The 144,179-nt window shown below is 38.8% G+C and overlaps 1 pseudogene; it reads left to right on the top strand.

Moving 5' to 3' along the window:
- Nucleotides 1-21,243: 21,243 nt before the first annotated feature.
- On the top strand, nt 21,244-74,241 carry LOC136306517 (citrate synthase, mitochondrial-like; annotated as a pseudogene).
- The last annotated feature ends 69,938 nt before the right edge of the window (nt 74,242-144,179 follow it).

Genomic DNA, 144,179 nt, shown 5'->3' on the forward strand with positions numbered 1-144,179 from the left:
TATGTGCCTTGACAGGGCAAGCCCAGGGTTTCAAACCGGCGACCTCAGCATTTCCAGGTCGACCCTTTATCCACTGTGCCACCACAGGTCAGGCTATTTCAAGTGATTTTTAATGAAGATTTTAACCACCTAGTTTTTAAATCTTGATCCTATTGTATCCAAAAACTTTTTTTTTTTTTTTTTGGTGAACCTTGTTTGTAATGAACAGGGAAACATATACCTAAAAATAATTCTGTTGTTACTACATGGTTTCAAATGCCATTGAGCCCCAGAGAATTTTCCTGTCACTCTCTGCTTAGCCTTCAGCATCATTAATAACACACTATTTCTGCCCTACACTGTCTTTTATCTCCTTATCTCAAACACACAGCAAACATTCATTTTCCACAACGGCTGGCTGAAACAAGCATTATTATCCACAGTATTATAAATGAGCGGGGTGAGCTGGAATGACTACCCAAGGGGATTTGCAGAGAAAGACACAGCGCAGAACAAGCCTGCTCTGCTACAAGCTAGCCTGCTACCAGTTACCACGCACCTATTAGATTTAATCATGTTTTATTTCCATGTGTTAGTTTAAAATTTGGGAAGGCATCTTCAAATTTCTTTTCCTAATGAAGCTTCTTACTCTCCAACTCACCTTTTCAGGTAAAGTTCTAGGTTCTTGGTATATTTCAGTAAAGAAAATTACAAAATATACATGCTGTATACTACCTATACTTCTTACACATCTAATCCCTTCTTGTGCCAGCATTCATAGTCCCATGTTTAATATTCAGCTGATAAAATCCTCACCTCTTAATTATCAAACAGAATAGTTTTCTCAGTTGTTACTATGAGCAGAATGAAAGGTGCCTGAAGTGGAGGCTGGAACTAGATCCTTTTGGTCTTAAAAGTTATATAAAGAATTTTGGACTTGACCTCATGAGCCAGTGGAAAACACGTTGAAGGTTATACACAGGAGATCTGTAATATTGAATATAACTTTTTATATGTTTTTATTATTTTTTTTAGTTTTTAGGTGAGAGGAGGGGAGACAGTGAGACAGACTTCTGCATGTGCTCCTACAGGGATCCACCCAGCAACCCCCATCAGGGGCTGATGCTCAAATTAACTGATCAATCCTCAGTGCCTGAGGCTGATGCTGGAACCAATCAAGCCACTCTCTGTGAGAAGAGAAGAGAGAGAAGGAGGAGAGGGAGGAAAAGATGGTCATGTCTCATGTGTGCCCTAACCAGAAATCAAACCAGGACATCTGCACACTGGGCCCATGCTCTATCCACTGAACCAACTGGCCAGGGTGTGGTTTTAACTTCTAAAAAAGATCACTCAGTTGTGTGGAGAACTGGCTGGCATGGATGTGAAGGAAACAGTTCAGTGGAAATTGTGAAGACTACAGGAATAAAGTTGGTGTTGAAGTGCATAAAATTTGCATAGGAGATGTAAAGAAATATTTAAGAAACAACCTTTACTTAACTTAGAGATTTACTGAAGGTAAGGCACCAGAGAGAGGAGATATAACAGAAATCAAGGCTTTTGAAAACAAATAATAACACCTATTAAGATTTGATACTGTGATTTTAAACAGGCAAACAAAATTTCCCTTAGACAACAGTACAGTACGCTAACTATACAGCAAGGGCCTTTGCTTTTCTGTCTCCTTCAATCAATTTCCCTTCAATTTTTCAGTTTGAGCCTTTGTTTCACTAAGCAGTTAGTTAGTGATTAATGAAAAGGAAGGAAGCAAACACCTGATGAAGTTGGATTAACTAGGAAGTGGCAGTTTTCACAGGCACTCCAGGGAATAGCCACATCGCTTTGCCAAAGGGATTTGCATCGGAGTGGGCAGGAGAGACCTGCTCTCTCATTAACCCAGAGACCACTGGCACTGCCCCGCCAGACTAATGGAGCAAGGGAAGATGGAGCCGGGGAAGTCCTTTTACTAACTGCACGTGCAGTTGAAACCAACTGACAAAGCAGAAATATGAGGCATGCACACTGGAAGCCAAAGCAGCCATCATAAAGGGAGGAGATTCCCCTGGGAAAACCCAGGGAAAGACCAGATAGGAGAAGGGCACGAAATTCCAAAGGCCCAGGAAAGGAATTGGATGGGGGAGGGCAGGCACTAGTTTAGCCCAGAAAAAGCCAGGGAAGAGATTGGATAGTTTGAAGGAAAGCCAGCCCCTTCCCAAACCCAAGGAAATGTGACTAAAGCTTAACAAAAGCCCATGTCCAGATGGTGGCCTTGTGGTCCAGGCTCCATAGAGGCTTGACTATGGATGTACAGATGGAAAAATGAGGCAGAGAGAAGTTAAGTAACTCTCCTGAGGTCAGACTGCTAAGAATTTCGATGCCGGCTGGTAGCAGAGACTGAGTTGAACTACTAGAGACTCTGATGTCTGGGGTGAAGCGCTGGGTCTTGACCCTTCTGGACCTGATGAGCACAAATATAGGCCTGTGGCCCCCGAAATTAAACTGCTGCCACAGCCAGACAGAGCTGAACCGCCTGGCTGCGTGAGTCATAGGGTGTGCTGCAACTGGGACCAGATCGACAACGTGAACGGCTTCTGCTGCTGAATCCACTGGTAAGCCCTGGTTGAATGCGGCAGCCTTGTCAAGGGAACGCTAACAAACCGTACCACTGTCATTCAATTCCTCCTTCATGAGTGCCTCTGAAATGCTTTTCCTGCAACATCGCAAGAACCTATTTCCTCCAGCAACACCTCTGTACATACAGTACGCAAAACATCATTTTGCCATATTTTTCTCTTCTCCAAAAGAAATAAAACTAAAACAAATCTGACAACTCAGAACCAGTGATAGAGAAAGAGAAGTATCAAAGAGGGATGGGAGGATAATTGGCACTTCTAATACATGTGCACAACATGGAGTTAACTTATGATATCCTAGTGTCACTTGTGATACTGCATGGGCTCAGGATATATTTGCTTGCAATTTTTAGTGATAATAATAATGTTATAATAGAATTCATTGACTATATTCTAAGTGTCAATTTATAAAATACTCTCTGTCATATTAAGTAGATCTACTTTTAGCTTTCCAATCATACTTTTAGTTAGGAACAAGAAGGGTGAGCCCATGATTTTCCAGAGAGTAGGCAAACTTCAAAAAAAAAAAAAAAAAAAAAAAAAAAAAAAGCTAATTCAAAGCCTTGGCCAGAAAGTTTGGTTGGTTAGAACATCATCCCGAAGAGCAGAGATTGTTGGTTCAATCCCCGGTCAGGGAATATACAGGAACCCATTAATGATCCTGTCTCTCTCTGTCTCTCTCTCTCTCTCTAAATTAAAAAATATTAACATTAAAAAACAAAAATAAATAAAAAGAATTAACTCATTGGGTATATATGAAAACCATATTATCCTAGTAAATTTATTGATTTAATTTTATTAACTTGCTTTCATTCATACTTTCAACATCTTTATGACAACTTGATACTGTTGTCAGCTTTTAGTATGTTCACATTGCTACAAAATTTTCCAGTGCTTGCTACAAAATTCCACCAGGTAATAGCTTCCTAAGGAACCATATTATAGACTTGAGGAATCTTATCATTTTTCTCAATTAAAATCTGACTTTTCAAAGTCTTACTTGTTTCCAAATTCTTCTCTTTTCACAATGTGTGGCAATTAGAAAAGGTAAATCTCAAGATTAGAAGAAAATTTCTTTTTTTTAAAAAAGTTGTTTGTTTTTATTTTTAGTGAGAGGAGGGGAGGCAGAGACAGACTCCTGCATATGCCGGGACAGGGATTCACCTGGCAAGCCCACTGGGAACAATGCTCTGCCTGTCTGGGGCTCTTGCTCCACTAAAACTGGAGTCATTTTTTACCACCTGAGGAGGAGGCCATGGAGCCATCCTCAGCACCCAGGGCCAGCTTGCATTAATTGAGCCATGGCTGCAGGAGGAGAGAGAGAGAGAGAGAGAGAGAGAGAGAGAGAGAGAGGAACGAGAGGGGGAAGAGTGGAGAAGCAGATGCACACTTCTCCTGTGTGTCCTAACTGGGCATCGAACCCAGGACATTCACACACCGGGCAATGCACTACCACTGAGCCAACCTGCCAGGGCAGAAGAAAATTTCAATGCAATTTGAAACTGCTTTCCTAGTGATTCTCTTGTAAGTGCATCTACTGCTAAAAGTATTGAAAATATGAGAGCAAGGAGATAGTAAAGATTTTATGGAAAGGAGAGTGTTTTTTCTTTAAAAGAGATAACTAAATGTGTGTCTGTATACTTTGTTATATTATTTTTTTTGTTGTATGGATATTATTGAAATTGGCATGGCTAAGCTATTGTTAAACTATTAAGAATTTAAAAAATTAAGCCAAAACCTTGATAGACAGAATGAGTTGAATTGGTGTCTCTAAGGGCTCATCAGTAAAATCTTGCTGATTACATGTGGGATATAAGTGTATCTTTGAAGCAGTAACTACACTCATTCTTGATTAACAAATGAAATCTTATGCAGTGGATATGTGCTTACAGAATGGATATAAAAGAGAAGGGAATTCCTGCTGAGATGCCTTAAAGTATGACCAACCTATTATAGCTGGTTTTCCTTTCTGAAAAACAGAAGGGAGGATGTTAAGAAGCTTGCAACCTCAAATAATAATTCATCTGTGTTGCCTCATCAGCTAGGTTGTAATTAACTTCTTGAACCCACTTTAATTCTGTCTTAATATTTTACAAAGTGCTGATATTTGGTAACCATGCTGTCTTAGATGTGCCAAAGTAAATAAGTATTTTTGTTCATTAGTGAAGAATGTTATAAGCAGAATGGTAGCCCTAAAGATAACCATGGCAGGAATGCTTCAATTAGAAAAATCCTCAAGTAAAGATAAGATGTAAGCATTCAGGCATAAGAGCTGTTTATATATCTCCCCTACTAATGAGGATTCTCTGTTCCCAGAAAAAAGATTGCAGTTTCTGAGGTTTATATACATGTAGGTAACAAGAACTTTGGTGTTCCACCTGGATTTGGTGCCTGTCGCAGTTACTCAGAAAGCTCTCTTTCCTGATTGGCTGAGATGGGCCCCTTGCGGAGCTGTAGTTACCTAGTTAATTATTTTCTGTGAGTTGTGATCTAAAAGCTGAGCTGGGTTTGCTTTCCATTTGCTCAGTTTCAGAGAAACCACACTACCTACTGATTTTACTGTCACCTCCCACATGGTTCTTTTTGAAAGAGCTGGAGTGAGCTCTAAGGTAAAAAAACAATGAATTTTATTTATTTTTTTTACTTTTTGTTGGTGTGAGAAACTGTGATCTTATAAACATAATTTATTGATACTGTTTATTTTGCAAAGAATCAAGTATAACTTCTGAAATGCTCGTCAGGAAGAAAAAAAATGATTGTAGAACTGTCAGTACCTGCTCTATTGAACTTGTCTCACTGCCTCAGAAGTACCACCGCGCCACCTCACTCCAGGGCTTGGCAAACACTGCTGTCTCCACTCCCTGCCCACCTTCCTTTCTTACATATCTTCAGCTCACCCTTCAAGTCCAGCTAAAAGAAATCTTACTCTGTCATTAAATAATGCTCACAGCACCTCTTTTTATCTGCACAAGTGGATGCATTTGTATTAGTTTCCTAGGGCTGCCAAAGCAAACTCCCACAAACTTAGTGACTTAAGATAACAGACATTTTTACTTTCAGAGTTCTGCAGGTCAGAAATCCTAAACAGAGGTATCCGCAGGGCTGTACTCCCTACAGAAGCTCCGGGGGGAAATCCGTTCCTTCCTCTTCCAGCCTGTGGCACCTGTCAGCACTGCTTGGCTTGTGCTCTATCTCTGGTCCATCTTCACATTGCCTTCTCTTCTGAGTGTCTCTCCCATCATCCCCTCTGCTTCTCAATGATTGCAAATAGAATTCATGTAGATAATCCAAGATATGCTCTTCTACAGATCTTTAATTTCATCACATTTTTCCCTGTAGAAGGTACTATATACTCTTTGGCCATGTAAGGAAATATTACAGGTTTTGAAAACTAGGACAAGGACATATCTTTTGGGGGGCCAACAACAAGCCCACTGCACTATTAATTCTTTAATTTTAAAGATAAAAGAACTGAATATTAAATAGATGAGTTAACATGACCGAGACCATGCATCCAGTAAAATGGCAAACCAGACTTGAACCAATATCTGAGTCCAAGTCCTTAACTATTAGATATAATTGTCCCTCACCTGAAGGCAGATATAAATGCCCTTTTTAGTGCTTCCTGTGCTTATTTATCTTGATTCTTACACACTGCAGTGCACATGCCTGATTATTTCTATGTCTTCTCTAGTACACTGTCAATACAGAAGCCACGCCTGTCCTCTGGCTCCCTGGTGCTCAGCACAGTGCCTGCCACAAAGCAGATGCGCAACAGACACTAGGTAGATCCCTTCATTGTAAACAAGGGATCTCTAAAGAAAGTTTTAAAAAGCACTACTTAGTCTTTCAAGTTACCTTCTTTCTGCCATTGAATTGCATATCATTTCACTATCTTATCCTTACATAAGCTTTTCTAAAAGCTACATTATTTGTGGTATTGAAATATAGTAGATTAAAATTAAGTTTATTTGTAGACAATAATCTTTTTGATCTTCTGATATTATTTTCTGAAAACAATATAGATTCCTGGTTATATAACTTTCTCTCAGTCTTATAATAAATATTTTTATGTATTTATTTATTTGTCTTTAGCACACATGAGAAAGGAAGAGAGACAGAGAGGAGAGAGAGAAGGGAACAGACAGACAGGAAGGGAGAAAGATGAGAGTCATCAACTCATAGTTGTGGCACCTTAGTTGTATAATGATTGCTTTCTCCTATGTGCCTTGACCAGGGGCTACAGCCAGTGACCTTGGGCTCAAATAAGCTACCTTGAGCTCAAGCTAGAGACTTTTGGGCTCAAGCCAGTGACCATGGGGTCATGGCTATGATCCCATGCTCAAGCAGGCTAAACCATGCTCAAGCTGTGAGCCCATGCTTTAGCTGGCAACCTTGGGGTTTTGAACCTGGTCCTCAGTGTCCTAGGCCAACTCTCTGTCCACTGCACCACTGCCGAGTCAGGCCTCTATACCATTTTGATTAGTGATTTTGAAGCCTCTGTAGAATGGACAAAGAAATACAACAATTCTGTTTGCCATTCAAAACTTAATTTTTTAAAATTGAATACATAAAATAGAGAGAAATATTTGCCATTTAAAGGAGCTGAAATATTTTGATACAACAAAAGTGTTAGACTAAGTAGGCTCTAGAGTACTCCTGTACCTAAAATTCTGTTTTCTAGACCACTGCCATTTCAGCAACATCAGAAACACTGAGAATGTATGTGTCTAGTTGTTTCCTTCTATCTACAGTTTCACCTTCGGTGATTTTCGTTACCTGCAGTAAACCAGAGTTGAAAAACATTCAGTGAAAAATTCCAGAAATAAGTAACTCATAATTTTAAATTCTTCACAGCTCTGAGAAGTGTGATGAAACCTTGTGCCATCCTGTTCCCTAGTCCCTCTCCCACCAGGACATGAATCATTCCTTTGTCCAGGGTGTCCATGCTGTATTGTATATGCTTTGGGCTCATTGGTCACTTAGTAGCTGCCTTAATGACTAGATTGATTCAGAAAAAGACTACATTCACATAACTTTTATTAGAACATATTATAATTATTCTATTTTTTAGTTATTGTTATTAATCTCTTACTTTGCTCAGTTGATTAACTTTATTATACACACACACAGGAGTGGGAAAAAGTAGGCTTACTTCTATAAGTATGTGAAACATGTTACTCTTGTACTATTTATTAATTATTATATTATTACTTATTATTATTAACCTACTTTTCACCCACCATATGTGTAGGAAAAACCATAGTATGTATCGTGTTTGGTACTCTCTGTGTTTTCAAGCATCCTCTGGAGGTCTTGAACGGATCCCTGCAGGTAAGAGGGCAAGGACTACATGAAGGAGAAACCTGAGGCCCCACCACAGACTGCCCGAACTAATGAGACCCCAGATGGTCTACACTGCACTTCCAAACTGCAGGACCCTTGCACTGGAAGCTGTAATACAGAAAACTAGACTGAACTGTTGAGAAATATCATTTGTTAGTACTTGTATAAAGAAAGGAGAAATGAAACTCTCTGTTGAATTTATGAAATCTTGGTTACTTCCAGATTTTGAAATTATTTTATGAAGTCTTACCTGTGGCGTGGACTGAACACATTCTACCCCAAAATAAAGAGAATGAACTGCCTGACCTATCAGTTTGAGTCCAGCCCTGCATTCCTAGGCTCACTTCTGTTAGCCTTATACTCGGTGTGCTTTTAAACGGCTGAATTCACAGAATGGATTTCAGTTTCTGCTTTCCCTGGAGGGAGTCGGAAAGGTGGAAAGTTCAGCTTTCATTTACACATACAATTTATGCTAAGTACTCCACAGGACTATTAGTTTTAAAGAGAAATATTGTCCAAGCAATGTAGATAAAATTGAATATTCTAGGTACATATGAATTTGGGCCATTGATGAAATGAGTACTTTCTTATCCTTTAGTCAGTTATAAGCCTAAAATATCTGTGTTAGCATGCTTTCTCAATTCTGAATTTATTCGGATAATTTTGTGCATAAATTTTCAGATTTTCTGCAGAGAAGTCTTTTCAGGCAGATCTGAAACACATGCTTAATATTAAATTTAAAAAAGTCTTGAATACTCCCTGTAAATACGAAGCATATTGTCTTATTTTCAACATTCACTGAAGAAGTACTCAATTTTAGGTATATTATTATCTCCTCAGTTAATTGTTTAAGATTAAATTTTTAAATATAGTATTTTATTATAAGTCATACATTATTTTAAGCATGTTGTGTTGATCTATGAACATTTATTTTCCAGCACAGTGCCTGAGATTTCATGCAGTGTCTTAAAAATAAAGACGATCCATGAGCCTTCCTCTTCTCCCCTGGGTAGGAATACATTGTATAACGGGGGTTGAAGACATGGGTGAAGAGGGTCAAAAGTTACAAACTGCCAGTTATAATAAATGAGTTCTGGGATATAATGTATAGCATCGTGACTGTATACTTAACAGTACTGTATTGCATATTTAAAAGTTGTTAAGGGAGTAGATGTTGAGAGTTCTCATCACAAGAAAAATATTTAACTTTATGAGGTGATGATTATGTTAACTAAACTTAATACAGTAATCATTTCCCAGTATGTAGATATATCAAATCAATATGTTGTATACCTAAACTTATACAGTGTTATATGTCATGCTATCTCAATAAAACTGGGGGGAAATCCATCTTATTATTGGTATGTTGACTATATTGGAAAAAGAGCCTCACCCTCTTTTTTTTTTTTTTTTTTTTTTTAGTGAGAGAAGGGGAGGCAGAGAGACAGATTCCTGCATGTGCTCCAACCGGGATCCACCTGGTAAGCCCACTATGGGGTGATGCTTTGCTCACCTTTTTTTTTTTTTTTTAGCTCTTGAGGCTGAGACCATGGAGACATCCTCAGTTCCTGAGGCCATCTCACTCAAACCAATCATGCCATGGCTGTGGAAAGAGAAGAGAGAGAGAGAGAGAGAGAGAGAGAGGTAGTGAGAAAAGGGGGAGGGGTAAAGAAGCAGATGGTTGCTTCTCCAGTGTGCCCTGACCAGGAATTGAACCCAAGACATCTACACAACAGGCTGAGGCTCTACCACTGAGCCAACAAGCTAGGGCTGAGCCTTACCCTTTTAATAAAACTGAGTGGTGACTAATTACTAAATAAAAGTAAATTCATTCAAGATTTTAATCATTGTTTATATGACTAACTTTTAGAAAAGTCCTCTAAGTACTCAAAGAGGACAGTTGCATGTGGATATCATCCTTATTAGGAATTATCTAGTGTGGGTAGTGTGCAGAGCACATTCCTAGCAGCTGTGGCTGATGCAATGCTGTGAGAATACTCCAGCACCTGAAACCCTCCTAGGCACACCCAGGAGGGAGCTCGCCAGCTATAAGGAAGTGACTCAGCACTAACCAGGCAGCTCTCTGACCTTTTTAGCCATTGTCTTTGAAGAACATGCTGTAACACCCTATAGGCTGAACCTGTGTATATAAGCTAGCTTACTTCCTGAATAAAGTGACTCTTTGTCACTGAACCTGTTCTCGGAGTTGGATCTTTGCATCTCCATCGTCCTCACCCTCAGTGGGCCTTGTCTATATAGTGGCGCCTTGAACAGGGACCCAACCGTCATCCAAGGGACAGGTGAGTGACCCTCTGCAATGGGAACCCTTCTCCCTTACTCCCGAGCCCTGCAAGCTCGAGCCCTGCATGCCCTATTGCAGGGTAGGCAAGTTAAAGTTAGTGAAAAGGATCTTTGTACCTACTGGGAAATCCTCTCAGGTTTCAACCCTTGGCTCCAGGATGTGCCTCTTTGGGACCCCAATACTTGGGCCCGAGCTCTCCGGCATGTCCGTTCAGCCAAAGTACATGAAGGACAAACCTTCCCTCTCGGCCTCATTCCTGCCCTGCTAGCGATACATGCCTGCCTGACCGGTGCTCTTGCTGAGGACCCTCCACCGGTCCCTAAGGTCCTACAGGCTACTCGTCTTTCAGAGGAACCCCTACCTCTGTATTCACCTCCCCCTGTAGAGAAAGAAAAGGGTTGGGCCACCTAGTTTGATGAACTTGCAGCAGAGCGTGCAGAAACGAAACTAGATACATTAGAAACCGCGCCATCAGCTCTGCCACCCGAAAAAGCAGAAGTCGCTACTTCTGCATTCCCTGCTGGGGCTCAATGCCGCACCCCAGCCTTCAGACACCATTTTCTATCCCAGCTTTAACTCCAACACGTGTTCTTGCTGTAGACCCATGGGCCAGCCTATACACCCCCATGTGTCTTTTTTCTTTTCTCCCCTCGTTTGTCTGTCTGTCTGTCTGTCTTGTTTATTTTTTCTTTCTCTCTACCCCACCCCTCTCTCTGAAATGACACTGGAAGGACCCAGCCATGGCACAGTGGTGGGGATCACACCCTCTTCTAATGCAAGGGAGAGGTTATGCTTGTGTTTTTTAGCCAGTTTGGATCTCAGGAAACCCCCAACTGGCTTGACAGGGTTTCTTGGGCACCCACCAAGTGGTTCAGTCTCACCCTTCCAAAGCCACAGCCCTGGCCTCCTCCACACTGACTATGCCTGAGGGGAGGAGGTCCTCAGTGCTCCAGAAGAAGACCTCGTGGCCAGCGAGCATGCCCCATCACCTGGGGGGATGTGGAGGCTTTGGCAGGGCAGGCCCAGAGAATGGCCCCTCATGGGCCCACAGGCCCTGGTGCTCTGTTCTTGCTTGTGTGTGCTATAGTGACCGCTGACTCCCAGATGCGGGTGGACCCCCACATCTGGGTGGCTGTTCCCCACCCTGGCATAATTATGTCTGTTGAAGTTAATAGCCCACAGTTTCCATCAGTATATTCCAGTAACTGCTTCCTTAGTCTCCCTTGTGACAACAGTGGCCGGGAATCCCAACAGTGGAACGGCACTATATGGGGTAACCTCAGTGATCCAATGCTACTTAAGTTTACTCTGAATAATAACACCATCTCCTTGGAGGAGTGGGTCCTCCTTTGAAATCATACTGCGGGGGGCTTTGCTGAAAACAGTACTACCAACCAAGGCTCAGTACTTGGCCTACAAGCCCTCCTCCCCCTAGCTACCAACAGCTGGGCCCGCCCCACTAACCTTGACTTCCCAGGTTGCCTCTTTGCCTGTTCCTGTATGACAAACATCTAAGAACACTCCCGAGAGAAGGAATTCCCTGGATAGACTGCTGCATTGCCCCTGGTCCAGATGCACAGACCATCAACCTCTGAGTTTGTCATCGGAGGCTGAGAGACGGAATGCAACCATATGCAGTACGCAGCCTGCGGCAAGCCATCCGTTTCGTGTTTGATGCTGGGACTTTTGTGGGAAGGGGGCATGCATGGACCTACGTCCATTTTTTACAATCAAAATGGTGTTTAATGGCACCTGGAAGGTCTCTGTAACACAATGGGAGGGAAATGACATCCTGACCCCTAGGAGGAATCCCCTGTTTAAGACCCCCGTTCTATTTCCTAACTAGTCAAACATTACAGAAGCTTGCCTCATTGTTTAATTATAGTTGTTTTAGTTCTACTAGGGTTTCGATGCATAATGCATAGCATTCAGAAGCTACAACAACAGCAAGCTGTCATTCATCAAGTCCAATTGGCCCTAATTAAAAGAGGAGGAAATGTAGGTAGAACGCAGAGCGCATTTCTAGCAGCTGTGGCTGATGCAATGCTGTGAGAACACTCCAGCACCTGAAACCCTCCTAGGCACACCCAGGAGGGAGCTCGCCTGCTATAAAGAAGTGACTCAGTGCCAACCAGGCAGATCCCTGACCTTTTCAGCCATTGGCTATGAAGGACACGTTGTAACACCCTATAGGCTGAACCCATGTATATAAGCTAGCTTACTTCCTGAATAAAGTGGATCTGTATCACTGAACCTGGTCCCTGGAGTCAGGTCTCTGCATCTCCGTTGTCTTCACCCCCAGTGGGCCTTGTCCACAATCTAGGAGCCAAATGGAAAGATGTGTTTTGACCTTGGAGGCCCAGTTAACCTTTTCTATTATCATCTGCTTATGGCAGCAGAAAGAATGCTACTTGTCACTACCCAATTTTCTCTACTTAAGTTTTCTTGATCAACAGTTTAATAGGTATTGAGGAAGAAATATGATGAGAATTATTACTTTTGAAAATTATAGTGAAATTTTAAGCCCAAATTATTTTTTATAGAAAGATTGCTAATGCTCAGAAAACTAATTGTAAGAAAAGAAAGAGATTTTAACTTTGGTCATTCTAAAGAAGAAACAGTTTTTGTTAAGTAAAAAAAAAAAAAAAAATTGACATTGTGAGTCTCTCAATGAATGCAGATACTTATGTATTCATTAAAAAATGAAAATAAAATAGATAATGAAATAGTCATTTGTCTTCATCTGAACATAAGGTGGACAAAAATAAAATCCTGTATACACACATACACTTTATATTGACAATTTGAAAATTCTGGTCATCTACTTAATTTTTCACCTGTTTGTATCTACCAGGTGATTCAGTTTAATGAGAAAGAGGGGAGTTTGAGCCATGGGTGGCCATTCAAACAGGGTGCCTAGTTTAGAGTTAGCTATAATAATAATTTGCTTTAAAATTTTTTGTATACCCACTATGTGTTGGCATGTACATAATGAGCTATCCAATTTCTTCTACTAGAAATGTCAATTAGTTAAAATTAATAATAGTGTTATAAGTTAAACTGTATCCTCCAAAAGAGATAGGTTGAAGTTCTAACCCCAGTATCTCAGAATATGACCTTTGGAAACAGAGTCATTACAGAGGTAAGCAAGTTAAAATGAGGGCATTAAACTGGCCTTTAATCCAATATGATTGCTTTCTTTAAAAAAGGGCAAAGTTTGGGCACAGAGGCAGACACTCATGGAGAGAAGTCCATATGAAGACACTCGGGAGAGTTCCATGTGAAGATGAAATCAGAGATTGATGTGATACATCTACAAGCCAAAGAAAGATTACCAGCAAACCCTCAGAAGCTGGTGCAAGGCATAGGTCCTCAAAGCCTTCAAGAGGAACTAACTCTTCTGACAGCTAATATTATCTACAGAATTGTGAGACAATAAGCTTCTCTTGTTTAAACCACCTAGTCTATGGTACATTGTAGTAGCAACCTTTGGAAACTAATACAAATGGACTATGCTTCACACCACTATTATCATAGCATTAAGTTAGATCTTTAGATAACCAGAAAAATATGGAAATATAAACCTATAATTGAATAAGTGGTACTTTTTGAGAAACCAAATATATATATGAAAAAGATATTTTTAACTGATTAGTTATCATTTTGACCAAGGATAGATGACTAAATTTGACAAAAAATTTTGCTGTAGAACTTCAAAACATCTCCTGAGAGTGACATGAACATAAATGCTCTATTCTAGTAAACTTATTAAAAGGTATTAAAACCTGAATTATTTTTAATGTTTCATAATGTTGATAATTTCTGAAGATTCAATATGTGCCATAGATTTTATTCAAGGTAGTGGTGGTCCTACAAGCTTTTTCCATGTGTCATGTAAATTTTAAAAATCTGTGAAAATAACACCTTAGAGAAATTCCTTCACTGTTGTATTTCCTGGGGTCTTGCTATGGATGAAACACAATTGGAAAGCTATATTACGCTTCAGTAAGAGACAGGCCCAGAATCTAAATGGTACATCACACAGGAGGATCATTTCTTCTTATGCAACATGTCCACCAGAGGCCAGTGGAGGTACTGTTACAGGTGTCTTCAGTTCTGGACCAAGACCCACAGAGAAGCTGTCATCTGTATTTACCTCAAGAGGGGTAGGGTAGACCAGGGAGTGTCCACAGTCAATTAAATGCTCTGGCCTGAAATGGACACATGTCACTATAGTTTATAAGCAAATGGCCAGAACGAACAATTTGTTCCCACTCAAACATGAGGCAGTAAGAAAATGCAAAGCACCTTATGCTTCAAAAGCAGAGATTAGAATACCTGGTAAGCAGCACTAATAACTATCAAAATGATATTATTCAATTTTCATGCATTTCTGAATTGTAGAAATGTAATATATAGCCAAGGTTATAAAATTTGTAGCAGGTGGTTCTGGGATTTGGACCCTGATTTGCTTCACTTAAAAGCTTCTAACAACTCGTGAAAAAAAAAAAATGAAATTCTACATTTATTAGTGATTGACCATTGATCATTCCTTGAAATATCATTTGATATAACTTTTACAGTGTGACTGTTTTTACATTTGCTTTTTTTATGTGTACAACATATTTCATTTTTCTTACTTGATATAAGAAAAATGCTTTTTTGCCCCAAAATCATATTCTGTGCCCTGCAGTATTCCATAATGATACTGCTTATTTCTATAAAACAAATGGTTCCCTGCAGTATTGCTTTCAGATGAAATCTTATCATATCTCATAAGACAAGCCAAGGAGGGGTTGTGCACAAATGAGATCTCTAAGAAAAATCTAGACTCTGTAAGAAAGAACTTTTCAAGGACTCAGTAAATAGCAGTTGGAAATGATTAAATGATAACAACAAAATTATGCCTCACCTTTAGCAATTTTAAAATTCAACATCACAGGACTTACATTAAATGGAATTAAATCAAAGTCCTGGACTGTAATAAAGTTTGTGTACAGTTTTATTTGTATAAGTTATAAAAGCTTCAGAAACTATCTAGATTTTAAAATAACAACAAAATATTGTTATTTTGGTTTGCACTAATATTTTGTTTTTTTCTTCAGGATTTTCTCCTCTTCATATCTGCTAATAGAGTATTCTTTTTCTTGCCCTCCATATACAAGTGAATAAGGAACCAGTCTATAAACAAATGCCTAATCTGCACTACAAAATGCTCACCTATTAAACTCTATAAATATATCAATTAATGAAATGTTATGTTTTGTCAGCCTTCACGAAGGCATTTAGATTTGTTTTTTAAATTGCTTAAATATAGGAATGGACAAGTTTGTTTCATAGAATTTGTGCTAAATATGAGAAGACCTGTATAAAACTACAATTATCCAACAATGTAAAAATATCCTGTAGGTAGTAGTGAGCTCCAGAATCTTAGAAAGGTTTTAAATGGAATAAAACACCTCTGTAGAGTCATCGGATAAGAGATCATGAGGGCTGACCAGATGAAGCGTAAGTTGTGTCTTTTCTAAGACCCTCTGATTCAGTTAATAAATGCAATATATAAACTAAGTAGACACCATTCAGAGCTTCTCACAACTGAATGACCATCTAAGAAAAGACCTAATAAATTCCAAGATGTTCTATGAGGTAAGGGGCAGACATAGTTAACAGATGTGGTGTTATCAGTATATTCTACTTCTAACAATGCCTGGGAAACACTAATGTTAAAAATAAGATTTTAAATGTTCTCAGCCCCTACACTAGAGAACAAAAAAGTGGTCGAATTAAAGCATGCAAGGGTCGGAGAGGAGGGGTTCACAGTAAATGAGAAAAGGCAGGACGTAGAGGGAACAGAGTTCTGAAGTGGGAAAAAGGTTGTACCCTATTATCAGGTAAGAGCTTTCTGAAGGATAATAAATCAAAGTTTAAAATCCCTTTACAAAGACTGAGTTCATACCATCTCCCTAGGAAAGGGAGTAAAGGACTTAGCCATTATTAAGGGAACTAGAAATCTCAGGCACTTAGCCAGCGCCCTCCTGGGCCTAAAAGACCAAATCGAGTTCATTAAACACTTGTAAAGCTTCCTCTGTTTTATTCTCTGAATGTGTCGAGTTTAGTGGGTGGCTTGACAAAGTCTTAAGGGTACTCAAATATAGAAAGTACATCAATTTATTGTTATTATTCACAATTTAAAGTACCAAAGTACCTCTTAAATAAATGCATTTGCACTCTGGTATTTTTAAAACGGCTTAGAAAAAAGACATTTATATCATTTCAAGTCAAGTAGAAGCAAATTCATAAGGACTATAAATGATGTGAAAATATTCTAGTAAAAGACCAAAAGAAACCCCAGCATATTATTGATAAATTACACTGTGTCTTTCATTTCAAAGATGAAGTCCTCAGTATAAAAAACAGAATATGTATAGAAAGAGATCAATTTATACATTATTTTAATTGATCTACTTTCTCTTGACACTTATTAATGTCAGCAACAGTGTACTAGGACAATAGAGGAAAGCAGGGAAAAACTTATTTGTTAAATTGATTCAACTATATATAAGTAACAGATAAAATACTTTTGTTAAATCACTTCTTTCTCTTCTCTCTTTCTTTCTAACTGACTGGGCATTGATAACAGCATGCTGGAGGAAATGAGCAAGTGGGTAGGATCTGACATGAGAATACACGAGAAATGTTGTGCATTTCTCTGGGTGGTTTGCCTGGAGTCTCAGAGCCCAGTGGGGTGGGGACTATGCTACAGAGCCTTTCTATTTTAGTCACCACAATCCTAAAACCCTCATAATGGCCTGATAGTCATCAGACACAACTATTTCTAGCTCACTGATTGTCCAACTTTCAGACAATTTAGCAGTGGAAACTATCAGTACAGCACAAGGACTGGACACAAGGAAGAAATCGAGCCCCAAAAGTATTCACCAGAAAGTCAGCTTCAAATGCACAGCTTATCATTTATAATATTATCTAACAGGTTAAGCAGAGTCATAATTGTTATTGCCAATTTCTGTCTGTACAGGTAACTGCAGCTATCCTTCTCATTGCAAATAACCTTTAAACTTTTATTTATTATTGTCTCCTATATGTGTAATCATTCAACCTCCATTACAGTGTTGGGGAATCATGATATCCTTATAAAATAAAAAAGATAATCAAATTGTATATTCTATATATTGTCATATAGGCATCAATCATTTACTATTTTTTGGTCTCTGAGGTTTCCTTATCTCAATAATTAAGTGTAGTTCAGTAATAGTGAATTTTAACCCTAAAATATAACTTACAATAACAAAAAAGCAACTGAAATGGTGATTGGTGGACTGGACTGGTTTAACGTTGAGGAATCACGTTTCTTTTGTGTCATCTGACCGAGTTAACATGACCAGGAACCAAGTAGAACCAAAGTGAGAAAACTCTGTTGCTGCCTAATTGGAGCATATTTAAGCAAGAAACCTATTAATATTCTTGTTCTCAGTTGGTAGGATGGCTAAAATAAGTATCATATTAGTTAAAATATAGTGACTGTATCATATAGAAATGTACATTTTTATTAGTTGCTTCTAAGAAGAAATGGTGAGTTAAAACAATTCATTCACAGTCACTTATCTCACAAGCACTTAACACTTTTTTAGTTCAGAATTTCTGTATGCCAGCTCAGTGAAGCTTACAGTCATACTATTACTTCTCACTTTGCTCATGCATTATCTGTATGCTTGAATGTGCTGCTAAGTAGATTTGAATAGGAACTATTGGTACTAAGTAGAAAGTTTTTTTTACATGATTAAAGCATCTTTCATGTAAATATTCTGGGATGCACTAGAAGCAATTTATAATGCATTTTAGATTATTGTGCCATACTGCTTTCTTTAGCCTTTTTGAGAATTAAAGGAGCTCTACACTAATAATGTAGATAAAGCCACAAAAATGCAATTCCATTAATAATTTGTGTTACATTAATTAATTAATGCAACATTACATATTTTAACACTTTTAAAATATAACACCTCATTGTAGAAAGGTCACATGTCTAAAATTTAACTTCACATTACTAGCATGTAATGAGGTCTCACCCTTGTCTGTTCATCAACCACAATAGCAGTTATATAGTTATTGGAAAGGCACAGTCGCTCAAATGTACATGATTCTAATTCAGAATATTACCCTACCTTTCTTCTCCTGAGATAGGTAGCACCCAATGCATTACTCAATCAAGAGTAAACTGCTGAAGCGTAACTCAAAGACAAAAATGCAGATCAAGAAGAGCAGAGCAGGAGTAATAGTTAATAATGAGGGAACTAAGTAAATCCCAGCTGACCAGTAAATTGTGAGCTAGACCAATAAATAGTGAACACTATATGGCAAAAACATACAGATGGAATAGCCATATTGATAATTGATACAGCTTCTTGACTTACGTACCAAAAACTTGATATCATCTGGCACAAACACAGGATATGAGGTAAGAATTCAGCCTCTCAAGCATAGAAATTTTCTAATAAACAGACTTAGATATATAGATAGGCTAAAAAGATTGAGTGATCACCAATTGATTAATCTTGTCAGGATAGTGCAGTGGTTCTCAAAGTGTACACCAGGGCTCACTGGTACACCCTAGAAGATTTCCAGGTGTGCCCTATGGTATTCCAGAGAAATATGTGCCTGTTGGAGACCAAAAAAACCAACAGGGTTTTTGGAGTTTAGATTTTTGGGGACAGAGGTGTGGAGAATTGGCTTTAAGTGGACAGCCAGCCCAACCCACCACCTCACTTGCTTGATTAGGTTTCAAAAAACTGTTAAGCTGTGGTGCTGGATTGTTTACACTACCCCCCATGTTCCCCAGAAAGACTGGAGGCAAGTTTCTTCTATCCTTTGTTTGGTGTAAAGTTAAGATGATATTTATGGTGGGGCTTTTCTGTACTCAACATGATTAAGATTAAAAAGAAAGAAATTCTTCAATGTATTGATGAGGAAATGAGAGTTTGCCTTTCAAATATATGCCCAAACATTGAAGAAATTGCTAGGACACATCAGGCTTATGTTTCTTATAAACATAAGAATGAAAAAACTTAACATATTCATGTCAGGACCTGCCTAATTTACTAATCTTACTAAGAATGTATCTATATATATATATATAAAAAGGTAACTTTTTTGTCATTTTTTTTTACTTTTTAACCCCTCTTTTTTATGAATTCTAAAAAGCATAATAAAAAATGTAACATAAAAATGTTTTTTAATGTCAGATAAATTTAATTTTGTCATATTTATTTCATTTAATTACCATAAAAACATACTTGGGCATTATATTTTTTCATTAATATTTGACTTAATTGTTATAATGTATTTCTCAGAAATCTGTATATAGTGCACCTACAATTATTTGTAGGATTTTAAATGCGCCCCAACTTCAAAAAGTTTGAGAACCACTGGCATAGTGTAATACAATTAGATTGATATAATTGTAAGATAAAACAAAACACCTAGGAGTTACTTTTCTATTAATGGAATTTTAGTAAATCTAGCAAGAAATAGAGATTTATTGTTAGGCAGAAGGTTGTTCTTAGCACACTTCAAATGTTTGTCTTAAATGTCACTATGAATTCTTTGATCTTATCTTTATTTTGGGAGAAAATAGAATATCTATAGCTTTATTTTTTTTACTTCTTCTATAATGTATTAGTTTAAGTGCCTTGAACCTCTAATTAGTAGACTATCATAAATCAGTGGCCCCCTTTAAGAAAAAGGACAAGGTTAAATATCTGATGTATTTACTGATATATACTAAGTATCTACAATGGTAACTGTCTTAATAAATACTTGTGATGTTCATTATTTAATTTAATCAATTGTGTATTGAACATTGATTATACTTATTTAAAGAAACATCTTACATTTTACATAGCCACATCTTAGAACTTTGGAAGTTTTCCTCTTTGTAACTTTTTTGCAATGTGAAAGTTTTTTAGTGTTTAATAAGATTATTTTTGTTTAATGACCAGTTGTTTTGTAGAATTTCTGCTCTCAAAGAACCATTCAGTTTATAGCATGCATCTAATGCCTCAGAACCTTGGTGGCATTGGTCTCAGACTCTATTTAAGGTCCTGACCAATTGTCCTCCTTTAGGAAGGACAGTCCTTCTTTTGTAAGTTCCGTTCTCCCTCTAGAAGTGTCCTCCTACATGTCCTTTTTTTTCATATTGGAAGACTAATCTCTAAATGTCCATATTGGATTAATGTAGAATCGATCCATTGTGTGTAATGTGATGTATTTGTATTTAAATGAGTACTTTTTCTTACAATTATTAAAAATTAATATGCATGTAAGCATAATTACAATATAAAATATTATAAATGTTTTTATTATGCATTTATCATATTATAGTATATTAGTGTTACAATGAATAAAATGTTTCTTTTATTTACAATATTTTCTTCAATTTATTTTTGTCCTGCTTTTTATTGTAAAAAAGTCAGTCCCTTTATTATCCATGACCCTTAAAGTGGTTGTCTTGTGAGTGGATTTCATGGAGTAGTTTATAGTAGTGTCAGCTCTGCCTTCGGGTATCACAGAAGCTTAATAAGACATCACATCTGTGTGGCTTAGAGGGCCTCCATCTCCCTAAAGCTAACCTTCACATATCCAGTTGAGTCAAGCTAAATCTCCAAAGACTAGATTCTGTGTCTCAGTGCTGTCTCCATTATATGAGAAATGACCCTGATGGTACTCTCTTCTCTTTGCTTCACCAATCACTTACTCATATTCTCCTTGTCCTTCCATGTGAGGTCACAAAAGGCCTGGAAACTAGTCATAGTTATGTAGAGATCCTCAGATTTGGGGGCATCTATATCCATAGTCAGTCCAAAACTGGCAACCTGGACTTGAAGATTCTTTCTTCCTCTCTGTGGTTCTTTTTTTATGAAAAGCAGCTCCTTCAGAACTTTATTAATCTCCATTTGAAAGCAGGCTATGATGGTAACTGTGGAGAGCAGACACTCCTTCCTTGCACTTGACACTGAAGTCATCAGCAGGTACATATGTATGGCCAATATGCAGAAAGGTATAAACATTGTCCAGGACTCAATATCTGAGTCCACAGCCCTTAGCTTGTCTATAATTATGACCAGTTACTTACATGGTGTCTTTTTCTTCATTTTTCTTTTTTTCCAGTTACTTTAGATTTTCCCTCCTTTTTCCAATTATCTATCTCATGTGTTTTCTTTAGTCCAGAGAAGACTAGCTTGTTTTTGAACTATTCCAGGGTCTCCTCCTTGCCCTGGATAACCCCTGCCATTCTGACCAGCCTTTCAGTCTCCTATGCTCCCATCATTCCAGAATACGGAAGAGACTGGAGAGCCAAATAGCCCAGTCACAGCATAGAATCAGCCATAAGACCAGTCAGGCAGACCCTGTGGCAAGGCAATAGGACTGAGCCCAGAAACCAGTAATTAGTGAAGAAAGTGGTTGAGCACATGGAGAAGCTCATTGAGAAGAAGGAAAGAGGTAAGTGGGGCACTGGCTTAAGAACTATTGCTGAAAGTCATTGTTGTTTCAATACAGAAAATAAGAAAAAATGTTTATACATATATATGTATATATTTATATTCATTCACCCACACATTGCACATAAATTAGTTGTATAAACTATTAAACAATTCTAAGATAGTGAAAATGATTGCTTTATAAGTTGTGTTACACAAATGTTAGTTAATACTTGCATTGTCTCTCTCACACTCTCAGATGATACTTGTTTTCCCTCCTTACTATGCTATACTTCAGTGCTCTGATATTAGAAAGGGTATAATCTTTGGAGTGAGACTACTAAATAATAATTTAGTAGTAATAATAATTTAGGCCCTTGAATAATCATTTTTGTAAAATGGTGATAATATCATAAAAAACATAGAGTTATAAATAGTAAATAAGTAAAAACATTATAAAGTGCCTGGCATTTAGTAAATCCTAAAAAGTATATTATTATTCTTTTTGTTCAAAAGTCTTTTGTGACAGATACAGAGAGAGAGAGAGAGAGAGACAAAGAGAGGGACAGACAGAGACAGATAGACAGGAAGGGAGAGAGATGGGAAGAATCAATTCTTTGTTGTAGCACCTTAGTTGTTCATTGATTGCTTTATCGTATGTGCTTTGACCAGAGGGCTACAGCAGACCAAGTGACCCTTTACTCAAGTCAGTGACCTTGGGCTTAAGCTAGTGAGCTTTGCTTAAACTAGGTGAGTCTGTGCTCAAGCTGGCATCTTCAGGGTTTTGAACCTGGGTCCTCTGCATACCAGTCCAACACTCTATCCACTGTGCCACCACCTGGTCAGGCTTTTAATATATTTTTCATAATAGATTTAAATGTTTTAGAAGCTTTAAAATGATAATCAAAATATTTGTCAAAAATGTATTGTGTTAAATGCTTTGTTGTTCTCTTTCATTCTGCACTTACCACACTTACTACCTTTCACTCTTCACACACATAATTTTTACAAAAATATACAATTGCATTTATATTTAAGCACATGGAGAAAAGCAACCTTTGATACCAACAATTACTTAACTATGTATATGAATAGCTATGTCTGATTGCCCAAAGTTCTCTAACTTCTAGTATGCTACTTGAATCATACAACAACCTTATTAAGCAGTTAGATATAATATTATTTTATAGGTAAAAATAATTAGAAACCCACAAAGAGTTAAGACCCCAATTTGTCCAAAGTCACACACTGTAAGGTGCAGTAAGTAGGGTGAAAAAACAATTGTCCTGCTCCTAGTGCCTTGCTGTCTCATGGAAATGATTCTACAGCTCAAGCCAACTTTTCTTTTTTTTTCCTCTGAAACACATACGAAAAATCAAGCAATCAAATGAAAACAAGTTACCAACACTACTATCTTTTGGGGTATTATTGCAAAGTCTTATACTTTGAGTATTTTATGTGGCTTTCCTGAGAAATAATTGAATATAGATAAATGTTGAGCACTCACTCACACAATATCGTTTTCTCTTGTGTGGGAGTCTGATGACCAGAGAATGATTCCTTATAAATAATTAAAATGAGCTTCAGGAGCAGGATATTTTTCATTCAGAATTTAACTCTATTGTTTTTCTTAATATATTAGCCTGATTCCTGGGCCTTCTTTATCTTCTGAATGAATGAAGAGACATCTTGATTGAAGTTTTAAAATCTGTATGTAGAATCTGTGGACCATGACCTATATTATTTTTAATAAATCTGATTTTATCTATTTAATGTCTACTTATCTCAAAGTCTTAGTTATTTACTAAATACCAATATATTTCAAAGTTCTGAAAGTAAACAAATTTGTTTTATAGTTTATATTTCTTCTCCAAATTTGATCTGAATGCAGGTATTTTGAAAAACATTAACACTAATGTTTTTTATTTCATATTCATTCAAAAATATTTTTGGTTCATAAAGTAATAGTCCCATGACATAACAATAAATAGAATTAATAAAAATTTCTCCAAAATAGAATTCTAATTTTCAAACCACAATTGTGTTCATATAAATATCCCCATACCACTTACTCATCTTTCAAGTAAAATTGTTGCTACCATGACTATCATGAGGTACAAATATTTTTAAACTTTTCTTAGTGTTTGGATCTAAAGCTCTGCTTTCCTGTTATATATCAAGTCTTAGGTATATTATATATCCAAAATGAGCAATACATTCATCAATAGTCCATCAATTATATTTATGTTCTTGTCAGGGGCATAATTAAAATTAATAAAAACAGATCTAAATTTAATTTCCAGCTGTCTTTAAGGAATTTCTTAAAAGTGATGTCTTTAAGAAGATTTTTTTTAATTTTAATTTTATTTTATTTATTCATTTTAGAGAGGAGAGAGAGGGGGAGAGAGAGACAGAGAGAGAGGAGAGAGAGACAGGGGGGAGGAGCTGGAAGCATCAACTCCCATATGTGCCTTGACCAGGCAAGCCCAGGGTTTCAAACCGGCGACCTCAGCATTTCTAGGTCGACGCTTTATCCACTGCGCCACCACAGGTCAGGCAAGAAGATTTTTTAAAAGTGAGATGTTATTCTAGCTTCCAACTGCATAATTTCTATATAATACTCAAATCTCTGTCTTTTCAGTTCATTTCAAATAACAAATAGTGTGTATAACCACACTTGCCCTAAGGTAAAAAACATGTTAAATAAATATGCGTATAATATATATATATTGAGTAACTTTAATATATATTAAATATTCCCTCAGGGGGATACACCAGACAATTAATGACCTGGTAAATGGCTTCTGATGCAAGCCACAGTAGAATCATTCTCTACACATTTCCATATAAAGAATGTACTTTAAAAATAAATTTGAGAACTATAATATAGACAAGAGAGTGATTATTTAGTAATTATCTATATGACTTACACCGTGACTTTTCTGTAATGCTAAAGCAGCCATATATTTTGTTTTACATGTATTTTCTCTCCTTCAAGAATATAAAGCCAGTTCTATCCATCCATCTAAAAAAGATACATACTTTTTTTCTGAAAAATCTCAAGAGTCCTAGAGGACAAGATCGTGCATAAATTTGCATATGAGGTATGCCTGTGAAGGCTATCTCTGGAGATGTTAAGATAAAGAAAGATGAACCACGGAGAATTATCCAGCTCCCAAAAGTAATTCCACATCCTCATGCATTTATGTGTCTAGGGGTAAACTCTGCTCAGCCTCATTGTCCTCTAAAAACCCAGACAAGGAGCATAAAACAAAGTGACTAGTATGTGGAAAATAATTTTTCACGGAGAAAAAAAATAACACTTTTATTTTCTTCTCAAAATATGCCTACATCAGAAGCCCTCTAATAGATAATAGTCTGGAAACAAAAGGCACCTCCCTGATTTTAAAATATAATCACCAAGTTAGGCTGATATCAGCAGAAACTGGAAGATCCCAAAGGAAATATTTACTCTTCTTTGTTTTGAAGACACTCATTGTCTGTGTTCCTAAATGAATTAATATGCAGTGAATATGTAGGCTAAGGGGAAGAAAAATGACACCTTCCCTCCTAGAGAAAGCTGTTTGCTCAATTTTTCAAGTTGTTCACGCATATAAAAGTGACTATAGACCTAATGTAATTGGGATTGATCTGGCTTTTTATATATTTGATAGTTTCAGGGTCTTTGTGTGGTCTGCTGGAAATATGTAGCAAAGGGGCAGAAATAATTTCTAGACTCTTTAATCACAAAAGTGATGCCTTATTTCTCTTTGAATTTATTTAATGAATACTAATTGGGTACCTACTAGAAGTCAGATATTATTTTAGGTTCCAGAAACACAGTGGAATACCAAATAGAAAAGTTTTTGTTCTCATGAATGTTAGAGTTTAGTGAGGGTGATTCTAATGAAAATAAGTAGATAAAAAACATTTTTCCAGATAGTGATATATATGGATACTTTGAAGAACATTAAATGGGATCACATGCTGAAAAGAGTCCTTGTGTTTGGGAAAAGTGGCAGTGTGTAAGATGATTAGAGAAATACTTTTTGAGCAAGCAAGCACAACAGCTAACCAGGCAGAGATATGAGGAGTGCAGAGGCCTAACCAGAAAAGAGGTTCAAAATGTCCAAGGAGCTGAAACAAGCCCAGTATAGGAGTATAGAAAGCGAGTGTTCAGAGCTGAAGCCAAAAAAGGCAGGAAGAGGCCAGATTTCCTGAGACCTTACGGGTTATGATAACAGGATGAAGTTTTATTACAAATTCAATATACCATAAATCTTAGAACGAGGTTAGGTACATAGTAGGCAATTAAACATTATTTAATATTAAAATAATGTTGGGTATCTGCTTCCTTGTGGAGTTGCCTTCTTAAGCCTTATTTTCCCATTAAAATAACAGCTTATGGCCCTGGCCAGCTGGCTCAGTGGTAGAGCATTGGCCCAGTGTGTACATGTCCCAGAATCAGTTCCCAGTCAGGGCACGCAGAAGTGACCATCTGCTTCTCCACTCCTCCACCTCCTCTTTCTCTCTATCTCCCTCTCTTTCTCTCTCTTCCTCTATCACCACCATGATTCAATTGGTTTGAGTGTATTTGCCCCGGACAATGAGGATGGCTCTATGGAGCCTCTCCCTCAAGTGCTAAAAATATTTAGGTTGTGAGTATGGCCCCAGATGAGCAGAGCATCGGTCACAGATGGAGGTTGCCTGGTGTATCATGGCTGAGATGCATGTGAGAATCTGTCTCTCTATATTCTCTCCTCTTACTTGGAAAAGAAAAGCAGGACCTTACGCCTGAGTTTCACTATTCTTTCATCTACTTAATAATCAAACTTAACTTTTATAATTAAGACAACTTAACCAAATATTTTAAACACCTTCATTTTTAAATAGAGGTTATTTGTCATTAGATAAGGGAAAATAATGAAATATTTTTATTCATCTTATTTGCTATGCATATTTGTTACAATTTAGTCATTAATCATAGCTTATATATAGCTATAGACAAAGAAGGCTATGTCCAAACTTTTTTTAAATTTTTTGTCTACTGATATGTACATAAGTTATGTGATAGGAACTTTATAACATTTTTCTGATTTTTTCCAGAAACCAGGTCCTTGTTCTTCTGTCTTTCATATAGATTCTAGACACTCTATGCCTAGACTTGGACTTTATAAAAGGCTGTGCCATCTTCCTAAGCAGAGTATTTGCAAAGAAATAAAAAGGTAAAGGTAGTCTTAAAAAGATGTTCTTATGAATCAAGATTTACAGTCTCCTATCTCCTGAGTCTTTCATTTTTGAGGCTTTCTGTTTATTTATTTAACAAACATTCATATAGCCAGATACTTTCTAGGTGCCAGCTACAGTCCTATAAGCTTCACAAATATGAACTCATTGAATAAATCACATTAATAGTATTGAAATAACATTTGCAGTGCATAGCAAATTCAAAAAACACAGTATGATTTTCAAGAGACATTGAAAAATTTTTATCTATTGCTAATTTGCATTATCATTCGTTTTCTTGAAGAGATTTTATTTTTTATTTTTATTTTTTATGACAGAGACATAGAGAGAGACAAATAGGGACAGACAGACTGGAAGGGAGAGAGATGAAAAGCATCAATTCTTTGTTGTGGTGCCTTAGTTGTTCATTGATTGCTTTCTCATATGTTCCCTGACCTGGAGGGGGCTACAACAAACCGAGTGACCCCTTGCTCAAGCCAGTGACCTTGGGTCCAAGCTGGTGAGCTGTCTGCAAACCAAATAAGCCTGTATGCAAGCTGGTGACCTCAGGGTTTCGAACCTGGATCTTCTGTGTCCCAGTCCAATGCTCTACCCACTGCACCACCTCCTGGTCAGACCAGAGACTTTGTTTTTTAAAACAAGTATAACTTGCTAACAGCATATAAGTATTTGTAACATATAATAATTTCTTAGAGTTTGTTTATTGAAAGAAACACATTTATCAAAAATAAAACAACACCATTTGAAGAAATCATTAGTTTTGGAGGCTATAATGGTGAATCCTTTTTCTAAGTTGTTTAATGTAAGGTGATAGTAAGACATGCAGGTGAAGGTCAGCTCCTGTGTCTTTAGGAGCTGTAAAACCTGCAATATCTCAAACAATGTCATCCTCAGGATACGTAATTATTATCTTTTTAGGACAGCTAAAATTCAGTTATGAATATGCTAAGAATAGATTGACTGACAACCCAGCATATTACTGCTAGTACCAATATAGTGGTTAATTTCAACAGAAGAGAGAAAACTTTTAAGTAAGAAAAAAAAATTGTTCCTGCTTAATGAAGGTTAAAATGTCCATTTGTTAAACTGAGACTTTCTGCTTTGAATATATTCATTAAGATAATTAATGTGTATCCAGATTTCACAGTGTTGCTGGGGTTGCATATTTCATGAAAGAGCAAAACTTAGAAAATAATGTTTCTATATATAATCAAGAAGCTTTGACTGAAAGCAAACAGTTATGACAATAGAAGCCTAATATGGCACACAGTTTAATTTGCTAATAATTAATCATGATCAATTGTTCACAATATTTTCTACTTAATTGGATAGGGCTTTGCCTCACAATGAGCATGCCTCTTATTTATTATTATTATTATTCTTTAGGATATTCCAGGACCTCGCAGAAATAGTTGACCTTAAGGAAACTGTGACAGTCATACTCTAATGGTGAAGAGTGAGATCTAGATCTATAATCACTGTGAGTTGTATCATCTTAAACATGCTATCTACATTCTGTCAGTATGATAAAGAAGAGTTACTGTAGCTTCTCTTCTGGCTTTATTTCTAGAACTTCTATTTCCACGCTCTTTTCTATATGAGCCAGGTCTAAGCTGGAACAATTGGATTTCCTATCCCACAACTTTGGATTTGGGCCATGAAAAATCAATCACTTAACAATGGAGACCTAAGCTTGAAAAGTATGCTGACTTCAGGGGCTGAGGCTGCAATGAATAAACATGGTGGAGCCTTGTGTGCATTAAAGAATAAGCATAAAAACCATCTCAAAGATAATAAGACATAGTTTCAGACCCAGAGAGAAGAACAGTGGAGTAAATAAAGTGATTTCTTTTATCTTTGATTTTCCTGTTAATTGTGCTAATCGTTTATTTGTTTATTTTTTAAAAGATAGTTTTATTCCTCTAAAATTTAAGAGCTTTTAAAAGATGGTTTTAGGCCTAACCTGTGGTGGCGCAGTGGATAAAGTGTCGACCTGGAAACACTGAGGTTGCCGGTTCGAAACCCTGGGCTTGCCTGGTCAAGGCACATATGGGAGTTGATGCTTCCAGCTCCTCCCCCCCTTCTCTCTGTCTCTCCTCTCTCTCTCTCTCTGACTGTCTCTCCCTCTCCTCTCTAAAATGAATAAAAAAAAAATTTAAATAAAAAAAAAGATGGTTTTATTCCTCTAAAATTTAAGAGCTTTGAGATCCTTTTGAATCTATTTATTAGCTTCTCTTCAAGTCCTTCCTTCTCTGTTTGCAATCAAATTCTTTCTTTCTTTCTTTCTTTCTTTCTTTCTTTCTTTCTTTCTTTCTTTCTTTCTTTTTTTTCTTTCTTTCTCTTTCCTTCATTCTGCTACCACCCACCATGAAAGCTGGAATGCCCACTAGTGGGCGGTGGGACCAGGTTGACTACCACTGCTCTAATCAAATAATTCTTAACTGAGACACATTACTGTGTTATTATCCTCCATGGATTATAAATTAACTGTGTAGGAGGTGTGAAAAATAAAGAAGAGAGAAGAGTAAAATAAATATGAAAAGTCTTTTTAAACCTAAGATTAGTTTTCTTTTCAAGGAATAATTCTAATTCTAAATAGAACTATCACTTGTAAAATCTCATTGAAAATGTTCGCACTTATTTATTAGATTATTTAAAGTTAGAACTAGACAGAATTTCTGTTTTATCAAAGGCCTCAAATTCTTACTATGGCACTGGACCCTCCATATAAAATATGAAAAAACTGTGAAGTTGGCTCAAAGATCTTTAACATACTATTATCAGATCATTTAAAGATCCATGAGACAGGATAGTGAGGATTTCTTTTAAGAGAGCTGAAAGAGTACTGAGCAATTCATCCACCTCTGGCCACATTTGGGGAGGAACACTCTGTTAGTGGTTCCAGGGTTTAAACTTTGCAGAAGCTAGAGCCTGACTCTGACCTGGAAACCTTAATGGGCAGAAGTTGGATAGAAATGCCTGTATTGGCAGCGCAAGGAGAGAGGAACATGATGCCCTTCTACTAATAAAGCTGGTATGTGAGTTTCTTGTGTGCAGAGGACTGCTGATAAGGTAGCCAGACTGAAAACATGTAGGAAATATCTTGGCTAAGTTTTGCTTGCTAGAGCATGATGACCTCAACAGGAAGAGCCAAGGGATAGATAATGGCCTTGTAAAAGGCAAGTCAGCCACAGAACACAGTGAAGTGGAAAGCCCGCATAGAAAAAATTGAGTAGTGGTCACTGATTACCTTACAAAAGCAACTCAGGAGAGAAAGAAACGGAATCTCAGTATAGGACACAAAAAGAGGATACCAGACCACTCAAGAAAGAATTTCTATTCCTTTGCCTCTTTTCCCCGCATCCTGATTAAGCCAGAAACAATAAGGTAAAGTAGCAAAGATAGAACAAAAAACAAAGCTAATTAATAGTTCCCAATATAGGTTTCTTAGCCTAAGTCAAGCTTAAAACATTCTGACTTTAGATTGAATGAGAAATTTAAAAATTTGACATGGATTAGACTTGTCTACTCAATTTAGGAGTGAGACTGTCATTAATTAAAAGAAATTGAGATGCTATGTATCTGCCAGAATAACACTCAGGGACATTGAGGAGAAATTCAAAATACAGTGGTCTCCTTAATCAGCGGTTTTGCTTTCTGCTGTGTTAATTACGTGTGGCCAACCATAGTGAAAAGATATTTAAAAATTTCAGAAACTTGGTCCAAAAATGTTAATTAAAATTTTAGTAAATCAATAATTCATGTTTTAAATTGCTCAACTGTTGTTGCCCACTTATTGGTCATTTAGCAGCCTTCTGGATTATCAGACTGACTGCAGTGGTATTGCAATGCTTACATTCAATAATCCTAATGGTACTTAGGAATGGCTCCAAGACCAGTCATTCACATAACTTTCATTACAGCATATTGTCATAATTGTTCTATTTTATTATCAACTATTGTTGTTAATTTTTTACTGCATTTAATTTATAAATTATATTTTCTTATAAGTATGTATATATACAAAAGAACAGTATATTTGGATTCTGTACTGTCCATGACTTCAGGCACTCACTGGGGATCTTGAACACGTCCTCTTTGGCTAAGGGGAAACTATGTAGGCTGTTTGTAAACCACTGGTGTGAGATAAAGTAAAGCTGTTCCTGGAGTTCATTTTAAAATAAAAAAATTGTAAAGTATGCAGTATAATGGTTTGATTTACATATATTATAATTGATTACCACAATAACTTTAGTTAATATCCATCATTTCATATGGATATAATAAAAAGAAAAGACACAAACTTCTCTTGGTGATGAGAACTCTTTGATCCCTCTCTTAACAACTTTCCTATATATCACACAGCACAGTCAACTCTAGTCCTGTTGTACATTACATCCCTATTACTTATTTAAAATATAAATTGTTCAGTTAATTAGTTATAGAATTCTGAAAACCTATTAACTAATATAAATGTTTAGGAAGGTGCCCGACTGAATAGTATAAATGTAAACTCATCCAGGACTCCATGAAACCTCTGTGGATCCATCCTAAAGGTTTTACTATAACAGTGGGTGTATTCAGATGGCCATATCACCCAATGTTATTCTTATTCATCAGCTAGGCTTGCATTCTGCTATGTACTCTCCATTGGATCTTATATCTGCCCTTTATAGCATTCTTTTTTTTTTTTTTTTCATTTTTCCGAAGCTGGAAATGGGGAGGCAGTCAGACAGACTCCCGCATGCGCCCGACCATGATCCACCCAGCATGCCCACCAGGGGGCGATGTTCTGCCCCTCTGGGGCGTCACTCTGTCGCATCCAGAACCATTCCAGCGCCTGAGGCCGAGGCCACAGAACCATCCCCAGCGCCCGGGCCATCTTTGCTCCAATGGAGCCTTGGCTGCGGGAGGGGAAGAGAGAGACAGAGAGGAAGGAGAGGGAGAGGGGTGGAGAAGCAGATGGGCACTTCTCCTGTGTGCCCTGGCCGGGAATTGAACCCGGGACTCCTGCATGCCAGGCTGACGCTCTACTGCTGAGCCAACCAGTCAGGGCTAGCATTCTTTAATCAATCAAAGACTGGATGAAAACAAACTGTCTTATAATTTATTTCATTATTTGTTTGTTTTAGAAATAGAAGTTTAGACTGACATTGGCAAGCCTGCCAACTAATTGCAAACTCCAGGTTCAGCTCCGATAGCTCTGCCATATCTTTCAAGTGGCCAGTTTTTAGTTACCTGATAATACCAAGGAAGCCTGCTCTCTCCCATCATGGGCTGTGACATCACTCTTAAGGAAATATGCGTTGATGTAGGAAGACTGTCATTTTCTCTCTACCAGACACCAGAGTGGAAAATGAAAGGACCAATTCATTTAAATTGCTCTTAATATCTGAGAGCAAAATGGAAAAACAAAAATAACTTTTTTCTTTGGACTTCATTTTTCAATCACCTTAAAGCAGAGAAATTAGTGATAGCCCCTTCAGATCCCCATCAGTTTCACTGCTCCATAGTTTATCCACTTGCACAGTAGTGGAGTACATCTTTTGGACCATCATTTATATTTATCTATTTGACTGCACATTTATTTCCAGCATTTCCTTTCAAAATCAGGTCAGCCGGGTTTGCAGAGGACCATACCTTTCAGGTTAACCCACTTATATTTATTTTTATTAATTACCAATAATAGTGTTTATAACTATTACATGCAAAATCTAACATGTTAAGTCTATAAGAAAAACTAAGAAAAAGAAACCTGAGGTGAATAAAGTTATTTTTCCTCTTCATAGGAGATTTGATTGGCAAATATACAACATTTGAAAAAGTAAAATTAATGGGTTAGCTAGTTGCATGTACTTAGTTCTTCATTCCTAATTTGAAACACAAGGACACTTGTTTCTCAAGAAGTCAACATTTATATTTCATCTAATTAAGCTCAATGTTTGAAAATTTCTTGGAATTTTTTAAAATTTATTTTATTTTATTTATTCATTTTAGAGAGGAGAGAGGGAGGGAGGGAGAGAGAGAGAGAGAGAGAGAGGAGAGAGAGGCAGGAGGGAGGAGCTGGAAGCATCAACTCCCATATGTGCCTTGACCAGGCAAGCCCAGGGTTTCGAACCAGTGACCTCAGCATTTCCAGGTCGACGCTTTATCCACTGCGTCACCACAATTTCTTGAAATTGTCAGGCCAATTTCTTGAAATTTTAATAAAAATGATAGTAATAAGCATTCTTTTCAATTATAGTTCTTTGAAATAGTCTTTTTTTGCTATTAAAATAACTGAATGTCACATTCTGAAAATGCTTGCTTCAGTATAAATTATGTGAATTCTCTATGTCTTAAGATGATTAATAGTATTTGGCCTGCTTGTCAAATGTATTTATATATATTTTCATGCTTCTCATTTAATGTTTTGTTTTATGTGCCTAAAGGTAAACTGAGTTTGTGATTGAGAATACGCATATAACTAATTTTTCCTTGTTAACTAGAGTGACTGGTTAATTCAGATGATACACACACACACACACACACACAGCACCAGCACCAACAACAAATAAAAAGAACAGGACAATTAACTAGTGTTTAAATCAATTACTAAGAGTTTAAAGCCTTCACCAATGTTCTTTATGATTTTGTTAAACATAAAGTCCATAGAAATTGATGCTGTTATCTAACCAAAATCTAGGAGTAATATCCCATTTAAATTTTACCTAAATGTAACTGGCAATTTCAAGCAGAAATTTCTGAAGAGTTCTGGATGTGATGTGTGATAGACTGTTATTATGATAAAACTAAATATATTGGTTAAAGCAAGAAAATAATTCTATTGTTTTAGGGAAACACTAGAAACCAGATGCAGTGACCATCTTGCTGAAATCATGCAACTGATGTAAAAAATTAAGTAGAATTTATTTTATTAACAACTTTGCTTTCAGACTAGAGATTAAGAAAAATAAAACAATACCAAAAAGCATGGATATTTCCAAATTTGAAATAACATTTATGTTTATGTATTCAGATGACTCAGTATTTGTTAATAATTATCTTTGTCCTGCATAATGTTATTCATTTGTTCATTGGCAGAAAAGTGACTCAGAAATTGTTGGTTTTTGTTGTTGCTATTGTTGCTACTGCTGTTTTGCAGAACTTCAAGTCAAGAATAGATGAGAACAGCGCTCTAGAGAAGTGGTCAACACTCAGTTGGAAGATTATTACTGAGCACTATGGTTTCAATATAGTATATACTAATGATTTTTTGAAATATTTCTACAAACATTCTGAATCTTTGAGCACCCACGAATCACATTCAGCCTTCTGATTCTTTCTGGGGATTTTTAAAAAATATCTTTTGGTACATTTTTTCCATAATAGGAGACAACCTGAAAACTTTCTTCTAAGAGGAAGATTTGGGATTGGAAATGAATCCTATAGTAGGGAAACAACACTTGGAAACACGTATGGGTGAATACCAGGAAACTTCACTGTCCATGTGATTCATGCTGCTACAACACTATATCTGATTGGATGGCTTATAAACAACATAAACTTATTTCTCACAGTTTTTAAGAATGGATATCCAACATTAACATGCCAGCATGGTTGAGTTCTGGTGAGGACCCTGTTCCTGGGTCATTCACAGTGGCTTCTCACTCTTTCCTCACATCTTGGATGACATAGGGATCTTTATGAGGCCATTTATAAGAACACTGATTCTCTTCATAAGGGTTCTATCTTCATAACATAATCAACTCTCAAGAGCCACACTTCCTAACACTATGGCATTGGGTATTAAGGTATCAATTTAGGAATTCATAAATGGGTGGAGAAACAAGCAATCAGATTATAGCACTGTTTAATAATTTTAATTTCTTTTTTTTATACTTACTATACTAGGTGTTTAGGAAGAAAAACAGAGATTAGAGAATGTAGCTTTTATTTTATGTAACCTTAGATTGGCATGGTAGAAGTAGGAGACTTTAGCCTCTGACTACATTTTTATGTTTAAAACTTTTTTTCTAAACTTATTTTATTAATTTATCTATTTGCATGCTTTACTCAGCAGAATGTAAGCCCAATCAGAGCAGGAACCTTGACTGGTTTGTTTGCCTCTCTACCCCCTTCACATTCCTTGCTTTTGAGCAGTTTAAAATATTCCTGAGAAGAGTGCACTGTTTCATATTGAGCAGGCAATATTACATGCCATTCTGTGAAACTGTTTTTAGAAAAGTTTGAATCAGTTCTTTTAGGCTGTTGAAGAATATGAGTCTAGATAAGTAAACAGAATCTGACTTTCCCACCAAAAGCTCTACTTTGGAGTACTTGTTAGAAACAAGCTAATAGGCCTCTGTAGAAGTTAGGTTATTCCCACTCACCAGTGATTAATCCTGTAATTTTCTGAAGATAATATTAACTAATTAATAATTACTATCCAATTAATTATACTTGTATTTAGAGAAACAAAATCTGCTGTGGATCAGCCTGACTAGTAATTGTCCAAGTCTTGAGTGAGAATGGTGTGGAATGAAGAAATCAACTCAGAGAGAATAAAGATGTGATTGAGAGGTCTCTGCAAGCTGATAGCAAGCCAGAGCAAAAATAAAGCCCACAGTCTGCTTTATTATATAGTGCAGAGCCATATGCAAATAAGGAAGTCTCTGATACAAAATCACACATCTGAAGCATAAATGGGAATCCTCATAAGAGTGCACCCCCTCCCCATGCAACAGTCAATGGTGTGGGAAAGATCTTAGTCTTAAATGGGTATGGGAAGATTTTAGTCTTAAAAAGATGTGGGAAGATCTTAGTCTTAAACTAAGTTCTAGGTTAGAAGGACTTTGTCAGCTTACAGCCTGTCTCCCACTAGAACCAATACAAGATATCTGTATCTATTGATACCTATATCATCTATCTCTATCTCTATCTCTATATCTCTACATCTCTGTCTCTATCTTTATATCTCTACATCTCTATCTCTATATCATCTCTATCTCTATCTCTATATCTATATATCTATCTACATCTATATCTATTTCTGACTTAGAAATGCTCATTTTAATAGTCAAGGATATATATAATATATATCCATCCTATTGGTCCTGTTTCTCTGGGAAACCCTGACTACTACAATGAACTTTTCTCAGTTTCCTGCAGCTTGCAAAACAATAGATTGGTAAAATTAAAATAAAATGGGGACTGTAACCTTTGACCATAAATTCCTTTTTATCTGATCTTTCTTTAGAAATTAACATCATTATTTCTCCCCATCTTTCTTTCATTTCTAAAAATATCTGCATTTATTTTTTGGTGACAATAACATTGTAATATGAAGAGATGCATCAAATTCAATGAGTTTGAAAGCATGGGTAGCAGAAAGAACTGACTGAGAGTGTTAATCATGGCTCTAAAGCAGGTTTTGAGACAGCAGCCTACCATCCATCTCTGTTGGTCTCAGGTTGTAAAGTGAGGTATTAGACAAAGTGATGACTAAAGTTTCTTCCAGATTAAATATCTATTAAATATTCTGTGCTTTTATATAGGCCTGGAATGCTAGGGGTGAAATCCCCAAGATGGGCTTCTATTTGAGGCAAGTTCATGATAAAGTGGGTGGCTACTTTTTAGATTGGTTTAGTCCTGATATAAATTAACTTCTTTCATATGCCGGGTGGATCCTGGTTGGGTGCATGCGGGAGTCTGTCTGACTGCCTCCTTGTTTCCAACCTCAGAAAAATACAAAAGAAAAAAATGTCTTTTTTTTCTCAGCAAAACCCTCTTTAAAATGTCATTGCCTAAGGCATATGGGTAATTCTGAAAGGTTCATGAAGATAAACTGTTCTTGATACTCAAAAAGTGTGGCAATGATATTCTAACATAAAATGAGTACCTCCAAGCTCTTTCCTTTAATTTGTGCAATGTGTGTACATTCCTTTTTAACTGGGTTTTAATAAAACCTAAAGATATCTGCAAGGCACTTGACTGAATGAAAAGATAATTATTTCTTAAAGAGTTAAAAAGGGAAATGATGTCAGAGTAATGGAGCAGTAGGAAGCGATACCGATAAATCTCCCCCAAAACTCAACAAGATCTTCAACCAGAAACAGAAAAACCTATCCTTGGAGCCTCCAGATGTTTCGCAATACACCCGTAGGTATGGTCAAGCGAAAAATTGGCTAAATATATAATCAAAGCCTGAAGGAAATAAGGAGTAAGAAATGCTCTGCCTTCCTCACTAACCTAAATAGGGCTGCTTTCACTGGGAACTGAGAATATAGAAACTAAGGCGGGCAAAGGGTGTGAATAGATCCAGGCCGCAGCACAAACGGCCGAACTAGGCTGTGGCACGGAGATCCAAGCCGAGATAAACTGATCTTATGGCAACCCGGGCAATACAAGCTAACACTCGTGCCAAACCGAGACAAAGAAAGACAAGCAGAGCAGCCATTTTCCCTGATCTCCTGGTTGGTGCACGCAGATAGTGGGCGAGAGATTCCTCCGAGTGCCTCAGCAGTGGGCGCCCATATTATCCCACAGAGGGGCAGAGTCAGAGGCCTCTGTGTGGGATGAAAGCATAATCTCGGGCTGCCCCAGTGCCCTGAAAGAGCTGCACATGGGGAGGGAACGAGAGCCAATTCCAACGCTGGAACTTTTCCATGAAGGCGGAGGTTTCACTCAGAGGGTGAGACTTCCGGCCTGATATCCTGGTCTGTGCACGCAGATAGTGAGCGAGAGATTCCTCCAAGTGCCTCAGCAGTGGGCACTCGTGTTACCCAACAGATAGGCAGAGTCAGGGGCCTTTGTGTGTGGAATCTCCGGGCCGCCCCAGCACCCTGAAAAAGCTGTGCACAGGGAGGGAGCGAGAGCCAATTCCAATGCTGGAACTTTTCCGTGCGGGCAGGGGTTTCACTCAGAGGGTGAGGCGGCTGGCCTGAAATCCTGCTCTGCGCACAGATAGTGAGCGAGAGTTTACTCCAAGCGCCCTGGAGTGGGCGCCCGCCCATGTTCCTGGACAGAGTGGCAGAGCCAGAGGTCTTTGAGTGGGCGGAAGCCCCGCCTGATTGTGCTAGCAGCTCTGACTGACTGAGCCTTACCCAGAGCCCTGTGCTGAGTGGGAATAGAGTGGAAAGTTGCAGGCTCTTTGAGCCTCTTACTATCCAGGCAGAGGCAGCAGCCACCGCATAGCTGGATTATCAGGCTACTAATTGAGGAAGGAAAGACTAGGAGAGAGGCTCCAGGAACACGGACACTCTCACTGGCAGAGCCTGTAAATGCTAATGAGCCTCGACTGCCAACGAGACTGAAGCCCAATACATGACATCGCCATAGAGACTTATCAACGGCAAACCTCTACCTGAGCGTGTCAAAGGGGCAGAACCCGGGATACAGAGTAACCAACCAGGAAGAGGGAGAGAAAAGAAAAAGCAAGAAGATAACCTCTCAAAATCAAGAATAATACGCAGATTTTATAAACTATCTCATTTTATTATATTTGTTTGTTTGTTTCTCTTATCTTCATTCTTGATTTTTTTTTCCTCCTCCAATTTGGTCGTTTAACTCTCTGCTGGTCTTACTCTCTCCTCTCCCTGAACTACACTACCCATAAGTGTTACATCTCCCATTATCTTTTCTTTCCTCTTCCCTTTTCTCTATGAGGGTTGCACTACAAAACCCTTAACTCTCTCCTCTCTCTCTCTCCTCTTTTTCCTTCTTTGAGTGGTTCCCTATTTCTCTCTCTCTCTTTTCTCCCTCTATATTAGCTTCTTCCTTTCTCTTTTACATCTCCTCTGATTCAAACCTCAATAACGAACAAATTATCTTATCTGGAACTCAAACTTATGTTTGTGACATTTTGTTTTTTTTTACTTCACCTTTTTAACTCACTGCTCCCATCCCTGGATCTCCATTTTATCTAGCTCTTGTTCCACTAAATACAATAGTAATTTTTTAATTTGTCCCCCCATTTTTCTGTTTCCCTATTATTCCTCTCATAATAACTCTTAATCAACCAACACCTAAAAACAAATGATTTTATTCTTGACCCAAATTTTTTCCTTATTTGCTTTTTGTGGGTCCATACCCCCCTTTTTTGCACCTTTATTACTTCTCCCCAATTCAGGCCCTCCATTACAGGCATTATTTGTTCTATTTAGTACAATATAATTCACGGTTCACCACAAGATTTTCTCAAGAAAGAGGGGAGAAGAGGAGAGGAAAAAAGGAGGGGGGGAATAATTTCCTTCTTTTAAAAATTTTTATTTTATTTTTCTTTATTTCATTATTGACTTTTTAAAAAAAAAACACTTCGATTTTTTATTTTCATTTTTAAACTTTTTATTCTTTATTAAATCTCATTAATACTATCAACAAAACCACCCTCAGGTGCCATTAAGGAAGATAAAATTGAATATTATGGATACAAAAGAAAGAGAGGTAACACAGATAGATGAGGAAAAATCTATGGAGAAAAAATTTAATATACTGAAAACCTAGGAATTACAGGACAGAGAATTTAAAATAGAAATCTTAAAAATACTCACAGATATACAAGAAAACACAGAAAGGCAATTTAGGGAGTTCAGAAAACAACTCAATGAACACAAAGAATATATTTCCAAGGAAACTGAAACTATAAAAACAAATCAAACAAAGATGAAAAACTCAATTCACAAGCTAAAAAAAGAGGTAACAAACTTAGCTAATAGAACAGGCCCGATAGATTGTAGGATTAGTGAAATACAAGACAAGCAACTTGAGGCACAACAGAAAGAAGAAGAAAGAGACTCAAAAATAAAAAAAATGAGATAGCCCTACAAGAATTATCGGACTCCATCAAAAAGAATAACATAAGAATAATAGGTATATCAGAGGGAGAAGAGAGAGAAAATGGAATGGAGAACATACTCAAACAAATAATAGATGAGAACTTCCCAAGCCTGTGGAAAGAACTAAAGCCTCAAATTCAAAAAGCAAACAGAACTCTGAGTTTTCTTAACCCCAACAAACCTACTCCAAGGCACATCATAATGAAATTGGCACAAACCAACAGCAAAGAAAAAATTCTCAAGGCAGCCAGGGAAAAGAAGAATACAACATATAAAGAAAGGCCCATTAGATTATCATCAGATTTCTCAGCAGAAACTCTACAAGCTAGAAGAGAGTGGACCCAAATATTGAACGTCCTGAAAGAGAGGAACTTTCAGCCATGAATACTATACCCATAAAAGCTATCCTTCAAATATGAAGGAGAAATAAAAACATTCACAGATACAGAAAAGATGAGGGAATTTATCATCAGAAAACCCCCACTCCAGGAATTACTAAAGGGGGTTCTCCAATCAGATACAAAGAACAAAAACAAAAAAAAAAAACAAAGCAACAAGTACAAGCTCTAAGAAGAACACAATAAAACCAAGTTTAAACTGTGACAACAACAAAAAAAAGGGAGGGGGAGAGGATGGAGATTAACAGTAAAAAAGGACGATGGAGTGCAAAAATACTCACAAAACAGTGCACTACAATGAACAGAGTAGGAACCCTTTTCATTACTTAAAGGTAACCACCATTGAAACAACCACTGCAGAAGCACATGATTTTTAAAAAGATAGCAACAGAGGAAGGATGTATGGAATACAACCAAATAAAAACAAAAGATAGAAAAATGAAAAAGAAGGATCAAACAAGACACAAAACTAACAGAAAGCAATCTATAAAATGGCAATAGGGAACTCACAAGTGTCAATAATGACACTAAATGTAAATGGATTAAACTCACCAATAAAAAGGCACAGAGTAGCAGAATGGATTAAAAAAAGAAAATCCAACTGTAATGCTACCTAAAAAAAAACTCATTAAGTAACAAGGATAAAACAAATTCAAAGTGAAGGCTGGAAAACAATACTCAAAAGCAAATAACATAAAAAAAAAGCAAGGTGTAGCAATACTCATATCTGATAATGCTGACTACATGACAGCAAAGTACTCACGAGACAAAAAATGGTCCATTTCATAATGGCTAAGGAACACTGAATCAAGAAGACATAACAATTCTTAATATATATGCACCAAACCAAGGAGCACCAAAATATATAGACAGCTACTTATCGACCTCTTAAAACAAAAACTGACAAAAATACAATCATACTTGGAGACCTCAATACACCGCTGACGGCTTCTAGATCGGTCATCCAAACAGAGAATCAACAAAGATATATTGGCCTTAAACAAAACACTAGAGCACCTGGATATGATAGACATCTCCAGGACATTTCATCCTAAAGTGACAGAGTATACATTTTTCTCCAGTGTACAAGAATCATTCTCAAGAATTGACCATACGTTGAGCCACAAAAACAACATCAGCAAATTCAGAAAAATTGAAGTTGTACCAAGCATATTTTTTTATTATAAAGCCTTGAAACTAGAATTCACTGACAAAAAAAGGGGAAAAAAAAATCCCACAAAAATGTGGGAAACTAAACCACATACTTTTAAAAAATGAATGGGTCAAAGAAGAAATAAGTGCAAAGTTCAAAAGATATATACAGACAAATGAAAATGACAATACAACATATCAGAATCTATGGGATGCAGCAAAAGCAGTGATAAGAGGGAAGATCATATTACTTCAGGCATATATGAACAAACAAGAGAGAGCCCAAGTGAACCACTTAACTTCACACCTTAAGGAACTAGAAAAAGAAGAACAAAGACAACCCAAAACCTAGCCTGAAGAAAGGAGATAATAAAAATCAGAGCAGAAATAAATGAATTAGAGAACAGAAAAACTATAGAAAAAATTAATAGAACAAGGAGCTGGTTCTTTGAAAAGATCAACAAAATTGACAAACTCTTGGCAAGACTTACCAAGGAAAAAAGAGAAAGAACTCATATAAACAAAATCCAAAATGAAAGAGGAGAGATCACCATGGACACCGTAAATATACAAAGAATTATTATAAAATACTATGAAAAACTTTATGCCACTAAATTCAAAAACCTAGAAGAAATGGATAAATTCCTTGAACAATACAATATTCCTAGACTGAGTCAAGAAGAAGCAGAAAGCCTAAACAGACCTATTAGTAGAGAAGAAATAGAAAAAAACCACTAAAAATCTTCCCAAAAATAAAAGTCCGGGCCCAGACGGCTATATCAGTGAATTTTATCAAACATTCAAAGAAGACTTGGTTCCTATTCTACTGATAGTCTTCCAAAAATTTGAAGAAAAAGCAATACTTCCAAACACATTTTATGAGGCCAACATAACCCTCATATCAAAACCAGGCAAGGATGGCACAAAAAAGCAAAACTACAGACCAATATCTCTAATGAATACAGATGCTAAAATACTAAACAAAATACTAGTAAATCGAATACAACAACATCTGTAAAATGGTTAACGTAATACACCATATCAACAAAATAAAGAACAAAAACCACACAATCTTATCAATAGATGCAGAAAAGGCTTTCGATAAAATACAACACAATTTTATGTTTAAGATTCTCAACAAAATGGGTATAGAAGGAAAATATCTCAATATGATAAAGGCCATATATGCTAAACCATCAGCTAACATCATATTAAATGGAACAAAACTGAAGGCTTTCCCCCTTAAATCAGGAACAAGACAGGGTTGTCCACTCTCTCCACTCTTATTTATTGTGGTACTAGAGGTTCTAGCCAGAGCAATCAGACAAGACAAAGAAATAAAAGGCGTCCATAATGGAAAAGAAGAAGTAAAGGTATCACTTTTTGCAGATGATATGATCCTATACATCGAAAACCCCAAAGAATCCACAAAAAGACTACTAGAAACAATAAGCCAATAGAGTAAGGTCACGGGCTACAAAATTAACATACAAAAGTCCATAGCCTTTCTATATGCCAACAATGAAACATTTGAGAATGAACTCAAAAAAATAACCCCCTTCACGATTGCAACAAAAAAAATAAAATACCTAGGAATAAACATAAAGAATGTAAAGGACTTATATAATGAAAACTATAAACCATTGTTAAGGGAAATCGAAAAAGATATAATGAGATGGAAGAATATTCCTTGTTCTTGGTAGGAAGAATAAATATAATCAAGATGGCCTATATTACCAAAGCAATATACAAATTTAATACAATTCCCATCAAATTCCAATGACATTTTTTAAAGAAATAGAGCAAAAAAATCATCAGATTTATATGGAACTATAAAAAAACCCCGAATAGCCAAAGCAATCCTAAAGAAAAGAATGAAGCTGGGGCATTACAATACCTGACTTCAAACTATATTATAGGGCCAACGACAATCAAAACAGCATGGTATTGGCAGAAAAATAGACACTCAGACCAATGGAACAGAATAGAAAATCCAGAAATAAAACCACATATATATAGTCAAATAATTTTTGATAAAAGGGGCCAACAACACACAATGCAGAAGAAGCCTCTTCAATAAATGGTGCTGGGAAAACTGGAAAGCCACATGCAAAAGAATGAAAACTCGGACTACAGTCTGTCGCCCTGTACTAAAAATTAACTCAAAATAGATCAAAGGATCCTAAACATAAGACCTGAAACAATTAAGTACATAGAAGAAAGGCATAGGTACTCAACTCATGGACCTGGGTTTTAAAGAGCATTTTATGAATTTGACTCCAAAGGCAAGAGAAGTGAAGGCAAAAATTAATGAATGGGACTACATCAGACTAAGAAAGTTTTTGCTCAGCAAGAGAAACTGATAAACAAATAAACAGACAGCCAACTAAATGGGAAATGAATATTTTCAAACAACAGCTCAGATAAGGGCCTAATATCCAAAATATACAAAGAACTCATAAAACTCAACACAAACAAACAATCCAATAAAAAATGGGAAGAAGACATGAACAGACACTTCTCCCAGTAAGAAATACAAATGGCCACAGATATATGAAAAGATGCTCAGTCTTCTTAGTTATTAGAGAAATGCAAATCAAAACTGCAATGAATACCACCTCACACCTGTTAGATTAGCTATTATATACAAGACAGGTAATAAGCAAATGTTGGAGAGGCTGTGGAGAAAAAGGAACCCTCATAGCACTGTTGGTGGGAAGGTAAAGTAGTACAACCATTAGTGGAAGAAAGTATGTGGTTCCTCAAAAAACTGAAAATAGACTACCTTATGACCCAGCAATCCCTCTACTGGGTATATACCCCAAAAACTCAGAAAACATTGATATGTAAGACAACATGCAGCCCCATGTTCATTGCAGCATTGTTCACAGTGGCCAGGACATGGAACACCAAAAAGCCCAGTCAATAGATGACTGGATAAAGAGATGTGGCACATATACACTATGGAAATACTACTCGCCATAAGAATGATGACATCGGAACATTTACAGCAAAATGGTGGGATCTTGATAACTTATAGCGAAGTGAAATAAGTAAATCAGAACAAAAAACCAGAACTGCATTATTCCATACGTAGGTGGGACATAAAGTGAGACTAAGAGACATTGATAAGGGTGTGGTGGTTACGGGGGCGGGGGGAGAGAAAGAGTGAAAGGGGGAGGGGGAGGGGCACAAAGAAAACTGGATAGAAGGTGACAGAGGACAATCTGACTTTGGGTGATGGGTATGCAACATAATTGAATGACAAGATAACCTAGACATGTTATCTTTGAATATATGTATTCTGATTTATTGATGTCGCCCCATTAAAAAAATAAAATTATTAAAAAAAAAGAGTTAAAAAGATATTTATTCAATGGGGAAATATTTAAGAAAATACTTTCTGGTTTTTGTAGTCAAAACACATTTCTCAAGAGATTTCAAAGACAGTTCTTTCCAGGTTTATTTCTTAATGAGAAATATATAAAAATTCACATTGTACACATATTTATTCCATTTATATTTATATTTATATATTTGTATATCTAAAATATCAAGATTTTGGTGATTCTATTTAGTAGGATAGCCTTTTTATTTGATTAAATCTCCCATATGAGTCATTTTCATTCATATATAAGGGTTCAATTTTCATTTTCATGTTGGTTCACTGCATCACAGGTAAGAACTTAGGTTCATTGATTCTACATTGTTGTTCTAGTGATGCTAAAACTCAGATGCTTGATAATAATGTATTTGTAAATAAATATATGCATAAACAAATGCTTCTGAAAAGCATTCGTCCCAAGTTCTCCTTCATTCTTCTTTTAGATATTTGAAATTCTCATTGAGAGGCAAAGCTAAGATGAGAATTTTTCTTGGAATCTGACATAGAAGTTGTTGACCTACGAACACCTTGATATAAATTAAAAAACATACATGAAGTAATGTATCCTGCTTGGGTCATATTAGATGTTAAAGGGAAAAAATGGAAACTTTAGGGCTTTAGGTATCATGAGAAGTGAATGCTTATCAGAGACAGGTTGAGCATCGTGGGAGCAGTGGGAGTGTGCCAGGATTGTTGCTGTGTAATAAATGGCAAGAGAGGGTGGCTCATAGGAGAAAAGAAGGGAACCTTAAAAAGTGATCTATGTTTCAATCATGTCTTGTCTACTCCTGGACTACTCTTAGCTTTAATCTAGACAGCAAGGAGCCATGAAATTAAATTCAGAAAATACTATCACTGTTGCTTTCACCTTTACTCTAGTGAGCAAAAAAAGAATTAAGACACTCCAGAGAGAACTTATGAAGGAAAATTTAACCTGTTCTATATGTTCCTTTTAACTTTGTCCTCTGAAGAAAACAGGGACTCTAATCACCAGTTCACTTTTAAACTATATACCTAATCATGTAACTAATGATTCCTATTGCTAATAGGACAGAGATTTATGTGTGTGTGTGAATCAGAAGTAAGTTTATCTTTTCCCTTAAACAAAGTAAACTTCTATAAATTTTTTAAAATAATTTTGAATGTATGGTAGTAAAGGATGAAAATAAAATACAGATGTATAATAAACAGTTTATGTTTATTAAAGACTTTTTTTTTACTTTAGAGAGAATGAGGAAGGGTGAAAGAAAGAGAGAGAAACATCAATTTTTTGTTCCACTTATCATTGGTTGATTCTTGTATGTGCCCTGAACAGAAACGGAATCCAGAACCTTGACATATTGGGACAATGAACAATCCAGCAAGGGCCCAATTTTATGTTAATTTTATAATTTTGCTAAGTGCTTGTCCTATTTATTTTCACTAATACTGGGGCAAATAAACAAAGGCACAAAGCTCTTATATCATACATATGATAATAATAAACTACATGACAAAAATCATTGCAAGAATTAAAATAATTATTTTTAGGAGTACAAAATACATGTTATACACTTTTTTTGTGACAGAGACAGAGAGAGGGACAGATAAGGACAGAGAGCCAGGAAGGGAGAGAGATAAGAAGCATCAATTCTTCTTGCTGCACTTTACTTATTCATTGACTGCTTTCTCATATGTGCCCTGATGGGGGTGTGAGGGCACAGCAGATCGAGTAATTCCTTGCTCAATCCAGTGACCTAAGGCTCAAACTGGTGAGCCTTGCTCAAGCCAGATGAGCCCGTGCTCAAGTCAGAAACCTCGGGGTTTCAAACCTGGGTCCTCCACATCCCAGTCTGATGCTCAACCCACTGAGCCACTGCCTGATCAGGCTGTGGTATACATTTTAAAAGTATTTTTAATTCTTATCACATCTACATAATTACAGAAATTAAGGTTAAAAAAATAAAAGCATTTACCTCAGCTTTTAGTATTAGTAGGTAGAAGCACTTGGTTTACAGATTCCAGAGACTCCATATCCAACCACACCAGCAGTCTCTTTCCTTAGCAAAAATTTATGGTTCAATGAACGTTAATGAAGATGTCTTTAATCTTTTTGTTTTTTTTATACAAAGGCAGAGTCAAGATAAACTAATTGAATGGCATCCACCTTTAATCTTGAGATATAACTCCTCTTTAGATCACCCAAAATCACCTGGTAATATATTTTCATCTTGACCAATTTGGAAAATTTTTACAAAGCATGTATGCAAAAGTTTATTTGAATTTTAATCAAGCCATTAGTTTTAACCACCTGCTTTAAAACTCTGACTATAACTATTCTGTCATATGTATCTCATTGCTTTGGTAAGCCTTCCTAAATTGAAACTTATATTAACACTTGCAAGATTATACATCCCTTCCAAGCTTTTTCTGCCCCAGGAGAATCTTATTGAATAAGTCAGAAAGGAGAGGGGCAGGTTTCTGAGTCTTGTTTTGGGACCTGCTGTTTGGATATGCAAGTTGAAAAGATTTATTGATTATTGCTACAGTCACGCATTGCTAAACTACAAGGACACCTTCTGAAAACATGTGCCATTATGTAATTTTGTTGTTATGCAAATATCATACAATAAATTTACACATTCCTACTTGGGATAGCCTATCACACACCTAGATTATATGGTACAGCCTATTGCTCCTAGGCTTTAAATTTGTAAAGCATGTTATTATACCAAATACTGTAGGCAATTGTAACATAATGGTAAATATTTGTGTACATAAACATAGAAAAGATACAGTAAAAATATGGTATTAAAACAAAAAGTAGTACAGCTGTGTAGGGCACTTACCATGAATGGAGCTTGCAGGACTAGAAGTTGTTCTGGGTGAATCAATGACTGAGTGTTAGTGATTGTGAAGATCTAGGATGTTACTGTAGTCAGGGGTCCCCAAACTTTTTACACAGGGGGCCAGTTCACTGTCCTTCAGACCTTTGGAGGGCCGCCACATACAGTGCTCATCTCACTGACCACCAATGAAAGAGGTGCCCCTTCTGGAAGTGCGGTGGGGGGCCGGATAAATGGCCTCAGGGGGTCACATGCGGCCCGCAGGCCATAGTTTGGGGACACCTGCATAGATTATGGTAAATTTTATGAACACTGGGCACTTAGGCTACATGAAATTTATACCTTTTTTCCTTAATAAATAAACTTACCTTACTATAAATATATTTGATAAACTTAATTTTAAAAATTTAAGTCTTTTGTAAAAAATTTTAGCTTAAAACATAAACAGTATAGAACTGTACAAAAATATTTTCCTTATATCCTTATTTTATAAGCTTTTCTTAAAAATTTTTTTTCAATTTTTTTGTTAAAAACTAATACACAAATATACATCTTAGCCTAAGTTTACATGGGGTCAGGATTGTTAATATCACTATTTCCCACTGAAGACCTTGTCCCACTGGAAGGTCTCCAGGAGGCAATGACACACATGGAGCTGTCATTTCCTGTGATGACACTGCCTTCTTCTCACATTTCTCCGGAAGGACCCGCCTGAGGCTCTTCTTGAGAAGGTGTCACTCTTTCAAAACTATGCCTACCGTGCTTTTATTTTTATTTTTAATTTTACTGTATCTCCTTGAAAGCAAATAATGCACCGTGAACATTCTTTTATTTATGAAAATTTTTCATGTTAAGTTCATGTTTTCAAATTTTTTAAGGAACTTGCTGAATCTGCAAAAGCTTCTGCTAAAATCTTCACCTGTAAACTCTCTTGTTTTTTTTTTTCTTTTTCTTCTCCTTCACTTTCTTTTCCTCTTGCCTCTTCTTCAGCTATGTGGTCCCATCCCAGTGCTAACAACACTTCATTAGTAAAACCCTCAGCAACTACCTCTAGGAGCCTCTCAACATCATTCTTACTTACACCCAGGATAAAGTTGTTTGCCATCTCAGCCACAGCCTTGTTGATTTTTGCAACCTCCTCATCTTGGCAAATCCTTTGAAGTCATGGACAAACCTCTTCAGTGCCTTCTTTCAGATGCCATTCATGCACTTGTGGGGTGACATCACCTCAAGCCCAAGCAGGTTCCTGATGCAGTCATAATTGTTGTAAACCTTCCTGAAATGCATCAATGTTTTCTCCGTGTCTTTCTCAGATGTAGCAGTGGTCTGGGCAGAGGTATTATTCAAGTAGTACCTCTTACCAGCTGCCATAGTTTCTTAATCTATTGGTTGAATCAAAGAGGTGGTGTTTGGAAGGAGAAACATGCCATTGATATCAGAATAAAGACCACTAATAAAAAAAAATGCCTGGGAGCTTTGTAAACAATAAACAAAACATTGAGTGGCATGTTATTTTCCAAACAATATTTCTCTATGCTGACATAGAAATTCAGGAAGGCATCATGGACTAGAAGCTGGATCATCCATGACTTCTTATTTTTTTATTTTTATTATTTTTTTCATTTTTCTGAAGCTGGAAACAGGGAGAGACAGTCAGACAGACTCCCGCATGTGCCCGACCGGGATCCACCCGGCACGTCCACCATAGGGCGATGCTCTGCCCACCAGGGGGCGATGCTTTGCCCATCCTGGGCGTCGCCATGTTGCGACCAGAGCCACTCTAGCGCCTGAGACAGAGGTCACAGAGCCATCCCCAGCGCCCGGGCCATCTTTGCTCCAATGGAGCCTTGGCTGCGGGAGGGGAAGAGAGAGACAGAGAGGAAAGCGCAGTGGAGGGGTGGAGAAGCAAATGGGCGCTTCTCCTGTGTGCCCTGGCCGGGAATCAAACCCGGGTCCTCCGCACGCTAGGCCGACGCTCTACCGCTGAGCCAACCGGCCAGGGCCATGACTTCTTATTACTCCTGTAATACAGGCATATCTCGAAGATATTTCAGGTTCAGTTCCAGACCACCGCAGAAAGTGAATATAGCAATAAAGCAATCACATGAATTATTTGGTTTCCCATTATATATAAAAGTTAAGTTTATACTGTGCAGTATTCTGTTAAGTGTGCAATAGCATTATGTTAAAATATTCTTTATTTCTAAAATTCCTAATCATTGCATGAACCTCCAGGAAGTCATTATCTTTTTTCTGTAGAAAGGCCTTGAAGCCCTGCTATTGGTGAAAACACAGTTATCTACAAAGCATAATAAAGTGAAAAGCACTAAAACAAGGTATGTCTATACACTAGCATTGCCCATTGATATGCTTGAAGGCACTGGGGTTCTCACTGTGCCAGATCACAAAGGGTTTTAATTTATAACCTGCAATATTGCCCCCAAGCTAGACTATTATTCTTTCCTTAAAAAGCCTTGAAAAAACATTAATGTGGCTTCCTTAGGGATGAAAGTCTCTTTAGGCATTTTTCCCCAAAAAAGGAAGTTTTCATATAGATTATTTGTTCTGAGAAGCAATTTTCCTCCACAATCAGCTTATCTAGACTTTCCAAATATTCTCCAGCTGTCTTCACATCAGCTCTTACAGACTCTTCAGTCACTTCCACATTATGTAATGAATAATGATTCTTGAATCATTTAAACAACCTAGAGCCAAAAGTAAACTCAACATTGTGATGAAGCAACTTTTTTGCTTTGGTTCTGATTGTTATAGTGCCAAGAGGGATACACTTCTATGTTTGGTTTTTAACCCAGGTCGTTGGAAGTTTCTCTATGTTTTGTAGAGGCTCTCTTCAAATTTTTGTTAGTCTTACTGCCTTCAGTGAAGCAGATTCTTTAACAGCTTGTCTCACTGTGTTCTTGTTCTTCAGGATTGTAGCTATGGTGAAATGGGACATGCCTGATTGGTGCACAATACGATCATTGATTTTCCACCTTTGTAGTCCTAATTACTTTTAATTTTTGTTTCTGAACTAGTCACTTGATATGACCTCATCAGTAGATTCTGCATGCTTAGAGGCCATGATAAACAAAACAATATAAGATTAAATTAAGCACAACAGAAAATAACACAATCGAGAGATGTGGGAAACATGGGATATATATGGTTGCTGACGCAGAACCTGGCATATAGCTTTACAGCAACATTTTTTTAATAAGTAAAAAGAGCACATGCTAAAATAATGATGAAATGTATAGAAACACAAATACATAAACATGGTTGGTTATAATCATTATCAAATATTATGTACCGTACATAACTGTATGCAATATTCTTTTATATGACTGGCAGAATAGTATGTTTACACCAGCATCACTACAAACAAGTGAGTAACACATTGTGTTTTGACATCATAGTGGTTACAATGTCACTAAGCAATATGAATTCTTCAGCTCCATTGTAATTTTATGTGACTGTTGTTGTATATACAGTTTATTGTTGACCAAAACGTCACCATACAACACATGATCAAAAACTCATTTAAATTAATTATATAATGGAAGTGGATTTGAAAAAACTGGTATACAAATAATGAAGCCATAGCTGAATCTCTCAACAGAAATTTTCTTTTTGAAATTATAAAGAGGCATGATACAATGATGACAGAAATTATGACAACATTAAAAACATATCAGCAGAGCTCACCTAAAGAAGACTTTTTGCTGGGATAGAACCTTGCTCATTCTAGTTACGTCTGTATTTAGACATAGGTGTTAGTAGAGAGCTAACGTCATTTCCCTAAGGTCTTATAAACAGTGCTACAGTAAATGTACTTTGAATTAATTGGAACTCAGTAAGGAGGAGGACAAAGAAGAAACTATAAGATGTCAACTTGGATCTTTCCCAGGCAAGCGTTGAAGTCATTCGAACTAGCTGTTTTTAAGTCAATTTTCTCTCCATTGCCCACCTTCATGGTGAGGACAGCAGCCCCAGAATCCGCTCGTGTTTATAACTACTCCAACTAAGCTAAAGCAAAACAGCACCGAGACAGAACGAAAGGCTCTGGAAAGGAGAAAATTTGCTTCAACAATTACTGGAAGAAAAAAAAATCAAATAGAATAAAAGACACCCACCCAGTAAAGAAATCAAAGATCACTGAAAAATAAGAAAAAGAAACAAAAGCCAATTCTCAAAGAAGTAAAAGCTGGGGCTTAAAAAGGAAAGCAAAGCAAAGATAAATGTAAATCCACTTTATGAGAACGGTGCCTACCAGTTCTCCAGGGATTAGGCAAATAGCTAGCCATAAGAAATAATATTAAGGTTATGAATCGGATGGCAGAATTGATCTAGTGGTATTAGCAAGTCATAGTCAGTTAATAGTGAACAAATGTACTTTTCCTTTAATTAACACATTTTTGTTCCAAAGCTACAATCTCAGATAATGCAAATTGGTTCACACATTTCTCAGTAAATTTATATTATATATATACACACAGTGTATAATTTTTTCAGTTTCCACAGTGTTTGAATTGTGATTTATACGACCAATGCAAGCAAATGCATGAGCTGTAGCAGGGCATAAGAACCCAGAGAATATTAACAGTGGGCCATTTAGATTTCAGGTTTTACAATGGCTCCTCATCTCTCATCCAACCTTTGTCTCTCCTGTCTTTTGAAATGAGCTATGGTTAAAAATATATATATTCCAGGGTTGGAGAGACCAGAATGTATAGAAACAAGGAAATGACTGGAGATAAAAGTGGAAGCAACTTTGACAAAAGATAGGGTGTTTTATGATCATTTTTCTACTCATAAGTAATTGTGACTTATGAAAAATACTTAAAAGCTTATTTGAACATCTGCCCATATATTGAGCTCATGTATTGAATGAAATATAAGAAAAGTGTTAAAATTTTAATTGTCAAATATCAAAACTGTCTACACAGTGTTTCTTCCTCATGAATTAATTCATCTCTCAAATACCTCTTATCCAATAGCTTTTGTGATATTCTATTATTTTTCTGTGTGGAGTCTATAATGTTTTGTAGCAATAAAATATGATTCTAGGAAAATTCAGATGTTTCTTAAATATTTCCTTGTAAAAGTTGGTGTATAATTTTTGTCATATTTAAGAGATTGGGTTAAGTTTCACGTCCAATTACCCAGTAGTTTTAAACAAATGTATATTTGTTTGAGACAATAGGGGAAGGTGTGATTGGGTTCAGGTAAGTATGAGCATTTAAAGGACCATGGCTTTAGAATCTTGCTTCTCCCAGGTATTTGACCTGGACTCATATTCCTCCACCCTCACCTACACAGATCCCACCTGCCCTAATGGTGCTTCCTGCTTGTTTCAGGCTTCTATTCAATGTTCCTATATTTATCTCCACCCAGACACTGTGCTGTGTTCTAAATCCATCCAGCTTCTGGGAACCATCACAGCTACACTCTACTCAAATCTTCTAACTTCCTTCAATGCAGGTGAGAAATTATCCTGATTGCTTCTTCAAGTTGCAGGAATGGCAAAGACCATGCTCACATATTGATGAAGTTTTTCTCCAAATCTTTTGTTATGGTTTGAGTCTTCATCTTTTTCCCAAGGCCTTAGCCTTTTGATACTTAGATATATGGGCAAGTTTTTCTTTTTCTTTGATTTCTTATATTGAGACAATAAGAACACAAAAATTGCCCATGAAATCAAATGGGAAGAAAAAGTATCTTATTTTTTAATTGTTAAAAGTTGTCTTAATTCCAGCACCTATTTTAATACCTCTGAATTATGTAGCTTTTCCAAAATACTCTCTGGCTTATCTGCTGATCCTCATTCAGCCCTACCCACCATCACCAAGGATATGTTGAGAGACTCACACCCAATATCTGCCCTTATACTCTTAAACTCTAGATTATTTTTCACGCACTTACATTATACCTACCATAGATCCTGATATTTATTTTTTTTCAAAACTGAATCTTTGGTACATAAAAACTAGCCAATTTGATAACTACATCTGGTTAAAAAAATCTTAATCTAATCATGCCAACTCTTGATAGACCCATATAATACATGTGTATTTCAATAGCAAAATGTGTCACTTAACATAGCAATAGTTTTAAGTCTTTTTCAGAGTTTTGAGATGATCCAAGAGCCTTTGGTTGTGAAGATATCAGTGGCCATGTAAACTTTTTATAGCCCTGGATTCAGGCTGAGTCACATTGCTGTTTTTCTGAAAGCCAACTATGAAGACTAATTTTCACTGCTTTATGGGCTAATGAGCACAGTTAGAAAAGATAAAATATTGAGGTAGTAACAGACCTTTAAATAAATAAATAAATAAATAAATAGCAATTGTGAATGCCATTTTCATTATAGGTAATAATTTGTTACTGTCCTAAAAGCTAAGGCTTCAGGTTTTACCTCATAAATGCATATTATCCAGCATGGCAAAAATGATTAATTAATCAAATAAATATCACTGAGAATATGGAAGCTTTTATACACTGGAGGAGAGAAAGAACTGTTGATTGCTGTTGAGAATACTCTTACAGAGCTTGTTATTGCCTCATCAATCAGCTTTGAAATTCAGACTGTGTTTTTGCATTTAGTAGGGAAAAGAGCACTGACAACATAAGAGTCAGTTTTAACTGTAAAAGAGAGATTATAATTTATAAGCTTTTTTTCTCTACCTCTGTGTTGTCTTCTTGAGTTTTGTGTGAGCTGTTATGTTTGTCCAGAGATAGCATGGAGCTAATCAGTAAGTTGCAGTAGGTGGCTGAGTTAACGTTTCAAATTAATGATAACTTGTAAGCAGTCTCCAGAAGAGGCATCTTAGAGAAGAGTTGACAAGCCACTAACCAAACACCTAACAGGTCCACATATAATCAAGAAGTAGATTGTAGGGCCAGTAGTTGTGGGCATCGCTGCCGCCTTTGTCCCAGCCATCACAGCCAAGCTCATGCAGGTTCACATTAGTTTCGGGCAAATGGTAGAAAAATAGTAGAGCCAAAAACTGGTGGGCCATGCCTTTTATTCTAGCCTTGCAACCGGCTGGTGAGTAAAAACATACTGGGTACCAAAACCCACTCACATGTTCTTCAGTTCCACAACCAGGAGAATCTTTCCAGTTTTTCCTAAGATCAAGGCCCCACTAGCCTAAGTCACCTCTTTTCCCCATCTACGTGCCTTCTTCCTTCTCATCTTTGCACAAACTGGCTTCTCCTTCAGCAACCCGCCATATTGGCTGCTTCTCTGCAACAACATGACCTCCTCCTTCCCTTTTTTCTTCTTCACAAACTTTTCTTGGCACGAAAACCCCTCCTCCAGAACACATTAGCAAAACAAAGCCCCTTCCCACATTGGAAGGTAATTAGCAGTAATATCTGGCAGCACCATCACGTGGGCAGCAGCCATTTTTAACAATAAAAGTGAGCAAAATCAAATAACCCAAATTTTACAAACTTTTTTACCCAACATAGATCAATCAATATGCTAAAGCCGAATGAAATTGAGATGAAATCTTGAGGGCATGGAGAAGGAAACAGAGAGAAGACAATTTATGGGTCAAGCAGAAGGACAACCCGGGATAAATACTAGGAGACCAGGTACTGACTGGCTGCCTTTCTTCATTTAGGCAGCTTTGGGAGCAAAGAGGAGCAACTGTATGGGTAATTCATACTACTGAAATATAGAGCTGTAATAATGAACCTCAATTATCCTAACTACAGCGAAGACTTCCTAAACTATCTATGTAATGTCAATAGTACCATGAATGTTAACATCCTAGCATATACCATAAGAAATGCTTCATTTCCAGTGTCTTCAATTTGGAAGCCATTTTACAATTTAAGGTTTTCTGTATAGTTTAATATTTGAGATTCCTTTTTCAAATGCAACTACGTATAAATGGCTACCATTTTCCAGAAATGTCACCAGGTTATAATTTCTCTGGCAAAAAGCAGGGGTCTTCAATTCAGATAATAACCTCCTTCATGAGGAAGTGGCAGACACTTGGTGTGTGTGCTCACAGACTTTTGCTTGATCATCTGAAAATAACTTGAAGAATAAGAAGGCTTATTATACTTTACTCTCCAGCTGTCTCAAAATAGAAGAGTGATCTCTCTTATCCCAAGCAGGGAAATAAATAGTCAATGATTTAGTGACATTTTAAGAATACTTTAGGGGTTCAAGAACATATTGGAAGGACAACTGGTTTGCATTTTCTCAAATAATGTTTGATATAACTATATAAAACTAATACTGTATATTAAGATAAAGATATTTCAAAAAATAAATTGCCTTGTTTTTATAATGACAAACTTTATGTAATGAATTATAAGGCAAGGGAAATAGAGTAGATTTGTATCCACAGAAACAAATGCTGAATGAATAACTTTATTATAAATGTATACTCATTGTCTTATTTGATTTAGTTTAAATTATTCCTCAGCCTGACACTCCTTTCGCAATACAATCAAGTGTACAGATTTAGAAAAAAAATAGTATTGTCTCTTATAGGTTTTGTATGTCAGTTATATCCTCATACCAAACTGTTTCAAGAAAGGAAATAAAGAGAATTAATATCATAGAATGAAGAGGAATGCGCTGTTTACAATGATCACTCTGAAGGTCTCAGATCAAAAGCTAATTTTAAAGAAAGCTACCTGGAGATATTAAGAAAGATTATTTTACTTTTTATTCCAAGAACATAATTTCTTTTTCACAGCTCTCATCTACCCTTTAAATTGGGACTCTACCTAATTTAAATTTTATAATTTAAATCTTTTTATTTATTTATTTATTTATTTATTTATTTATTTATTTATTTTTTCATTTTTCTGAAGCTGGAAATAGGGAAAGACAGTCAGACAGACTCCCGCATGCGCCCGACCGGGATCCACCCGGCACGCCCACCAGGGGCGACGCTCTGCCCACCAGGGGGCGATCCTCTGCCCATCCTGGGCATCGCCATGTTGTGACCAGAGCCACTCTAGCACCTGAGGCAGAGGCCACAGGGCCATCCCCAGCGCCCGGGCTATCTTTGCTCCAATGGAGCCTTGGCTGCGGGAGGGGAAGAGAGAGACAGAGAGGAAGGCACCGTGGAGGGGTAGAGAAGCAAATGGGCACTTCTCCTGTGTGCCCTGACCGGGAATCGAACCCGGGTCCTCCGCATGCTAGGCCGACGCTCTACCGTAAATCTTTTTATAATTAAACAGATCTTTAATATATTTAAGTATATGTTAGTTATAGTATAATGAAATCATTATTGTGTAACAGTTTAAGAATATTCAGAAACAACATAGTGCAAAAGTGCTTTTATTTACCTCATCATTGATAATTAATAGTAAGATAGAAATATGGAAAAGTAGAAACTGTGGTCCATGAAAAGAATATAATTGTACTTATCATAAAAATCAAGATAATTTGACCTAGAGCTTTCTAGCAATCAGAAAAATAATAATAAAAAAAACCATTGCTGATTCTATCATTATCATCAGAAAGGGAATGCAAACCAAGACATTCAGAAAATAAAAATATTACTTTCTTTTTGGAGTCTACATTAATTTATCCAAAGATACTGAGTAATGCTGCATCCACAGTCCTCAATGGTTTACAGTAAATGTAATGTGCACTTATCATCGTGTTTAAACAAGAGAAGAATCAAGCATAGTTCATACATTGATCCATTGTATTGATCAATAAATCTTAGTACTCTGCAGAAGTCAAATTTCAGAGTATTAAATTTATGTTGGAAAACAATCTCTTCTTCTTCTTTATGAGTTTTCCAATTTAAAGATACCTTTTTCTTGTGAGTTTACATATATGAAGACCCAGGTACTTAAAAATATCTTTTGAGCTCTACTTGGTAGCTCATCTGGTTAAAGTATTGTCAATACACCAAGGTTGTAGGTTCAAGCCCCAGACAGGGCACATACAAGAATTAACAAGTGAATGAATAAATAAATGGAAAAACTTTTTTTAACAGAGACAGAGAGAGAGTAGAGAGAGGGACAGATAGGGTTAGACAGACAAGAGGGAGAGAGATGAGAAACATCAATTCTTCATTGCAGCTCATTTTGGGCTTCAAGCCAATGACCTTTGGGCTCAAGCCAGCAACCCTGCGCTCAAGCTGGTGAGTCCCTGCTCAAGACAGATGAGCTGTGCTCAAGCCAGCGACCTTGGCGTTTTAACCTGGGTCCTCCACATTCCAGTACGACACTCTATCCACTGTAACACAGTCTGGTCAGGCTAGAAAAAAAAATGCTGTTTCTCTCTCTCTCTCTCTCTCTCCCTTTCTCTGTTTCAAAAATCAATAAAAAATTAATATATATATATTTTCACAATGTTGTATAATAGAAAAAATGTACAAGTAATCAAAAAGCTTTATTTTATTTTCTTGTTTTTCTATATGAAAATTTTCTACTTTTCTAAAAAAGTGTGAATTTTCTAAAGTCAGTAGAATTGACATTTAATTGTATCAATAGATTTTAAAGAAAATAATTCTTCAATCATATTATTTTATAATTAAAGTATTCAATTAACTGTAGATATGAAACATGATATTATTTGTTTTCTTCCCCAGATACAATAGAGGTAATTTTTGTGCTCAGAACACATATTTGTCACTTAAAATAATTTATTCAAGAGTAGAATAAAAACAAGTGCAAAGAATGAGGCAGATTCAGTTCTTCTGCAAGTCACTTCTGCCATTGTTTAAAATCAGGGCACCTCTGAAAAAATTATACGAGGAAAAACAACTATAGATAATGGTTTTAGTGTTCCTCTTATTTCTAAACACTAGAATTTAAAGCTGTTGTTCAGTTGTAGATAATTAATTATTTGACAAATAAAGACAGAATTTCTAACTTTAAAAGGGAAAGAATTATAATTAAAATGTTTTTAAAACTTTCTTAGAAAGAAATCCCTGAATCTCTTGAGTTGAAAGAGAAAAGATGAGCTTTCATCATTTTGGAAGCCTTTTTCTAAAAATTTCTTTGGTTCTGTCCAAATACAGGAAATGATATGTGTAGCCTAAAGTTGGGGTGGTAAATAACACTTGAGATTTTTAGAAGATTGAACAATTCAAATCCAAGTTATTAATAAATAAAGGCCACTGCCAAAATAATAACAATAAATGTGAATACAACAGCAGCATTACAATAAATGAGTTCTTTTTGGAGAAAATAGTTCTGTGAGCAGACATTAAATCAACAATGATTATTATTTTGCAAGAGTAGTTCAATACTTCTTTTCAAGTGACTCTAACAATCTGAGCAATAGTATCATTTGTTGAAAAGCAAAGAGTAAGGCTAAAAATAATTTTTAAACCAAAACATTTCCAAACTCTGAATTCCAACTCCCCTCATAAAAAATAAGTTCAATTGAGTAAAACTGAGCCATACTTTATAAAGTATTATTATGTGGGTGTGCATTTGACATCAAAGATGAATATTTATATATGAATATAAGGGCTGATCCATTGACAGACAATTAGAAGACTCAGAATTAGAATTTTTGTCTTAAAAATGACTAGCAAAATGTTATGGACCTATATTTGCAAATATTGCAATCTTGGGAATTGTTGAACTTCTTGTGATTGGGCTTTGTTTTTCTGAATGACTCACTTTGGAGGTTCTGGTCCATCCGAGATGGGAGCATGAGGAGGAGATGAAGAGCAAGTGGGTGCTGTTGGGGTCCTTCCTTTGCAGGCACCACTGGAATATGTCTTTGTCTCTGAGTGAGGATTTCTAGCAAAGAAATAATAAGCTCAAAGTGTTATTACTTAATTTTGTCCTATAGACTCAAAATCTGAAACATTGCACTGTGCTGAAAGTTGAGGACAGTGAAGTGAGAAGTAAGACACATGATATAGAAAAAATAAAAATAAAACACTGTTGGAATTAGCAGTGAATTCCCTATGAAATTTCCTGAGATTATACTTTTTAATGTTTAATTGATACTGGCTCTATTTGTTATTTTTGTTTGTTTGTTTGTTTGCCTGACAATCTGTGATACTTTTCTTAACCTCTCATTTCCAAAGCTAATTCTCCCTGTTTACATACATATAAATATATTCATTGAACAATGTAGGAAAATGAGAAAAATGAGAGTTTTGAAGGGTGTTTGTGTACTCTGTAACAAACTACTGCCAAAGTTTGTTGCTTAAAACAGTTATGTACTTTGCTACAAATCTACAGTTTATATAGGTTTGTCTATGTCTTTTAGTCTCGTTTTTACGTCCCACTAAAGTATGAAATCATGTAGTTCTTGTTTTTTTCTGATTTACTTATTTCACTCCGTATAATGTTATCAAGATCCCACCATTTTGCTGTAAATGATCCGATGTCATCATTTCTTATGTCTGAGTAGTATTCCATAGTGTATATGTGCCACATCTTCTTTATCCAGTCTTCTATTGAGGGCTTTTTGGTTGTTTCCATGTCTTGGCCACTGTGAACAATGCTGCAATGAACATGGGGTTACATGTGTCTTTACATATCAATGTTTCTGAGTTTTGGGGGTATATACCCAGTAGAGGGATTGCTGGGTCATAAGGTAGTTCTATTTTCAGTTTTTTGAGGAACCACCATACTTTCTTCCATAATGGTTGTACTACTTTACATTCCCACCAACAGTGAATGAAGGTTATTTTTTCTCCACAGCTTCTCTAACATTTGCTATTACCTGATTTGTTGATAATAGCTAATCTAACAAGTGTGAGGTGGTATCTCATTGTAGTTTTGATTTGCATTTCTCTAATAGCTATTGAAAATCAGCATCTTTTCTTGTATCTGTTGGATATTTGTATTTCTTCCTGGGAGAAGTGTCTGTTCATGTACACTTCCTATTTATTTATTGGGTTGTTTGTTTGTTTGTTGTTGAGTTTTATGAGTTCTTTGTATATTTTGGATATTAGGCCCTTATCTGAGCTGTTGTTTGAAAATATCATTTCCCATTTAGTTGGCTGTCTGTTTATTTTGTTGTCAGTTTCTCTTGCCTAGCAAAAACTTCTTAGTCTGATGTAGTCCCATTCATTTATTTTTGCCTTCACTTTTCTTGCCTTTGGAGTCAAATTCATAAAATGCTCTTTAAAACCCAGGTCCATGAGTTTAGTACCTATGCTTTCTTCTATGTACATTGTGTTTCAGGTCTTATATTTAGGTCTTTGATCCATTTTGAATTAATTTTAGTACAAGCTGTAGTCGAGTTTTATTCTTTTGCATGTGGCTTTCCAGTTTTCCCAGCACCATTTGTTGAAGAGGCTTTCTTTTCTCCATTGTGTGTTGTTGGCCCTTTTATCAAAAATTACTTGACCATATATATGTGGTTTTATTTCTGGACTTTCTATTCTGTTCCATTGGTCTGAGTGTCTATTTTTCTGCCAATACCATGCTGTTTTGACTGTCATGGCCCTATGATATAGTTTGAAGTCAGGTATTGTAATGCTCCCAGCTTCATTCTTTTTTCTTAGGATTGCTTTGGCTAATTGGGGTTTTTTATAGTTCCATATAAATCTGATGATTTTTTGTTCCATTTCTTTAAAAAATGTCATCGGAATTTTGATGGGAATTGCATTAAATTTATAAATTGCTTTGGGTAATATGGCCATTTTGATTATATTTATTCTTCCTATCCAAGAACAAGGAATATTTTTCTATCTCATTGTATCTTTTTCGATTTCCCTTAACAATGCTTTGTTTATTTTGTTATATAGTTTTCTTTACATTCTTTGTTATGTTTATTCCTAGGTATTTTTTTTTTGTTGTTGCAACCGTGAAGGGGATTATTTTTTTGAGTTCATTTTCTAATATTTCATTGTTGGCATATAGAAAGGCTATGGACTTTTGCATATTAATTTTGTATCTTGTGACATTACTCTATTGGTTTATTGTTTCTAGTAATCTTTTTGTGGAGTCCTTTGGGTTTTCAATGTATAGGATCATATCATCTTCAAAAAGTGATACCTTTATTTCTTCTTTTCCAATAAGGATGCCTTTTATTTCTTTCTCTTGTCTGATTGCTCTGGCCAGAACTTCTAGCACCATGTTAAATAAGAGTGGAGAGAGTGGACAACCCTGTCTTGTTTCTGATTTAAGGTGGAAAGTCCTCAGTTTTATGCCATTTAATATGATGTTGGCTGATGGTTTATCATATATGGCCTTTATCATGTTGAGATATTTTTTTTCTATACCCATTTTGTTGAATGTCTTAAACATAAAGTTGTGTTGTATTTTATCGAATGCCTTTTCTGTATCTATTGATAAGATCATGTGGTTTTTGTTCTTTGTTTTGTTGATATGTATTACATTAACCGTTTTATGTATGTTGAACCATCCTTGAGATTCTGGGAAGAATCCCACTTGATCATGATGTATTATTTTTCTAATATGTTGTTGTATTCTATTTGCCAGTATTTTGTTTAGTATTTTAGCATCTGTATTCATTAGAGATATTGGTCTATAGTTTTCTTTTTTTGTGCCATCCTTGCCAGGTTTCAGTATGAGGATTATGTTGGCCTCATAAAATGTGTTTGGAAGTATTACTTCTTCTTCAATTTTTTGGAAGACTTTGAGTAGAATAGGAACCAAGTCTTCTTTGAATGTTTGGTAGAATTCACTAGTATTCTAGTGAATTCTGGGTCTGGACTTTTATTTTTGGGGAGGTTTTTAATAGTTTTTTTCTATTTCCTCCCTGCTAATTGGTCCGTTTAGGCTTTCTGCTTCTTCATGACTCAGTCTAGGAAGGTTGTATTGTTCTAGGAATTTATCCATTTTTTTCTAGATTGTTGAATTTGGTGGCATATAGTTTTTTGTAGTATTCTACAGTAATTCTTTGTATATTTATGATGTCAGTGTGATTTCTCCTCTTTTATTTTGGATTTTATTTATATGAGTCCTTTCTCTTTTTTCCTTGGTGAGTTTTTCCAAGGGTTTGTCAATTTTGTTGATCTTTTCAAAGAACCAGCTCCTTGGTTTATTAATGTTTTCTGTAATTTTTCTGTTCTCTATTTCATTTATTTCTGCTCTGATTTTTATTATTTCCTTTCTTCGGCTGGTTTTGGGTTGTCTTTGTTCTTCTTTTTCTAGTCACTTAAGGTGTGAAGTTAAGTGGTTCACTTGGGCTCTAAGAGATGTCTTAAATATCACATAAGGCTATTTTAATGGCTTTTACACAATATCCTCCCTTATTCAATATAAGATTTTAATAGTCACTTGAAATTCATTAGGCCTTCTTTGGTTCCCTAACATAATAAAGCTCAGAGAATGGACTGTGGTGTATTACAATTTAAATTGAGAGATTTTTCCATCTCAGTCAGGTAAACCACAATATGAGCCAAACCACATTATGGCCCCAGGTAAACCTATTCTAACAACAAGCAACTTATGTGTTAACTTGCTTTAGCAGATAAAGCAGAAGAGATGCTGTTTATTAACCTTGTTCTTTGAGGGCAGAGTTTTTGTATGTTGAGGTGAAATGCGTGGTTGGACTGAATGATCCAATTTGGACAAACTGACCACTCACCTCTTAGCTAGGGATGCACAACTAGGCTTAACTATAATTTATATGTATGCAGAGGCGGACTTAAGGGCGGGTGCACCGGGATCGCGTCCTGGGCCTCAACTTCTGAAGGGTCCTGCAAATCCCAAACTTTACGTTTTTTCTAACGTAAGAGACCCAATATTTTTTTCTGTACCTGGGGCCCTAACCAACCTTAATCCACCTCTGAATGCATGCATCAGATTTTTTTTTCTCTAGAAAATCAGAAGTGGTTTGTCACTATATTAAAACAGGAAGAGATTTCAATAAAGTATTGAACTATTTTTCTTTGGCTACAACAAAAATAACCTACATTAAATACACTATCTCTAAAAGTTATATAATCATAACAATTATCATATTTAAAAAATAGCTACTGATATATGTCAGGACTGTTAGTTTGAAAATAATAGACACTAAATCTGGTTGATGCAAGCCAAACTGAAGTATTTGATGTTCTGAACATGCCAGGAATCCAGACTCATAGCATTTGTGGCCAAAGATGAAGTATTAAAGTTCTTGCATAGAGTTAGTCCAATGACGAGGCCAGTGGGCCACCAGTGGGAATTTCCTCTACAGCTTGCAGCACTGATAAGCTAGCATGGAGCCCTCCTTCTTAGCTTTTGTCTGAACAGGTATAACTCATGGGTGGAGACAAAATGTCTGAAGTCAGCTCAGGCTGACATACAAAATATCATATATAGATGGTTTAAAAAATAATATATATATATTTCACAAAGCAGGAGACTGAAAAGTTTAAGATCAAGTTCTGGCTGGGTTTGGTTTCTAGTGAGAGCCTTCTTCCTGGCTTATAGATGGCCACTTTCTTTCTATGTTCTGACATGGCAGGGAGAGAAAGAGAGATCTCTGGTCTTTTCCTCTTCTTATAACAGCACTAGTACCACCATGGGTGTTCCACCCCTATAAAGAGAATTAAATCTAATTACTTCCCTAAAGAGCCACTTTCAAATACCATCGCTTTGGGGTTCAGGGCTTCAGTGTATGAATATGTGGGAAAGAAAACATTTAGTATGCAGCACAAAGGCCCTGACATCAAGTCATTTGCATTTGGGATTTGGAAAATGCAGTGCACCCTTTGCAACTCTGAAAACAGGTGGTTCTGACTGCATTCTCTCCTTCTTCCTTTTTGATCAATACTGAAGCTTGAAGGCATCAAAGTTTTCCTTTTTTGACAAAGTCCCTATAAGCTAAGCAACTCTGGGCACAGAGTAGTGTAAGGGGAGTGAAGTTGACCTGGAGGTACAGGCAGAAAGTATTCACTTTGGTCATCTTTACTACCTTACTATGCAAGGGGTTTGTATACATCTATAATGATTCCTCATGTTCATATTGAATTCTCAATTCCTCTTGTCCACACAAGTTGCAATACTTGTTTTGAGTAAATATAGATTGTTTTAGAGCCAGGCTTCCAGTCACACTGGCCCTGACTTTTTTAGAAGTCCCCAAGCCTAGAATCTTTGATGTGAAGATATATATTTCATATTTGGACAAGTCTTTGTCCAAGTACATTCCCCACTGCAGCTCTAAACCACAACCCATCTGATTCAGTACAGTACCTGTCTCAAGCTTATTACTAACACAGCTGGCATCTAGAGATTAAATGCAGATGAACAGGTGTATTCATGGTCAGAATGGCTCTAGAAGTCTTGTCTGTCATGAAACTGAAATATTTATGGCCTTAGATAATAACATCCTTACAGAGGATTCTTTCACCATCTTACAATAAGAAATTATTGCATTTTCCTAAATATATGACTTTGGCTTGTCTTTTGGGTAGTGCTAGCAATAGTGTGCTTATAGAAATTATAACAATAATTTAATGAATTATATAATATTTTAAAATCATATGTAGAATTGATGTTTATCAAATTTACAACTTTTAAATTCAGTGGAAGTTTTTGATATAAATGTTACAAATGTCTTAATTATAATGAGCTAGAATAACTTAATTTCAACTCATTTAATATCTATTAAAATGTCACAAAATATTTTTTGATTTGTTAGAAAACTGAGAGAACACATGAATTGATTGATCAGTCACACACACAAAAAATATTAAATAGAGAGCTTTTGAAAAACTCTCTTTTTTTTTTTTTTTTTTACAGAGACAGAGAGTCAGACAGGAACAGAAAAAGATGAGAAGCATAAATCATCAGTTTTTTATTGTGACACCTTAGTTGTTCATTGATTGCTTTCTCATATGTGCCTTGACCGTGGGCCTTCAGCAGACTGAGTAACCCCTTGCTGGAGCCAGCGACCTTAGGTCCAAGCTGGTGAGCTTTGCTTAAACCAGATGAGCCTGCTCTCAAGCTTGCGACCTCAGGGTCTCGAACCTGAGTCTTCTGCCTCCCAGTCCAACACTCTATTCGCTGTGCCACTGCCTGGTTAGGCTGAAAAACTCTTAATTGGACTTAATTAACTAGTAAGACAAGGAATTTATGGAAACTAACATATCACTATTTGAGATAAAGAATAATACTCTATAAACTCTCTACAATTAAAACAATGTAAGATGCTGACCTAATAATATTGCAAAGCATAAAATGACTGATAATTAGTAATTTTTCTGAAGGTTTAGAAAAATAACATTCACTGTCTTAAGACCAATATTTCTTTGTCATCTGGTACCTCCTAATTTGAGTGGGGGTTTTACCTTAATCTATGGAACAAGTGAGGACTATCTATACATGAGTAAATTAAGATGTGGTATACCAACGGTGTTGAATTAGGTTCATGTCTCTAACCTGCCGTTAACGCTATTTCTTTTGGTCCAGGACTCTAACTTCTCTATTCCTTGATTTTTTAAAATGTAAAACAATGACATTAGATTAGGCAATTTCTGAGGAATTAAAGTATTAACATGTTGTGTCTATTGTGAAATGGTGGCAAATATTGCTTCCTTTAATTCCTAATCATTCATTTAATAATTTTATATTTCTTTTTTTTCTAAGAATGTAATATGCACTGAGAATTCAAAGTTAAGTAATAAAAAGAAACACAGATATGCTATAAAGAAAAACTTGTATAATAAAATCATGCTCTAAATATAAAATATACTGAAATATGGTATGATTTAACAATTGATAAAATATCAGGAAAAAGATTGTTATGCCATTGATCTTAGTATCCACAATAAGGGACTTAGAAGCTACAATACTAAACACTTTAAAAAGAAAGAATATGTACTTCTGTAACATAAATGATCTCTAATTGAGCAACATTCATAAATATGTTAAGAAACTTATTAAAGACTAAATTTTGTTCTATCATGAAAATCAAGTCTTTGTTATTTTACCAATAGATTGTAATTATAAGTTAAGATAAAAAACCATTTTATGTTATTCTACTTTTATGGGTGTTGGTCAATCTGTTTAGAAGCAATTTGCTAGTATAGACCAAAAATTAAAAACATTCAATATTTGATACAACAACTTTAATTTCATGACTCTATTCCAGGGGTCGGGAAACTTTTTGGCTGAGAGAGCCATGAATGTCACATATTTTAAAATGTAATTTCATGAGAGCCATACAACGACACATGTATGTTACACACTATCCACTAAAAATTTGGTGTTGTCCCGAAGGACAGCTGTGATTGGCTCCAGCCACCCACAACTATGAACATGAATGGTAGGAAATGAATGGATTGTAATACATGAGAATGTTTTATATTTTTACAATTATTATTTTTTTTTATTAAGGATTTGTCTGTGAGCCAGATGCAGCCATCAAAAGAGCCACATCTAGCTTGCGAGCCATAGGTTCCCGACCCCTGCTCTATCCCAATGAATTGTTTGAGATTTTTAAAGATGGTACTGTAACAGCTCCATAATTAGGAGAATATTTTAATACTTTAAATAATTATGATATAATGATAAAAAAATTAGCTAAATCCATATATATTGACATGACTGTGTTGCTAAGATATATTATTAAGTAAAATAACAGTTGTATAATAATGCATAGAGCATTTATAAAAAACATTTGTATATACATAAATATCTAGAAAAATCATAAAATCGGTGAACATCAAATCCTTAAATTTAAAAATTTCTGAGAAAAGCCCTGGCCGGTTGGCTCAGTGGTAGAGCATTGGCCTGGCATGCAGAAGTCCCAGATTCGATTCCCGTCCAGGGCACACAGGAGAGGCGCCCATCTGCTTCTCCACCCCTCCCCCTCTCCTTCCTCTCTGTCTCTTTCTTCCCCTCCTGCAGCCGAGGCTCCACTGGAGCAAAGATGGCCCGGGCGCTGGGGATGGCTCCTTGGCCACTGCCCCAGGCGCTAGAGTGGCTCTGGTCGGGGCAGAGCGACGCCCCGGAGGGGCAGAGCATCGTCCCCTGGTGGGCGTGCCCGGTGGATCCCGGTCGGGCGCATGCGGGAGTCTGTCTGTCTCTCCCCGTTTCCAGCTTCAGAAAAAAAAAATTTTTTTTCTGAGAAAAGAAAGCAAATAAGGAGACCATTTTAAGTATATTTATGTTTCTCTTTCCCGATATTAAAATATTTTTCAGAAAGAATATTACGTATTAGTTTTATGTTTGTGAAATTAAAAAATATATATATCAAAAACAGGCAGGATAGGTGTTTACTCCATATTACAATTAAGATAATTGAGTTATCAGGGTGGTTGGTTATTAGTTATCAAACTAGTAAGTGGAATAGAATGATATAAATTCAGAATTCATGAAGTTCATTCCAAGACCATTTTTGGGTTTTTTTTTTGTTGTTGTTCTTTGTTTTAACTATTGATAACCTTAAAGATGTAAACATTTAGTAATTTATATGTTTGCACAGTTTCATTTTTATTAACTAGATACTTGTGCTTCACCAGATTTCAAAAGCATCAATGTATGAGACAGAAGTTTTACCAAATGCTACACGTCAACACTTTTGCAGTTTTCTCCGTATTCAGTTCAGCCCGGTAGAGAGTTGTCATTTGCCTCATGGCCCACATCATCTGCATGGGGAGAAATATACTTATGCTTGCTGGGCTTCAGTTAAAAAAAATTGAATTTTTTTTACTCATTTAAGATGTTACATGTTACAAAGATGTCAATCATATGCATTATTCTTTTTAATTTTGACAAATATTACATGGTCTGATCAGTTTATTCTGCCAATAGTTTAAGGTCTTGAAGATTTTGAAATAAACCAGGTTTGCAAGGCACTTGTAAAAATGTGAATACAGCCCTGGCCAGTTGGCTCAGTGGTAGAGCGTCGGCCTGGCGTGTAGAAGTCCTGGGTTCAATTCCCGGCCAGGGCACACAGGAGAAGCGCCCATCTGCTTCTCCACCCCTCCCTCTCTCCTTCCTCTCTGTCTCTCTCTTCCCTTCCCGCAGCCAAGGCTCCATTGGAGCAAAGATGGCCCGGGCGCTGGGGATGGTTCCTTGGCCACTGCCCCAGGCGCTAGAGTGGCTCTGGTCGGGGCAGAGCATCACCCCCTGGTGGGCGTGCCAGTGGATCCCGGTCGGGCGCATGCGGTAGTCTGTCTGACTGTCTCTCCAGGTTTCTAGCTTCAGAAAAATTAAAAAAAAAAAAATGTGAATACAATAAATGAAAATGATTCAGTCATGTAACTGTAAAACCTAAAGGCTGTTTTGCCTGCAGAATTATTTGGAAATATGTTTATTATTACCATATAAAACTCAGGAGGTATTCATGATTGATAGAAAGGGGAGAAACACTGTCTTGGTAAAGATATATACACTGACCTGATGTTCTGATAGATTCTAAATATTATTCATGGCATAGAGCCTAGTCTGTTCCTTGATGGTTTTCTAGTTTGTTCTACATTGGTCTCCTATTGAGTTATATCATTTGCTAAATATAACGTTAAAATTGGAGTACTAAGCAACTTTGCAAATCCTAGGCTAAAGAAAAGATGATTAAATAATCATTGATTATTAATGCTGATTAAATAATAATTCATCTTTTTAATTACCTAAACAAATTCTCTTCTTGGAAACTTTAGATGCTCTATTGGGTCATGAAGCTCATTATCACATTTAATATTGGGATTTGGTTACTAGAAATTTGATTGTATGTGCATGTGCATGTGCACACTAACACTAGTTTAACTGTTTATGAAAAGAAAAAAGGATCTCACAAAAGGGAAGACCTTTTTTAGACTTGTTTCTTGTTTTCAAGATGGGTGATATTTGGAAAGACAGAATTATCACAGGTGGTCTGCTTTATTCTGTTTGATTTTTTATTGTGCAAAACTTTGCCACAGTGGCTGGAATTTCAGGAGAAATCAGGAAAGATGGAAGAGGGCAGGAGAATCCTCCAGGGCTTTTTGTCAAGCTGATTAAGTTGTGTCCATGCATTTTTCTTTTCTTCCTCCCCCAAACAATCTAATGACTAAATCTGGTAGTTTTTGGAGATAAAGTACTAGGAAATTTCAAAATATAATAAAGACAATGAAAAGTCAATAACTATCATTCTTGGGTGACCTCAAAAAGGGTTGCACTGTAATGCTTCTCCTGGCTTTATTAAGACATACCTAACAATTTCTGCCCAAGGCTTTTGTAGTTTTTATTAGTAATAAGTATCCCCCCACCTCCAATCAGAAACAGTGCTCCTGTGCTCCATCCACTGAAATTGTGGGAATAAGCCTATTCACATCGGAAGCTAAACTACAAACAGGAAGTCACTCCTTTCATCTTTGTCTGCCCAGCATCTGGTACAGAAGCAGTGGAGGCTCCTGTTCCTGCCCAGTTCTCTCCCTTCCCTCCCTACCCTCCAGAGTCTCAACTTCTCCTGGCGTGGCTTTACTCACTGTAGCTGCCTGACTCATTAGAGCCAAGAATGCATCTCATCTTATTCTTGAAGCCTGGTATGGTAGTGTTTCATTCATGAATTTGAAAGATATATTGGCTGGCCTGATATCTAAGGAACAGGCCAGAGTCAAGACCTTCAGACAGCAAGATGGTAGGAAGGTAGTGGGCCAAATCACTGTGGACATGATGTGATGAGGTAGCATGAGAGGTATGAAAGGTTTGGTATTGGAAGCATTGTTCTTGATCCTGATGAAGGCATGTGTTTCTGTGGCTGCAGTATTCCTGATGCCAGAAACTCCCACCCAAAGCTAAGGTGAGAAAAAAACCCTGGCAAAGAACTTATTTTGGCTGCTGGTAACTGGGCAAAGTCCAACAGAGGGACAAATATCTTGGCTCTCAAAGGAGTAGGCAAAGAGAGCAGCTCTGCCTCCCCATGTGATAATCATGGTGTACATCATCCTCACCAACCTGAGCCCTATGTCTCAGCTCATCAAATCCATTCTAACTCTTAACAGTGAAAGCAACTTTGCTTGAGCATATGCAGAAGGTATCAACCAAATTAAGAACTTGGAGTTGATTTACAAAGACTGTATGGATCTGACCGCATGGCTACTTTGTGTTGCTGCCAAGATCTACCCGAATTTGTAGTGGGAGGGCAGCAGTATTGGGACCCAGTTCAGTGTAGAGTTCCACACTGAACTGGTTCCACAATTTCACCAACATGTTAGGATATACCAGTGCTCAGCTTACTGACATTATGCGCTTATACCCCAACAGCCACAGTGGCCTTGAAGGTGGCAATGTAAGTGCGCGTAGCAGCCACTTGGTGGGCAGTGCCCTTTCAAACTCCTGCCTGCTTGTTTCAGCAGCTATAAAATGTCTGACAGGGCCCCTCCATAGACTGACAAATCAGGAGTGCTAGTTTGGCTGACACAGCTCTAGAAGGAAGTTGGCAGCAGTGTGTCAGGTAAGAAGCTACAAGACTACATCTGGAGCACTCTCAACTCAGGACCACTTGTCTCAGGCAATGGTCATGCAGAACAAAGAAGGACTAATCTATGACTAAGTGCCAGTGAGAGTTTGCTCTGAAACACCTGCCTCATGACCCCATGTTTAAGCTGGTTGTTCAGCTGCATAAGACTGTGCCCAATGTCCTCTTAGAACAGGGCAAGGCTAACAATCTTTGGCCCATAGTGCTTAGAGTGGAATGAGGCTCCAGTACTATGGCATGAGAAAGATTAATTACTACACAGTCCTGCTTGGGGTGTCACAAGCATCAATGTACAGGCACAACACACAACTTTTCTAGGGCTGAACACTAGGCTTCCCTCTAGAGAGGCCTCAATCCAGTGGAGGGTTTCAAATAATTGAACAAATAGCTTACTGCCTTAATGACCATTTTAAGTAAAAAAACAACAAACAAAACACGTTATACTGAAACGTAGTTTATTATTTCACGCATTTAATACTTAAATAAGAACAATAAAAGAGGTACAGAAAAATTTGAAAAATTAATATTAATATTATAATAGAATATTAATATTAATATTAATGAAAAAATTAAATCATACCAGACAAAAAACAGTAAAACTCCTATTTAAGATATTTCTAGCCTGAGCAGGCAGTGGCACAGTGGATAGAGTGTAGGACTGGGATGCAGAGGACCCAGGTATGATACCCCGAGGTCTCCAGCTTGAGCACAGGTTCAGCTGGATTGAGCTAAACTCACCAGCTTGAGCCCAGGGTTGCTGGCTCAAGCAAGGGATTACTTGGTCTGCTGTAGCCCCATGGTCAAGGCACATATGAGAAAGCAATCAATGAACAACTAAAGTGCCACATTGAAAAATGGATGCTTTGCACATCTCTCCCTTCCTGTCTCTCTGTCCCTATCTGTCCCTCTCTGTTGCTCTCTGTCTCTATCAAAAAAAAGAAAAAAAAAAAAAGAAGAAGATATTTCCAATGAGAGTTTGTCACCCCCCTGACTGTTCAGCACTTTTTTTTTTACGTTATATGTGTGTTTACTAAAGTAACAAATGCTAGGGAATTAAAATGTAGTATTTCATCAAAAGTATAATAGTTTTATGAAATGAATAAAAAAATATTACAAGCATAGTGGAGTCAAACTTTTTTCACCTATGGAAATAATGAACATTATTAGGGCATTTAGAATATGCTGTTGCACAGATGAATGTTAAAAAAGAGTAAGGAATGTAAATCTGTGATTTCACATTGGGCAGCTATCCAGGTGCCCTCCTTAGAGAGAACCCTGATTCCCAGTGCCATCTTAACAACCAGTTTGCCAAACTCAACAAAAAATTAGGTGTCGGTTCTGCTGAACAAGTGCGAACCTGCTCACTCGCACCACTGGGGCTATCTCTGTTCATTCTAAGAGATTCCTGAGCCTGATATCTCCTGGGCTCCCAGGCTCAGGGAGGCTGGGCCCTTTGACCCACCCATGGAAGTGCAACTGGGAGAGGGTGGATGTCATGAGAAAGAAGTGGCCACTCCAGAGCACCAGCTGCAAGAAAGTTATGTAAGCCAGCCTAAATGCTGTCCCACGGCCCCCAGATAGAGATGGACCCCGGCTTACTCAGGCGGTAAAGGATTGCCGGTTCTGCCCCGGTACTGCTTCTGACAGCCCCCACCCATCCCTGAGTCTGCTCAGGTTTACAGTGCCCACTGTCATGATGAGGCAGGGCTTCCAAATCTCTCTCTAAAATTCTCTGCTTCACAAGGACGAAGCTCCAGGGAACAGAGGCAGAGACCTCATAGTCCAGAACCCCACAGTGAGCTGAACTCTCACTCTGCACTTAGCAGCGATGAAGCAAAAGCAAGATTCCTGTGTTCCTGCTGTCCCCAGAGCTCCCACTTCCTGTTCTCCTTGCAATTGCTTTTCACCCTCTTGCCTGGAGCCCTCCCTTGAGCGGCCCCCACTGCAGACCCTGGACCTCAGCCTGGCCCCGCTCCTGCTCCCCCGTCAGGACCATCCAAGATCTGCGCTTTCACCAGCAGGCTCAAACTGCTCTTGGTGACCCGTGAAGACAGCAGCCCCAGCGGATCCTCTGTGGTCACCAGCACACTCTGCCCTACCCGGACCCTTTCCCCTCCTTCCATCTTCCCCGTCCGCCTGGGCTCCCACTCTGTCCCCCAGTCTACCTTTGTCCTGCGCCCCCCTCCTGGCCCGCACCCCCCTCCTGGCCCTCGTCTGCCCTCCAGGCCTCTGGGCAGACGCCAGCTCTCCATCCCCTCCTCCTCTCCTGCTGCCCCGTTAAAACTTCCCGCCATCTCTCCTCTGGGCCATCCTGAAAAGTGTCCCCCAGGCAGGGAGACCCTGAAACTGGGGACCTGGTCCTTTCAAAATATCAGTCAGGCCCCCGCTGACCGCTGGGAGCAGGCCATGAAGGACCTCAGGCTCAGGTAATCCTGGGGGGCCCTCCAGAGATCCAGGAACCGTCTCCCCTTCCGCGTTCTCAGGCACTTGGTGGTCGGGCCCATGTCACAGGGTGGATGCCCCTACGGGGAGAGGTCCACAGGCTAAAGGAAATGTAGCAAGCTCCCCTGTGCCTTCACTTGGGGCCCCCCAGGCTCTCCAAGCTGCCATTAGAAGGGGTTGCCTGGGCTTGGTGGACTTGAGCATTTCTCCCTGTGGGCCCCCTGCCCTTCATGTGGCCGAGCACCGACCCCTTCTCAGAAGGAGTGGCTGTGCCCTGTGCCTGGTATACACCCCACTGTCCAACCAGCCTCCCCAGGAGACAGTGACTAGGGGTCACTCGGGAAGCATAGGGCAGCCTGGGAGGGGGGCTGGGAGAAGAGGAGAAGCCCTGCTGTAGGGCGTTGGGGCCTGGAGTCGGGGCGGGGGAGGGGAGTGCTGGTGCCCCCATGGGGCCAAGTGCCTTGTTCACATGGTTCTGAGCACTCAGAGTTGCTGAACTCCGCAAGTGTGACTGACCATCAGTCACTAGCAGTCTGTACCCTGTTCCTATAACCTCCCTGGGGGGAGTCCTAGGCTTCTTGGGGGTGGGGGCGGGATGTGTGGGAATGAGTTGCAGCTGGAGGTGAAGGCTGTTTCAGAGGTTTCTTTTTGGGGCCTCAGGTCCCACACACCCTTCTTTTTCACTTCCCTGCAGGACGCACAACAGCCAGTGCTACCCCCCACTTCCTAGTCCTGACAGAACTGAGGAGAGGCCGCACTGCCACAAAATCAGGAAGCCCAAGTCTCAACTGCTCTGTCTGCCCGGCTGGGCCAGTCAGCTCAGATTGAACAGCCGGAAATTGGCAGCGCGTGTCCCTAAGAAAGTGCATCTCAGGAGTGCTGACAGAGTAGAGGGCGGCCCCTAAAAACTCACAGAACACACAGGCTTCCAGGGGACATCCTGGGCTGGCTCTCCTGGCCACAGGCTGATGTGCTCAGGGGCCAGAATCACACTATTATTTTGTCCATGTAGACATGGAAGATCTGATAACTGTCTTCCTGGGGGTTAAATGATTGCCTAAAGACAAAGCCTGCCACTGGCTCTCTCCTCCAGGAAGCACAGCTTATTTTTTTAAATTAATTTAAAAATGGGGTGACATTGATAAATCAAGGTACATATGTTTAGAGAAAATATCTCTAGGTTATTTTGACATTTGATTATGCTGTATTCCCATCACCCAAAGTCCAATTGTCTTCCATCACAGCTTTTAAGGCCAGGGGAGCCCTGATCCCTCCTGATATTGGCCTGTTTATACCTGATCATCCAGTGAATGCAGCCTGCCAGGAACCCCTAACACTCAGCACTGCTTTCTAAAGGCAAGAGCATGTGGGGAGACAGGCAGAGTTAGAGCCCCCTTGCACAAGACCCCTCCTTTCTCCCTGCATCTGCTCTGGGGGAAGGTCCTACCTTAACTGGAGCCTCTGCTGGGCCCTGGGCCAGGCACAGGCCAAAGCGAGGTAGGAACCTGCTCCCGGTCACTCCAGCTTCCCCGGGCCAGATTGGCAGGACCCCAGGGGTGTGTCTGGGAGGGAGAAGAGTCATCTCCGGGTTCTGCTCAGAACAAGGTCTGCCCGGCCCACCGTGCCCAAGTGTTACACTCACTCCTTCACCTACTCTGACGCTCAGATGCATCCTGTTCACCCTCCATGATGCAGACGTCTTTTACGCCTGATAGTGTCTCAGAGGCTCCTTCCACTATTCTGTTTTTCTGTTCTGATTGCATCTGCAGTGACCCTATTTCCAAACAAGGTCACTCTTTGAGGCAGTGGGGTTAGGAACTTATCACATCTTTCTATTTAGGAAGAAGGTTGGAATCACAATTCAACTCATAAAAGCATTTTTCACGAGCCATCCCCACTGGCCACAGTGGGTCATGGAGCCTGAGGTGTGAACGCAGAGCCGAGCTGCAGAGACAGCAGTTTCCAATCCCAGCGTTCATTACCAGCCATGACACTGGGCTGGTCCCTACCTCCTCCTCGACCAAAATAGGGACAAAAATAAGCACTAACCAGATTGTTATGAAAATTAAACATACAGAAGAGTGCCCAGCATGGTGTGGTGCAGAAATATTGGTGTTGAAATAAACTGCTAAATGGCAAAGATTGTCTGAAGCTCTGACTGAAATAGACGTGCTGCACAACATGGGTGCTGAGTCATCCTCGGGCTCCCGAATCCACGACAATCACGTTTTCCCTGAGATCGCTCTCTCGTGTATGCCAGTCATCCCTCTGCAGGCCTCCCCCTCCCATCACCCAGTGATGGTTAATGTGGTAGAAGTTCAGCTCCCAGCTGGGGGTTTGCCTACTCTGCCGAGGCCGGGACACATCTCAGTTCCTAAACTCAGGTGTGATGGGGCCATAGCTGCTTCATGTTTTCCAGGGCTAATTTCTGCTTGGAGGACATTTCTTCCTGGTTAACTGAGGATTCTTGTCCTCTTTCCCCAGGATCACACAAGGGTGGCAGGTGGGCAGGTGGGTGGGGTCAGGCCCTGGCCTCAGGGGGTTCTTAGATCCACTCCCAGTGACACCTGGAGAAGCCCTAGCCCGACATGGCCTGGGCCATCGGCTCCTCGGGCTGTGCTAACCCATCACAGCCTTCTGCTGGAGGCTCACCCGCTTCCTCCTCTCTCACAGGCTCGGGGATCCTTGCATAGCCCCTGGTGTAGATCCCCCAGGACTGACTGGATGAGGTCATTCGTGGTTACCAACACTGACAGGTGTGTGGGGGTCAGCCCGCAACTCCTACACCGGGCTGAGTCCCTGGGGTCTTTGGGACACTCAGCACATGGCACTGGTCTCCCCCAGGACAGAGGAAGCAGCAAAGCCACCTGCCTACTTTCTGATATTCGCACCATTGCCTGGGCTTTGTAATTCTCTCCCCATGGTGCCCTCACTGTGAGGATATGAGATGCAGGCGTTAGACCTCTTCTCAATGACCTGCCAATATCTTGGAGTGTCTACAAGGGAGCCGATACAATGGGGCAAGAGATTAGAGGAGGGCAGTAGAGGACAGTGACAAGCTTGTGGAATAATGAATGTGGCCCAGTGTCCTGAGAAGAACTGGAATGGAGCTCTAGAGGAAATGTAGAAGGTGGCACTCAGATGGCACAGACATAGGGACCAGGTGTCACAGAATATGTTGGTAGCTGGATGGGCCCAGGAACTCTTGAGCATTCACTTGGGGACAATGCAGCATGTAGAGGACAGCACATAAGGGTGGATGGATTTGCAAGGTGAGTGCACTGAGACCCCAAACCCCAGGTTGCTGAGCCCCGGGTGTGAAGCCCATGGAAGCTCTAGGGAGAGTCCTTCAGTCCCATGGGGAGGGTGTGGGTCGGCTCCTTCCCTGTCAGGTCCCTGAGTCTGGTGTCCCGTGTGAGGTCATTTCCATCCCTGTCCTGGGAATTCTCCTCGAGGTCATGTAAGTGCTTGAGTGACAAGCCACAGTGCACAGGGTTTTCCTCCCTGACTGCACTCAGGTTCTTCTCCTGGGCCAGGGGGCAGCCATGGGGTCTGTGCCTGGCTCAGTGTGTCCTCGCTCACAGGACAAGGACTCAGCTCTCTGGTCTCTTGCTTCTTGATCAATACTCATCATGCTTCTGTTGCCCTGGTGGCCCTAGGGCAGACATGTCAGTGATGATCACAACTATTCCTGTTCACTCTACGGGATCCCCGAGACTGACATGGCCCAGGCTCCCAAGCTCAGGGACTGGCTGAGCCCTTTGACCCACCCATGGAAGTGCGACTGGGAGAGGGTGTCTGTGCCCAGGAAGGAAGGACCACTGCTGAGCACCAGCCTGCAAGACATCCAGGCAGGCCAGCCGGGATGCTGTCCACGGCCCCCAGGTGGGGACAGACCTGGGCTGACTCAGACAGTAAGAGGACTGCCCCATTTCTGGCCCTAGTACTGCCTCTGACTGTCCCCATCCAGCCCTGGGTCTGCTTATGTCTACAGTGTCCACTGTCATAATGGAGGCAGGGCTAGAACTCTCTGCTTATGAGGTCACAAAGATGAAGCCTGAGGTAACAGAGGCAGACACACATAGTCCACACCCCACTGTGGGCAGGAGTCTCACTCTGCATCTAGTGTGATGAAGAGAAAGCAAGCGTCCCGCTTTCCTGCTCTCCCCAGACCTCCCACTTCCCTTACCCTGGAATCTGCCCTCTTACCTCCCTCCCTACAGCCCTCACTTGAGCCGGACCCCACTGCAGACCCTGGGCCTCAGCCTGGCCCCGCTCCTGCTCCACCGCCAGGACCATCTAAGATCTGCGCTTTCACCAGCAGCCACAAACCGCTCTTATTGACCCGTAAAGACAGCTGCCCCAGCGGATCCTCTGTGGTCACCAGCACCCTCTGCTCTACCCAGACACTTTCCCCTCCTTCCATCTTCCCCGCCCGCCAGGCCTCCCACTCTGTCCTCCAGTCTACCTTTGTCCCTCGCCCCCCTCCTGGCCCTCGCCCCCCTCCTGGCCCGCGCCCCCCTCCTGGCCCTCGTCTGCCCTCCAGGCCCCTGGGCAGAGCACAGCTCTCCATCCCCTCCTCCTCTCCTGCTGCCCCGTTAAAACTTCCTGCCATCTCTCCTCTGGGCCATCCTAAAAAGTGTCCCCCAGTCAGGGAGACCCTGAAACTGGGGACCTGGTCCTCTCAATATATCATTCAGGCCCCCGCTGACCGCCGGGAGCAGGCCATGAAGGACCTCAGGCTCAGGTAATCCTGGGGGGCCCTCCAGAGATCCAGGAACCCCCTCTCCCCCCTGCGTTCTCAGCGACTTGGTGGTCGGGCCCATGTCACAGGGTGGATGCCCCTACGGGGAGAGGTCCACAGGCTAAAGGAAATGTAGCAAGCTCCCCTGTGCCTTCACTTGGGGCCCCCCAGGCTCTCCCAGCCACCATTAGAAGGGGTTGCCTGGGCTTGGTGGACTTGAGCATTTCTCCCTCTGGGCCCCCTGCCCTTCATGTGGCCGAGCACCGACCCCTTCTCAGAAGGAGTGGCTGTGCCCTGTGCCTGGTATACACCTCACTGTCCAACCAGCCTCCCCAGGAGACAGTGACTAAGGGTCCCTCAGGAAGCATAGGGCTGCCTGGTGAGCGGGCAGAGCGACATTGTGGGAAAATAGGTGAAGCCCTACTGTAGGGCATTGGGGCCTGGAGTCAGGGCAGGGGGGAGGCCAAAGGCCTGTGGGGCAAAGCCCCTTGTTCAGGTGGTCCTGGGCACTGGAAGGTAGTTGCTGAGCTCCGCAGGTGTAGCTGATAAAGACCCTGTCTTTTAGCCTCCCTGGAGGCAGCCCTAGGCTTCAGGAGGTTATGAGCCTCAGTTGCAGCTGGAGGTGATGTCTATCTGGAGGGGCCCCTCTGAGAGGCCTCTGCGCCCCCACACCCTCCTTCCTTCCCTTCCCTGCAGGACACAGGGCAGCCTGAGCTACTCCGGCTTCCCGGGCAGCTTCCCAATCCGGAAGAAACCAGGCAACGTCCCCACTGCCCAGCAGTCAGGGAACCCTGGTTCCAATATCTCTGTTGGCCCGGCCGGGCCTGACAACCTCAGATTGGACGGGCAAAAAGCGGTACTGTGTGCCACTAAGAAGGTATGTCTTGGAAGTGGTGACAGAGTGGAGGGTGGGACCCTAAGACCTCACAAACCACACAGATTTCCAAGGGGGACACCCTGGGCTGACTCTCCTGACCACAGGCTGGTGTGCTCAGGGGCCAGAATCGCACTATTATTTTGTCCTGTAGACATCTGGGTCTTCATGACTTTTTCTTGGGGGGGGGGGGAGTCATGGCCTGAAAACACAGCCTCCCCTGGGCCTCTCTTCCAGGAAGGACAGCTTTTGAGGCTCAGGGGAACCCGGATGCCTCTAAGTGATGGCCTCCCCTCTACACCTGTCAAGTGAATGCAGCCTGCAGGAGGCTCCAACACTCAGCACTGCTTCAAAAAGCAAGAGCAGGTGAGGAGACCGGCAGAGGTGGAGGACCCCCTGCACAAGACCCCTCCTCTTTCCCTGCATCTGCTCTGGGGGGAGATCCTACCTTAACTGGAGCCTCTGCTGGGCCCTGGGCCGGGCACAGGCCAAAGCCAGGTAGGAACCTGCTCCCGGTCACTCCAGCTTCCCCGGGCCAGATTGGCAGGACCCCAGGGGTGTGTCTGGGAGGGAGAAGAGTCATCTCCGGGTTCTGCTCAGAACAAGGTCTGCCCGGCCCACCGTGCCCGAGTTACACTCAGTCCTTCACCTACTCTGACCCCAGATACTCTGTTCTCCCTCTATCACTTCCCTCTCTCTCTCACTTCTCTCTCTCTCTCTCTCTCTCTCTCTCTCTCTGTCACACACACACACACAAAGCATTTCTCCAAATAAGTTATGCGTCCCCTTTGTCCACTTCAGAGCACAGTTTTCTGTGCCCCTGGTCCCACTCTCTTCTGGGGTAAATGGACCCTTGGGCTTGTGTCACTGCCAGAACCCACAGACACTTGTGTTTTGGGTTCAGAACCCTTCGTCTCTTGCTCAGTGACTTACAAGATACCGCTATGAATGACGATGGGTCCAGTTGCAAGAGACCCCTATTTCCATTGCCGTGGGCCGCCGTGTAGCCTGGAGGACACGTGCTGTCATCAGGACAGCAGAACCGGATCAGGGCTATGAACACGGCCCCGGACCTGGACCTCTCCCTCCCTCAGGGGTTTGTAAGTTCGCTGGGGAACATCTGCAGCGCCAAGTACCCCGTTTCCGACGACCCTCCTTTCTCTCCACCACCTGGGCCACAAGCACCAGCAGGTCAGACAGGACTGACAAAGGACTGGCCTGTGCAATGCCCACCCTGCTCACAACACCGACGACCAGCTCCTCGGACCCCGGGGAGGAGCCCTGCCCCTCGAGTGCCCCGCTCCCCGCAGTGACAAAGGTAAGACGGGGTTCCTGGAGGCTCAGCCCAGGCCAGGGCGGCAGGGGAGCGGGGAGTCCTGGGGAAAAGGCTGGTGGGAGAGTTCATGGCTGATCCTTCCCTTGCTCTCCGTCTCGCCCACTTGTCCTCTTAAGAGAGCCATGCGACCCCAGGGGGGAGGTGGGAGCCAGGTCGAAGCCAGCATTCCCTCCCAAGTGCTACTTGGGGCCAGTGTTTAAGCAGCTCCTCCCAAAGGCCCGGCCCTCCTACTGAAGCTGGAAGCCTTTGACCGAGACCCTGTGATGCAACGTTGTCATCACCTGTTGGGACTTGGATGCTTCATTCCTCTCCAGCCAAAAGGACATCCTTCATTTTCCTGAGGGAAATGAAAAGGGCCGGTCATGGGATGCCCGAGAGAGCTTCTGGCTGCGGGGCCCTGGGCGGAAGGGCGGCAGGAGGGAGGTGCGGGCTCTGGTGCGGGCCCAGCCCCTCCTCCGAGCCCCGCCCTCCCGGAGAGTTCAACTGGAGCCCAGCGGGGTCTCACTGAGGCTCCTTCCATTCCAGGGTCCTGGCACCACTCTCTTCCCCTCCTCTCTCCGGAAAACGAGAAGCCATCAGGGACACAGCGATTATTTCTAATGCCTTCTAGAATATTTGTTATGAGCATTTCCTAGACACTCAGGGCAAAGGACCAGAGTGTGCAGGGCAGGCGCACCATGCTTGGGTTATCTGGGTCCGGAAAGATGACTATAGCCCTCAGGGGCAGTCCAGAAGGCCTTGCAGATGTTCTGCATGACCCACCTGATTATTAGCACCGGAATGACTAACCAAAGCTTAAACGATTCACTCATCCTCCTCTCCTTGGTGCGTTTTCACTATTCTATCTGATGATTCCCACAGAATCTGTGCCGCATCGCTTACAGATCTTGAGAAATTGGCATTAATGGTCTTCTAGATAAGGCCTTTGCCACATGACTCTTTTTCTGAATGAACCTGCTCAAGACTCTTTTCAATGGCTTATGTATCTAGCCAGGGTCCACGTATAGGTTGTAGGTAATAACTATAAGTAATACTTTTAGGTAATCTTATGTTATAAGGCCCAAGCTAAAATCAGGGTCATCTTATTCAAGAAAAACAAATAAAGATATCTTACACTTCTGTTTAATTTGGTATCGTGTTTTGTAAAATGTACAGCTAATTCAGGTGACTGTGGCACAAATGGAATATCAGGGAATCATTTGAGGCCTAGGAGAGCTAGCTCAGGTTAGAGCAAGAGACGCCATCTCTCCTTTGCTTAGGAGCGTAAGAGGAGTCATCATAAATATTGATTACTTGCCACTTAGCCACCAGACAAACCACTCAATACTCGTGATACTTGTGCACACTAACTTTCTGTGATTTGATTATAACCATCCTGTGTGTTCAAAGCAGAGAAAGTGTACGTTTCTGGACACAAACTTGGGTCGTCCCGTCATATGTTCTCATGTTGCCCTGTGATCTCACAAGGGCGACACAAATTTCTATTCTCCTGTAAATCAGATGAGGCTTTGCTATCTTCACTCTAAGTTAAGGGTCCAGCGACTCACAGTGATAGGAAGAAAATCCTGGTATATAAAAAGCATGATGTGAACAGAACTTTTGCAAAAAATAGACAAAACACCAAAAAAAAAAAAACTCCACTTTCAAGGAACCAACTTTTTCAGCATATAGCTGCATTCACACTGTACTGTGCAAGTGCAGAGCAATAGAAGTAGCGATAACTCGGGGGAAGGGGTGTGGAATATACATGGAGAAGGCAACCTCAGGACTTCTGTGGAACTGTGATAAGCTCGCCGCGAAGGTGACCTGGACCTGGCCCGGGGCATCCAGGACTCCTGAGAAAAGCACATGATTCCAGACGGGAGAGCAAAGGCACAGCCCCGAGTACGAGTCACCGGATTTGTTGGAGGCTCAGAGGAAAGGCCACAGGGGTCCAACAAGACTGAATGAAGAGGAAGAAGTGAAGGCAGGAAAGGTGGACAGATGGGCAGGGACCACATGACACAAAGCATTAGGAGTTCGTTTTCTATATTGAAAGGGCAAGCCAACGAAGTCAGGACAGGGCACTGTCATGATCAGACAGACAAAACCGTCCCTGACCGGTGTGTGGAGAGCGTACGGGAGAGGAGGGGTGGACATGGGAAGAGGAGGAGGGTTGCCAGAGGAGCCACAGAGGTAGAGGGGGGAATAGAACATGACGTTCTGGGAGCCAAGAAAACCAAGTAGTTGAAGAAGGTGGGAGTTGGTCAACTGTCCCTAAAGCCATTAAGATCTTGTCAAGTAAGAAGAGGGAGGAGTGAGAACTGCTGTCGCACACCTGTGCACACAGAGTAACAAATGCACTGAGAGGGGATAGAACCGGTGCTGGGAAAGAACAGAATGCCCGAAGGGAGCATTGGTACCCCAGCCCCGGGAGCGCACTGAAACTTCAGCCCCAGGCAGAAGGGCTCCGTGCTGCGCACTTTTGTTTGTCAGGACCTGAGGAGCAGGGGCGGGGCGGGAGGGTAGGGTCCCGGAAGGGCAAGAGCACGAAGCCATCGTCTGGTTGTTTTCAAGCCAACAGTAACCCTGTCCCTGCTCACTCTGGCTGCCAGCTTCTTTCTTCTGGGCAGGCAGGGTAAAGGACCACACCTGTCACTCATCCGTGCTGAATGGACGGGTGGATGGGTGGATGGGTGGATGGATGGGTGGATGGGTGGATGGATGGGTGGATGGATGGATGGATGGATGAAGACCTCTCAAAGGCAAGAGAGGCTGTGCTGTTGTGTTGACTATTCAGGATTTATGGCAAATGGCGCCATGAAACCAGGACATTCCAGCATATTAGATCCTGAGAGCCACGTGAAGACGTCAGTAAGGACTGTGTAACAGGTACGAGCTGTCGGCCTTCTCTGTTGACTTTGCGAGTGGCCTGTGTCTGAGTTGCGATGAATAACCCACTCTAATGTGTGACATGGCATTCAGTTAGATTCTCTCCACTCCTGGAAGATTGTCTGAAGCTCCGACTGAAGCAGACGTGCTGAACAACATGGGTGCTGAGTCATCCTCGGGCTCCCGAATCCACGACAATCACGTTTTCCCTGAGATCGCTCTCTCGTGTGTGCCAATCATCCCTCACCAGGCCTTCCCCTCCCATCACCTGCGATGGTTAATGCAGTAGAAGTTCAGCTCCCAATGGGGCTTTGCCCACTCTGCCGAGGCCGGGACACATCTCAGTTCCTAAACTCAGGTGTGATGGGGCCATAGCTGCTTCATGTTTTCCAGGGCTAATTTCTGCTTGGAGGACATTTCTTCCTGGTTAACTGAGGATTCTTGTCCTCTTTCCCCAGGATCACACAAGGGTGGCAGGTGGGCAGGTGGGTGGGGTCAGGCCCTGGCCTCAGGGGGTTCTTAGATCCACTCCCAGTGACACCTGGAGAAGCCCTAGCCCGACATGGCCTGGGCCATAGGCTCCTCAGGCTATGCTAACCCATCACAGCCCTCTGCTGGAGGCTCACCCGCTTCCTCCTCTCTCACAGGCTCGGGGATCCTTGCATGTCCCCTGGTGTAGATCCCCCAGGACTCACTGGATGTGTCCCTCATGGTTCCCAGCCACTCGCAGGTGTGGAGGAGTCAGCCCGAAGCTTCCTCACCAGGCTGAGTCACTGAGGTCTCTGGGAGACTCAGCACAGGCCCTGGTCTTCGCCTTGATGGGGAGCTGGAGGGCTACTCGCCTCTGTTTCTGACCCTCAGACCTTCTCTGGGCTCTTCCTTGCTCTCCCCATGGATCCCTCACTGTGGGGGTGTGAGACAGGCGTTGGTGATCCCTCTCAGTGACTCACCAACCTGTTGGAGTGTTTGCAAGAGAGCCATTATAATGGGTGGTGGCCCAGCATTCTGAGAAGAACTGGCATGGCACTCAGATGGAAGGCACGGACATGAGGGACCAGGTGTCACAGAATATGAGCTGTTGGTGGCTGGATGGGCCCAGGAACTCTTGCGCATTCACTTGGAGACAATGCAGCATGTAGAGGACAGCACATGAGGGTGGATGGATTTGCAAGGTGAGTGCACTGAGACCCCAAACCCCAGGTTGCTGAGCCCCGGGTATGAAGCCCATGGAAGCTCTAGAGAGAGTCCTTCAGTCCTATATGGAGGGGGTGGGTCGGCTCCTTCCCTGTCAGGTCCCTGAGTCTGGTGTTCAGTGTGAGGTCATTTCCATCCCTGTCCTGGGAATTCTCCTCGAGGACATGTAAGTGCTTGAGTGACAAGCCACAGGGCACAGGGTTTTTCTCCCTGACTGCACTCAGGTTCTTCTCCTGGGCCAGGGGGCAGCCGTGGAGTCTGTGCCTGGCTCAGTGTGTCCTCTCTCACAGGACAAGGACTCAGCTCTCCAGGCTCTTACTTCTTGATCAATACTCATCATGCTTCTGTTGCCCTGGTGACCCTAGGGCAGACATGTCAGTGATGAACATGGCTATCCAGTGGTGGTATTCAAATAATTTAACAACTGGTTCTCTGCCCTAATGACCATTTTAAATATAAAAAAATGATATATTAAAAGATAGTTTATTATTTTATGCATTTTTTTCTTAAATAAAAATAACAAAATAGGTACTTAAAACTAGATTATGTTATAAGAAAGCGTTTTAAAATATTAATAAAAAAATAATAGGTAATACCTGACAAAAAACAATAAACTGTCACTTAAGATATCTTCCATGACAGCTTGTCATCCTCTGACTGTTTGGCACTTTTTTTCTTTACATTATATGTTTGTTTACTGAAGTTACAAACACAAAGGAATTAAAATGTAGTATTTCTTCAAAGGTATAATGAGTTTTATGAGATGAATAAAAATTACAAACATAGTTTCATCAATTTGTTTTACCCCTGGATGGAATGAACATTAACTTTTTTGCAGATAAATATTTTTTAAAAAGTAAAGAATTTAAACTTGTGATTTCTACATTGGGCGGCTGCCAAGGAGACCACCTTGGAGAGAACCCTGATTACAAGTCTCATTTTAATAACTGGTTCACCAAAATGAAGAAAAAATTAGATATCAGTTCTGCCAAGCTGATGCAAACTGCTGAATCCCACCACTGCCCCAGGCAAATGAGCACAGATGGTCTGAAATCAGGGCAAAACTCGAGAGTGAGGGATAACGAAACACCAGAAGTGAAAGGGCTTAAAAAGTAAAGATTAAAATGTATATTGGGAACTGATAATAAGTTTGAGATTAAAATCAAAATTAAGACTTTAAATGACAGAAAGTGACCCCTTTTCTCGAGCCACCTCCTTTCCTTGGCCTGTCTGTGTTGCCCATGAACTGCAGGATGACCAGGACTAGTGAATGTGGCGCAGCTTCGATCTGCTCCCCCGACACCATCCTCTAAGTAAGGTTCTGGCTCCTCTTTCCTTGAGTCATGGCTGATTGCAGAGAATCTTCTGTCACTTCAGAACTACTGGTTGTATTCTGCCCAGCCCTCCATACGCCAGGAGGACTTTTCCCTTCTGTTTCCATACAAATCATGTTGGGTTGTCAGCTGTATCAAGCCTTGTTGTCCCCTCCCATGTGCACAGACACTTCCTAGCAAGACTTACTAATTAGCTGGATCTGATTTGGGCATTTTTTTATGCTATGAGGTGACCATAAAGCCATGACATTTTTTATTACTGTCATCCAGTGTTTCATTATTTTTAATTGAATTTCTTTGGGATGACACTGATTAACATAATTATACAGGTTCTATTTGCGCATTCTACAACACATCTCTGTACAACATATTGTGTGTTCATCGTCCCCCATCCCACCCAAGTCAAGTCTTATTTCTCTTTTTAAAATTATCCCCTAAAAACTAAAATCTGGGACTGTCCTATTCCCCACTACTTTAATACCTCCTTTGAGATTTTCTTTAAGTACTGTGGCTCAAGCGAGAACCTACCCCTCTTGGTCCTTACTAGAGACCTCCTTCAGCAGGTTGTATAAACCATTTTCTGACATATGGTCTTTCCCAGTCTTTTGGCTTTATCAGTGCTTAACATGAACTAAGCTTTTTAGCTATTACACTCTGACAATATTTTCCCTTTATCTTAGTATGTTGTGGGCCAGAGAATAGGGATTTGGAAATGATCAGCATATTATCTCTATGGTCTGGTCCCAGGAGTACTAGCATCTTTTTTTCTGAGCAAGGAAATAACTTAAGTTTGTACATGGTTTCCTTTGAATATCAAGTCCTAGGGCCGAGGGCATTACAAATAGTAAGCCTCTCTCCTTATCCCTTGCAAACGGAAAATATTTCTTTATTTATCAAGGTTCTTGTTCTGTCTGTCCCATCCCTAAGAGTTCAGAGTATAGTACTTGTTTAGAAGCCCCATCTGTGTGGGTTTTCAGTGACTCAGAATGCTCTGCTGCCTTTTCTTCCTCAATCCTAATAAAAGGTTGAAGTACACTCTTGCTGTGCCCGCTTCCTCCCTCATACCTCCTATCTGTGTTTGTGTAGATCCATAATCCTCAGAACTCCGTTGTTGAGATGGACACACTTCTATAAACCCCTGGGTAACTTGTCATGTTATGGAGAAGACATCAGGTTGTTCTGTATAAAATACAAACTAAATGATTTTATTAACAATGAAAAAAAAATAAAAACAAGAAGTCATCTAAATGGCCAATAAAAATTATTTCAAATTGGTAACTAAAACACATTCATATGAGGAACATAGTGATATGGAAAATACTATTGAAATAAGTTTATTGACATTCATACTATGTAGTGGAAAGAAAAGCATTTGCTACAGAGCAGTCTATAAAATTAACCATAGTCTGCTTTTTGTAGAAGATAAATGTGAATGACTTTTGTATGGTAATAAAAGTGAATCTGAAGGTAGCATTATGTCTGTTGATTGTTAGGTCAGAAGTTCTACAAATGCAGAGATCTGTCTTGTAACTTTTGTTCTCAGACAACTACCACACTCTGTGGTATATAAAATATGTTGAATACATATTTTGATAATTAAATATTGTGTGTAAAAAAATACTGCAATACCAAACAAGTAATATTCAGATACTAAATGGAAGACACAGTTATTCTTAATGCATATCAAGAAACAGAACTGAGATAATTACTTACCAGAATAGTTGTTCAGCTCAATACTTTGTGCATATGACAATTTATAGCAATTAAATGAGATCAAATAATTAAAACTTCTAATGATATTCCATATAAGGCTTTAATAAAGATTAAGGATACTGTACAGCAGGGGGAAAAAAGCACAGGAAAATATTAGCGAGTTATAAGACCTCAAGGCACAGGCGCAGCTCTAGGGACCTTAAATGGTAACACAGAAAATGTTTTCTTGCAGTGGATAGAGCGCTGGACTGGGATGCCGTGGACCCAGGTACGAGACCCCGAGGTCACCAGCTTGAGCGTGGGCTCATCTGGTTTGAGCAAAAGCTCACCAGCTTGGACCCAAGGTCACTGGCTCGAGCAAGAGGTTACTCATTCTGCTGAAGGCCCATGGTCAAGGCATGTATGAGAAAGCAATCACTGAATAACTAAGGTGTCACAATGTGCAACGAAAAACTGATGATTGATGCTTCTCATCTCTCCGTTCCTGTCTGTCCCTGTCTATCCCTCTCTCTGACTCTCTCTCTGTTTCTGTAAAAAGAAAAAAAAAACTTAAAAAAGAAAATGTTTTCTTTTCAGATCATGAACCTGCAAGAAACATGCAAAATACTATAGTTTAGGGGAGCAAAACTCTGGTAAACATAGCTCAACCCAGTCTGTGTAACCACACAAATGATTTTTAATAACTAACATAAACTGGTTCAGCATACTTTCCACTGCGTTTTGCTTTTTAAAAATCATGTTATAAACCACAAGTTAATAACTTTTATATCTATTTTGACCAGAGTTCAGCACTATGCTTCTGGGCATTGGTGGAGATATGCACGGAGCCAGCCAAGCTACCCACACATAAACCTGTCCTTACTCAGCAGCACCACGAGCACTTGAAAAAGACAGCCTTCTGATGTCATCTGAAGGACTAACTAGCTCAAGGGTAGTCAACCTTTTTATACCTATCACCCACTTTTGTATCTCTGTTAGTAGTAAAATTTTTAACCGCCCACTGGTTCCACAGTAATGGTGATTTATAAAGTAGGGAAGTAACTTTACTTTATAAAATTTATAAAGCAGAGTTACAGCAAGTTAAAGCATATAATAATAATTACTTACCAAGTACTTTATGTCGGATTTTCGCTAAATTTGGTAGAATAAACCTTTATAAAACAACTTACTATAGTTAAATCTCTTTTTATTTATACTTTGGTTGCTCCGCTACTGCCCATCATGAAAGCTGGAATGCCCACTAGTGGGCAGTAGGGACCAGGTTGACTACCACTGAACTAGATAAAGCACCTTTCTATGGGGAACACAGCCTCAGGGGCATATAACTTTTTTCCTAATGCCAATTGCTTCTGTGGAGAGCATAAACTATGTGTTAGTTTATGGAAAACATAAGGCAAAAAAATATGTGGAAAAACTATGATCTGGACATTTGGCATTTCCACTGGTGTGACCCATACACTCGGGAACAGACTCAGTGTGAGCAACGGTCAGAGGCTCAGAACAGAAGACATGCTTGTTAAATCGGTGACATCTGTTCCTGAATATCCCCTACAGTTAGCATCATGAGGACTAAACTATGCCAGTAATAATGGCAGACCTTTGATAAGAAGAAATGTAGGCATATTAGTGTGTGGAGAACAAAGTAAGCAGGCAATGTCTACATAGTAAAAAAAATTCAAAATGTTTAATGTGTAAATAAACAAATAATGATTGCAAGTCCAACCAGTTTCTCCATGTTAATGAGTAAGACACATGATTTTCAAAGGCTAAGGAGAAAGACTAGGTCTTCATTTTAGGACAACTTGAAGCCAGGTGGGATCAAGGCGGTGGTTTGAATAAAGAAGAGGCGGGGCTCCAAGGAGCAGAACTGTGGTTGAAAGTGAGTGTGTGGCTTTGTCCATCACCATGGATTTTCCTATACTCTACACCTCCCTCCTACCCCCCAAAATCACCATACTCCATGTCCATGAGTTTTTTTTTCTCTTTTTGTTCTTTTTTTATCAATCCTTCCACTCTCCTTACCCAGCACACACCAACAACAGCTGCCAGCCTGCTCTCTCTCTCTCTCAGTCTGCATCTAATTTTGCTTGTTGGTTCATTTTGTTCATTAGGTTCCACATATGAGTGAAATCATATGGTCTTGTCTTTCTCTGACTGGCTTATTTCACTTATCGTAATGATCTCCAGGTCAATACATATTGTCACAAAACATTTCCTTATTTTTTATTGCCACATAGTATCCACTGTGTAAATGTACCACAGCTTTTTTATCCACTCATCTACTGATGAGCACTGGGGCTGCTTCCAAATCTTGATTATTGTAAATAATGCTGCAGTCAACATAGGGGCTCATATATATTTTTGAATTAGTGTTCTAGGTTTTTTCAGATAATTTCCCAGAAGCGGAATCACTGGGTCAAAAGGCAGTTCCATTTTTAATTTTCTGAGGAATCTCCATACTGTTTTCCACAGAGGCTGCACCAGTCTGCATTCCCACCAGCATGCAGGAGGGCTCCTCTCCCCTATCCTCCCCGACACTTGTTGTTTCTGGACTTCTTGATGACAGCCATTCTGACAAGTAGGAGGTGATAGCTCATTGTTTTAATTTTAATTTCTCTGATGATTAGTTATGTTAAACATCTTTTCACATGTCCATTGGCAACCTGTATGTCCACTTTGGAGAAGTGTCTATTCAAGTACTTTGTAAAATTTTTAATTGGATTATTTGTTTCTCTGTGTTGGGGTTTTTAAGGTTCTTATAAATTTTGTATATTAACCTCTGATCAGATATATTGACAAATATATTCTACCATTCAGTGGGTTGTCTTTTTATTTTGTTAATGATTTCCTTTGTTGTGAAAAACCTTTTAGTTTGATATAGTCCCATTTGTTTTTTTTTTCTTTTGTTTCCCTTGCCCAAAAAGTTATATCAGAAAAAATTACTGCTATGCAAAATGTCTATGATTTTATTGCCCATGTTTTCTTTTATAAATTATATTTATCGATATTAGAGAGAGAATAAGAGTAAATGAAAGAGAGACAAGACAGAGATTTGTTGTTTCACTTATTTGTGCATTAACTGGTTGATTCTTGTACGTGCCCTGACCAGGGACTGAACCTGCAACTTGGTATATTGCAAAAATGCTCTAACCACCTGAGCTACCTGGCCAGGGTCTGCCTACGTTTATTCTTCTTTTAGGGATTTCATTATTTTGAGTCTTATATTTAAGTCTTTAATTCATTTTTATTTTATTATTCTGTGTGGTGTGAGAAGGTGAACTTGGGTGGTGAACATACAATACTGTGTATAAAGAAATGTAGAACTGGGCATCTGAAACCTGTACAATTTTGTTAACCAGTGACACTGGTTAAATTGACAATAAATTCAATTTTAAAAGATTTATAATTATGTGTAGTGATAAATATTAATTAGATTTATTGTAGTAATCATGTTGTATATATAAATATTTAATTATTATCTCATACACCTGAAACTAATACAGTATAAGTTACATCTCATTTAAAAAAAGAAACTGATGTATAAAAATAAATGAACAAGATAAGCATGTTTCCCAGCCCTGAGGCACACATTAAGACAGTGTACCAAGTGGGACAGAATATAAGCTTAAGAATACTAAACATAACATTTCGATATTTGTTTAATCATTCTGTAAAATATATATATTTTTAATCCAGCTTAATTAAAATGGCATTGAGAAGCATATAGCATAGTAATTAAATGCCAAATTCTGGTGCTAGAAAGTCCAATTTAAATCCTGGCTCTGTGACTTTGGGCATGTCGTTAGTTTTAAATCTGTCTTTTTTTTTCAGTTTCTTCATCAGTACAATGGGAATAGTAATGCACCTTCTTTAAAGGAATTGCTTTAAGCCTGACCAGGTGGTGGTGCAGTGGATAGAGCATCAGACTGGGGCGCAGAGGACTCAGATTTGAAACCCTGAGGTCGCCAGCTTGAGCGTGGGCTCATTTGGTTTGAGCAAGACTCACCAGCTTGAGCCCAAAGTTGCTGGCTTAAGCGTGGGGTTACTTGGTCTGCTGTAGCCCCCCCCCCCCTGTCCCATCAAGGTACAAATGAGAAAGCAGTCAATGAACAACTAAGGTGCCGCAACAAAGAATTGATGCTTCTCATCTCTCTCCCTTCCTATCTGTCCCTATCTGTCCCTCTCTGTGTCACTGTCACCAAAAAAAGGAGTTGCTTTGAGAATCAAATGACCTAGTAATAAATGTAAGGTTCTTAAAATAGTGTTTAGTACAATAAAATATAAATTCTGTGTGTTAGCCGCTATTCTTATTCCCAGAGACGAGAGTGGGATTATGCTGCAAATGGTAGTGTTGGCATTGTCCCCATGCTTTTCACCTGGCCAACTGCCCCTGCTCTAATGTGGCTGGAACTTGGTGAGAGGAAACCTCTCTGGTTTCATGAATTCTCATGCTCTGCTGAACAATTGGTATCAACCACTCCCATTTGACCACCTTGGCTCCTAAAGACAAAACTGTTTTCATTTCTTGTGGACTTTATGCAATAAATTGATCTTTGGAGACTTGAGCATACTTCCATGACTATATCAACAAAACTTTTAAGCTCCACATAGGCAGGAGTCACATCTTTTTGATTTCCAAGTGGATACTTAATATTTATCTGAGTGACGAGAACACAGGGGAACATCATGGTTTCGTTAAAGAAGGTAGGATTTAACCTTACCACATGGACCTGACATTTGATTTATCTTCTTTGGTAATAAACTTTGGTTTCTTTCTTTTTCTTTTTTTTTTTTGACACTATTTATGGCTCCATTCTTTGTTGACTCTAGTTTTACTTCTATATGTTAATACCTTACTGCTTCCAATTCAGTCCCTAGACTTCAACCTAATAGCAGTTCTGAGTTTGGGGCCTGTTAATAGAACCTGTACATGAGGTGTTTTGAGATGTCAGTATGAGAATCAAGTAAAGTTATTGCAGCAATAACTTCAGAATGCACTGCCTATTCAATAAGAAAACAAAATATAGCACACCATCTCAGTAGGCAGACTTTGTGCACTGTGCTCTGTCAACATTCATACGTGATAAATTTAAGGATGAAATAGACAGTTATAGTGGCAAACAATCATCTCACACAGTAATGTGATATGTAACAGATTATAATACCCTTAAAATATATCTAAATGATTTAAAAACTTAAGTTTCCATTATTGCTAACCACCCAAAAATCATCTCAGTAGTAATGGCAGGCACAAAGACAGGCTATCATTGTCTCATGACAACGTGAAACTGACAGAGTTCTTACTAATTATTTGGTAGATGCGGAAACTGCCCCTAGGAGATGGTGCTTTTCCCCAAGTGTATTAGAATACAAAGGCAGAGTGTGTTTCCTTCATTGTGTTAGAATGTTTCCATTTGACCCTGTCATAATAAAGAGATATGATTAGTCAATTCCCTTTAGAATATACATTTTATATCTCAGTCCAGATCCATCATACCTTATATGGTAGTATTTGACCACACACCTTGGCAGTACAATATCGTCTCTTGCTTGCTTGGTGTGTCACACACCACGGATGTGTATATAGCCTTTAAAAAAAAAAGTAAAGCCACACAATTATTGGCCCTGACATTGTATGGTGTTAAATTAGTTGTATGTAGAAAAAAAAATTGCTTTCTAAGCAGGATGGATCATTTACTTATTTCATGAGGTACTTGTAGTAGTAAGGATTGAGAGGGTTTAGAATGATTTAGAATTTTCTTTTTATTAGCTACTGAACAAATTACAGAGCTAATAAGATTTACACTAAATGGGAAAAATCTGCACCACCTGCTGTTTCATGGGTTTTAGGAAAAAAAATGAAATTTTTTCTCTTTCTACAAGTATATATAATTTTGTTTTTAAACAATATTTTCTCTGAACATAAAATATAAAACATAAGCTTACATTATTTCTTTATGGGAAATCAATTTGATTGATAAATGAAACACATAGTTCATATTAAGAACCTCTTTGTACACTTAGTATTTAATTAAAATAATATACTGTTAGAAACTAAGTTAACATCAGGAAACTTGAATTCAAATCCCAGCTCTGCTCATTTTAATTTTTAAATTGGGAAAATTGCTTAATATCTCAGTTTCGATTTTCTCCGATCAAAAAATATCAAGCTCCCTTTCTGAGGACCAGTGTTCTTGGGAACCCACCTTGAGAAATGTTGGTCTAGGGACGGAGAGTGAAGAGGAAAGGAGAATGAAAAAAAGGGGGGAGGGAGTAGGCGGACGTACCAACATCTACCTCCCAGAACCAAAGTGGACTACAAACTAATTTTATGAACTATCATCTGGAAAAACCAACTTTGGACTAAACTAAGAGGACTCTTCAACCAAGGAATGCTGAAGAAGCCACACAGAGACTGGTAGGAAAAGCGGAAACAGGGAAACTCGGAGAGGGCTGCCCAGCTCCCCGGAGCGAACGGCAGCAGGGAGAGACTCGCGTGGCAGAAAGTGAGTTTAGTAGAGGGGGAAGGGTCCTGAGCCCCAAGAACAAAGCCCCAGCCTGCAGCGCCAGATCCCAGAAGAGGTGTAAGGACAGTATTTAGCTGGAAACAAGTCGGGATACTGTTTTTGAGAAAGAGTCTGATTTATCAGACGCAGGATCCTTCTTAAAGGGACCACGCAGAACATCTCTCTCATAACCACCCACCTGGGGCTCCTGGGGATGAGGGGAGAGAGGAGAGGACCAGAGTAACAGGAAGACAGTCTAATCTAGGAGGCATAGGGAGAAGCATTTTTGGAGATAGCCACCCTAACCCCTGGGACGAGTCATTCCCCAAAGCTGAAGTGAATATTTCCCCCGGAAACAGCAATACCAGCAAAGGGAAGCAGGAGAGCAGCCAAACAAGCTCCCCCACGGCATTCAGAGCAGAGTCGCATAGAAGGAGGGAGCTTTTGGGTCTACAGTAGTGAGTCTTAGGGTCCAAGCTGCAACGCCCTCACCCACGCAGCTGAGGGCGTGCCGGAGGGTGGGCGGCAGCGGGAGACAAAAGCACGGTTCTGCTGGCAGGGGCGGAAGCCAGCTGGCCAATACTCGGCTCAGGTGTGAGCTCAATCTTGCCCAGCTGGGGAGAAGGGGGCATGCAAAAGCAGTCAAGCTCAGCTGCCGGCAGCCTGTAATCCAGCCTGTGGGGGGGGGAGGCGGAAAGCCCAGAAAGGGTGGAGAACAGCCCCTGAGCAAGGGCAGAGGAGCATAGCCTTGCCCCGCGCGTGCAACCCAGGCTTGCCATCTGACTTGGTAGCCGGCTCCTCCCGCGGGGGTGGAGCCAAAAGCCAGAAGAGGTGGAGTTCCGCTACTGAGCTGAGCTTGGGAACGCAGTCCTGCCCAGCAGTAGAGCCAAGGCTAGCAGCCGTTCCTTGAGTGGGCTCCTCCTGCAAGGGCAGGGCAAAAGCCCGGAAACAGGCGCAAACCCACAGCTGAGCAAAGGTGCTCACCAGTGCCCTCAGGACCGAGCATAATGTCACACACGGGGGCGGGGCAAAGGCCAAGGCCACCAACACTTGTGCACCCGAGCTCATGATCATAGCCACTCCCGTGAAGGGAAAATGCAGAGGCAGAGAAATATAACACAAATAAACCAAGAGAAGTCCCCAGAAAAAGACCCAAGTGAATCAGATATAACCAAATTACCAGATGCAGAGTTTAAAATAACGATTGTTAGGATGCTCAAAGATATCAGAACAACCATAGATGGCCATTACAAAAACCTAAATAAAGAGATAACAAATATAAAAAAGGACATTGAAATAATAAAAAAGAACCAGTCAGAAATGACAAATACAATATCTGAAATAAAGAATACAATGGAAGGAATTAAAAGCAGGATGGATGAAGCAGAGAATCGAATCAGTGAGAGGACACAATAAATAAAGGCATGGAAGCAGAGCAGAAAAAAGAAAAGAGACTCAAAAAGTCTGAGGAAATTCTAAGAGAGCTCTATGACAACATGAAGAGAAATAACGTCCACATCATAGGGGTTCCTGAAGAAGAAGAGAAAGAACAAGGGATAGAGACTTTGTTCAAACATATTATAGGGAGTGACATCACGAAAATGGCGCCGTGAGCAGCGCGTCCAACAGATCTCCCCAAAATCTCAACAAATTTGTCAACTAGAAACAGAAAAATTTATCCTAGGAGCATCCCAGAGTTCCACACACACACTGAAAGCAAAAGGACTGTTGCTGAGGAGGGAATATGCCTGTGGTGAGTCAACCCACACGTGCAGCTGCCCGTGCCGCGTCCCGGGGAGTGCCGACAACCACCGGCGTGCTCTGAGAAGCCACGCGCCCCCCCCCCAACCGCGTTCTGAGAAGCCGCGCGCGCGCCCTGAGCCGCCGCGTCCCGGGGAGTGCCGGCAACCACCGGTGTGCTCTGAGAAGCCGCGCGTGGGCGCGCGCGTGCCCCGAGCGGCCACATCCGTGCCGGCAACCGGCCACATCCGTGCGGGCAACCACCAGCGTGCTCTGAGAAGCCGTGCCCCCCCCCAGCTGCGTCCCGGGGAGTGCCGGCAACCACCGGCGTGCTCTGAGAAGCCGAGCGCGCGCGCGCGCCCCGAGCCCCCACGTCCGTGCCGGCAACCACCGGCTTGCTCTGAGAAGCCGCGCGCGCCCCCCGAGCCGCGTCCTGGGGAGTGCCGGCAACCACCGGCGTGCTCTGAGAAGCCGCGCGCGCCCCGTGCCACAGTCCGGGAGGGGTGCCAAACCTGTCTTTCCTAGTCAGGAGATTCTCTCCGTGGACGGGGCACCTCACCCAGCCATTCGAGCTAACAATCAAGCGTTGGGCGAGGGGCGCGCAGGCAGCCTGAAACACTCTCTGGAGCACAGCTGTGGATCCAATCACTGAAATTAGCTTAACCCATGAAATCTACGCACCCACGGGGCTCTAATTAATAAGATCTCTCCCAGTTCAGTGATCCAAGACAAGAGGCATAATATTTTTCAGTGCCTTTCGCTAAAGGGGCAGGGGCAATATCTGATTGACAGAGCCTCCATATTCAGGGATATACCTAACAAGAGGGACTTGGCAGATATTAAGATCTATATAGCAAGCAGCGAATAGTGCATCTTCTTTCCAGCCAAAACAGGCTACAAAGTGTGGAAAGCCTGGGTTGAGTGGTCCAACTGAATGGTAGGCGCTGAACAGTCACCTTGACAACAATTGACTCCCAGCCCCACCTGATTACGCTGGAGGCTCTGACTGCCAGAGCCTTACCCAGAGCCTTGGGCTGAGTGAGGATAGAGTGGGAATTTCCCAGCCCTTTGAGCCTCTTACTCCCCAGACAGAAGCAGTGGCAGCCTCATAGCTGGATCACCAGGCTGCTAATTCAGAAAGGGGAGACTAGGGGAGAAACTCCAGGAAAGCAAACTCTCTCTCATTGTTGGACTCTACAAACGCCAACAAGCCTTGACTACCAGCGAGACTAAAGCCAATTATATGACATTGCCATAGAATCCCATCAACTGCAAATCCCTACCTAAGCGTGACACAGGGGCAGAACCTGGGGTACAGAGTCACCGACCAGGAAAAGGGAGAGAAAAGAAAAAGGAAGAAGTTAACCTCTCAATATCAAGAAAAATCCACAGACTTTATAACTTGTTCCACTAATTCTTTGTTGTTGTTGTTTCTCTCTTCTTTCTTATTGCCTTTATTTGTATTTCCTCCATCTCGGTCCTTTTATTCTCTGCCCATCTTATGCTACACTTTTCTTGAACTACACTACCCATGAGTGTTACATTTTATTTCTTTTCTTCATCCTTACTCTCCCTTAGGGTTACACTCCAAAACCCTTAACTCTCACTCTCTCCCCTTTTGATTTCTTTTTGTTTTTTTTTTGTTTTTTTTCCCCTTTCCTTTTTTTCTTCCTTCATTTCTCTCTTTTTCTTATTTTTTCCTTTCTATTCGTTCCTTCTTTTCTCCTTTTACTTTTCCTCTCATTTAATCCTCAATCACGAATAAATTATTTAATTTGGGACTCAAGTTTTTTTTGTTGTTGTTGTTGTTTGTTTGTTTTTTCTTTTATTTTCTGCTTTTGTTTTTGTTTTTTCATTGTTTGTTTGTTTTTGTGGCATTTTGGGTACTTTTTACATTGCTTTTTAACTCACTAGCATTCCTACCAACCCAAAGTCTCCATTGTATTTAGTCTTCACTCCACTTAATACAACAGATGTTTACTTATTATTTTTATTTTTTTCTTCTTTAAATATTATTTTTTCTCTCCTTTTTTCAGTTCCCCTCTTATCCCTCTCACTATATCTCTTAGTCGACCATCACTTACAAGCAAATCATTTTATGCTTGTCTAAGATATCCTCCTTTTTTTTTTTTTTTTTTGCATTTAGTAGGTCCCTACTCCCTTTTTTGCCCCTTGAACTCTTCACCCCAAATCAGGCCCTCTGTTATAGGCAGTTTTTGTTCCATTTAGCATAATATAATTCACAGGTCATCACAATATTTACCTAAAGAGGTGAGAGGAGGGGAGGAGAAGAAAGAAAAAAGGGGAAAATAATAAATCATTACTTTTTTTGAGTGTGGAGTGTTTTTCTTTTTTTTTTTCCCTTTTTATTCTTTATTAATTCTAATTAACAATATCAACAAGACCACCTTCAGATGCCAATAAGAAAAAGGAAATCGAATATTATGGATACAAAAGATAGAGAGGTAACACAAATAGATGTGGAAAGATCTATGGAGAAAAGATTTAACATACTGGAAGCTTTGGAGCCAAATGACAGAGAATTTAAAATAGAAATCTTAAAAACACTCAGAGATATACAAGAAAACACAGAAAGGCAATTTAGGAAAATCAGAAAACAACTCAACGATCACAAAGAATATATTACCAAGGAAATTGAAACTATAAAAACAAATCAAACAGAAATGAAAAACTCAATTCACGAACTGAAAAACGAGATAACAAGCTTAGCTAATAGAACAGCCCAGATAGAAGATAGGATTAGTGAAATAGAAGACAAGCAACTTGAGGCACAACAGAGAGAAGAAGAAAGAGACTCAAAAATAATAAAAAACGAGAAAACCCTACAGGAATTGTCTGACTCCATCAGAAAGAATAACATAAGAATAATAGGTATATCAGAGGGAGAAGAGAAAGAAAATAAAATGGAGAATATACTCAAACAAATAATAGATGACAACTTCCCAAGCCTGTGGAAAGAACTAAAGCCTCAAATTCAAGAAGCAAACAGAACACCGAGTTTTCTTAACCCCAACAAACCCACTCCAAGGCACATCATAATGAAGATGACACAAACCAATGACAAAGAAAAAATTCTCAAGGCAGCCAGGGAAAAGAAGAATACAACATATAAAGGAAGACCTATTAGATTATCATCAGACTTCTCAGCAGAAACTCAACAAGCTAGAAGAGAGTGGACCCCAATATTCAAAGCCCTGAAAGGGAGAAACTTTCAGCCAAGAATACTATACACATCAAAGCTATCCTTCAAGTATGAAGGAGATATAAAAATATTCACAAATACAGAAAAGATGAGAGAATTTATCATCAGAAAGCCCCCACTCCAGGAAATACTAAAGGGGGTTTTCCAACCAGATTCAAAGAACAAAAGAAAACAAAACCACAAGTAACAGCTCCACCAAGAAAACAATAAAACCAAACTTAAACTGTGACAACAAAAGAAAAAAAGGGGGAGAAAGGATGAAGATTAACAGTAGCAAAGGACGATGAAGCGCAGAAATACTCATAAGAAAGGGTACTACAATGAATATGGTAGGTACCCTTTTCATTACTTAATGGTAACCACCCTTGAAAAAACCACCACAAAAACACTTGACTTAAAAAAGGTAGCAACAGAAGAAAGAAGTATGGAATACAAACAAACAAAAACAAATGATAAAAAAACAAAAGAGAAGAATCAAACAAGATACAAAACTAACAGAAAGCAATTTATAAAATGGCAATAGGGAACCCACAAGTGTCAATAATTACACTAAATGTAAATGGATTAAACTTACCAATAAAAAGACACAGAGTAGCAGAATGGATTAAAAAAGACAATCCAAACGTATGCTGCCTACAAGAAACTCATCTAAGCAACAAGGATAAAAACAAATTCAAAGTGAAAGGCTGGAAAACAATACTCCAAGCAAACAACACCCAAAAAAAAGCAGGTGTAGCAATACTCATATCTGATAATGCTGACTATAAGACAAAAAAAGTACTCAGAGACAAAAATGTTCATTTCATAATGATTAAGGGGACACTGAATCAAGAAGACATAACAATCCTTAATATATATGCACCAAACCAAGGAGCACCAAAATATATAAGACAGCTACTTATTGACCTTAAAACAAAAACTGACAAAAATACAATCATACTTGGAGACCTCAATACACCGCTGACGGCTCTAGATCGGTCATCCAAACAGAGAATCAATAAAGATATAGTGGCCTTAAATGAAAAACTACAACACCTGGATATGATAGACATCTACAGGACACTTCATCCCAAAGCAACAGAGTATACATTTTTCTCTAGTGTACATGGAACATTCTCAAGAATTGACCATATGTTGGGCCACAAAGACAATATCAGCAAATTTAGAAAAATTGAAATTGTACCAAGCATTTTTTCTGATCATAAAGCCTTGAAACTAGAATTCAACTGTAAAAAAGAGGAGGAAAAACCCACAAAATTATGGAAACTAAACAACATACTTCTAAAAAATGAATGGGTCAAAGAGGAAATAAGTGCAGAGATCAAAAGATATATACAGACAAATGAAAATGAAAATACGACATATCAGAATCTCTGGGATGCAGAAAAAGCAGTAATAAGAGGAAAGTTCATATCACTTCAGGCCTATATGAACAAACAAGAGAGAGCCGAAGTAAACCACTTAACTTCACACCTTAAGGAGCTAGAAAAAGAAGAACAAAGACAACCCAAAACCAGCCGAAGAAAGGAGATAATAAAAATCAGAGCAGAAATAAACGAAATAGAGAACAGAAAAACTATAGAAAAAAATCAATAAAACAAGGAGCTGGTTCTTTGAAAAGATCAACAAAATCGACAAACCCTTGGCAAGACTCACCAAGGAAAAAAGACACAGGACTCAAATAAATAAAATCCAAAATGAAAGAGGAGAAATCACCACAGACATCATAGATATACAAAGAATTATTGTAGAATACTAAGAAAAACTATATGCCACCAAATACAACAATCTAGAAGAAATGGATAAATTCCTAGAACAATACAACCTTCCTAAACTGAGTCATGAAGAAGCAGAAAACCTAAACAGACCAATCAGCAGGGAGGAAATAGAAAAAACTATTAAAAACCTCCCCAAAAATAAAAGTCCAGGCCCAGACGGTTATACTAGTGAATTCTATCAAACATTCAAAGAAGACTTGCTTCCTATTCTACTCAAAGTCTTCCAAAAAATTGAAGAAGAAGCAATACTTCCAAACACATTTTATGAGGCCAACATAACCCTCATACCAAAACCAGGCAAGGATGGCACAAAAAAAGAAAACTACAGACCAATATCTCTAATGAATACAGATGCTAAAATACTAAACAAAATACTGGCAAATCGAATACAACAATATATTTAAAAAATAATACATCATGATCAAGTGGGATTCATCCCAGAATCTCAAGGATGGTTCAACATACGTAAAACGGTTAACGTAATACACCATATCAACAAAACAAAGAACAAAAACCACATGATCTTATCAATAGACGCAGAAAAGGCTTTCGATAAAATACAACACAATTTTATGTTTAAGACTCTCAACAAAATGGGTATAGAAGGAAAATATCTCAACATGATAAAGGCCATATATGATAAACCATCAGCCAACATCATATTAAATGGCATAAAACTGAGGACTTTCCACCTTAAATCAGGAACAAGACAGGGTTGTCCACTCTCTCCACTCTTATTTAACGTGGTGCTAGAAGTTCTGGCCAGAGCAATCAGACAAGACAAAGAAATAAAAGGCATCCATATCAGAAAAGAAGAAGTAAAGGTATCACTTTTTGCTGATGATATGATCCTATACATCAAAAACCCAAAGGACTCCACAAAAAAATTACTAGAAACAATAAACCAATACAGTAAGGTCGCAGGATACAAAATCAACATACAAAAGTCCATAGCCTTTCTATATGCCAACAATGAAATATTAGAAAACGAACTCAAAAAAATAATCCCCTTCACGATTGCAACAAAAAAAATAAAATACCTAGGAATAAACATAACAAAGAATGTAAAGGACCTATATAACGAAAACTACAAGACATTGCTAAGAGAAATAGAAAAAGACACAATGAGATGGAAAAATATTCCTTGTTCTTGGATAGGAAGAATACATATAATTAAAATGGCCATATTACCCAAAGTAATATATAAATTTAATGCAATTCCCATCAAAATTCCTATGACATTTTTTAAAGAAATGGAACAAAAAATCATAAGATTTATATGGAACTATAAAAAACCCCGAATAGCTAAAGCAATCCTAAGGAAAAAGAATGAAGCTGGGGGCATTACAATACCTGACTTTAAACTATATTATAGGGCCACAATAATCAAAACTGTATGGTATTGTCAGAAAAATAGACACTCAGACCAATGGAACAGAATAGAAAGCCCAGAAATAAAACCACATATATATGGTCAAATAATCTTTGATAAGGGGGCCAACAACGCAAAATGGAGAAAAGAAAGCCTCTTCAACAAATGGTGTTGGGAAAACTGGAAAGCCACATGCAAAAGAATAAAACTCGACTACAGCCTGTCCCCGTGTACTAAAATTAATTCAAAATGGATCAAAGACCTAAATATAAGATCTGAAACAATAAAGTACATAGAAGAAGACATAGGTACTAAAATCATGGACCTGGGTTTTAAAGAACATTTTATGAACTTGACTCCAATGGCAAGAGAAGTGAAGGCAAAGATAAATGAATGGGACTACATCAGAATAAAAAGTTTTTGCTCAGCAAGAGAAACCAATACCAAAATAAACAGACAGCCAACTAAATGGGAACTGATATTTTCAAACAATAGCTCAGATAAGGGCCTAATATCCAAAATTTACAAAGAACTCATAAAACTCAACAACAAACAAACAAACAATCCAATAAAAAAATGGGAAGAGGACATGAACAGACACTTCTCCCAGGAAGAAATACAAATGGCCAACAGATATATGAAAAGATGCTCAGCTTCATTAGTTATTAGAGAAATGCAAATCAAAACTACAATGAGATACCACCTCACCCCTGTTAGATTAGCTATTATCAACAAGACGGGTAATAGCAAGTGTTGGAGAGGCTGCGGAGAAAAAGGAACCCTCATACACTGTTGGTGGGAATGTAAAGTAGTACAACCATTATGGAGGAAAGTATGGTGGTTCCTCAAAAAACTGAAAATAGAACTACCTTATGACCCAGCAATCCCTCTACTGGGTATATACCCCAAAACCTCAGAATCATTGATACGTAAAGACACATGTAGCCCTATGTTCATTGCAGCACTGTTCACAGTGGCCTAGACATGGAAACAACCAAAAAGCCCTTCAAAAGAAGACTGGATAAAGAAGATGTGGCACATATACACTATGGAATACTACTCAGCCATAAGAAATGATGACATCAGATCATTTACAGCAAAATGGTGGGATCTTGATAACATCATACGGAGTGAAATAAGTAAATCAGAAAAAAACAAGAACTACATGATTCCATACATTGGTGGAATATAAAAACGAGACTAAGAGACATGGACAAGAGAGTGGTGGTTACCAGGGGTGGGGGGAGGGAGGACGCAGGAGGGAGGGAGGGAGAGAGTTAGGGGGAGGGGGAGGGGCACAGAGAAAACTAGACAGAGGTTGACGGAGGACAATCTGACTCTGGGTGAGGGGTATGCAACATAATTTAATGACAACATAACCTAGACATGTTTTCTTTGAATATATGTACCCTGAAATATTAATGTCATCCCATTAACATTAATAAAAATTTATTAAAAAAATAAAATAATATAAAATAAAAAAAAAAAACATATTATAGCGGAAAACTTCCCCCAATTAAGGCAGGAAAACATTACACATGTTCTGGAAGCACAGAGAACTCCATTAAGGAGAAACCCAAGAAACCAACACCATGACACATCATAATTAAAATACCAAAGCTAAATGATAAAGAGAAAATATTAAAAGCTGCTAGAGAAAAAAAGACTATCACCTATAAAGGAGCCCCCATAAGGATGACTTCTGACTTCTCAACAGAAACACTTGAGGCCAGATGGGAATGGCAAGAAATATTCAAAGTAATGCAGAACAAGAACCTACAACCAAGACTACTTTATCCAGCAAGGCTATTATTTAAAATTGAAGGAGAAATAAAAAGCTTTACAGACAAAAAAAAAAACTCAAGGAATTCACTGCAACCAAACCAAGACTGCAAGAAATGCTAAGGGACCTGTTGTAAACAGATCAAAGGAAAAAAAGAATATAGCAAAGAGGAATACAGTTTCAAAGAAAAAAAATGGCAATAAACAATTACATATCAGTAATAACCTTAAATGTTAATGGATTAAATGATCCGATCAAGAGACAGAGGGTAGCTGTGTGTATAAGAAAACAGGACCCATACATATGCTGTCTACAAGAAACACACCTTAAATCAAAAGATGCACACAGACTGAAGATAAAAGGATGGAAAAAAAATGTTTCACGCAAATGGAAATGAAAAAAAAGCTGAGGTAACAATACTTATATCAGACAAAATGAACTTTAAAACAAAGACCATAGTTAGAGATAAAGAAGGCCACTACATAATGATAAAGGGAGAAATCCAAAAGGAAGATATAACCATTATAAATATCTATGCACCTAATATAGGAACACCTAAACATATAAAGCAGACTTTGATGGACTTAAAGGGCGAGATCAACAGCAATACTATAATAGTAGGGGATTTCAATACCCCATTAACATCATTAGATAGATCCTCAAGAAAGAAAATCAACAAAGAAACAGCAGACTTAAAGGACATATTAGATCAACTCGATTTAATAGATATCTTCAGAACCTTTCATCCTAAAACAGCAGAATATACATTCTTTTCAAGCGCTCATGGTACATTCTCTAGAATAGACCACATGTTAGGGCACAAAAGCAGTCTCAACAAATTTAAGAAGATTGAAATCATATCAAGCACTTTCTCTGATCACAATGGCATTAAACTAAAAATCAACCACAATAGAAAAAGTGAAAAACATTCAAACACTTGGAAACTAAATAGCACGTTATTAAATAATGAATGGGTTAACATTGAGATCAAAGAAGAAATTAAAAGATTCCTAGAAACAAACAATAATGAGCATACATCAACTCAAAATTTATGGGACACAGCAAAAGCAGTCCTGAGAGGGAAGTTTATAGCATTACAGGCATACCTCAAGAAGCTAGAAAAAGCTCAAATAAACAACTTAACCCTGCATCTAAAAGAACTAGAAAAAGAACAGCAAGTAAAGAAGTAAAGCCCAGAGCTAGTAGAAGGAAGGAAATAATAAAGATCAGAGCAGAAATAAATGACACTGAGGCTAAAGAAACAATACAGAGGATCAATGAAACCAGGAGCTGGTTCTTTGAAAAGGTAAACAAGATCGATGAACCTTTAACGAGACTCACCAAAAAAAAAAAAAAAAAGAGAGAGGACTCAAATAAATAAAATTAGAAACAAGAGTGAAGAAATAACAACTGACACAAGAGAAATACAAAATATTGTAAGAAAATACTATGAAGAACTATACGCCAAAAAACTAGACAACCTAGATGAAATGGACAAATTCCTTGAATCATATAATCTTCCAAAAATCAATCTGGAAGAATCAGAAAACCTATACAGACCAATTACAACAAATGAGATTCAAACAGCTATCAAAAAACTCCCAAAATAGAAAAGTCCTGGGCCTGATGGCTTTACAAGTGAATTCTACCAACTATTCAAAGAAGAACTAAGTCCTATCCTTCTCAAGCTATTTCAAAAAATTGAAGAGAAAGGAAAACTTCCAAACTCTTTTTATTAGGTGAGCATGATTCTGATTCCAAAACTAGACAAAGACAACACAAAAAAAGAAAATTATAAGCCAATGTCCCTGATGAACTTAGATGCAAAAATTCTCAACAAAATATTAGCAAACCGGATCCAGCAATATATGAAAAAAATCATACACCATGATCAAGTGGGATTTATTCTTGGGAGGCAAAGCTGGTAAAATATTCGCAAAATCAATCAATGTGATTCATCACATAAACAAAAGAAAGGAGAAAAACCACATGATAATTTCAATAGATGCAGAAAAAGCATTTGATAAAGTCCAGCAAACATTAATGATCAAAACTCTCAGCAAAGTGGGAATACAGGGAACATACCTCAACATGATAAAGACCATCTATGACAAACCCACAGCCAACATCATACTCAATGGGCAAAAATTAAAAGCAATCCCCTTAAGATCAGGAACAAGGCAGGGGTGCCCCCTTTCACCACTCGTATTCAACATAGTTCTGGAAGTCCTAGCCACAGCAATCAGACAAGAAAAAGAAATAAAAGGCATCCGAATTGGAAAAGAAGAAGTAAAACTATCATTATTTGCAGATGATATGATATTGTATATAGAAAACCCTAAAGTCTCAGTCAAAAAACTACTAGACCTGATAAATGAATTCGGCAAGGTGGCAGGATATAAAATCAATACTCAGAAATCAGAGGCATTTTTAGACACTAATAATGAACTGTCAGAAAGAGAAATCAAGGAATCAATCCCCTTTACCATTGCAACCAAAAAAATAAAGTACCTAGGAATAAATCTAACCAAGTAGATTTAAGACTTGTACTCGGAAAATTATAAAACATTGATAAAATCAGGGAAGATACGAATAAGTGGAGGCATATACCGTGCTCATGGTTAGGAAGAATAAACATCATTAAAATGTCTATATTACCCAAAGCAATTTATAAATTCAATGCAATACCAATTAAAATACCGATAACTTACTTCAAAGATATAGACCACATATTCCAAAAACTTATATGAAACCAAAGGGAACACGAATAGCCTCAGCAATCTTGAAAAGGAAGAATAAAGCGGGAGGTATCACATTTCTGGATATCAAGTTATATTATAAGGCCATTGTACTCAAAACAACATGGTACTGGCATAAGAACAGGCACATAGATCAATGGAACAGAACAGAGAACCCAGAAATAAACCCACAGTTCTATGGACAACTGATATTTGACAAAGGAGGTAAGGAAATACAATGGAGTAAAGACAGCCTCTTCAACAAATGGTATTGGGAAAATTGGACAGCTACCTGCAAAAAGATGAAACTAGACCACCAACTTACAGCAGTCACAAAAATCTACTCAAAATGGATAAAAGACTTAAATGTAAGCCGTGAAACCATAAGCATCTTAGAAGAAAACATAGGCAGTAAGCTCTCCAACATCTCTCACAGCAATATATTTGCTGATTTGTCTCCACAGGCAAGTGAAATAAAAGACAGGATAAACAAATGGGACTATATCAAACTAAAAAGCTTATGCACAGCTAAAGACAATAAGAACAGAATAAAAAGATAATCTACACAATGGGAGAATATATTTGACATTGCGTCTGATAAGGGGTTAATAACCAAAATTTATAAAGAACTTGTAAAACTTAATACCAGGAAGACAAACAATCCAATCCAAAAATGGGCAAAAGAAATGAATAGACACTTCTCCAAAGAGGACACACAGATGGCCAATAGGCATATGAAAAAACGTTCAACATCACTAATGATTAGAGAAATGCAAATTAAAACCACAATGAGATATCACCTCACACCAGTCAGAATGCCGCTCATCAATAAAACAACACAGAATAAGTGCTGGTGAGGATGTCGAGAAAAAGGAACCCTCTTGCACTGCTGGTGGGAATGCAGACTGGTGCAGCCACTGTGGAAAACAGTATGGAGATTCCTCAAGAAAGTAAAACTCGAACTGCCTTTTGACCCAGCTATACCACTGTTAGGAATATACCCCAAGAACACCATAGCACTGTTTGAAAAGAAGAAATGCACCCCCATGTTTATGGCAGCATTGTTCACAATAGCAAAGATCTGGAAACAGCTCAAGTGTCTATCAGAGGATGAGTGGATTAAAAAGCTTTGGTATATATATACTATGGAATACTACTCAGCCATAAGAAATGATGACATAGGATCTTTTACAACAACATGGATGGGCCTTGACAACATTATACTGAGTGAAAGAAGTAAATCAGAAAAAAACTAAGAACTATATGATTCCATACATAGATGGGACATAAAGATAAGACTCAGAGACATGGACAACAGTGTTGGGGGTACAGGGTGGGGGGGAGGGGAGGGAGGGGGTTGGGGGAGGGAGGAGCACAAAGAGCATGGCTTTTCAGCATTTGCCATATTTCCCCTTTAATCTATAGACAGACAGCAAATATTTACTTATTGTGTTTTCACTATAAAGACTGCTGTCTTAGGTACAAATGCTGATAAACTATTTCAGCAGTTCCTCCTTCTTCAAAGACTTATATGTCAACATAGAGTTCCATGTTTCATAGGACATACTCAAGCTCACTCCATGCTCCCTGGAGCTTTAACACAAGGGACTGCCCTTTTTTTTTTTTTTTTGGTTGTATTTTTTCTTTTATTTATTTATTTTTTGTATTTTTCTGAGAATGGAAATGGGAAGGCAGTCAGACAGACTCCTGCATGCGCCTGACCGGGATCCACCTGGCATGCCTACCAGGGGGGAATTCTCTGCCCATGTGGGGTGTTGCTCTGTTACAACCAGAGCCATTCTAGCGACTGGGGCAGTGGCCAAGGAGCCATCCCCAGCGCCCGGGCCATCTTTGCTCCAATGGAGCCTTGGCTGCAGGAGGGGAAGTGAGAGATGGAGAGGAGAGAGAGGGGGAGGAGTGGAGAAGTAGATGGGCGCTTCTCCTGTGTGCTCTGGCCAGGAATCGAACCTGGAAATCCTGCACACCAGGCCAATGACTCCTACAGGTCTACCATATCATGCTTTTTACTTAAAAAATTTTTTTTACATTTCTTTTGAAGGCTGATGAACAGGAGACACCAAATCTTTTTCGCCCGCAAACTACTACCTTCTTTATTAGATCTAGCTAATAACACTGTTTTGTCTTTTTCCAAATAGCTCCAGATATATGGAAAAGATTTATATAGGTGGATGGGGATCCTCAAACCCCTCAGCGAGATCTTCTAAGCATGGCTTTTAAGATACCTAGAGGCAGAAAAAGCCCAATAGAGATCAGGGGAACTACCAGCTTTTAGGATACACCCTTAAGGGCTCCAATGCCCCAAAGGGGTCTCATAGGATGCCATCTGGGTCCTGCTTCAATAGTGGAAAGGAAGGTCATTGAGCTAAAGCTTGCCAGGCTTACATGCCTCTGCTGTGAGGAAACAGGGACACTGGAAGGTAGGCTTCCCCCTCGCTCCTCTAAGGGAGGGTTCAGTCTCTTCCAGCCCTGCTCCAGCCACCTATGACCTAACCTTGCCCAGAATGCTGGGGTTTGCCACTGAAGGCTGAAGGTGCCCAGGGCCATCGGCCCCATCTATGACACTGTGGATGAGCCTAGGGTATTTCTTCCAAGAAGCAGGTAAACTGATCTCATTCGCACAAGGGCCACTTAACTATGTTTTGCCTGAATAGTCAGGTTTTTTATTCTTCCCTCAAAGATCTCTGTTGTGGGTGTTGATAGTCCTATTTTCTGCTGCTTTGCTTAATATATAGTGTTTCCTTTATCCCTCCTACCTCAATGTCCCACTCATATTTCAGGCTGGGACCTACTCCTAAATTAGAGCTCTCTTTCCCCCTTTTGCCAACTTGTATTATGAATTTACCTTTGCCACCCAGCTTAGTGTATCCCAAGGTTCTCTTTACCATGCCACAGTCGCAGAGCTCCAGGGAAAAGTAACCTGGTCTCAACTCTCCAGGCAGAGGAGAACAGAAGCTTCATATCCACGCATGCTGCAAATGGCTTTTCCAGTCTACCTGAATCATTACCAGCTAGAAGCAGCGGTCATTGGGACTTGGACATGAGCTGCAAAGTATAGAATGGTGACAACAATTCCAGTGCCATGCGGACTTTTCCTGTGTGGACTTTTCCTGGACTCCTGCTCCCTGTGACAGCTCCTAACAGACTGAACTGTGGTTGGGTTGCATTTTTCAGGGATTTGGCATGGTGATGGGGCCAATTTGGATTTGGTGAACATGTTAAGGACACTACTCTTTTATGGATTCTTGCTGTATTGGCCAAGAGTTTGCTTAAAGGCTTTTAATCACTGTAAAAAAGTAGAAGACTGGATAAAGAAGATGGGGCACATATACACCATGGTATACTATTCAGCTAGAAGAAACGATGACATCGGATCACTTACAGCAGAATGGTGGAACCTTGATAACATTATGTGGAGTGAAATAAGTGAATCAGAAAAAAACAAGAACTGCAGGAACCCATACATTGGTGGGACATAAAAGCAAGACTAAGAGACATGGACAGGATTGTGGTGGTTATGGGGGGTGGGGAGAGGAAAGGGGGGAGAGGGGGAAGGGGAGGGGGAGGGGTACAAAAAAAACTGGATAGAGGGTGACAGAGGATGATCTCTCTTTGGGTGATGGGTATGCAACAGAACTAAATGACAAGAAAACCTGGAAATGTTTTCTTTGAATATATGTACCCTGATTTATTGATGTCACCCCATTATAATAAAAATTTATTTATAAAAAAATCAATATTTCTGTGAACTATATGTCAGGGTAAACATGTGAAAGCAACTAGATCAATGCCTAAAACATTATAAAAATGCAGTAAATAGAAGTGTGTTGAAGTTGTTATTGAAATTGCAAACCATGTCCTTAATTTGAGTAGTAAGCACGTTCATGCACGCCCTTGTGCCTCCTGACTATCCAGAGCACGATCGTACATGTACATCTTTAAACTCTGAGCTAAAGCAGTAAAGGCGCTGGCCTTTATGCAAACAAACATGATTTCAAGTTAATAAAATTGTAAGTGGAACTAATTTTATTTTTTGAAAAAAAAAAAAAACACCAAAAAACCTCACTCCCAGGGGTCAGCGAGCATGAAAAGAACTCACAACTGAAAGGGTTAACTATATATTCTGCACAATAAATTTTAAAAGTTGGCTTGATTGGAGATAATATATTAACCTACCATTAGTCCTTCATTAGTGACTATTACAAGACATGAAGATTCAAAAAGGAAAACAAAAGAGGATTAGAAGGAAAGTAGATTTAAAAAGAATGACAAATCAGAAACCATTATAATGATAGCTCAATGTTTTTATATGAACTTAATAAATAGGAAAAAAACCTTTCTAAATTTGATTGGGTGATGGTTTGTAGCAAAGGAACAAAAGAAGATTAAAATACAGATATACATTGGTCATAATTCACATGAAGAAATTATTTCATTTGGAAGTTTGTGCATTTTCCTGCCCCTCCCACTTAGCCCAGCCTTTCTGCTGCGCGTTGCTGAAGCAGCCCGGTGGCTCTGGAGCTGACTCCAGATAAACTGGCTCACAAATCCAAATCAGAGCTCGGAGACGATGGCTCTCCCTGGGCCCTAGGCACAGCTGGAAAAATTCTTTTTTATACTTTTTAGTTTCTAAACAATAAAGAAAACGACTTTCTTATTACCTTGATATATATTTTTGTGGCGCTAGACAAGGGCACCCAGGTTGCCACTGAAATCTAGATAAATGATTCAATAAAGAGACACAAGAATATAATAGAGGTTCATGTGGTCTGCAAAAAGATAAGATACACTACATTAACCCTCTCCATGAGAAATAACACATACATACACATCTATCTGAATACCTCTGGAATTGTGAGCTCAATGCATTTATATTATTTGCTGAAAAATATGTTGCTGTCAGAATATGTCCCTTGCTGAGACTTTTCTATTCAAAGCAAACTGCCAGTTGCAAGCAGTCCTTGGTCAAGCAGCCATAAAGCAGCAGAGGGAAATAAGTCTGTGAGTTTAAAACCTGCTGTTTGGTACAGAAAATAAAATACAGCATATTCTATAGTAGTTGTGGTTTTATCCCATGAAGCGTCTCTCAGCTCCAGACACAGGATAAGAATTCATTATAATGATTACTGCTGGAACACAGCCATGCCTGAGATTTTTCCTCAGAGTGGGTTCTGCCGAATCTATCCCACCCCAGGCATTTCCCTCCCCTCCTTCTCCATTGTCTAAATTCCCTTTGTAGAAGTAACATCTTTTGATTTTCAGACTAAACATGCTTAGCACAAATAACTCTGGAGAAAATATATAAAAGATCTTTTCAAGATTTGTTCAACAATTGCATATTCCTTTTCGGCAAGGGATCTTACTAAATCTGATGATGAAGATTAAACAAGAGGAAGAGCTCAAAAGCACCTAGACTAGTGGTAGATACAAAGCAGTAAATGAGCAGATGCGGGATGATAAGGCTACTTTTCCACATCAGGCAAGAGAGATATGGTATTGGGCTATAAAAAACGGGAACATATTCAATTGGGGGAAATTGAGAAAAGCTTCTTGGAAAAAAAAAAAGGCTTTTAACTTAAAACTCGGTAGAGGAGGGCAGTTGAAAATGAGAGAGGATCAATTAGAATAATAGCTCATACAGGTCAGGATTGACAGGATGAAGTAAAATCAGCCCTTCATATAAAAAATAAAAAGTCCTTCGATTAAGTTAGTCTAGCTGGGCCTTGGGACAGACCTGAGAAGGGGACAGGGTGACAGACGTGAAACAAGAGACAGAAGCAAGGTTTGTCACACAGAGCTTTATAGAGCAGAGTTTCTAAAAGTATAGCCAGCATACTTTCAGCATAATTTAGGAGCTTGGTAGAAATGCAGAATCTAACTCAGGGGTCTCATGTGGGCTTCTACAATTCTAACAAATCCCCATATACCCACTTTTAGGAGCCAAATATAAACTATTAAGAGTTTGTTCTTAATCCTGTGAACAGCCAGTGGATGGATATGGCCTGCATTTTAGAAAAAATGTATGATAGTTGCATTAAAGAGGTTATATTTCTAGGCACAATGCTTTGCTCATATCAGCTGAATGAATAATGAATAAATCAATAGGTGACTTTTTTTATACCTTCTGTTGTGCAGATTCTAAAGCTTTTTTTTAAATTAACTAAAATCATTTACAGCTAGACTTTTTCTAGAAGAAAGAGGTGTTGCAATGTACAAATTGTAGAAAATATATGGTGTTGGATTAGTAAACAATGGACTGAATATTATGAACTATTTTCTATTGTAGTAACTCGATGCAATATACTATATAGCAAGGATTCTTTCTCTATTGAGTGTTGCTCCTAGTTACTGTGAACTTTTTATATGCTTCCGATGAAACACGATTGGAGTTTGGCCTCTGGTTGGACAGTTCTGGGGGCCATTGAATAATTGCCAAACTACTGTCAGATAAACCTAATTACTACAGAAAAAAGAGAGTATCAATGCTCACCTGCATTTGGAAGTTCTTTTTGGTAGACTGGCTTTAGGGAAATTGGCCTCACTCATTTTGTTTGCTCTGAGCTATGGTTGTCATGAAAAGTAGAAAGTGGATATTTTAAATTATTTTTCTATAGAGAGAAAGAAAATGAGAATGAGGGCACACAGCTGCCTATTTCTCAAGAATATTGCTCAGCTCAGAACGTCTGAGTCAAAGAATTTCTCCAGGCCATTGTTGATTATGACTTATGAAAAGGGCACCTGTCGGACCTGACATGTGTACACAGAGCTGTAGGTTTCAATTTTCCATTAGTAACAAGAGGCCCAAAGGTTAATTTGTTTTGGCACTTCCTGATTACTTTCTGTGTTCATCTCATTCAGAGACTTCACATTCCTCACCTGATTTAGAGGCTCTACTTAGCAACATATTGTCATTTTCCCCAACTTATTACTAGCTCTGGACCTGTGATCTCTAAATGCAACTAAATAGCTGAAATCAATTTTCTGTTTAGCGGGGTTGATGACACCTGGAGGAATTTGCCGATCTCTCCTCTTGGATGTGCTTGGGAGTCGAGATGAAGTGTCATTTCAAGCGGGTGGAATTTGGAGGCCTTAGCACACCCGTGACCAGGGTGCAGGTCCCCTTCATTTCGGTTCATTTTGATTCCTTATAACCATTCTCTCAAACATCCCATCAACTATGAACATTTTGAGAAACATGAATATTTTATTCCAATTCTTAAAATATTAATAATCGTGGATCTATAAATCTTACTCTGCTTACTCATGTACAGGACCTCTAAAAATAACCCAGACCTCTGTAACAGTCCTCAGTGGGTGGGCCTGGCAGAGCAGAGCACACTGTGTTCTCTCACTTGGCTTAGGCGTTCCATTTACTTAGTGCCTCGATTTCCACAACCTGTGGGTAGGGGTTTTACCCTCTTTCCTTCTTCTTCACTCATTTCTTTAAACTTCCTACCAAGATGTTATTGGCCAGGCAGGAGTTTGAAACACATTCTTGGAATCTAAGGGCTATCTTCTAGAAAATTTTCTCATTGAACTGTTGCTGCATGTTTATCCATCTTCATCAACCCCCAGCAATTCCAGAGACATGTCTGCTAGCTGAAACATGTGCCCACATAACTATAGTTTTTACAATGCTACTGGGCATTCCATTTCATTATTATATATTTATTTTATATTCTTTCTTCTTCCAAAAGGGACTGTAATTCATATTGTGAATACACTGTTATTGTCAATAATGATAGCTATTTGTGGTTACTTTTCACCACACGGCCTCAATTTTTTCATCCATAAATTTAAATATTAGAAAGAAATTTAACTTTTTTTATGCTTAAATACTAAGGACATTTTGTGTCCTCCCCACAATGGTAGTGTCAAGAAATACATCATCATCTAGAGTGTTTGTTTCAGAGCTGACTAGTTAACTCTGTTATAAGTCACAGGAATGATGAAGTGCATGCTGATGAGAACTTGACAACCACTTGAGTCACCTCACTCGTTGCTCAATTTTGCTTGAGGTTTATGACTAGTTAGCCAAGAGGTTTCTAGCACAGTTTACCATATTTCTAGATTCATCCAGCTCTGCTGGCATTCAAGGGACTCCTTGTATTAAAAATCATTCTATTTACAGGTGCTGAACTCATGGACTGAAATCAATAATTGTCTAACTCAATTTCTCCATTATCTGGTTCCTGAGGGTTCACTAACCCGCAAGCCTTAGTAGTTATCCTTAGTAAAAACTTCATTTCTATGCAGGCTTGACCTTTCCTTCCTATTGAACTTGCCTTTTCTCCTGTCTGAAACCTTTGTTTCTTTCTACTCAGACAGTATTCATTAATTACTTTTAGAGAAACATCCTTTCAAATTTGACCTGACTCCCACAAATTTTTTCCTATGTTCTCCTGAATAGCAGTGCTTGATTTTCTCTCTATGAAACCAATAACCATCTAGAAAACAAGATCTAAAGATATATTCTGTTCACATTAGAAACCAAACATAAACATAAACATGTAGGCATAGATATTAAAAGAAAAATAAGTTATCTATTTATTTCCAAATTCATTGTTATATTAATTAAATATGTATAGTTTTGTATGTCAATCATACCTCAAAAATGGAGAGAACAATGTATCTCTTGTTTAAATAGATATACTTAAACAGTCAAACAACAAAAAAGAATCTTGAAAGGAATTCTATAAAATAACATAGTATGTTAAAAAAATCTTTCTACATTGACGTATGTTATCCCAATAAAAATGTGATTAGAATATTTCTTTTTTTTTCCTTTTTTTTTTTTTCAGCAAGAGAGAGAGACAGAAAGACAGAGAGAGGAACAGACAGGAGGGAGAAAGATGAGAAGAATCAACTTGTAGTCACGGCACCTCAGTTCATTGTTCATTGATTGCTTTCTCATACGTGCCTTGATCTGGGGCTTCAGCCAAGACAGTGATCCCTTGTTTAAGCCAGTGACCTTGAGCTTCAAGCCAGAGACCTCTGGGCTCAAGCCAGTGACCATAGGGTCAAGTCTCTGATCCCACGCTTAAGCCAGCAACCCCGCACTGAAGTTGGTGAACTTGGAGTTTCAAACCTGGGTCCTCAGCATCCCAAGCCGATGCTTTATCCACTGTGCCACCACCTGGTCAGGCTGATTAAAATATTTATTTAAATATTTTTAAGGTGTAATAATAGGAATTCATCCTATTTGTACATAAGAGTAATATATACTATATGTGGAGAAAGCACAGGTTTTTCAATGGATAGCATAAAGATATTCATCCAGTTTTTCTTATCACATAATGTAAACAAATAAAATAAAACTAAGAGGAACTAAAACTGCTAAAAAAGTATTGAAACAGTCTCATGATATATCACATTTTTAATGTAAAAATCATAAAGGAAATTATTAATAAAGATCTCTGAAAAACATTTGTTTACAGAGATACACATATACATACAACACATAATATACATGAAAACTGAGGATACAGGTTGTGTGTGTGTGTGTGTGTGTGTGTGTGTGTGTATTTTCCCAAAACTACTGACAGGAAATTTAATCCTTAATATACACAGTTACATAGATCCAATAAACCAGTTGAACAATGTGATACAAAATTTGGCAGAGCATGAATAGGCCAAGCTTTAATATTGCAGACTACAAAAGTTCAAATAACAATAGCCAGTAGATATGATAAGATATTTAACCTCACTGATTTCTAACAAAATAAAATTAATAAAATGGATTCTATTTGATACTCAAATTGGTAAATACTCAAGGGATGATTTTTCATATAGATACTTCTGCATAGCAATTGTTTCAGAAAATGTGGTTGCTTGAAACAACTACCTATTTTTTCTCATGTTTCTCAGGAATTTGAGCAGGTATAAGTTCATTCATGCCATGTGGCAATGGCTAGCATTCTAGTGTTGAATTCAGCTGAGTAGCTGGGCTGAACAGAAAAGTCTAAGAGAGCTCCATATGTGATCCTTCATGTGGCCTTTCTTTTAACTTTGAGTGATCTCAGAGTTCATTTGCCTATCTTGAATTTATTTACAACATCATGCCTGGCTTTCCCAAACAGAAGTGGAAGGGTCTGTACTCTTAGGGGATTGGCCTGGAGCCAGTGCAGTGCCACCCCCACCACATCCTGCTGGTTAAAGCCAGTCAAAGGGAGGGAATTAGACTCTTCTTTTGACAGGCAGGATGCATACATAGAGAGGGATGATAGGAATTGTCAGAAGACCCTTTTGAAGACTGTCATAATTGGTTTCTAGATTTGTGGAGTGCAGAAAGAAATACATAGTTTCATAAGCTCTCTGAAAAAATGAATGAGAGAATTGAATATTGGAAAGATAATTGAAATAATATTCAAATCCCTTGAAGTTAGAAATATCCATACTACCTAAGCTGGAGATGTATTTTCTAGGACTCTATCCTACATTTGATCTGAGATATATAAAAACATAAAAATTATTTATTAAACTATTTTTTGGCAAAAATTAGAAAAAAATACAAATGCTTACTTTTGGAAGATAGATTAAATAAAATATGGGATGATTACATAATGAAATAAATAAAATAATGTGAAACTTTTTAAATGTCTGGGGTTTTCACTAAAATGAAAAGGTGTCAAAGTTAAAATTCTACATCAATCGAATTTTATTTACTCATTGGCTCACTCAAAAAGTAGTTGGTGAGTATATACTACGCCAACAAATACTATGGAAAAGTTTAATCTCTGTAAGAATGAATTTCTGATCAGGGTTTTTAAGGCCTAGAATTATAACTATTACAAGTCTTAATTCTGAATTCAGGAGATTTTTTTACTTAAGACAATTTTTAAAAAAAGTTAAAAAATTTGAAACTGTTCTCCAAAACCTGAAGCTTAATTTCTTTTGAAACAAAATTAGTAGAAAATAGTCTATATCACTTAACTATGAGCCCATATCCAAAGTACAATTATTTTTATTATGGGTTTATTGTTTCCCCCTTGTTGATGCATATTTACCACGCAAAACTTTTAACAAAGAGAAAAGATTCAAAACTTTATTTTCTGATTTGTAAAACATAATTGTTCAATTTTCCTAATGCATGTTTAAAATCAGCATTTAATCAATATATGATCAATACTATGATATAATCCATATCTCTCAGGGACTTTCATGAAGTGTTAGCTATGGTTTCTGAAGAATAAAGACATCTGTATTTAGCTGTAACCAAGTTCTTCCCTGCTTTGCCACCATTCCTTAGCCAGTGCAATTTCCCTAGTGTTTGACCCTGCTGCCTGCTCTCGGTTCACACTCCATTTGCGGATTTAAAGAAAGACTGAAAGAAAATACCCTTGCTTCAAATTAGGTTCATCTCCTGGCATGTGTGCCAATATAACTGACTGCATAAAATTGGGGCCTATACAAATGTTTGCTCTAGCACTTGCCTCCTTGGATTCTTGTCTTCCTGTTTATTATTAATAACAAAGTATATTATCTGAAGATAGGATTTACATATATCTCTTATTTCTAACTGGTCCTGTGGAGTAGTTGCTTGTCACAGTTTGAGACATTTAAAGCCTGAGGCAAAGGTTCTTGAGATCATGACTTATTGAGGTATTTGCTCTCAAAAGAGGTAAAGAAAAGAAATAAGTTGGAGTGGGACAAAAACTTCCGCCAAATATGGTCTCTGTTGTTAAGTATCAGCCTAATTACCCAGGAAGCTCTACAGAGTTATTTCTAATGTGAGGCAAGGGGACTGATGTTTTGCATCCTCTATGGGGAAGGGAAGAGTAATTAAAGGTTAGAAACCCTCACTGATAACAGCCAGGGCCACATGAGTGGTCCAGTACAGAGGATCAGAGCATGGTACGAAAGCATCATCTACAGTTCTGTCATTTGTCAAGAATGATGTAAGTAACAGTCTACTCTCCAGTTTAACCTGATATGCTCTCTTTAGGTGGTGCGGAATATACCATCCCCACCCCCTTTGAAGATTTAGACCAATGGTTCTAGAGATCACTGTTCCATCCTCTAGGATTCTGATTTAATTTATCTGATGTGGGGTCCAGGCACTGAGACTTGTAATGCTCCCCTAGGTGAGTCTAAGGCATGTCCAAACTGAGAACTATTCATGTAAAAGAAATATTGAGTGCTATTTAAAATCAACTGTGAACACTTAAGAAAGCATACAGCCATGGAAATAAAACAGTTTACAAAAAGCATCACCCACGTAACTGCCTCACACACACAATAAAACGACCTTAGGCCACTCTATTTATTCTTGTTAGCCATTATTCATCAGCAACAAAACTCTCTGATCATATGGAAGGAATGTTCATTTAAGTTCCTAGAAGTTTGAGGCTCTGCCCTTTACAGATAAGGCTCTCCTCGGCAGTTCCTTAAAATAAAACAAAACAAGAGAAGCGCTTAAAATTTATTTAGTTTTTAGTTGAACTACATTAAAATGAAATAACACAAACTTTTTCTTTGAGAAACAAAAAAACTAGTAGTAAAGTACCAGGTATAGACCTTAAGCGATGAAATCTTGATTTATCAAGAAGGCAAGGTAAATAGCGCTTACATCACAAAGTGAGGGATTCATTCACCTTAATTCACTTCAGAAATGATAATGGGCTGTATAATAGTAGGTTATGGATAATATTTTTAGTTAGTCACTTCTTGTTAAAGAAATTTTGAGTACCTACTATGTGATGAACATTGTAAGAGGAATAAAAACTCACTAATATCCACTTTAATCATGTTTAACTTTACTGTTTTCTTGACTTGGGGTTTGTTCTGATCCCTGATAAACTGGCAAGCTTTGAAACTTCCTAGCTCTGCAAATGCTAGTGAAAATTCAAGTGAAGGATCTGTTTTGTAGCAGCCCAACTATAGGGTAAGGCTGAGGGATGAGCAGCTATCTTATTTCCCCCCATTTATATCACTTCACTTGGATAGGTTAGACTTTCATTCCAGGAGTGACTTCATAGACAACCAGAATGGCCCTTGATGCCTAGGAGTGACCTTGGCTTATGGCCGTTTCATCCATATCATCCTTATCAGGGTGGCTCTTATTAGGACTGGGATAGTCAGAAGTTTGGAGAGTTTCTGGGGTGGTGGAGGCAGAAAGGAAATTTCAAAGTTCTTAAAAGATCTGGCCCTGGCCGGTTGGCTCAGCGGTAGAGCGTCGGCCTAGCGTGCGGAGGACCCGGGTTCGATTCCCGGCCAGGGCACATAGGAGAAGCGCCCATTTGCTTCTCCACCCCTCCGCCGCGCCTTCCTCTCTGTCTCTCTCTTCCCCTCCCGCAGCCAAGGCTCCATTGGAGCAAAAGATGGCCCGGGCGCTGGGGATGGCTCTGTGGCCTCTGCCCCAGGCGCTAGAGTGGCTCTGGTCGCAACATGGCGACGCCCAGGAGGGTCGCAACATGGCGACGCCCAGGATGGGCAGAGTATCGCCCCCTGGTGGGCAGAGCGTCGCCCCTGGTGGGCGTGCCGGGTGGATCCCGGTCGGGCGCATGCGGGAGTCTGTCTGACTGTCTCTCCCTGTTTCCAGCTTCAGAAAAAGAAAAAAAAAAAAAAAAAAAAAAAAAAAAAAAAGATCTGACTGGCCCTTGTTATTTTCTCCAGGAAGTGAATAAAACTAGTACTCATCCTGGGAAACACAAGGAAGTTTTGAAGCATTCTTTCTTTTTTCTGCAAAGGAAAGATTAGGACTAAGGTTCTCAAGATCTAGCTAAAGCCCCAGCAGACTCCAAGTATTCCTAAATTCTGAGGAGTTCTGGGTAGGTTGTAAACTGGACAAGGAATCGTGTGTGGCACATGCCATCAAATGTGGCGTGTACCATCAAATGTGGCACGTGATGTCCGTAATCTCTAGTGGTACTGCGCACAATGACTATGTGGAAAAGCCAAGCTGTTTCTATTTTAACATTGCCATCTGATTCTGTTTGCTGCAGTACACTGTATATCAGTGACCAGGTAACAACATCAATCTATTTTAGCTCATTTCACTTGACACATCATTCAATTATAATTAGAGATCATTTAAAAAAACTCTAGCCTTGCATAAAATGTGTCCACGCCGAGAATATTTTCACTGTGCATTGCAAAATTTGATACTCCTGAGCATGCAAATAATTCTGATAAAAATGATCATAATTTAATTTAACCTATATATGTGACTAGATGGGACCCAATACTTTTTATAAAAATCCAGTGGCTTTTTTCCTGAAATGGGGATGTCTTACAATAACTAGAGAAATGTTGGGGAAACTATAAGACATCTATTTTTGTCTTGAAGCAATTTGCAGTGATCATTTAATTTGGCAGGAAGCAGTCTAGGATAAGCAACTTAGGTGAAGGGACCGTAATTTGTTTTATAACCTCTGTCACTCAGTGTCATTCTGGCAGTTCTCCACTGGTAAATATCTCTCTCCTTAGCTCTTAGTCAATTCGCAACAACACATCTCAGAGAATCTGTTAGAACTGAGTTGTCAGGGCTAATCACCACAGTTAGATTTGGTCATACTCCCATCTGTGTTAGCTGGAATGTAAGAGCTCAGTGGACTAAAATAATCATCAAGTCTAATGTACTCCGCACTTTCGATGCTGTGACATGACAGATTGACTTAAGAGCTACTTTCCCCTTCTCTTTCATCCTACCCTCACCCACTCCATCTACACCCATTTGTCTACATGTTGTTTAGAAGAAATCTATTATTTCCTTAGTTACTGTGGGGTTGGGGGGGAGAACAAAGAAACAAACAAACAAAAGGGACATATTTTTGCTTCTAAATCCAGGACTTGTGCCCAGACTTCTTACTTCTTACAGACAATAAACAACTTTTTGTAACCACATTTCTCCCCGGCTACTTTTTCAGCTTGATTTCTTTAAAAGGGAGTCTAATACTTGCCACCACTCTCCCACCTCCCCTTAACTCCGTATCTCACTGTAACTCTTGTTCCAATTTTACAACTTCTATGAAATTGCTCTGGTCTATATGAACAATGTTTTTATAAATGCTAATTTTGTCTCTTACCTTATTTGACAGTGTTGTTCATTCCTTCCATAAAACAAACTAATCAAACTAACCAAACAAGCAAAAAAATCCTTTTTCTAATTTTGGCTTAGGATATATTACTCTCAATTAAATTTCTAACTGAGGCATTTCTTCTTGACATTACCATATTACATGTTAATGTTTCCCACAGTTCAATGCTTATTATTTCTCTTTTCCTATTCTATAAAACACCCTGGGTAATCTTCTAATAACCATGGCTTCAAGTTTCATTGATGAGACCTTATTGCCAAGCTATCAATATTTAATTACATTTATTTTTCTGTTCAGAGCATAACTGAACAGTGAACTCCGTTCAACTTAAAATACATTTGTATAAAAAAGTATGTATTTGCAATCCTAGATACATATTTCTTATGAATTTGATTTAAGAAGTGTTGATTCCTTTTTGACATTTGCATTTCTAACAATCCTGACTGCAATTTAGCCCAAGTTTTCAATGTCTGGCATAAAGTCTCCAGGACCAGCAGTTAGGCACATAGTAGGTACTCAGTAAATGTGTTGAATGAACTGAAAAGGATGTATAACAGGGTATAACAAAATACAAATACAAAGTAAAAAGATAGCAGGGATGGCACCTTCATATTCTGGGTAAACTAGTCAGAGACAAGAAGGATGATATTAAGAAGTTGTATAACCTTGAAGATGGTTCTAAACCTGAGTCTCACTTTCTTCATCCATAATATGAGGGGATTGGAAAAGATGATTTCTATTGTCTCTTCTAACACTAAATAGTGCTGTCTTATCCTGCGGCGAGGAGGAGCCTTATTTCAGACTGTCCTTGAGACAGTAGCTGCATGGCATTAAGAACCCTGTGTAAGACATATGCTCAGATATTTCCTTCTCTAATACCTCAGTAGAAGGGGTACCACAGAGATGAGCTTGTCAGAAACTGATAGTGCTCTCTTGATAAAATGTTTTCATTATTTCACTCTACTACTGAATGGTCCCAAAGGAGTTTGGGTGTTTTGTTTTGTATTTTACAAATTGCACAGATGCAGAGACACACAGAGGAAGCTGTGTCTGTCTGTCTTCCCATGGAGCAGTTAAGTAAAAAGTAAATGGTGTGTCTAAACAGCAAGCCAAGTCTTTCTAAATATAGAAACTTAATTGCTTCTTTCTTCGTAATATACAGGAGGGGAAGACTGTCTCTGGGTATTGAAATCCATGCTAAGGTTCTGAATTAGACAAGTATTTCCTAATTTAGCCAACTCTGAATTTAGACAGTTTTAAATAGAGTCACAACTTTATTTTTGTATTAAAATGTTTGAAATCAAAACGAAGAAGTTGTGTTTGTATATATTATTACATGACAATGGGGTATTTTGCCCCCCCACCAATTTTAACAATTAACTTAATGTCATAGGCCTTAGTTTGAACTTTGCTGTAATCAATGGCCAATAAAAAAAGCAAAACCCAAAGCATGCAGCTCCTCCATTCTCTACCTCCACCTCCCTGATATGTTTTCATTTGGAATCAACCATCAAAGCTAAACAAACAAATAAACAAAAAAGCCTTTCGTGTTATTAATAATTTTAAGAAAAATGCCATTGTCACAAATATCCCTTTTTTTTTCAATTTGAAGGACAAATTTAACATCTGAAACAAAATTTCATTGATTTTTACTGTAAGCAAACATGTACAAACAGGTAAAAAACAAATACAGATAAAGAACAACAACAAAAAAAATACCTATTTTGTCAATTAAGGCCCAGCAAGAAACAGATGCCACACTCACAGAGTTTTTTTTTAATTTATTATTTTTTTAATTTAAATGGGGTGACATTGATAAATCAGGGTACATATGTTCAGAGAAAACATCTTCAGGTTATTTTGACATTCGATTATGTTGCATATGCATCACCCAAAGTCAGACTGTCTTTTGTCACCTTTTATCTGGTTTTCTTTGTGCCCTTCCCCTCCTCTCCCCCACCCCCTCCCTCTCCTTCTTCCCCACCTCCCAGTAACTACCAAACTCTTGTCCGCATCTCTGAGTCTCATTTTTATGTCCTACCTATGTATGGAATATATAGTTCTTAGTTTTTTCTGATTTACTTATTTCACTCCGTATAATGTTATCAAGGCCCAACCATGTTGTTGTAAATGATTCGATGTCATCATTTCTTATGGCTGAGTAGTATTTCATAGTGTATATATATCACATCTTCTTTATCCAATCTTCTATTGAAGGGCTTTTTGGTTATTTCCATGTCTTGGCCACTGTGAACAATGCTGCAATGAACATGGGGGGCTGCATGTATCTTTATGTACCAATGTTTTTGAGTTTTAGGGGTATATAACCAGTAGAGGGATTGCTGGGTCATATGGTAGTTCTATTTTATTTCTTTTGTATTTTTCTGAAGTTGGAAATGGGGAGGCAGTCAGACAGACTCCTGCATGCACCCGACCAGGATCCACCCAGCGTGCCCACCAGGAGGCGATGCTCTACTTATCTGGGGCATTGCTCTGTTGCAACCAGAGCCATTCTAGCACCTGAGGCAGAGGCCATAGAGCCATCATCAGCGCCCGGGCCAACTTTGCTCCAATGGAGCCTCGGCTGTGGGAGGGAAAGAGAGAGACAGAGAGGAAGGAGAGGGGATAGGTGGAGAAGCAGATGGGCGCCTCTCCTGTGTGCCCTGGCCGGGAATCGAACCCGGGACTCCTGCACACCAGGCCGACACTCTACCACTGAGCCAACTGGCGAGGGCGGTAGTTCTATTTTTAATTTTTTGAGGAACCACAATACTTTCTTCCATAATGGTTGTACTACTTTACATTTCCACCAACAGTGGATGAGAGATCCTTTTTCTCCACAGCCTCTCCAACATTTGTTATTGCCTGTCTTGTTGATAATAGCTAATCTAACAGGTGTGAGATGATATCTCATTGTAGTTTTGATTTGCATTTCTCTAATAGCTAATAAAGATGAGCATCTTTTCATATATCTGTTGGCCATTTGTATCTCTTCCTGGGAGAAGTGTCTGTTCATGTCCTCTTCCCATTTTTTTATTGGATTGTTTGTTTGTTTGTTGTTGAATTTTATGAGTTCTTTGTATATTTTGGATATTAGATCCTTATCTGTGCTGTTGTTTGAAAATATCATCTTCCATTTAGTTGGCTGTCTGTTTGTTTTTCTGTCAGACTACAGTTTGTCCCCTTGTACTAAAATTAATTCAAAATAGATCAGAGACCTAAATATAAGACCTAAAACAATAAATTACATAGACGAAAACATAGGTACTAAACTCATGGACTTTGGTTATAAAGAGCACTTTATGAATTTGACTCCAAAAACAAGGGTAGTGAAGGCAAAGATAAATGAATGGGACTACATCAGACTAAGAAGCTTTTGCACAGAATTTTTATTTAATGAAAAACTTTAACAAGAGGACTATTTACCAGAGTGTGGGCAGGGTTAATAGAAACCCAAAACAAGTAAGAAAACATTTAGAGGCTAATACTAGTGGGAAATTGTTACCGTTCCTCTACTTAGAGGAGCACAGGGAGGGAAGAGTGTTACTGAGTCTTGACTAGAATTATAAGCTAAGCAGAGTGAGCATGCAAAAGAAAATGGATTTATACATAGAAATAACATGCACAGCAAGGAGGAGGGGGCGGAAGAATAAATCACCTAACTTCTTTTTCTTCACAGTTCATCTTGGGATTGCCTCCCATTGGATAAACCCAGAGGGCAAGAGAGGGCAAAACGTGGAGTCCACAGCAAGCAACCCCAAGGACCGGTTGGAGTATAGAAAAGTAGATAATGTATGTAGAAGAGCAGAAAATTACCAATGTTTTGGGGATCTTATCACCTATCCACTGTTAAGATCTCGTTTAAATTTTTCAAAACTTTGTATAATGATTAGTTTTATTTCCCATTTCTGAGAATTCTATCAAATTATGGGTTGTGTTTACATGTCAGTCTTTCAAAGGAAGATAAAATCTGTAGAAGCATCAGAAGGGCCCTGGCCAGTTAGCTCAGTGGATAGAGCATAAGCCTGGAGTGCCGACATCCTGGGTTTGATCTTCAATCTGGGTACACATGAGAAGTACCATATGCTTCTTTTCCCCTCCCTCTCTCTTATTCTTTCTCTTCCCTTCTTACAGCTAGTGGTGATCATGGGCCCCAGGCACTGAGGATAACTTGGTTGAGTTGAACATTAGCCCTGGACAGGAGTTGCCAGGTGGATCCCGATTGGGGAGCATGCGGAAATCTGTTTCTCCATCTACCCTCCTCTCACTTAAAAAAAAAAATCAAATGAAATTTTTATCCTCTTATAAGTAGAAATAAAGTTGCTTTTCATAAACATTCTTACTAAAGTAACAGCCTTTACTTGTATAGACTTTATTGAATTACATCTTACAGATCAAGGAAAATTACATTGTCCTGAAATCCAATACCTCAATTCAAATTAGTTTGCTTTCTCAAGAATAATTTAATAAAAATGTGGTTTATATGTAGTATCTCTTATGGCTCTAAATTGTCATGGCTATTGACAGTAATAATAATTAAACAAAGTTTATAGTTTATATATTTTAAGTTGGGAGTACAGGTTTGCTTTCTGTACCAAACCATGCCATTCATGGTGACAATTGTATGTTACTTGTTTCTGACAGTCAAGCACTACATCATGGCCTCCATGACTTGGGGATTGCACCACTATGTTGCTTGCAGAAAACACAGTCCTTGGGCAGCACCTCTGGTCTACAGAGGACAGCTTCACTGAGTTTATTAATAACGTTCGTTCCTATCTCGACAACAAATTCCTTAAATTTTGATAAATAGAGCATTCTCTGGGACTCCCATTGTAGTCAGCTAATTATTTTCTGGCATTACATAGTACATCTACTCTAGAATGATCAGAGATAGTTGACTATTTCCTCCATTCTTTTCCATGGTAGATTTGGTTTCTCTGTTCTTAGTGTGAGTCATCTCTTCATCCAAGCTTCTAAAAATTAATCAGTGTGTATAAGTACTGTCTCCTATGAAACTTGATATAGTTGAAAATCTTGTATTCTATTTATATATGAATGCTCCCATATTGATATTCTCTCTCAATTTTACTCTATATTCTGCCTCCCCTTCATCCAGCATTCTCAACATTCGGTTCCACAACACTCTCCATGTTCTGTTCCCTACATGATCACTAGCTTCTGCAGCTACTTCTGCACATTGTCTCATTTTCTTTTTCCTTAAGGATCCAAAAACTTTTTGGCAGGGAAGGGTTATGTTGTGAATGAACCCATTTATTGACCTGATATATAAGAAGCTAAATAGGAATTGGACCCACAGGGGAACATGCATTATCTAACAAACTTTGCATAATGTTTAAGCAAAGAAAGAATGGTAAAGCTTTTATGAAAGAGGAATAAGCAAGTATAGGCCTAAAGTGTTCAGAAATGTATGGGAATTCAAGGCTTCCACCTTCAGTATTTAAGTTTCCAAGTCATAGCAGGTATACTAAAGTTGGTAGTTCATTCTTCTCTGGAGCTATGCTGACTTTATGATTGAGTCTTGGGATGAAATACCAACTTTTGTTTTGTTCTTGGGATGATGAGATAATATTCTTGTGGTACTTTGGCTTTTCTGGTTCATCATATATTGATAATTAACCAATACATTGATGAGTCTCATTCATCTGATTTCATAACTATTATACATACAATTTCCCTGGGACCTCTCAAATATCTATAATTATTCACCTCCTAGAGCATTCCTTTCTGCTGAATTTCAATACCAATTTCAACACTGGTGAATGCTTTAACAATTGCTCTGAGATTATTCCCAGGTCTATCAGCCTATTTCCCCACTAGATAGGGTCTTTACTGTCAACCTGTCAGTCTATTTCTAATCCCACTTTTGATGCCAACTTTAGCATGTCAAGTTCTTCAGGAAGTAATTTTTAAAATATTTGTGCAGAATGTTTGCTGGAGAGAATTTTCAGAAATAAGGCTTGTGAAGGGTGAAGAAAGCAGCACTGAGCAGGAGTTGCTGAACTAGAATATTCGCAGCTGCATCAGAGGATCCAGTTGATCCAAAAGAAGCTCTGGAGCTGGGTTAAATTTTTAGAATTGTCTTCAATTGAGGTCTTTCTATTGCTTTCATCCATCAGTCTTTGGGTGTGACTTTTCCTTTAGAGGGGGCAAACTTCCTTTAACAGAGAGCTATTTGAAAAAAGACTCATTATTGCTTCTTGGCTTTTTGGCTAAGATCAAGTGAAAAAGACTCATTTGTGTAATCAGCAACTAAACTTCCTGGTGAACAGAGCTTCCACTATAGGCACTGCGGAATTAAAATAATTTAACAACTGGTTCTCTGCCCTAATGACCATTTTAAGTATAAAAATATATATAATGAAAGGTAGTTTATTATTTCAGGCATTTAATACTTAAATAAGAAAAGTAAGTGCTAGCCTGTTGGCTCAGTAGCCGAGCGTCAGCCTGGCATGGGGAAGTTCTGGGTTTGATTCTCGATCAGGGCACACAGAAGAAGAGACCATCTGCTTCTCCACCCCTCCCTCTCCCCTCTTCTCCTTTCTCCCCTCCTATAGTCATGGCTCGGATGTTTCAAGTAATTTGGCCCCAGGCACTGAGGATGGCTCCATGGCCTTGCTTCATGCTCTGAAATAGCTCAGTTGCCAAGCAATAGAGAAATAGTCTCAGATGGGCAGAGCATTGTCCTATCCAGGGAGCTTGCCAAGTAGATCCCAGTCAGGGGCACATGCAGGAGTCTGTCTCTCTGCCTCCCTGCTTCTCACTTCAGAAAAATACAAAAAACACCAACCTTTTTTTCTCTTGTTATGACTTTAGAAACTTTGAAACACAGGGTCTTAAGGAGAACAGGACACTCAACAAAATTATTACAAAGTTTGTAAGTGAAATTTAAGTTAGTGACCCTCCTCCTATGCAGTAATGTTGTTAGGTGAAGTACTTCCATAACAGCAGCATAAGGTACATCATAACTAATTTGGCAATATTTACAGGATACCAATTTTAAGAACGTGTGTTGTACTCTTCCTATGCTATTTTGATGATTTTTGTAATATGGGTTCTGGACTGTTGAGTTAAATTCCAAGGTAGATTGAACCATACTATAGTACAGGATTCTTAGTGCATTGATGTTACAAAAATCTTTGTAAAGTGATAAACAAAACCTAACATTCTGAGGCTTTCATTAACAAGGCCTTGAATGTGTAGTGTGTCTTTAGGGCATTTCAGCTTGACTTTTATGGACACATTTTGTTTACAGCTCATTTACCCAGTCTAGACCTGTAGGATACATCAATGGAATCGATCTTAGAGAACAAAGATTTTACTTGTTCAGCATCCTCCATTTGATGTGGGGATTCCCCAAAATTAAAAATTATTACAATGCTTGTTCTAAGATGTCTGTCTTCAAACTCTCAGGTGAACTTTTTGTCCAAGTGTGGTCATATTATAAACTTTAATAAACAAAGCACTGTGCTTATACTAATGATAAACATCAGTCAGAACATATATTTTCCTCATTTTATAGATACTAAATAAAAATTTCCAGGCTGAGTTAATAAATAGCATAGGCTTTGCAAATTAAATACAATCAAATAACATGTATAACAAACCTGTTTGTCACGGGAACGTTGTGAGCCTTGACTGGGCACACCAGCGACCTCTCAGCATTCCAGGTTTACGCTTCATCCACTGTGCCACCAGAGGCCGGGCTTAACATAGAATTTATTTTTACCTTTCTGTGCATATAAATACTTAAACAGTTTCAAATACAACCTTAAACAATCTTGGACGATGCAGAAGATGATGGACTTGTTGGAGAGGCGGCAACTGGTGCTAAGAGAGGCAGGGTTTGATCTGTCACTGGAGTCAGTTTCTTGAAGTAGGCATCAAGGGAGTTTGTACAGAGCTTTTCATTTTCTCATCACATAAATAGCCCTGCAACATCCCAGGCCCTCGGTAACTGTCTGGTAAACTTTAGCGAGCCTCTCTATAGCAAGATCTTGCTCCTCTAATTTAGCCTTCCTGCTTCAACTAGGAGTTGATCCTTCTCATCCCTCTCCCTTCCTGTCTCTCTTGCTAAAAAAAAAAAAAAAAAAAAGAAGAAGAAGAAAAGAAGAATAAACTTTCCACTATAGTACCTTAGAGTATACCCCACATATTACTGGAATATATAGAGATATTTTAAAGTACTTATTCATCCTAGCCCCGTAGTAGCATAGTGCATAGTACAGGACAAGTCCCAGAGTTTAACCCCACACATCTTAACCGTGATCTGTCAGTCTGGGAGTCTGACAGTGTTCAGGGAAGTTGTGTTCATTTTGGAATACACCATGAAGTAACTATAACAGACTTGTCTAAACGCAAGACGGAATAGGCACTCCTGATTTGAATAAAGGAGTCCCTAGCACAAAGCCAGACTAACTCACATCTGAAGGTGCTCCAACTCATAGTTAAGGCTGACCTATAGTGGGAGAATTGGACTTTCAGAAGGTCTGAGGTGACACTCACTCAGATGTGAGCCATACCTGTGCACTTCCCATGTGATGATTGGAGATCTGTAAGCTTACACATTTGTCTATCCTTTGGGACATCAAGGATCTCTTTACCGTGTGTTTGGGCTGTGAAGGCCCCTTCTGTCACCTTAGATAAGTAAAATCTTGATTTCAGATAGCACTATAACCATATATCCTTAACCATGTAAACACACATACACAAACACACACACAGACACGTAAAATGATTTATTTGATGTAAAAACTTTTAATTGAAAATTAATTATTTTTTGTTGCCTTTATTTAGTTAATTAAAACTTGGAATCAAAATGTTTTGCATATTGGAAGTTTTTAAATGTTTATAACTTGGAATACAGTTGCAGAGACTATACAGACAGAGAAGAGGAAGGTAGATTTTCAGTTCAAGTTTATACTTACCTTCATTTCCAGATACATAACGGATGCTCTACAAGGACCAGTTCCTTAAGGTCTTTCAACATTTCCCCCTATTTCAAGTTAAGAAAACAAACCCTAATGAAGCATTCATTGATCCTTTCAGGTGTCATGCCTTCTCAAAAATCTTTGGTGTGGATTTAAAGCAGCCATGCAGTGGCCTGGTGAACATAACTGGTGCCGCAGCACAACACTATGCTTTGCTTGTTTGTCTTGGATACCGTTTGGCACCCCTCTGTGAGTGAAGCCTGGGGCATGATAGACCCCCTTCTGCCCCCCATGCTACTTCAGGCAAGACAACCTCTGCCATCAGTAGTGATTTAAGTTTACTACAAGACTCTTAAACAGTTTTCACTTTATTTGATTCTCTTAAGACACACAGCAGAGCAAAAAACTGAAAATTAAGGTGCTTGAGTTTTCCCCAGTCACATGAGAAAAAAATGACATGCTGCTACTTAACCTGGCTTTTTCTGACTTTTGAATCTAGTTTCTTCCCTTACTCATACCACGCTCACTCTCATAACTTTTGGCAACTAATAGTTAACTCTTGCATTTGCACAAGAGCATTTTATTCAACAGATTATTTGCTGCAAGGCAATTTTGCCATTTATAATCAAGTTATTAAGAAAGGACTTACTATCACTAATTAGAATCTCTTTGGTAATAAACATCATGTATCAGCCTGACCAGGCAGTGGTGCAGTGAATGCTGAAGATCCAGGTTTGAAATACCCAAGATCATTGGCTTGAGTACAAGCTCACTCGTTTGAGTACAGAGTCGCAGTTTGAGTGTGGGATCATAGACATGACCCTATGGTCACTGGCCTGAAACCAAGGTCACTGGCTTGAGCAAGGGGTCAATGGCTCAGTTGGAGCCCCCAGTCAAGGCACATATGAGAAAGCAATCAATGAACAATTAAGGTGCTACAACTACGAGTTGATGCTTCTCATCTCTCTTCCTTCTTGTCTGTCTGCCCCTGTCCCTCACCCTCTCTTTTAATAAAACAAACAAAACAACAAACAAACAAAAAGAAACAAAAGTTATCACTGATTGTGTTTATCACTCATTAACTAAATATGATTTTTTTTGCTAAATAGGTGATGAAAAACCTTACTTATCCCATCCACTAGTACTGTTCTGCTGCACAGGCCTGTACCCTCAGGTTAACATGGAGGCCCAGACTCTTGGCCAGGTTCTGCCGGTCATTGTACGTGTAAGAGACCAGCTCCTCCAGGGAGTGGGCGGTAAATGCAATTTGTAATCCAAGAAACCAGCAGAGTGTCTTCCAAACTTCACTGGCCTTTCAAAACTCTGGCACCACACTAAACATTGACCAAGCCAACATTTATAGACAGTTTAAATTCAGAATGCTGCACTTATGGCCCGGGCCATTTGGTTCAGCATTAGAACTTTAGCTGGCGTTTGTAAGTCCTTGGTTTAATTCCCAGTCAGGGCACACAGGAGAAGCAACCATCTGCTTCTCCACCCCATTCCCACTCTCTTCTCCTCCAGCAGCCAGGCTCAAATGAGCAAGTTATCCCCAGTGCTCAAGATGACTCCATGGCCTCACCTTAGGCACTAAATAGCTCAGTTGCAGAGCAATGAAGAAGTGGCCCCAGAGGGGCAGAACATCAGCAGAGGAGGGCCCCAGATGGTGTTTCTGCTCTTTCCCACAGTGGAGAGTCAGAGGGGGAAGAAAAGTGGATTAAGATCTAGAAATTAACCCTTATCCAAGGATAGGGGCAAGTATTTCCACACTGATGGAGAAAGACCAATGATGTCAATGACTTTATTGCATCTAGATTTCATCAACAATGGATGGAATAAGTGGTTGAATAGTTTAATAGACCATATAGACCATAGTTTTATGGGCACGGTTTCTCACAGGCATATATCTAGTATCAAATATATAGGTAAAGCTAGTAAAAATATTTGAAAAAAATGGAAATTCTACATCATTTTCTGAATAACATTTGTCCCCTAAGTATAAGATCTATAATATACTTTCTAAAACCAATAACAGAATTTTTATATCTTAGACTTAATAATTTAATTATCTCATATTAACAATTCTTATATATCTATTCTCATATATCTGTTAAACAAAACTTCTCACTCATAGAGTCAAATCAGTATTCTCAATGTGACTATGTCATATAGATATATTTAAAAATGTTTCCAAATCCATTAATAATTGAAATGTTATGTACTAAAACAACCTAAAATATTCAGAATTTGGAGTAAATATTTAAAACCAATGTGATTTAGATAAAGTACTAAAAAGGGTAACAGAAAAAGAACACCTTTGGAGAGACTCCTCTAATTCAATATTCAGTGAGATATACTTGGGAAAGTTGGACATATTGATATCTGTACATTTTCAAATAAAAGAAATAATCATTATACAAGGTGGGCATAACTGGTCTTAATAGGACCACCACCTGTGCCTTTATGCAAATTTAACTAAAAATCAGTATCCTTCCCTTTTTTTATTTAGAAAATTAAATTTAATGTGGTAACTTTGATCAAAAAGAGTACATAGGTTTCAGGCAAATATTTCTACAGCATTTGAACTGTTTATTGTGTTGTGTACCTGTCACCCAAAGTTTCTCTCACCATATATTTCTCCCTCTTAACGACGCCTCCACCAACCCTCTCCCCCTGGTAACCACTTTACTTTTATATCTGTCCATGAGTCTCATTTTTATGTCCCACCTATGTGTGAAATCATATGGTTCTTAGCTTTTTCTGATTTACTCAGTATCTTTTCTAGGCAGGTTTCCCTCTAGGACTACACTGCTCGGCAAACAGCTAGTTTATTTGTATCAGTTAAGAAAATGTCCCTATATTTTATAGAATGGTGTAGCTCATACTGGGGAGTAGACTTGGCAAATAGAATGTAGTATAAATTCCAGTTTCCACTTGTGTTCTCTCTCAGTTTGACGCCACCGTGCAATGAACAAATGATACAAATCTACGTGGTGGCCCTGGGTCCTGTAATGCGACTGAAGGCAGTCATTTAAAGATTGTTTGGAATGATCTGGAAGGGTTATAAGCCAGCTTCTATTTTTCAAGACTGAATTAATATTAAATTTATTAAAACTCACATTAGTATTTGTTTTTATAAATAAGTGGTTTAATAAATGTTTAACTAGTATCACTTTGATTGTAATTACCATTTTAATTGGCTTAATAAACAATGCTTACTATTAGAGAATATAGTTCTAGTACTGAAAACAATGCCTGGAGCAGCCAGAACAATTTTCAGGAATATGTTAGAAAGAAGGACCTAGCAGAAGGCAGCCTTAGAATATCTGGCTGCAGTGAAAATGAAACAAACAGCAGCCTGAAGAGCCAGCCTGAGGGCATATGGACTAGACAGTACAGTCCGCACTTCACGTCCTGAAATAAACCCCTCCTTTGTTTGAATAATTGGGATAATATGGCTGTCAGTCACGTTAAAATATATGAAGAAGAAGCAAAACTGGTTTACATAAAGATGCAGCTCAGGTATACCTTGCAAAACAAAATTGATTGTACAATGTACTAAAGAATAAAAAGCATTTATTTGAGCAAACAGAGCTTCAGTCTGGAAGACCATAGATTCAGGTAGCAACCTAAATTGTGTTCCACTGAGACAAAGGGGAAACACCTTCTATAACAAAAGTTTCCACCCAAGTTTTTGAGTAGGTCTATTCTAGGTAAATAAGGTATCCAAATTGTGGGGTTCTGATTGGTTGTTGTAGATGCAAACAAGAATACAATCTGTTCAGTCTTGATTGAATAGAAGGTTTCAGACTGATGGTAGAAAAGACAAAAACAGGGTTTTCTTGCAGTGGCAGACTCAGAAGGTATAAAGAAGCAGGACTTAATGCAGGAAGTTGAGAGCTCAGGAGCAGCCCATGTTAGCAAATGGTCACTAGACTCTTATTATTCACAAAATGTGGGCCCTTGGTTGACCATAAGTCTCCATCTTGGCAGATAAATTCCTTCTCAGGGTTCATATCAAATGAATTATTCTTCTCAGGGTACAGAATTTCAAAAGATTTTAGAGGAAGAGTTAAGCATTTCCTCTCAAATGTCTAATGAAATTATAGTATGTATACTTATTTAATAACATTGATTTCATTTGATTTGAGGTTTAATTTCTTAGCAGTGTCAAAAATTTTTCAAAACAAACATTTTATACATTAGTTAATCAAGTGATAAGATATAGGGTATCTAGTTTGGAGTTCATAGAAGGTATTTTATTTTTGTATTTTTCTTTGAGGCATAGAGACAGACTCCTGCATGCACCCAACCTGGATCCACCTGGTATATCTACTAGGGGGCGATGCTCTGCCCATGGAGCGTTGCTTCATTGGAACCAGAACCATTCTAGCGCCTGAGGTGGAGGCCATGGAGCCATCCTCAGCGCCTGGGCCAACTTTGCTCCAATGGAACCTCGGCTGTGGGAGGGGAAGAGAGAGATAGAGAGAAAGGAGAGTGGGAAGGGTGGAGAAACAGATGGGTGCTTCTCCTGTGTGCTCAGGCCAGGAATTGAACCTGGGACTTCCACACTCCAGGCCAACGCTCTACCACTGAGCCAACCAGCCAGGGTTATAAAAGGTACTTTTAAATTTTAAAATTAATGCCTAATTTTAAAGTATGTAGCAATAAAATAAAAGTATAAAAGTCTATTAAAGTAAATAAAAAAGTAAATTAAGCTACCTAAATGAATGTTCAGTAGAAATATAAAGGAGTTGAAACAAATCAGCCAGAGACAGTTCATATTAGCAAATTTTTCCAACTCTCACTCTTCGGATCCTTAATTCAATATTGATATTTGTCTATGACATCTTTTAACTTGCCACATATTCCTGACAGGAAAGCACTTTATAACAATTAAGGAAGAAAGGATTCTATGCAATATAGATGCATCCTTTCCAAATTTGGTTTGAAAAGGGCTGTTTGTTTGGGTCCTGAAATATTTTAAATGCTGCTAAAATCATCTTTTTTTGTCCTCAGTGAGCTAAGGTCACCAACATTCTTAAGATTGAAACAAAATATTTAGAAACTTGATTCAAAAGATCTTTGTAAAATGCTTCATCTAGTTTCAGTTGGGCAATTTATTAGGCTGGATGCTAAATTTTCTGTGCATGCCCACCATGCTGAAATACTAGGATGAAAATTAGAGGCACTCAGTCCAGGCAGCATGGGGTAGGAAAAGTGATATTGGCAAAATTCAAGATCTAGTGAATATATCAGATAAAACAGGAATATGTATGGCCTGAGGGGGAAAATCAAGACTCAGGTAATGGTCTAGAAATCAAGAAATCAAGACTCTGGATGGTTAATAAGTTCTGATCATGGTGAACAGCATAAAGAAAGAAGTCAAAGAATTGGGAAATAAGGGATAGGCCAGGGAGTCCAAAGTAGGTTAGACATGAGAAAGGAGCACAGGTTATGTTCAAGGCCTAGAGTAGTGTTTGCCATTATCTGTAAGAAGTAGATAAAACATTTAGAAAATTTCATGAGAAGCAGAGATTAATCTTTGAAAAAGAGAAGAAAAAATTCAGTAAACCTAAAAAATTAGAATAAGTAGTGATTTAAATAAATTACTCAATATAACTACTTTGAAAGGTTTAAGGTAAGGAAAATGGCTCTTTCTTGTCCTTCATGTAAACTGTTCATACTCTTGATTTATTGTTATTTGAAAAGTAAGAGCACAAAGTATTCCTAAGAATAAAATTTTGGTTGTAATTTTTGCTTATTTTCTTTTACTTAAACATTTATTTTGGTCCCATTTTGTCCTTGTGTGTCTTTTGCATGCACAATCTTAGCAGCTTAAGTAGATGGTGTTTTTTAAACCCAAAATGTATTTTTCTATGAATTTTTAAATCTTGCATTGTTCATAAACAAAGCACTTTATTTATTTTTTATCTTTTTACTGTATTTTACTGAAGTCTTCATTTTAATTCACAAATAGTTCATACTGGAGAAAAACATGGCACTTGCTTTATTTTTACATTTGGGGAATTAACTAATCTATTTATTCATTAAAAATTGACATTATGGATAGCTTATTTGTGACACATTTTGTCCATAACCCTTTAAGAGTAGGGAAATCCATAAGCAGACAAAAGGTACATATACAGCAAATACAATGATGTTATATTATAATATGTGCTATAAATGGAAATAAACGAGGTAGTATGAAAAAGAGTAAGAAGAAGGAGAGCTCAGGAAAGAAAGAAAAATAGGAACATGGAGAATTTCTAAAAGTAATTGGAAAGAAGAAGGAAAAAGAAAGAGTTTTATGACAGATTGGATCATAAAATAAGAGTTTATTCTGTGACCCCATGGATGTGACAGGGAAAGTTCTTACAGAATAAGTGAGAAAGGTTCTTAGAGAATAAAAAGGTAAGCCAAGGAATTACCATACTTTACAGTGAAAATTTCTAAGGAGCTCATGTTTATTTTTATTTAAATTCTAAATATTTACAACCATTTGTAAGGGATCAATGGATTACTGATGGTTTTCTAGAGGACTGAGATATAAGCACATAACTAAGGATGAGGTCTTGCTATTTCATCACTGAACCTGCCATATGGTAATATACTGATATGCAGGTAGCCTTTTGTTCACTTTACATGTATCCTCTTAACTATCATTAAATGTTAAGATATATTCTTGTTTTCTTCAATTATATTCTTATTTAATTGGTACTTCATTAGGCAATAAAATAAAATAAATATCTACAATTTAGAGAATATCTAGAACATTTGTTAAAATGAAGACAAAATAACAATATCTTATTTTCCTTTTAATTTTTATTTAATAGATTGACATTTTAACAATGTTATCCATAGTTTGGGAGACATAATCATTTCTTTCCTTCAAAATTAATTCCTTGGTTTGTAGGAATTATTAATTCATACAAATAATTAATAAAAATTGATCCCCAGAAATGTTCTAGCAGTTCTAGGATAGAAAAGTTCTCAAGGAAAGAATAAATACTGGTACTAGAAAGTAATTTATATCCCATTGGCTCTTAGAAGGTGTAAAGCCAGTAGCCACAGCCACCATCACAGCTGCCTGGCCCATGTGGGTTCGCATTTAATTCGGACAGACAGTAATGAAACAACAGAGCCAAGAACTGGTGAGCCATTACATTTAATCCTAGCTCTCACCTGGCAGGTGAGAAACACACAGTGAGAAAGCATTTTCCTTTCTATTCAGGGCTCCCAAAGCCACTGACTCATTCAAGTTTCCTAGAATCAAAACTTTCTACCTCGCAAGCCTTATTCACCTCTGTTCCCCATTTCCTTCTCTCTGCATAAACTCTGCACAAACTGGCTTCTTCTTCAGCACTCTGCCATCTTGGCTGCTTCTCCTCTACAATGCTAATTTCAGGAACTGAGAGAGAGAATAAGCCTCTGGTCTGCCTCATTTTATAGTGTAGAAATCAAAACCTTTCATCCAATATACAAATAAGGAAGTCTGTGATACAAAGTCACTTATCTGAAGCATAAATGGGATTCCTCATAAGAGTGCACCACCCCACATCATGCAACAGTCAAGAGTGTGGAAAAAAGCTTAGTCTTAAAACTAAGCCCATAGGCTATAATGGCTTTGCTGGCTTACAGCCTGTCTCCCACACCCAATGCTAACTATAAGCGAGCATATATATATTACATATATATAATATTGTATATATATTACATATATATAATATTTACAAACTTATTTGACTGACAGAAGGCAAATAATGACTAATGAAATCTAATAGTTGTTCTAGTTTATCTATTAATTACAGATAGCAGTCAGAAACTCCTTTCCTTTTTGCAACATCATTTGTTTCCCATCATCTGTGATTCCTGAAGAGCATTAGATATAGGTGAATGAAGTGATAATCTATTTTAATTGACATATACTAGATTTCAACAGGAAGTAGAGAACAATTGATGTTTAGCATTCTATCAGAGGTTCAGAGTGCATGAAACTCTGATGTTTCTCACTTTCTAGCACAAGAGAGGAGAATACCAGTTTATTCTAGAACTACAAAAAATAGTGTCATCATTTGGTGATGGCTGCAGAAAAAAATGCTCATTGTGACTAAATGCAAATAAAGCCATTGTGATAAGGTGTCAAGGAATTGCGAAAAATTGTTTAAAATTAGTATTTTAAAAAGGAAAAGTCAGGCCCCCTTACCCCTCTGTCAGGCAGATAAAATATATTATGCTCACTTTGTTAAAGATGGCGCTGCCCACATGGAAGCCTGTCACCCAAGTGATATTAATGTGTGTTAGGGGTGGGCTGTGGGCAGGCAGGATCCTTGTAGCCTGGGGCTTGGTTTTATGACTAAGCTTTTCTCACCCTTTTTGATGTGGGGTGGTACAATCCCATCATGCCTCAGATAAGTGACTTTGTATTAGAGACTTCCCTATTTTGTATATTGGATTAAAGTTTTGACTTCTGCACTATAAAGTGGGGCAGACCGGGATATTGCTCTCTCAGTTCCTGAGATTAGCATTAGAGAGAAGAGCAGAGAAAGGCCACGTGGAGGAGGACAGGAGAAGCAGCCAAGATGGTGGAATGCTGAAAGAGAAGCCAGTTAGTGCAGAGTTTGTGTAGAGAGAAGGAGATGGGAAACAGAGGTGAATAAGGCTGGTGAGCTAGAAACCTTTGATTCTAGGAAACTCGGGTAAGTCAGTGGCTTTGGGAGCCCTGAATGGAAAGGGAAGTGTCTTCCCACTGTGTGTATTTCTTGCCCGCTGGGTGCAAGCTAGGATTAAAGCTGATGGACCACCAGTTTTTGGCTCCGTTGTTTCATTACCGTCTGTCTAAATCTAATGCAAACCTGCACGGGCCAGGTGGCTGTGATAATGGCCTTGGCTACTGGCTTTACACCCTCCTTTCTGTAAAGAATGGAAAGAGAAGAATGCAGGAGCTTCCTGGCTTACAAGGTCAACTGGGTCACCTAGTCATAGTTTAGCTAATTCCTTGAATTCTCTGAAAGGGTACCTGGGGCCACTTGCCACACAGAGCAAAGAAGATAGAACTTATCTGAAAACCTTAGAAGACAATGTTTATGTATAATAAAAAATTCCTATACTCGGACTCACTCTCCCATTCTAAAGCCATAAGAGTGACCTATACCTCTGGACAAAGGGATCACAAGCCCCTCCTTACCCACCCCAACCAGTACTTGATTTTGTATAAAAGCAGGCTAAGAACTGTATGAGGCCTACATGATTTGAGATTGTGCCCCATGTAGCTAGCTGGTTAATTAATAAACTCCTCAAAAATTTCTTGTGTAACCTGCCTCGATGTCTCTATGTAACCCGCAGATTAAAATACACTACTTTACAGCACCATTAAGCCTTATTTTGACAAACATGAATATATAGACAGTTTCCCCCTTTAAAATTGCTACTCCGTGTTTCATTAACTGTGATGTTTTTTGTGTGTTGTCAATGTATAATAACTTCTGTAAAGCCAGTAGCCACAGCCACCATCACAGCTGCCTGGCCCATGCAGGTTTGCATTAGATTTGGACAGTCGGTAAAGAAACAATGAAGCCAAAAACAGGTGGGCCATCATCTTTAATCTAACTTGCACCCAGCAGGCAAGTAAACACACACTGGGCTCCAAAACCCACTCATCCAGTGCTCACAAAGCTACTGATTTATCTGAGTTTCCTAGAATCAAAGGTTTCTAGCTCACCAGACTTATTCACCTCTGTTCCCCATCTCCTTCCTTCTCCCAGATACAAACTGCACAAACTGGCCTCTCACTCAACACTCCGCCATCTTGGCTGCTTCTCCTGGTCTCCTCCACGTGGCCTTTCTCTGCTCTCCTCTCTAATGCTAATCTCAGGAACCAAGCTCCCGGTCTGCCCCCACTTTATAGTGCAGAAATAAAAACCTTTAGTCCAATATACAAACAAGGAAGTCTCTGATACAAAGTCACTTATCTGAGGCATGATGGGGTTCCTCATGAGAGTGCACCACACTTCTTAAAAAGGGTTGGAAAGGCTCAGTCCCAAAACCAAGCCGCAGGCTACAAGGATCCTGCCTGCCCACAGCACACCCCAACACACATTAATGTAATCATGCCCATCCCAAGAAGAAGGGCAGCTAAAATCACCTGGGCAACAGGCTTCCATGTGAGCAGCACCATCTTTAACAAAGTGAGCATAATATATTTTATTTGCCCAACAACTTCCAAACCAGTAAGAATTTTTAATGTGTTTGTTTGAGCCAAACTGTTGACAATTGCGGGGAAGCAAAGTCTCAATGGATTGAGAAAGTGGCTCAGAAAATGATGTTTTACCACTTATTTTATACAGAGATGTAAGGAAGTTATAGGAAATTGATTGGATTACTGATTGATTAGGGAAGTGAGAGAAAGCAAGGCTGGGAAATCTCTTGGATTGGATAAAAAGTACAGAAACTTCTTTTACATAGCCAGGAATAAGATAGTTCTTAGTCAGTGAACATAGTAACAAGGAGGGGATTTGTGGGTACTGCCCTGGTGGGACACTTGCCCTGAGGAGAGAACAGGAAAGAAGATTGCCTGCATGTTATCAGGTACAATATTGTAGATGCCAAACTCAATTCAATAGGCAGGCTAGATTAAGGTAAGCATTGACCTTCGTTAGAGAAAAATGCCTCCCTAGGACATGACTACCTGCTGTGAATTGTGTTTAGTTAGACAGTTTTAATTTCAGACCATCCTGTGTGGTTGCTCAGGGCTCTGAGTCTGTCAGGCCACCCTGCAGGCCTCCCCTGAGCTTGTCAGGTTCAGCATGTGGCCCTTTTTTGTTCACAGTGTGTAGACTCACTATGTATCAGGAACTGTTTTAATTTAATTTAATTTTATTGTATTGTATTGTATTGTATTTGCAACTCTTGTGCAAACTTATTAATTTAGTACCACTGCACTCCCAATTACACAGATGAGGAAAACTAAAGTGCTGACAGTTTAAATTATTAATCCAAAATTAGATAGGTAGGTTGTGGTAAAGCTAAGATTTAGATTCACTAGTCTGATCCTAGAGATTTTGCTCTTAACATCGCATATATATGGCAAAAGTAATCCCTACTTAATAGTTTCCCCATGTTGGTTAAATAAGTTTGTAGTATGATTTCATGTTTGCTCACTTATCGTTTGCATTAGGGGCTGGGCAGCATCAGGTATATGTGGTCTGTGAAATTGAGACATTTTATTTTTGCTGACACTTTTCTGTCAGTCTGGGTGAACATATTTGGTGATGTCAAACCAGTTCCTATAGTCAGATATCCACATTGTAATTGGCATTAGACTTTACAATCTCTGCAGTGAGTTTTTGGAGGGTAAATAAAATTATTCTCTCATTACTATGAGGGAGCTCACCACATGAGGTGTTAGTCTCAGAAACAGACTACTCTTGTTATCTAAGTTCTGTACACAAACAAATCACTGCCTTGACTCAAGCAATCATTGTGTTAGTGAGAAATCCAGAGATAAATGATCTTTTGTTTTAATGCTCCTAAAAAAAAACAACAACTGTGACTACCTGTCTTCCTTCCTTCCTCCACCCTCCTTTCTTTCCTTTTTCTTTCTTTCTTTCTTCCTTTCTTTCTTCCTTTCTTTCTTTCTTTCTTTTCTTTTTCCTTCCTTCCTTCCTTCCTTCCTTCCTTCCTTCCTTCCTTCCTTCCTTCCTTCCTTCCTTCCTTCCTTTACCTTTCTTTCTTCACTCCCCCTTCACACATACACACTCACAAAGATCAGGAAATAATAAAAAAATACACTTTAGATAATTCAGATTTTTTTAAAAAGTTTGCATATCCTTTTATGCATATCCCCAATATTTATAGAGTTTAGTGTCTTTTGTTTTGTTTGTCATTTTATTTCTCACCAAAGTTGGAAACATCTTCAGTTTCACACATGGAACTTGTGTCTGCTAATGGACAGCCAGAGGTTAAGAAAAGGAAATGGGCTATTTTAGCTCTCTCCTATTCCCTTGTGTTTTGATATTATAAAAAGTGGGAAATTTTCATAATAGATTGTATAGTAATTTTCTGAGTGATTTGTTACATGTTCTTTGCTTTTTCTAAATACTCACTAGAAATCAATTTGTTTCACTTTCCTGAAGTTGCCTTGTCACTCGGGCTTTATTTTAAACTTTTATTTGTAAAGAGTGTGGAAGGATAAATAGGTCAGAAAATTATTCTTACAAAATGAAACTGTATAAACTAGAGCAGTTCCCAAGTCAATGTTCAATAATTATTTCCATATATGTCCTATGACAAGAATAACTGAGATATTTCCATTCCTTTCCTCCACAGGCATGTTTAAGTTTAGATCAACAACTACAACCTATTCTTAATACAGCCAGCATCAGCATGAAAGTGACATTTCTTCCACCTAAAGTGAAATATTTTGCATTTTTCAAAATAGAGAATGAAGATATGGATTTATACTTCATAAGCACAATTAAAGAACATTAGGGATTAAGGGACTTTTTGACACCATCACATTTTTAAAAGCTTTTTTTAGCTTACTAATTTGAGAGACAGAGGAAAGAGAGAGAGAAACAGTAAAACATTGATTTGTTGTTCCAATCATTTACACATTCATTGGTTGACTCTTTTTTTTTTTTTTTTGTATTTTTCTGAAGTTGGAAACGGGGAGGCAGTCAAACAGACTGCCACATGCGCCCGACCGGGATCCACCCAGCATGCCCACCAGAGGTGATGCTCTGCTCATCTGAGATGTTGCTCTGTTGCAACCAGAGCCATTCTAGCACCTGAGGCAGAGGCCATAGAGCCATCCCCAGTGCCCAGGCCAACTTTGCTCCAATGGAGCCTTGGCTGCGGGAGGGGAAGAGAGAGACAGAGAGGAAGGAGAGGAGGAAGGGTGGAGAAGCAGATGGACGCTTCTCATGTGTGCCCTGACCGGGAATGAAACCCAGGACTCCTGCACGCCAGGCTGATGCTCTACCACTGAGTCAACTGGCGAGGGCCCATTGGTTGACACTTGTATGTGCCCTGCCCAGATATCAAATCCACAACCTTGGTGTATCTGGACTACATGCTAATCAAATGAGTTGCCTGGCCAGGGCCTAAGTATCATCACATTTTGAAGAAGCAGAGACTGAGTACCAGATAGATAAATGAATTCCTTTAAGATTTGTTGTTTAAGATTATTTTTAAAAATATAATGAATGTTTTATATTTTATCTTCATGGCAGTAATCACTTTCTATAAAAGTTGTACAATGACAAATAAAACCTATGATTCAATGATTGTAAGGTGAATTCTAATACAGAATACAACTTAGTCTGTATGAATTGAATGACAATTTTTTTTCCTTTTTCAAAATAAATAAATAAATACAACAACAATCAATCAAAGAAAACACCATAAAGACATGTACATCTAGCTTCATAAGATTCTTTTCAATATTGGAATGATTACAGGTGTAATATTATGAAATGTCATTTATGTCTTCATGTCTTGTGGGTTTTCCACAAAGAATTGATAAATGTCATTAATATTTTTTGACAAATTCATCTTCAAACTTAAAAGGAGTAATTTTCTATCTTTTGCTTCTTAAATCTTGACTTTTCCCAAATGAAAAACTAAAAAT

Source organism: Saccopteryx bilineata, chromosome 5 (genome assembly GCF_036850765.1).
Source record: "Saccopteryx bilineata isolate mSacBil1 chromosome 5, mSacBil1_pri_phased_curated, whole genome shotgun sequence".
Classification (NCBI taxonomy): domain Eukaryota; kingdom Metazoa; phylum Chordata; class Mammalia; order Chiroptera; family Emballonuridae; genus Saccopteryx; species Saccopteryx bilineata.